At 39.6% G+C, this 144179-nt stretch overlaps 1 protein-coding gene and 3 long non-coding RNA genes across 6 annotated transcripts in view; 2 read left to right on the top strand and 2 right to left on the bottom strand.

Moving 5' to 3' along the window:
* LOC147648395 (uncharacterized) overlaps positions 1-2632 on the bottom strand; it is a 26656-nt gene extending 24024 nt beyond the window's left edge. The window contains exon 1 of the long non-coding RNA XR_015280674.1: positions 2342-2632. This is a non-coding gene — a long non-coding RNA (uncharacterized LOC147648395). The remainder of the gene's footprint in view (positions 1-2341) is intronic.
* A 24470-nt stretch (positions 2633-27102) lies between these two features.
* On the top strand, positions 27103-32016 carry LOC147648394 (uncharacterized). The gene is made up of 2 exons (XR_015280676.1): positions 27103-27459; positions 31430-32016. It is a non-coding gene; the product is annotated as an uncharacterized LOC147648394 (long non-coding RNA).
* A 13822-nt stretch (positions 32017-45838) lies between these two features.
* On the top strand, positions 45839-131760 carry DAPK1 (death associated protein kinase 1). Of its 3 annotated transcripts, none has more exons than XM_086868363.1 (26): positions 45839-45917; positions 46955-47101; positions 86750-86971; positions 97507-97645; positions 99385-99514; positions 99794-99842; positions 99991-100017; positions 100424-100576; positions 100719-100764; positions 102458-102547; positions 102952-103044; positions 104648-104767; positions 105842-105940; positions 106739-106837; positions 108006-108104; positions 109501-109698; positions 110664-110861; positions 113639-113737; positions 116538-116615; positions 118629-118851; positions 121217-121405; positions 123144-123341; positions 125584-125722; positions 127054-127174; positions 128566-128754; positions 129364-131760. In XM_086868363.1, the coding sequence occupies exons 2-26, from the start codon at positions 47040-47042 to the stop codon at positions 130594-130596; spliced, it is 4293 nt and encodes a 1430-aa protein (XP_086724489.1). In that variant the 5' UTR covers positions 45839-45917; positions 46955-47039; the 3' UTR covers positions 130597-131760. The 3 variants fall into 3 exon arrangements, with proteins under 3 accessions (XP_086724489.1, XP_086724487.1, XP_086724488.1); XM_086868361.1 differs by lacking the exon at positions 45839-45917 and adding an exon at positions 46447-46542; XM_086868362.1 differs by lacking the exon at positions 45839-45917 and adding an exon at positions 46722-46833.
* On the bottom strand, positions 130878-142515 carry LOC111941796 (uncharacterized). Its single transcript, XR_002870263.2, has 3 exons — positions 139835-142515; positions 137083-137333; positions 130878-132087 (listed from the first exon to the last, which is right to left on the bottom strand). It is a non-coding gene; the product is annotated as an uncharacterized LOC111941796 (long non-coding RNA).
* Between the last annotated feature and the right edge of the window lie 1664 nt (positions 142516-144179).

The following is a 144179-nucleotide window of genomic DNA, read 5'->3' as shown; positions in this document are numbered from 1 at the left end:
TCTGTAAACTCCCTAGCTGCCTTTCCAAGCCTTAGATCAATCACACCAAAGAAAAATGCAAATACGTTTTTATAAATATATGTAACTGTTGCAGTGGTATAAACCTGGCATTACTAGAATTTAATGAACTACCTTATTTTACAGCAGTGTAATTGAGAATATAAATTGCTTGCTCAGGTCAGGTATGTGGCATGCCTTCTACTCATTTCCCATCATTTCTTTGTGTATCAGTAAGAGAGGCTGCATGTGCTGAATTTATAACAGATGCCTTACACTATACCAAAATGAGAACTTGACCCTGAATCCCATCCTAGATTTACACCTGAAGTTTCTCATTAGTGGTAGCTGCAGCAGAATCCATGAAAGGCAGATCAAGGTACAGTATGAAATCAATAACTTTAAATACTTAAGCCAATCTTCAACTGAATTCCCTGGGTCTGCAAAAAATCAGGCTAAAAGGAGCTTTCTTTCCAGGTCTGGGAAGAAATCAGGGCTGAGACTGGGGGATGAAACTGTGGGGGACCCATAGAGCTCCATCTTAGGCCCTGTACTCTTTAATATCTTGGACACACAACTGAAAGGGATACTAAGCTCACAGATGATACAAAACTGGGAGATGTTGACTCCCTCGAGGTCAGGGAGGCCCTGCAGAGAGATCTCCACAAATTAGAGGACTTGGGAAGTTACCAAGCATACCAAGTTCAAAAGCAGAAAGTGCCGGATTCAGCATCTGGCATGGGGCAACCCTGAATGTATGGACAGACTGGGGAATGAGACACTGGGAAGCAGCACCATGGAAAGGGACCTTGGGTTCCTGGTCTATGATGTGTTAAACATGAGCCAGCAGTGCCCTGGCAGCCAGGAGGGACAACCCTGTCCTGGGGGGCATCAGGTACAGGATCACCAGCCGGGCAAGGGAGGGGATTATCCCTCTCTGCTCTGAGCTGGGTCAGCCCCAGCTCCAGTGCTGGGGGCAGTTTGGGTGCCACAATCTGAGAAAGATTATTATTTAAAGTAAAGGGCCTTAAGGGGAAGCCATACAAGGAGTGGGTGCGTTGGTCTGTTCAGCCTGGAGGAGACTGAGGGGAGACCTCACTGAAGTTACAACTTCCTTGTGAGGGGAAGAGGAGGGACAGGCACTGATCTCTGCTCTGTGGTGCCCATGATAGGACCCGAGGGAATGGCCTGAAGTTGCACCAGGGAAGGTTTAGGCTGGATATGAGAGAAAGGTTCTTCACCCAGAGGGCGGTTGGGCACTGGAACAGGACCCTCAGAGGAGTGGTCACAGCACTCAGTGTTCTCAGGCAAACAGTATGACTCCTGGGACTGGTTCTGTGCAGAGCCAGTTGTATTCAATGATCCTTGTGGATCCCCTCCAGATTATTCTGTGGTTCTGTGAACATATGCAACTACAAAATTTTCTGTTGAGACTGCCTGTCTCCCACATTGGACACTTCAGCCTGACAGCCAGCTATCTGGACTCATGATAGAGTTGAACAGGTGTCACCAAGTCACCTGACGGAGCTCAGTGGGATATATTTCCTACTTCCCCATCTCTAGCTACCGCAGCTTTAAGAATTGAGTCCATCAGGAACGAGTGCAGGGCTGTATGCTGTCTTGACAACAGTCTCTGTGCATCCCCTGGTGCCTGCAGCAAGAAATGAGAAGGATTGGCTACAGTTGTTACAAGGCTGTGCTTTTGCAAACAAATCTTACCACCTGAGCCACGCACAACCTGACTTCACAGAATGAGAGAATATTTTGAGTCAGAAAGGACCCACAAGAAACATCAAATTAACCCATGGCCCTGCACAACACCATCCCCAAAACCTCTTGAACTCTGTCAGGCTGGTGTTGTGACCACTGCCCTGGGGAGCTTCTTCCAGTGCCCAGCCGTCTCTGGGTAAAAAACCCTTTCCTAATATCCAGCCTAAACCTCCCCTGACACAACCTCAGGCCATTCCTTCAGGTTCTGTCACTGGTCATCAGTCAGGCCTAAGCACCTTGAGAAACCAGTGCAAAAATAATTCTTCTTGAGCATTTTTAAATTCTGGGTGTCTATCAAGTGCAGGGTATATTCATTTAAGAATGAATATAATTTAAGAGGTGATTATATTCTGGGCTCCCAAGATCACAGGCAAAAATGACAGGAAGGAAAAGCCATTGTACCATTAGATCATACATGGCCTATTAGTTCCTGTCTGTAAGTCTTAAGGAAACAAGCAAAAAAATGCAAAACCAAAAATCAAAACCAAACCACAACAACAACAACAAATCAACCACAAAACCAAATCCCACCAGAAAAACCCACCACCGGTATTTTGCTTAAATTGTTAATTACTATTCTCTCGGCTGAGCCTTTCCCCGACACAAACAACTCTGCCCAGCTGGCTCTGTCACACACTGCTCCGGGCGAAGAGAAGAGAGAGAAGGGAGGGCTCGAAGTGCTGCATTTCCCCCTTCGCCTGGGGCAGGTGCGTGTCACCGACACAGCTACAGAGCTCCAGCCTCACGGCAGCGCACTCTAAGCCCCTGTCAGGAGGGTCTGCGGGCGCCGGTGCCAACACTGCCCCCTCCCTCTTCGCAGCTCGCCCGCCGCCATTTTAAGGCCGTCAGGGGAGCCGATCAAGCCGCTGCGGCCCTCGCCCTGCTCTCACTGGGGAGCGGACGCGTCACCGGCCTGGGGGCTGCGGTAGCCGGCTTTTTGTTCCCGAGTTCTGTCTTGGTTGTTAAAATTAAATAGTGCTATTTCTTGTAGTGGCGCCTGTCCTGCATTAGTGCCTGGCCTGAAGGCAGCAGAGCTCCTCACAGCAGGTTGCCTGAGGAGGGCAGCATGTTCTCCATTGTGCTGATGTCATCTTTGGCGTTCCCTCCAATTTTAGCAGTTTCTTAATAAAACGGGAGGCAGGGAGAGAGCACGGGGAAGTAGCAGCTTTCTAAATTTCTCCGTGTTAATCAGCCTTCAGGTTCTTTTTTAAATCTCCTCTGCACTCTTTCCTGTTCAGTATCAGAGAAAGAATAATACTGTTCAGGATGAAGACACAAATCAATTCTGCAAATGTAATAAGAGGCTATTTCCCTCCTTATCCTTCCATTAAATGGATAACTCAAAAAGGACTATTTTTTGTTTCTGCAGGTTTGTTGTAACACAACAATATGTTCAGTTGAGATTTGGAGAGGAATATGAAATACACTGAGGGAGAAGGCTTTCCCTACACTCCTGAAATAAATCGATTTTCAAATTGGACTTCCTCATGTAGACAAGCAATTTTTCATTGACTAGGCCAAGTGTAATTACTCTAAATGCAATGACGAGTTGTTCTTAGATACCTAAGGAAGGAGGGCTAATAAGTCAGTGAAACCCACCTTGTCTCTGTATAAGATTTTTTTTTCCCCCAGAGACCTTCAGACTATTTAGTCTGTACAACATGTGTATGTAGAAGCCATGTGACCGACCAAACACGAAAAATCTATGGTAAAGTCTTAGACATCATCTGAGTTAGGGATTTACTGAACTTAATATTGCTATCAAAGTTCAGCTACTCTTAGCAATTCACAAAGCAGCTGTTGTGCATAATAAATACTTGAAAGTGGCAAGGCAGACCAGAAAACCATACCCTGTTACCATGCAGCTTGTAGTGCCTGGGCTAGAAATCTCAAGTAGGCTGTATAAAGATCGATTTCAGTGAGTGGCTCAACCAAGTCATCTTGAAAACTCATCTGTAATTTCTGACCCATATCCCTCTTCTGTTATCTTGCCACACTGTTCAAGCTCCTCCTTTGCTTTCAGTGTTATAACCCCAAGTGTATTCTATGCTACTTTCCACGCTACCATTTCTTACAGCCTCTAATTAAAGATCCTTCTGAATAAAGCCTTCTGCTTGAACAGCTAAGAGTCCCCTTCTGAAAGGCCTCTTTTGTGGGTGACCATCTTGTGGAACACAACAAAGACAAGGCACTGCAGAAAAGACACTGTTTTACTTTGTAGCCACTTCACTTGTCTCTGTCTCAAATTAATTAGCATTGCTCTGTTTTCAAGTGTTATAACACTTTGGGGAGGAGAATGGAGCTTTCAGGGAGTAAAACTGCAGCACACCACCAGCCTTGAGCAACAGAGTAGACTACATAGAATGGTCATTAAAGGTGTTAGGTTATGAGAGGTGAGGTGGAACTCAGGTGAACAGGACTGCAATTCACACACACAACCCCCAGCCTCCTGAAGTACTAGCATTTACGTTATACATTATTAAGAAAAAGGTTCAGAGTGATCCTTGCATTGGGAAATTGTAAATGAAATATCATTACAGTTATTTTGCCTGAAAAACCCCCACATTCTAATCCATGTGGGTTTTTTTACTTGATAATTATTTCCTGATGACTGTTTCTTTTTCTGCCTGTGCTTATAATTTCTCTCATATCCTTGAGCACCATAGCATACGAACATCTGCATCAGTGGAGAAGAGGATACATCTTCTGAGTGCATATGCTGGTGTCCTTATTAGAGCTGCTGAGTTTCCTCTGTGAATTAACTCTTGTAAACAGTGCTACAGCAATGTGCAGGCAGAGACTATATTGAAAGATTGCTGAAATCCAAGGCCTACATCTATAGGGTTGTGTGGGTCAATACCTTATGCTTGTGGCATAAGCGTCCTAGAAACAAGTTGCCCTGGAGATACCCCAGCTTCTCTGACGAGCATTCACGCATGGAGCAGCTCCTTTGGAACCCTCCTGAGAACAATTCTCTTCTTTCTGTTACCATCATTCTTCATGTCTTGCTCACAGAAGCTAATGTGGCTATAGCACAGTGAGTACGTCAGCTTTCATTCATCCCAAAGGCAATCATCTCTGTATTCTCTTTGAGTAAATCTCCAGGGATGCATAAGTTCACCATAATTTGCATTTACTCATGAACAGCTTCCCTGTAGGGTTATTGAAATTGCGTATTATATTATTTGAGTCATCATACCTCTAACTGAAGGCCACAAAACTTAAAAGGTTACTTGATATTGGCTCTTGGCCCTCCTGCCGTGTCAAATTTTGCTGTTAAATATATAAAGTGCAACAACTTTCGGCTACAAATGAATTACCCTTCTCCTTCTCAGATACAAATAAGAACAGGAATTGACCTATGCCTTTTATTGTCATGTCCTCCATGTGTAAGTAACCTTTTGGACAGGAGAATTCATGTATGTGAAGTATAAACTCTTCTCGGAGGCTTTGTTTTTATTTTCAGTGTGAGTACCCAGGCTGCACTGATTCAACTTGAGCAGGATGTTTCATATCAAGTCAATGATAATCCTGGAGTAAATATAATTGTAGCAGGACCAGGTTTTGAAGAATGTCACTGTCAATGTAAGGAGACAGAAAATAGGCATGTTTGTGTCGTCAAAAGCAACCAGTGTAACTGATGACTGCATACTGAGTGCCCTCTCTGTCCCCACTGATGGCAAAAAACATCACTGGCAGAAATCAAGCTGGAACTTTTTTTTTGGTGATCTTTTTTTTCACTACAGAAAATTAAAAGGAAGATAATGAGCCTGCTGGCAGATAACCTGTGGAGAATGAGAATAGTGAAGTACAGCATATTAATTATTCTATATAAACTGTTCACCCTGGTTTTCCAGCAGGCACTGTCTTTTCCAACTTCTACTCCTACTCTTTTTTGCTCTGCCCGCATTGCCTGAAGTCCTGGACTGGACAATGGCACAACTGACCCACTGAAACATTTTCCATCCACCTGTGTTTGTTCCATTCATGGCTTAATATTCAGCATATTCACAGTTCAGCATTTTTTGTGATTGTCTGGTGTCTTGTCTGGTGTCAACAAAAGCAAGATGCTGAGAAATGTGGAAAATAGAAGAGCACAACTGCAGGGAGTGGGGAGTGGTGTGGAGTAGGGTCACCTGTGTCAATATGCAGCTGTCAAAATCTCGTGGAGCCTGATCGAGCAGTACATTTAAACCCATACACATGTTGCAAAAACTTCTGGGGGATAACCTGTGTGATTATGGGTTTTTTATATAATTAAGGTTGTATTGGATTCTTTAACCTCTTTATAATCCAATAAAGAAAAAAAAATAAAGCTTTGGTAAATCTATGGCATTAGAAAAAAACCTGCAATCTAGCTGTTTTCCTCTAAAAGCTCTTTGTAATGACTGGTGGTTATGTTTTGTAAGTGTTCCCTGAAGGCCATGCATCAGCAGAGAGTTCAGTCGAGTCAAATGAAAGGCTTGCAGCTTGGAACTGTTTCTAAAAAAACATTCCATTATCATCTCTCCCCTTCACCAGTTAGTATAACTGACCCCAGTCATCACTCTGTTGCTGCCTGTCCTTGCCTAATGCCCGTATCAGCCGTGCATGACACAAAACAGTATATGAACTGACAACAAACCTTGGTGTGTGTCTCTTCAGCAGCACCACTTGCATGAGCTACACCGGCTATAAGACTTCTGTTTATCTTCTGGTACAGATGCTTCTGTGGTCCCACTGCACCTTGTGCTGCAATTTTATGGTTTGTGGCTACAAATAATTTGGTTTTATTGCTCCCTGTGAAGCCAGTCAGCCCCAAGTGTGCATATTACAAGATGAACTCTGCCTTGAATGTGATTATTACTTGCACCAGGAGAGATACTAGTGAACACTACAATTGTGAAAGTGGCAGATCGCTGTGTGATGAACAAAGACTTACATCCAAATTGCTAGTTGCACCAGGTGTGTTTAAGATCACTTCAAGTTGGTTTTTTTGGTTTTGGTTTTTGTTTTTAATCTCAGAGGTTCTAAATATCTGAATAAAACCAAAGTGGCCATATTTATTTCGCCAGTGTTACAACACTTTCAGAAAAAGATTTCTCAGACTATTTCCCTGTTTCCAGGCAACCTTGCTGAGAGAAAGATAAATTGAACATTGACAGATTGACATAAAACTTTGACAGCTATTTTTAACGAATGTGAATCTAAAATACTGTGCCAAACAGCTTCATTCAAAATCTGTGATCTTGGCTACTATAATACCTCTAATTTATTTCTTTTCACTTTTGCCTGACACACACAATCCACAGAAAGCAATCCAGATCTACAGTTATTGGCACGGTGATATGGGCAGACATGGTGCTTGTTAAAAAAAGTACCTCTGACAGCTTCTTCCCCAAGTTGAGTATAATAGGAGCTAAAAAGACAAATTGATTGTGGACCTGAAGATAGCTAAGAGAAAGCATGTCTGAAGAGAACAGAAATACTGAAATTTAGGTTTTTTCCTCTTTTATAGATGCTCTGGGGCTCAGTGTCTACATAAGTATGATCAGTCATAGGTAGAGATAGGAGAACAACTGTAAATCCATTGTCAAGATAAAAAAAAAGTCCTGCTTCCCTCCATCACAGAACAAACATCAGTAGGTGGTTCACTACACCCACATGATTGAGACCTGAAGAGCAATTGTTTGTGGGTAACTGATAGCAAGCCCAGTTGCCTCTTCTTGACCTGCCCAGGGGGCCAGGCAGGGCAAAATGGGGATCAGGATGCCCAATTGTGGCTAAATTTCTCCCAGTTTTGTGACAACTAGAACATTGTCTTATATGAAAGTATTAGCTTGTAGAGTATACTATCCTGCATTAAAACCGAATAATTATACATAATACTATATTTTATTCGGCTGAATATTTGATTCAAAAAGGTCAGTAGAATACATACTGTACCTTAGTGTGGGTCTGTGGAGCAAGCACTTCAGAACAGGCAATGACCAGCAAAACCAGTGATTCTCTTGCTTCTGTACTGAAGGCAGAATTCTCATGAAGTTAACTTATTTAGAATCAAATGAAATTTTGTATCTTCTCTATGCTGATTTACATAACTTTTAAGTCTAGCTAAGGAACAGTAAGATAAACACTGAATGCAAATGAGCTAATAAGGCTGCTGCTTGGGATCAGGAGTCAGTGAAGATAAACTTCACAGATTTTGCTAATCTGTATTTCTCTTAATGTCTGATAGATTTTCTCCCTGGTTTTGGTTTGTTGTAGTAAAATCCCTGGACTTCTCAGTATTTCAGTGTCTTACCTTTGCCTCAGATGTGTTAGCGGAAATCTGTGTTAGCCTTTGGCCCATTGAAAAGCAATTGTGCCCTATTATGTCTTCTTTTGGTAGACATTAGCTACAGGGCCTACATGCTGAATACTTCAGAAACTAAGGTGATCTTTCTGAATTGCTGTGTGCTCTGATCAATGACACTGGATGGTGCACAGGTCTCCAGTTCCCTCTCGTGGTGCAGCAGTTGACAGCTGCAGGTCCTGACGCTGGGATGGGCCTCTGCTTCTAAAGTGCAAGGGTTCTCCATTCACCTAGATCCCTCAGCTGGTGGTAGTTGATTCTGCTTCTGGGGTCCCATAACTTGTAGTATGTTTTAATTGAGAATTACTTTTTTTTTCCACCTCCTTTGTTCTGTGTTCATCAGTAGTTTGTTCATAGTATCTGGTGTACATCATGTTACATCTTGTACATCTTGATCTTTGTCTTCTCTTTCCCTCTATTTCATGGAAACTATTTTAAAGTAATTGCTTCCAAGTAACAGTGACGGAGAGAATGTCTAATATGGCCATCATTAAAAGGAACATATTCTTCTTTATTACAAAAGGAAAACAGAGCTATCTTTCAGTACTGAAGAATTTAAGCCACGTAAAATAATATTCTAAAAAATAATATTCTGCTCTCTAATAAAAGAGATGAACCAATCTGTCAAGTTGGCTGGGTAACTGCATCCTAATGCTTACCATGCTTCATTAATGAAAGCAGAGGTGTAAGCCAGATGTGGGGGCATGTACTTTGGCAAGTTCTCTTCAAGGGATACACTATCTAACAAGACAAGAGCAGCATCCCTTTTGATCCTGTTCAAGAGTACTGTTCTTATAATGATCAGGACATGAATTCAGGAATGAGCACTCTTGCTTAAGTGGTAGGGGCAGTATGAGCATCTGATGTCCATGAATTGTCTGGATGTGTGCTACAGAAAGGGGTTTCATTCATCATAGCAGAATATTGAATGTCATTTACAAAAAGCTGTGCTTTCATGTAAACATGGAAATACGGGGTAGCATATTTATGCCTTATATTAAATAAAAAATTACTGAGTACCATGTTCTTTCACAGGTCAAAATATGAACTGTTAACAATCTGTTGATTGTTTCTAATACTGGGGAGAGGTTTTACATTTTTCTGTAAAAATATAAAAGCTTTCCAAAACATTCTTAATGTGTATATAGCTCTGTTTCAGTAGTATCATTTTAACTTTCAAAACATAACAATAACTTAAGAGGAGTTGGAGGTGCAATAAGCTTTATTATCTAATGTTAGTGCTCCCATGGACAAGCAACATGGTCTTTAACAGGCAAAACACAGCCGTAAGACATTAACAGGGAAATTGCAAAGGCAAGAGAGATCTTTCCAGTCTGTGGGAATTCCTCTTCCTACATTCAGTATTAACTCATATATGTAGCTAAGTAGAACTCAAGGCCTCCCAACTCTTAAGTTTTGATTTTAGAATGCATAGCCTCACTTTAGATAGCTATGTGTTCAGCCCACAATGAAACACTTACTGGTCTTAGCCTTCTGAGGTATATGTCATTCATATTTTCCTTTAATACCAGTGGAAGTTGCTCATCACTATTATGTAGGAGTCAAAGTGCATGGAAAGTTCGTTATCCCAGTGGTACCCAGGGTAGGTGTGACCCAGGTAGGCTAGAGTGCTAGATAGCCTATGTCCCACACCTTAGCAACATTTCATTTAGACAAACTTCTTCATTTTGGAAAATTACAAGTGCCACGTTGAAATAATGCTTCATTTGCTGTAAAGATGCTTCAAGTGGGTCTGCTTCAAATAATCAGTTGGAGGTATGTAGGAAAATCGTGTTTTTTCTTGCACTACACTGTCAGGAATAGAGAGGCCAGTGGGTGGCAGAGCAGCACATCAAAGGGCAGGAATCAAGTAGCACTGGTGAAGAATGAGAGAGCTCAGGCTGAGGCAGAGTCTCACATGAAACATGATGCTTAAATGCATCTGTGTGTCCGGGATTCAGAGAAAATGGTAATTTGCACTGAGCATCCAGGTTGTTTCTTCATTATTCTAAGATAGCTGCCTAATATTTAGGTAAATTAGCTGTTTTTTTAAATATAACTCGTGGTTTTAAGAGACTTTTCTTCTTTCCATGATTTACCTGCTTAATGTGACAAAGAGACAGGCACAATAGGTTTCCTGACAATCTAAGACAGAAAAATGTGAGATACTGTTTAGGCTTATGACAAGTTGTTGTATTCAGCATAGCATGAAGATCTCTCTCCAGGAGATTGTTTAGATAATATCTGGGGATTTTGTGCTGAGTAGAATGGATTAAAGGTTTTCACAAATATTGTCACTGGAGCATTAGGTGTTAAATTAAGTACTGATTTCCATGAAATAAATTCAATTTTTTTGTTAAACTCTGAAAATACTGGTGTTTAGACACACTCATCTATACATCTGCAGAAGGGATATTTTTTTAGCGGAACTCTGTGTTTTGCATTGGTGAAAAAAGATTTAAAAACCCTGCTGTAGTTTCAAATATTAAAATATAAGCATATCTTTCATATCTTTACCACAGGCTAGAGACTTCCTTCACCTCCCAAGTTCCATGGAAAATATTACCTTGAGTCATAGTTTGTCTTTTTCTTTCTTTCCCTTGCTTAAAGACTTTTTTCTTATTACTATTCCCTACCCTGAAATACATGATACCTAGTAGTATGTTTAGTAGCAGAAAGGAACAAGTCCAGTAGAAAGACTGAACTGGATGCATGTAGCAGTCTGAAATGCTTTTTAAGGGTGCAAGAAAAAGCACCTTTACTTCCACAATTAAGATCATTTAACAGAGAAGTCCATTCTGGTTTGGAGGAAAATCAGTACTCGAGGAAGTAACAGAGCTACCTTTCTGCATGGTGAGCTGACATTGTCCTACACTCTTCTGTGCAAAAAGTGAAGAACAGTATCTTTACCTTACCCAATACCTCTAGACAGCTGCAGTACACAGGGTGCAGCTGCAGTACACAGGGTGCTCAAAACAAGACTGTCCAGATGCAAGTGGAAAATGCTACAAAAATAACATTTTTCAACACAGATCATCTGAAAAAAATGTCTTAGTAAATCAGTTTCAGTAATGCTAAATGATCCTTACCCAAGGTTTGTTTCTCAAGGTTCTTTCTGACCTCCGAAGGTTCTTATCTTGAAGGAGGATACTGGTTTTTTAATTTACAGTGTCTGAACAGGTCCATTTCCAGTAATCCATGCACAGAGAAATCCACTTATAGAGATCACTGTGACTAAAATACCCAAGTGTTCTTGGAAAGCAGCTGTGCCATGCAAGTGTCTGTGCTATGCATTTAGGTCAAACTGTAATAGAAATTTCTAATTTCTCTGAAGTTCTTGGGAATCATTACAAAATATGAAAGCAGATTTTTTTGTTTGAGATAAACAAGAATTACATATCAGATAGGAACCAGCAATAACAATAAAGATTATTAAAGATTATTAAGGATAATAAGAAAAAAAATCTCTACATAGAACATCACATACCATATCATATCATATCATATCATGTATATATTTATTATATTAATTTTCTGAAGGAACACTGGATTATATGACCTTGTCAGTTGCCCACAGTTTTGCAATGCAACTTTGAGAGCAGAATTGCTGTGAAATATCCTGAACAGAATAATGCATATTGATGATGAGAAAAGGGGACAGTTTAAAAAACATATATTGATGTTGTTGCCTGGGCAGAGGTCTCATTGTCACTCCAACTGACAAATCAAGTGCACTAAGACATGGCTGATTCGTATCCAGGGGAGAGATGCAGTTTTAGAATAAGCAGCAAAGTTTCTATTTTGAAACCAAGAATTCTCAATTTGTGCATCTATGGCTGAAGACAGCTAACTAATCCAGTTACCTGGATGCTACTTAACCAAAATTCCCATGCTTTTCACTTTAAAGAAGCACAGTTAATGAAGCAAGACTTTTACCTTTAATGTTTCACTTCATTTAAAATTCTTCAAACTCTTATGAGAAAGGAGGCACGGTTTATTGTTTAAAAACCTACATGGCCAGCAAAAGATCAGCAGTTCAGCAAAAGATTTTTATGCCACCTACTTTCGGACTTAACACAATTAGCATATCTTACAATGAAGCACAGAAAGAAAGAAAGAGTGCAACCTGAAGCCAGAAAGCAACAATACTATCTCAAAGGACGTGTTTATTTAGGAGTGCAATCACATTGAATGATTGACATAATAGAAATGTGCCCTTCTAGTACTCTGTGACTTTAAAATTATTTGTATATCATCAGCTGCTATTGCCAAGGGCAAAGATAGGTTGTCATGACATTTCAGTTGCCCTTTTTCATTATCTTACTGCTTTTTGACCATTTAAGAAACCTTCAATAAAAAAATAAACAAAAACAAGCTCTGTACTATAATAGCACACTACACTTCATAAATGTTGCAATTTTCAGGGACAATTACTTGTATCATTTGTTATTCCAGAATATGTAGAATCTGAACAGATTTTAATTACTAGCTGAGTCCTTTGGTCTCCAGTATGTCCAGTTGTTAATATATCCAAGATACCAAGACTGGAGACTCTCATACAAGAATTCTATGGATTATATATTGGAAACTTAAAAAGTTTTGTATTTAATGTATCAAATGACTGTGGAAGGTTGCCTATAATTTGCTTTAATTCTAGATTATGAAAGCAAAGATATGACGCCCCCATAATTCCTGTAGCATTATTTTGTGTATTTTTTCATCTTTACACTAAGCAATAGTGTAGGAAATTCACCATCATTCTAACTGAAGACTGTTTTTCCTCAGAGCAGATGCACTTTCTGTGCTGACAGGTATTTTAACCTGTATTTTGCAAATTGAAAAAAGTAGTTCTCTTTTCAGAAGCAGAACAATAGCAGCTATAAAAAGTCTAAAATGCTCTTCACCTTCAGATGTAACCCTTAATAGTCAGGATGTGCAAGTCTTCATTTAACCTTTCCAGTACTCTATCATGTGAAATGCAGAGGATAAACAGAACTGCCTTTATATTATGTCTCAGGAAATTTGCAGGAAGTTTCTAAAAGGCTGTTGGCTAGCCAGTTTGGAATATTAAGAATAAACTGCTGTGTGACACTAGAGAACAGTTTCAATAGCTTTTGTCAACTAACAGTCTGTAGCTAATGTCTACTGCTGAGATCCTGTTGAAGGACTTACGGAAAGTTGCTGCTTGGATCTGGGCACAAAGATTAAAAGGGACAACCCTGGAAAGAGCAGCCCGCCATTTCAGTAGCTGTTTCAACATCTGGGTTTACTTTGTCAAACTAAGCCTAGTTTACATCTACAGTAAAATTGGCTAGGGACCATTCTCTGGCCTTGAGGACAACATTAAGGCATGGCTTGCCTTAAATTCTTATAGCTGAGCTCTTTTATGCTCTGGAGTAGTTTACCTTCATCTCTGGGGCCCCTTTAGAGAAGTTAATGTCCTATGGCTATTCCAAGGCATGCCATAATATTGTTCTGGAAAGGACTAGCTAGTACCAGACAGTTCATGCCAATACCCAGACACATGTGCCTCAGCCTTGTTCTCTGTACAAAATTTGGGGAAGCTTTTTCATTCAGGTCCCACTCTATATGTGGATATAATATATAGAGTGGTTGCAACATAGGATGGTGGATATCATATAGTGTTCCTTTACTTTTTTTTAAAGTGTAAGCTAAAAGACTAAGTGTAAAAAGGAGAAACACCTACTAATCTTTCAATATATAACCTTTATAGTCAGACTAAATGTCACAAAAATGGCAACAAGAGCTTTTCAAAAGATTTCCCCAGGGTAGAAGCTGCTTGGGTTTGAAGAGAAAGAGTGGATATATTTTCCTATTAAAAAAAACTCAAGGCAATCTTGCACAATTTTGCTATATTTAATCATTATCTTGTGAACACATAGAAGTTTTCAGGTGGGCATATGAGGTCCTGTGTACTAAATTCCAGCCCTCTGACAATGGACATTCCCTCACCTTTTCAGATCCTTAGAGATAGTCCCTAAATCTGCAAGACTAAACTACTGAGAATAGAATAGACTAGACTAGAATAGAATATTTCAGTTGGAATGGACCTAATACAATCATCTAGTCCTGCTACTGACCAGTTCAGGGCTGTACACAGGTTATGAAGAGCCTCATGTAAATTCCTCATAAACAGTGACAGGTTTGGGATATCAATCACCTCCCAAGGAAGCCTGTTCCAGTGTTTGACCACCCTCTTGGTAAGAAATGTTTTCTGATGTCCAGTCTGATCCTCCCTTGATACAGCTTTGAACCATTCCCACATACTCTGTTGCTGGATGTCAGGAAAAGGCCAGCATTCCCTCTCCAGGTCCCCTCCTCAGGGGGCTGTACCGAGCAATGAGGTCACCCCTGAGCCTCCTTCTCTCCAGACCAGACAAACCCAGAGCCCTCAGCCGCTCCTCACAGGATGTGCCTTCCAGCCCTTCCACCAGCTCTGTTGTCCTCCTCTGGACCACTCAGGGCCCTTCCCACCCTCCTCAGGCTGTGGGGCCCAGCACTGCACACAGGACTCAGGGTGAGGCCGCAGCAGGGCTGAATCCAGCAGGATGATCCCAGTCACAGCTGGTGATGCTGTGTCTGATGCAGCCCGGGATGGGGTTTGCCCTCCTGGCTGCCCGGGCACACACTGCTGATTCACCCTGAGCTGCTGCAGACCAGCACCCCCAGATCCCTTTCTGCAGGGCTGCTCTACACACACTCCTCTCCCAGACGATGCTTGTGTCCAGTTTTACTGCATCCCAGGGGCAGAATCTGTATTTGTTCTCATTAAAGTTTCATGCCACTGATAGTTACCCAGTGCTCCAGTCTATTTGGATCCCTCTGGAAGGATCTTGTGCCTTGAAAGAGTCAGCAGCACCTCTCAGTTTGGTGCCATCAGCGCACTTGCTAATGGTGCCTTTAACACCTGCATCCAGATCATTGATAAACTTGTTACCCAGAACTGGTCCTACAATGAATTCTGAGGAACACCACAGGTGATTGCTCACTAGACAGATGTAGACCCACACACTAAAACCCCTGAAGTTCTGACATTCAGCCAGTTCTTCATACAGCATACTGTGCCATCTCACAGCTAGACAACTTGTGCAGAAGATGCTGTGAGGGACAGTATCTAAGGCTTTACAATGATCTAGAAAAACTACATCCACTAATTGTGATGAAACATAGTCAAATTATCTAGAAGCTTAGAAATGTGTGATGATATTATACTGACTTTTCAAAGTTTTCTGAATGAGCAAAACAAACCCTCATGAATTTATTACTCATCATGTTTTCTTAGGGTTTATTTCTGATGTTGTGCTACAAGGAGTCTCTGGCAGTATTTTTACCCAGGTGCCTAGCTTTCATGTGTTTTTTTCTCCAGGAGCTATTACTATCTGACTGTCCTTTCTTGATTTTCATCTGCATTACTGACCAAACAGATGCTCTCAGAGCAACAGAGCAACACTCAGAATGAGATTTTCTTTATTTGTGTTGTTGCTGAGAGGGGAGACTGTCTATACCTGTGTCATTCAGAAATGGACAGGAGTTGATTTGATCTCAAAAATTAACGAAGACACTGTGATAACTACCAAGAAACAAGACATTTCTGTAGGAAATTAGTCTTCACCCATGACATAATAGAAATGGCTTTTTTAGCAGTGGACTTTCTTCATTGGCATTGTTCTCCATGCTTCTTTTTCATTTCTGAACAAGCTGTCAGAAACCTGCAGGTTTCTTTCATATTTTCCCTTCAGATAAGATTCCTGTTCTCCTACGTACTCCTCAAAATAAATTCCCTGAGTAAAAGTAGGAGGTGATTAAGATACTGATGAAAGAACGGCTTCAAAATATAAATAGAAGCTTTTGTTATGCTACTCTGACCAACACACCAGAAACTTCTGGCAATATGTATTTCAATAATGTACCATAGCATCTGGTATATTCCATTATATTTAAAAGAGACCTTATTCTCCTCATGAAACAGTCATATGAAAATTTGTTTCAGAAAAGAAATTCAAAGCATTTTTCAATGCTTTTGGGATCTCCTTCAGAGTCCCGTTGCAAAGAGTCCCTATTTATGCTAAATAGGCCCAATAAAACTCTGAGAAAGAGAATCAAAGATTTAGAATAGTGTTGATACAGAAGGTAACAGCCGCCCTGTATCACTTATTAAAGAAACTATGCATGCAGTTAAAAGAAGGCATTCCTTAACTTTATTCTGTTGCTGATATGTTTTCCATTTTTGCAAGGGTCTGTCTAACAAAAGCTGTTGAATGCTTGAAATATTGCTCTTTACTAGGTCCTCCACAGCTTTCTCTTTTTAACTTAGATTCTTCTGATACCTGGATCCTCTCTTATGAGATATGCCAGATGCCTAGAGAGGAAAATCTAGATAACAGCTCTGGCTGAGCACTTGCTAGTGCAGCCCACATGACACAGCTGCTGGTAGATGTTTCATGGCCACTAGGCTGTGTTTTGCAGTCCTCTTTGCCCTGCAGAGTAGCCAAGCTGCCCTATTGACATCTACTGCATTTGTATTATCCACAGTACAACAAAGACAACGTGACCGTGCAAGTACTGGGATGACTCTGGTCAAGGCCACCAATTTTTCTATCTACTTTTTCAAGAAATCAGATTGCATTTGTGTGGGGTACAAGGAACCTTGTCAATCAAAAAAGGCAAGGATCTGAAGTGAGGTCAGAATGGGTGATGGGTGATGTCTCTAGCTTCAGAAGTACAGGATGTTGAACTGGAAATACAGAAAATGGAGAAAGAGTAATATGCACTCTATTGGAGCACTTGTTTAGAGCAAGGCAAGACTGTGGGTTAAGGCTGTGGGGTCTGAGAGTAAAGCCTTAGTTTGGGAAGATGCTGCATACATACGTATATGTAATATACCTGCTGATAGGTAGTGTTTGCTTTTCTTCACAAGTACCTGTGCAAGTTTCATGGCTTAGCATCAGGTTTGCCTGTCACCAAGGAGGTAGCTCTTGAAAGGATTTTTATTCCATGAGGTTTTGTCTATAGGTTCTTCCTAGTGTTGTAATGCAAATCTGGAGGAGAGATGATGAGCCCTGAGGCATGAAGCCCTGTAAAATCACAGCTATTTTATGAGAAAGTTGTTTATGAAATGCAAAAATAGAACAGGGACAGTACATGCAGAAAGTAATGCTGTATCCTTTAATCTCTATGGATATGCCTTTCATGCTCAAGCTACATTTTCAGCAGAAAGAGCAATTTGTACCATGTAGAGCAGAAGCACTTGTAATGAAAGCAAATTACTTGTATGGCTTTCATCTCTCTACAACATTAGACCTTTCTTGAACTTACATAACCTTACTCTTCTGAATTGCTTTCTGTCCAGCAGGGTTTTTCCATAGCAGATCTCCCATGATAACATTTTTTATTGATGTGTACAAGTAATTTAGTTTTTATGATATCTCTTGGAGGTAAAGCACACACAGTTCTGTTTTTTTTTTTTTTTCCCATTTGCCTGTGCTTTTTAGCAATTAATAAAATACAGGGGAATGTATTATATTGGTAGGTTTTTAAGGAAGAAATCACTCACCCAGTGAACATCTTAGTCCTTGCATAGGTCTAGTAAATAATGATTTACAATATGAGTGGTTGGTTGTGGTTGCAATTACATATAGAAGAAAACTCCCTGTACAATATTATGGAGAAACATCCAGATAAAAGAGGAACCTGTAACTCCATAAATAATTTTTGTAAGCAATTAATCCAAAATACCTAGCCAAGAGATGAACAAATGTGCCTGTGCCAGTTGGTCAATCTAGACTTGGAAAAGTTAAAACTTGGCTGGAATACAAAGTTAAATGTTGATAAGGCACAGCCATAATTACTGTTGCCATGGTTTCTGCTTAAGTCTCATGGCAAAGGTTTACAAGGCTTTCTCACCTCTAGGCATGCTGTGTTAGGATGGTCAGAGAACTGCTACAACTCTTGGGATGCTGCCAACCAGAAGCCCCTGCCCCTTTGGTCTGTATCACCCATCTTGTGAAATGACACATTTCCATAAGGCCTGCTGCTGGTGTTGATATCATTAGGGCAAAAATCCTACCATTCTCAGAAGTTCTGCATGATGGTTAACACTGTGATTCACCTTCTGTCATTGTTTTCTGTGCATCTTCTGTGCTCTGCTAAACTAAATGTTTCCAACAGCAGTTTGCAGTTACCCATGCCAGTCTACAACAGGCTCTAAAGAACAGGATTAAAAAACAAGAGCTGACCTCATCTAGTCTTCCAGGATGAACAGACAGAGATCAGGTTTTAAATACCAAGGTAATTATTTAACCGTGCTTTGTGAGCTGGGTGGACGGGGACAGAGCCTAGTGTGCTAGCAGAGATCCATGCAAGGACACCCACCTAGCCAAGGCAGTTTGAGAAGTATATTGCAAAAGTTGTTTTTAATGCCAGTCTTTCCAGCATGGTGCATTGGAAGCTGGGCATCCAGGCTGATTTGTAGACAGTCTGCTCAGTGCTCAGAGATCTGAGCAGTGATCAGATCTCTGATGCACTGCCCTTCCCAAGGTTTCCCAGGGGGAGGTGGAAGCAGGTTGTGCCTTCTCTGTGGTCCCCCACTCCCTGATACGTGCACCAACTTTTTATTGGGCTGTATTCTAGCTTTGTGCCTTTGTAATTTTGGCTTTCTGGCCTTCCAGAAAAAAAGGCTGGAGGGTTTAAGGTGTTGCAAAGTTATTTAATCCCTTTGTGTTTTTAAAAGAGTATTGTTACCTACTAGTTGTTTTCATGGGGGTTTCCTTCTGGAGTCAACAGTCTCTGTCAATATTAGTAAAGTGACTATACTTCTCCTTTACATGTTACCAAAGTCTGACTTCAAAATACAACCTTGCTACAGGCAGATGCAAAGACACATTAATCAATGAGGACAGTTTTTAGAGCCAGTGTTCCCAGACTTTGATTCAACTGGTAGGACTGCTTTCTGGCTACTCTGGATACTGGGCACTACATAACAGGACTAATTTGTAGCACAGCACCTTTTATTTAATGGTATACTTCAATGAAAATGTTCATTAGCAAGCCATATGTAAATATTTCTTTGGATGAAAGTGAAAAGCTGAGAATTTTATGAGGAGAATTCAGATGCATAGAATGATGGTATTTTCCTATTTAGATCATGGAATCATAGAATATCATGTTTGGAGGGGACTTTAAGGTCCAACTTTTGGCAAATGCATGGTCTAGACAAGACAGCCCAGCAATTTGCCCAGCAGAAAACTATTCAGTGTTGGGAAATCCAACACTTCCCTGGGGAGATTATGTCAATGGCTGACTGTTCTCATAGTAAAAATTTTTCCACTTGTGTCATGTGGAAAAATTGTCTCCCCAGGAGTAACTTGTACATATTATGCCTTGCCTGTTCTCTCTGACTCTGGGAAAAAGCAACTCTCCATTTTCTTTGTAGCCAATGCTTGAAATATTGGAACAGTCCCCCGCTATCCTGATGCATCTCTGGGAATAGATGGAACTGCAGTGTCTCTTTCATGACTAATTATAAAGCATAATGTCTGGAAACAAGGGATCTTCTTCTCTTTTGATATTAGCCTGTGAGATTGAGTAGGCAACATTGCAAGAGAACTTTGTTTTTTGTGATCACATCACACTTAAAATTTTCCAGTCTTTTTTTTTTTTTACTCAGCACTCTAGGTGTAAAATAAATTCACCCAGCATCTTGCATGACAAAACAAATACTCCATTACAAGATGAGATATGGAAAGGAACTGTTTCTCTATATTCTTATTGCCACAAACACTGTTCCCAGTATGGTGGTTATTAGAAGATGGTCACCATCTCTCTGAAAGACATGGAAAGTTAGTAGAATACATTAATCAGTATCCTCTGATCTGTAGGCTGCAGGATAATGGCTGGGGAAGCAAGACATGGGAGAGTGACAAATACAGCAAGAATTCTTGGAAGAGAAGGATTGCAAAAGCAGGAGTGCTGGTCCTGTCTTATGCAATAACGTGCTAAATTTGTCAGCATTCATGCTGAGCTGCCTGCATAGTTGCTGACATAGTTCTCATCTTGAGCTTGCACAGAGAGAAAACTTGCCTCTTGAACTATTGTGGCAGTAAGAAAAATGTCTCTATCTGCATTAATTGTGTATCTTAAAATAAGCTGATCATCCCTTTGATGATGGTGCAGGATATTGTTACAGAAGGAAGAAAATACAGCATCTTGCCTAGTTTAAAATTGAAGGTCTGTTATAATAAGGAAATACATACAAATCTAAATGAGCCCTAAAGTCCTATCACTTTTTGGAAAATAAAACAATAGTGTAGGAAATTCACCACCATTCTAATTGAAGAAGACTGTTTTTAGTCAGAGCAGCTGCACTACATGGACTTACAGATCAAAAAATACCCATATTCTATAGTTAAAAAGGCTACCAGCTTCACTCTTCATGAAAAGCAAGCTTATCTGAACAGGAAAAAAAAGTATATTTTCTCTCAAATAATTCACTGTTTGCTATCAAATTGTGCTGAAAAATCTCAGCAAACAATACTTGAACCTATGTAAAATGCCCCTACTAACAATTTTTTTTAAAACTGTAGCTTGTGTTTTCCCATATTTATGAATTTATGTGCTACTCATCCTTTCAAATAAACAGAAATGAATAAGTTTGCTAAATACTAGCTTACACAGAATAATATTCTGTTTCAAGTGTGACAATTAAAGGGCCAGAATTAAAGCATTTACTTAATTTGATAGGAGTGTTGACTCCTAGAATGCACAATATAGGAAAAAGAAATATTGTTTGGCTGAGTAACTTATTCCTTCTGAAATATAAATCTGAAAAAAAAGGATTAAACAATAAGTCAGAAGAGTATATAAATTGTTTAAATGTAAATGCACTCAGCCTCAGTCTCTTTTTAGAAACAAGTTTGATACAATAATTGAATAATCACACTCCAAAGCAAGCTCCTTTGAAGAGAGTTGGAGTAATGGATATCAGTGAACAATAATAGGATTCAAAAGATTTTCTCTGACATGAACTGATAATCCTGCCATCTTTTACAGCACAGTTATGTACAGAGTTGCACAGCTGGCACATTAGAATTTATAAGATCCAAACTGAATGGTGGGTAATCAGATAACTTCCATCTGGAGGGGAGAGGCCTGAAAATGAAGAAGAGTATAAAGCTGCCCAGTGTCTTTCTCAAAAAGGCTTCTTAAGGCTGATGGTTGCACAGACCCCTTTGGACCCCAAAAGAGAATGAGCTGAGGACTGATGCTCCACCTAATTTTCTTTCATTCAACAAACAGACAATACCCAAAAGACAGATAGGGATCAAAGGGCTCCTTCCGTTCAAGCAGCAAGAACTGTTTATTGTGAGCAGAGAGAAGGAGGCAGAGTAAGTATAAAATACAGTAGGTCTGGGTAGAAATAACTCTTCCTGAGTTGACAGAGTATTTTAAAGAATGGGATTAGGAATATTGTATACCCCTAGTTTTTCGCATCTTTCTTGGTTTTTAATGCATAGAGATCAGAGCACTGTTTTTATAGAAGCAAAAATTCAGTAACGTTAACTCCATTCAAGTTAAATCTCAGAATTTTACTAATAAAAGAATTTTCTGAATGCAAAGAATATAAAATAAATCAGCACACATATAAGAGTTTTCCAGTTTTATGTCATATTTATTAATGAAATGCTGTATTTACCCAATATAGCAATTATAAGGCAATAATCCACTACTTAGTAGGGATCAAGCTGCCTTTGTCCTTATATTTCCTTTCTATTCATTTGCTCAGGCTTCCACTCAGGAAAAAGTGCTAAGACTTATTTTATGTACACATTTTCTTCAAATTAAATATTTACATAATGAAATTCACAGAAATACTGTATTTGAAAATTTAGCTACTTATAAATTACACTCTCCAGAAAGAGTCCAAATAAGTGCATAATAGCAACTGATAATAACTATGTCGATTATTACTTTTTTCTACTAAATAGTCATTTTATCCTGACAGTAGGCAGAATATTGTATCAATTTATTTTCAGTATAAAATGATGACTGAAATCACCTGAACCAAATCCTATTTCATTTTGAACTAATTATGTCCTTTTGTACATTCTTTACTTAGATTTTGGAACTAAATATTCAGAATAAAATTATTAATTAACTAGTCACACAATAGTTGCCTCTTCATAATAGTCCAGTGACTGTTCTCTGACCTTTGCATCAACAGTACTGTAGGAAGTGCTTTGGACTTACATTCACTTTTAATGTATTTTTTGTACTTTAAGAGCAGCTGAACAATGTTAGCATTATCTTCTCATAATCCTGCACAGCAAGTCAGAGAAGAAAATAATAACTCCAAATTTCCAAGATAAATCCTCACTCAAGAACATCTGGGACTTGTCCTAGACACTTTTTCTGTGTACTGTGCTATCCAGGTGTACTTTTATCTGCATGTTACATCTACAGTGTAGATCTAGCTACCTTGCATAGCAGAGATCACTTGCTAAAAGACCTGAAGCTTTCTGACACCTGCTCAGATAGCCTGTAAACTACTGTCAAATTTGGACTTATGGAAGATTTTCTCTCTTGACTGGAAGGACCTATGAGGAAGAGGAGCATTACCAACACAGATGCGCTTTCCTTCTTGGGCATGTTTGGGATAGCAAATGCCTCCTTACACACAGCTGACTGGAGGGCAGGGCAGCAGCCTTGCTGTTTGAGGTAGACTCCCATCCTTTCCCTCCTGAGATGCTCAGAAGTGCCTTTTTGTGAGGAAACACACAGGCCAGGCTTTTCACTGGAGAATTCACTGACCTAGAAGCGCTGCTTTTATGGCCAGCATTAAGTGCAGATGATCAAATGCATAATAATTTGCAAAATGCAAGTCTTGTTCCACCCTATTTTGTGTTCTGAGGTACTAAACAGGAACTCATGCAGAGTTCTTTTAGAAACAGGGAACAGTTTTTCATAAAGGGCATGTCTCAATTTGTCCAAAGATCCTAGAAAACAGTAAGTGAGCAGTGTATTTTTGCCTGCTGTATAAAAGAGCTGCATTTGGTACTGTGGTTTATACTCTTTCAAACCTGTACAAGCACAGTGAGGTGGATTTTTTTCTTATCAAAAGAAGCACAAATTCAACAACAGGCTTTAAGCTGTGGGCTTTAAGCCATAACAATTTTTGAAACATACTGTGAATTGTAAAAATAAAAGAGATAACGCCTGTTCCTCCTGCAAACCTAACTTCAAATCTCTCCTACAGGCTACAAGCAAATGCAAACATTTGGCTCTGATACTGTTTTTCCTCTGCTGCATACATCACAGAGTTAGTGCAAACCAGCATGAATTGGAACTTCTATTAAAGGCACCAAATGCTAGCAAAGAAGGGCAGTTTGTAAGGGACAGGATGCAGCTGTAGTGAAATGCCCCAGGAATGGAAAGTAAGTGGTTAAGGAGCATGAAGGTACAGAGGGAGTGATGAAGAATGTAAGTGTATGTTTTGGGTCTTCCATTGTAAACATTTAGTCCTCTTCACCAGTTAATGACCAGTTTCACAGAACTTGCATTTTTTAATCCTTTAGTCAACATCCAAACCTGAACATTCTGTGCTTGCAGCAAATTCTGCAAACTGTTTTGAATTACAAAAATTATAGAGAATTTCCTTTCAATTTCTGCCTCATAGTATTTAACTCCTGAAGACATGAAGAAGATGTGACCTTTCTGCATCTAGACACTGAAACAAACTTGTGAACAGTTTGTCTGAGAGCACCAGTGTTTTACCATGATTCCTTATATCCTGGGAAAACTGCAGGATTAGGACTGGTATGTCCATCCAAAAGCTACATCTGCATCAAAGCACATGTGCACAGCTTCATAAGTCACTGTAGCATACTAAAAAACAATAAACAAAACAAAAAAACCCCACATTTGATTCTGCATTCTACAGTTTATCTGGTTTTTGGTTTAATGTTTTCTAAAGATCTAAACTTGGGAATATACCTGTGGCCCAATACTCAGACCACTTTAGACTCCCCAGCTATTAGAATTAGGCACCTGAAATGCATTAGAATGGGAATCTTGAACTGTTAAGAGCAGAGTAGTTCTAAGAGAAGTAAAAGTTATTTGATAAGGGGTAAAATTATATTCTTTATATAACTTTAAAAAGTTAGGGGTAAAAGGGGTAAACTTTAGAGGGAAGTAATAATAAGCAATTTTTAGCCATTTGCCTAGTACCAAAACTTTCTCTCTCAGAATCTTACACTTGTCGGTGGAGAACAGGATGAGCTCAATGGGCTCTTCTCCTTATTTCTTACCCACTTAGATGGCTGCTAGAAATTAGTTTCATTTTTTATAGAATTAAGTTTCCTTGCAAGTAATCTCCACAGAGATGATACACAGTGGTGAAGGATAGTAAAAGTCATCCTTAGATTCAGAAAGTGAAATATCTTAGTAAGACATTACTGAGCAAATTTCAAGGCCTTGCTGCACTTGAAAGGTGCAGCCTTTTCCATTGCTACAACTGTCCTTTTTTTTAAGTGCAAAACAACTGCAGTATTCCATCTTGTGTCAATAGGCAATGAGGAAGACATAACATGATAAATATTTTGTTTTACAAGCTGTTGCCTGGACCACATAAACACTGTAATGTTAGAATTGCCTAAAAAGCAACAAATGGGAGCAGGATGAGAGTTTCTGGAGAAGGAACCACTCTTCTTATGTTGTACAATTTCATCAAGCCATATCTGGGGCATGGCTTCTTGGAAGTCAAACCAACTTGTGGTAGTCCCATGGCAGGATGGGTGTCAATTGTACCAAGCCAGCATTGACAAACCTTTGTTAGCCTGGATGTCAGTTCCATGCACAAACATATTAGTTGCAGATCTCTCCTTTCCCTGCTATTAGGTCTTCAGACTGCATTGCTACTTTGCTGCATTTAACTTAGAAAAGCATGTAAATAACTCTTGTTTGAAACACAGTAGCATCTAGTAATACTAAAACCTCTGGAAATATTCAAGGTCAGGTTGGGTGAGCAACCTGGTCTAGTGGGAGGTGTCACTGCCCATGGCAGGGCTTAAAAATGGATGATCTTTAAGGTCCCTTTCAACCAAAACAATTCATGATTCTGCTACATGGAGAGACATGGAGCTGCTGGAGAGAATCCAGTGGAAGAACTGGAGCATGGGACTGAAGGATCTCTATTCTAAGGAAAGGCTGAGGGAACTGAGCCCATTCTACCTCAAGAGTAGATGACCGAGAGGGGACCTCATCAATGTCTATCAGTATCTGAAGCAGGGGGTTCAACAGCATGGATCCAGGCTCTGCTTGGTGGTGCTGAACAATAGCACAAGAGGCAACAGGCACAAGCTGATGCACAGGAAGTTCCAGCTGGACACAAAGAACTTCTTTATTATGCAAGTGAACAAGCACTGGAACAGATTGTCCAGAGAGGTTTTGGAATCTACCTCACTGGAGATTCAAGAACTGTCAGGACACAATCCTGTGCAATGTGTTCTGGAATGAACCTGCTTGAGCAGGGAGGTTGGACAAGATGGCCAATTGTGGTCCCCCCCAACCTTGCCCATTCTGTGATTCTGGGGCATGCAGAGGGTTAACAAATCTCTAAATTAAGTTGATAGATCCTGCTGTCACTACACCCTGGACAGCTGATTGTTTTCTAGTTCTCAGTCTTTTCCATTACACACATTTAAATTCCCTGTAAAAGAGGTGGAGGCACTTTCTGATCACTGATAATTTTCCCAGTAGGAAGCAAAACTTTTTTGGCATATAGTTTTCTGTGTTTACACAGTCATACAACTTAATTATTGACCGTGACACGATTTCTTGCAAGGCCCTACCTGTCTTAGACAGATACACCTTCTCTAGAATGATGATATTTTGCTGTGTATTAAGAGATGTTCTACTAATCTGGGATGTAGGACTTCTTGTTTGGATAGTTAGAGGTTAATGAATGGCTCATTGTTTTTTATGACGTGGGCTTCCTTTTCACCTCCTCAGAAATAAATCTATGTTTCAAAACATCTCTATGGAAGAGTGTTCCGTTGCCCTTTACCACTTTTCTGCTTCCCGTACCACACAGGTTTTTTCAGCACAGAAGGGTACGGTGCCATCCCTTGTGATTCTGTTAAATTCAGATCTATCACAAGACAGTGGAGGGTAGAAATTTTGCTGTAAATAGAAAGACATTGAGTTCACTGCTAGCGAATAACTTTGCAGTTGTAAAGTATTTGTCCCAAAACAACAACTAAGATTAGCTTTCACAGGATGAAAGAGCAGAGTGAATCACCACTAAAAGGCAAAGGTACTAATCAAAGGCAACTTTAGCAGCTTATTCAGTGAGCAACATTCTCTCCTCTTGGTAGAGAATTCCAGAACCTAACATAACCTACCTCTTTTGGAAATGAATGCCATCTCACAACCTGAACTGCACAGAAAGTGGAAGAAAATGCAATGTAGAAATTGTAGTCTGGCTGAAGGGAGAATGAAGCAGACTGAAAGAAGACAAAGTTATGTGTTGGACTAAAGGATCTAAACTGTATAGTTGAGCTACCTGTGGTGGTGGCTCCTCATAACTTCTAAGTACCCAGAATAAAATAATGAAAATATTCAAGCCTAACTAAAAGGAAAAGTGCTGTCTTCCTAAATTTCTGCTATGGGATAAAAAGGTTAAAAGAGAAAAATGGTGAGTAGGACAGTGGATTCACTCAAGTAACTTTACAGCTGGGAATGCCAAGGCTGAAGAATATCAGTGTGGGAAACCACATATTAAACCTACTGCTGATGGTGGAGGTACAACTGACCCTGAAGAAGGCTTCAAGCGTCAGCACTTTATTGTTCTTTAGTACAACCTTTTATACTATTCATCTCACATGTATTACACCTGTGTGCCCTCTCTACCCTTTTGTGATTGGTCAGGACACCGCAGCACTCCATATTTCATTGCCTTTAATACTGTTCACCTGTCTTACACAGGTGTAGCCCATCGGGGATGAGCAGCCCCATTCCCAATCACAACAAACTGTGTGCTTGCATACTGTTATTTATTTGTTTGGAGAAGTAGAACTTCTGTGTACAGATAACATAGGTGTTTACAGAGGGTTGTAGGCCCTATCCCAGACATGCCTGAGCTCCCTGTTGGGAGGGAGATCAAAGCAGAGGCCATAAAAAGCACAGGGAGATCACAGCATGGTGCTAAACTGTGCTCAGGCCCTGGATAAATGGACACAGCAGCAGCCCTGCTGCCCACTAGGACTGGACTGAGCCTGACAGCACTGGTGCCCTCATTGTTTCTCTGCTGCCCAGCCTTGTTTCAGGATCCTCCAGTTAGCAAGGTAATTGATACATTTATTCTTTGCATTTCATCTGTGGCTTTTTGTGGTAGCCCTCAGTCATCAGTGTGATGATACTGTTGAGTCACACAGCTGCACAGGTGTCAGGAGCCTGTTATCAGCAAACTTTCTCTAACAGACAGGCCTCATGAGCTCCAAGGTCTGGAAACAGGCAACAAACATAGTTTCATTCGGGACAAGACTTTCTCATCTCCATCCTTTCCACTCCTTCTCCCTACCTAATGAATGAAATTAAGATACCTGTTTTGATGGAGAAAAGCTTTTCAGCTGTTTTCTTAAGTGTTTAAATAAGAGTTTTTCTGGTTTTTCAAGCATTAGCTATACTATCCACTACCAGCTACTGTCTCAGTTTAGGAAGACAGGTGTCTGCTAGGGAGGGCAGGAGCCTCCCTTGGAATGAAAATGTAGACCCCTTCCTTCCAAATTACTATAATTTCAAAATCAAGGGGCTCTCAGGCAGAGATCAGGGGATAGGAATAACAGTTCTTTACTAGTATGTATAACGAGGCAAACAAACAACAATAACTACAGCATTAACAACAAAACAGAACCAGGGACCCCGTGACAGCTTTCTCGGCCGAGACAGGAAGGGATGGAGGAGAGGCTTTGCTTCACAAACCCCTCGGGCAGTCAGTCCCAGTGCTCCTGCAGGGCTCTGAGGAACACCCAGCTGGAACAGCAGGGATGAGCTGAGATCCTGGGCCGGTGGATGAGGTGGATCAGCAGCTCCTGGCACTGGCGCATCCCGGCATGGGATAAGGCCCACCAATGAAGAGGGAAGAAGGAGAAGAAGCAGCAGCAGCTCCGTCTGGGTGATGGCAAATTCCCTTCTCTCCGCAGCAACAGCTCCCAGCAAAGTGTCCTTCTCTGAAGATGAAGAAGCCCGCCAAACTGTCCCCGCCCTCCCCTTTTCCTGCCCCCTTCCTCCCTGGGCCCAGTTCAGCTCTGTGTTTCCCAAGCACCCAAGTACCCACAGTCAGGTTTTCCTCGCCATGGAGGAATGGGTAAAAATTCCACAAGTGAGCCAGAACTAAAAGAAGGACACCTAAGCCCCAACAGTAATTCACAATAGTCAAGAAGAGGAAAGAATTTGAAATGGATATTACTGTCCCCCTTTCCTTACAGAAGGTCCACTGGGGACCTTTTAAGATCAGTATAGGAGTCTTTGCTGAGGATTTCAATGGCTAAAGTAGTCAAGAGGTAAATCCTGGCAACTATGGGTATGACTTCTGTTCTCTTGTTCTTTTTTCCAGAAAAGTGTATGGAAAGGTTTCTCTCTTACAGTATGCAAACTGGGAATATATTGTAGAAACACCAGAAATTATCTCTTATGTCGAGATCATGGTGTTAGCCATTGGTCTTTTCTGTTAGAGGTGCCAACTTCATTGTTATATGAACAATTACATAAAAACTTGATGGTCCAATGTTTTGACTAATCTGCAAATACATAACTGAAGTTGCTCTTTGTGTCCTTTACAACTATATCTGAGGCAAAAAAATCCCCCAAAGATCTTTTGCTCTCAAAACATACGTAACCACTATGGAAATCTGCCTTATTTGATGGATTTGTTTTTGTTACCAACTTCCTGGATACCATCTACTTTATTCAAGAGTCAACACTTTTTTTCCATCACCCCATCACCATTACAAGCATCTCTTTGTCTCATTTCCATTTATCTGTCAGTGCCATTGCTCCTGTGTTTCCCTTCAGAGTCATAAAGAGCCAGGTGCTACAGTGTTCCCTCACTTTGTGATCAAGGACAGAAGCTTCACATCAGGCAAATAGGTTTATATGAGATGTAAACAGATTACCACCTCAGAGTGACAGATAAATGTCAGGAAGAAACAAAGTCAGGTGTCTGGTACTGCAGACTACTACTACTAGTGAGACTACAAGGTCACGTTAATGAGCCTTGTTAACAGATGAAATCAGAGGCCAGGAATTCATTATTGTCTTTGAGAAATAATGTCTGCAAAGTAGAATTAAAATAGGAAAGGTCTCATCATCCTTTTTACTAGGATTTTCACGGAAAATTCAGACAGATGCTACAGTATTCTTTCTAATTTCTAGAATCACTGAAAAGAGGATTTCAGACCAAGGCTCAAAGTTCCCTGGTGCCAGATTTGGTAGACCAAGAGCAGTTCATAACTCATAGTCTAAGGCCAGAGGAGGGAAGCACAGAGCTGTACTAGGCTGCAGCTCTTGCCCTGGTCTGTGGGATCAGGCAGTGCACTGAGTCTCAGCTGCCTGAAAAATCCCAGGTGCTGGGAAGTGTTCAAGGCAGAGAGAGGCTCTAGCAACCAAAAATAGCAACTAAAGTACAAGATGGGAAACCAAGCCAAATTAAGAGATATAAGGAGAGTAAACTGGATAAAATAGATGTAAGAACAAACGTACTATAGAAATAACTGAATAAATTTCAAGAAAAATGAGGGTTCCACAGTGTTAGGCTCTTCCAAATAGTCCACCAGTAGTTCCAGAATGGAGAAATCCCAGGGGAGCCAGCAAAACAAGTTTGCTGGGGGTTGATAAAAACCCTGACTGAAGGCCATAGGAAAAACCCTAATAAGCATGGAGAGCAAAACATTACCCACACTGCCCCCTGTTTAGTTATATGCAAAGGTAGGCAGAAAGTTCTTTGTTTCCCCTGTTATCATTGGTTTACTTTTGCTGCATTAATTTACATACCCCTAGGCATCTTTCCCTATTGGGCCCTTACCCTCAGACTCCACCCCTAGTTTAGTTCATCTGTTACTGTATTACCCTGACCCTTGCTTTTTGGCGCAGCCTCTACTGCTGTTCAAATTATGTGTTTGTTGTTTTCAACACTAAACTATTACTTTTTGGGCCACTAAATTGTGCCTGTTCTTCTGTTATTCTGCCACATTGTCCCTGTCTGGCCTGGTCTCAGGTTACAGACTCATGTTCCTCCCTGGAAGACTTCTATAATCTCTATCATTTCCTCAGGATGTCCATACCTTGTTGAGAAACAATATAGATAGTTCAGACTAAGGAACTGTGGCTTACTTGCCAGAACTGTCTACAATCTTTAATAAACATAGCTGGTGCAGCAGATATCATAGACACCTCCATGTAGATAAATAATGTGAAAAAAAAATGTGTCTTTTACCAGTTTCACATTGGAGTGAGGGAGAAAGAACTGCTAAAAAATTTAGATTTTTATATGTTACTATTTCCCTGGAAGCAAAACACTTTGTTCACCACAGTATCACTCATGTCTTTTACCTCTCTGTTAACACCACAAATGAAAGTGTGAAGTGTGGATTTTACTTGACCACTGTAGAATGCCAGGACTAATTTTTAACTACCCATAGCCCAAAACTCCTGAAATTCTGGAGGTTACTGCATGCACATGTGGAGTCACAACCTATCTCTGCTCAAGAGTGGAGATTCTCTCTTGTAGCACTGACAAGAACTTACATTTCTTTCCAGGTTCTTTAGTTATGATCTGATTTTTATTTTTTTTAAATCTAGAATCATATTATTTGTCTGATCTTCATCTTTACTGTTTTTTTATTTCTGACCCCTGTAGCTTAGCTCAACTGTCTATAGTATCAAACCTATTTTATTGTCAAAGGCCACATTTTGAATTAGGATCAAAAATGTTCATGTTCCCAGCAAAACCAATTTTCATCTGGAGAATGAAGAACTTTTTTGTGTCTACACACAATGAAGGCTTTTTTGTGTCTACAGCACTATTTGTCTGGCAAGGTTATGTGCTTTTAAGTTAGCACTAGCTTTGTCTTTGCAGTAGTATCTATATTGCCATATACCAGAATCAGTAATTTAAATTAAAAATGTCTCTTCCATTTTATGAAAATTTATAAGATACTTAATGTAATATCCCCTCTGTTTTATTGTACAAAGTCAGTATGTTTTTGTTGCCCTATTCATAACCTGAAGATTTTAATGTGTGTTCTTCCTTTTCAGCCAATATCATCTAAATGCAGTGGTTTTAAGAAGGTCCAGATCAGTGACAGCAGGCGTGACCAAGACATCATGTTATTAAATACCATCTTACATCATTGACAGGGCAGAGGGAAAGGCACTCTTGCTCTTCAAAGAAGCAGCAGCCCTTTACAGTCAGGAGAGCAAGCATGGCTATGGTTGTGGCAAGGGTCCTTCCACCATTGTTGTTCATGTTCCTGGGCTTGGTGAGCATTTTCCATGGATATCACCCTCTCTTTGTACACTTTTACTTGTTACTAGTATTGTTGCTATAACTGTTTGTTTTCTTATTTCTGTTTCCTGTAAATTGTTCCTATCTCAACCTGTGATTTTCACATTTTTGTGCCTCCAGCTCTCAACTCCATCCCAGAGAGAGATGGTGAAGGGGAAGTATGGTGAGCAAATGAGTGGTGTCTCATTTGGGAGTGTCTTGGGGAGGGACACTGAATTCTAAATCATGACAACTGGTTATTTTAAACTGTGAATAAATGCACGTGAATGCATTTTAAACTGTGAACAAACTAATACCAAGGATAGCAGAGATAATGAAATAAACAGAAATTTTTGGTTACCCATCTTGTCCTGTTTGGTATCCTCTTTGTGCAATAATAGTGATACTGTGGTAAATTATCATTTCAAAGGGAAACTGTTAATAAAAGTATTTTCTCTTCCACAGAAGTTTCAAATGGAAACAGTAGCTTGACCAAAAGTTTTAAGACCAAGGACTCATGCTACAGTTATTCTTCTACACAGATAGCATTGTCTTTCTGTGTTGCTACGTCGGAGCAAATTACAGCACCACCTACTGTGTGTTTACCTGCCAAAGCAGAGGATAACAAAACCTCACTACATCAATTTCACCCCTTCACTTGCTTGGTAGGCCTGATTTAAATCAAAGTCTCCGTTCACTAATCCTATTGCATTTGTGAGGAGTGTGTAGACCTGAGGTTCCCTTCTCTAACCTGAGAAGAGCATAGGCAAAGCAAATTGCTTACTCTCAGGTGCTACAGGAATTTTGCTTCTCTGGGGTTTTGTTCTTCTGGGCAGTGTGCACAGCATGACCTGGTGAGTACAAAGAAAAAGGCTAGACATATGGCTTTACACTGTTCAGGCACAATAACTACTTAAATTCCTTTTTATTCTTAGGAAAGTACATTTGGAAAGTATTGTTTTAAGAGTTATTTCTTTCTTTTCTGTGCCATTGCAAAACCAATCTTTTTCATTATTAAAGCTCAGTGAATGCTAATATCTGTACAGGCACTGAGCACAAAGTGGTTCCTGCCACAGAGAACTCCCCCATGACTCACTGAAGCTGGTGGGACAACTTTGCAGTTCTTTTCACTGTGGTGAAGAGTAGAAGGGCAGAACTCATATGGACAGTATTTTTTATATAAACAAGTCTCAGAAAAAAAGTCATTCAGGGATGTTGCTATGATACAATAATCACATAGGCTCAGTGTCACTCAGGGAAGTGCACTCCCTGAATGTACACTAGGGTTTCCGGCAGCCCACAGGCAGACACAGTTCCAGTATTTACTAAAACCTACCAATCTAACAATATGTTCATTTGCTGAACCCTAAACAATAATCAGTGCTGAAGTAGAGTAGCTGTAATGTATAATGTGGATTATATCATTATTTTGGAGTTAAAGACAAGAATGAGCATCCTATTTTTCTTCTTTGTACCAGGTTATACCTGTGATGACACCACTTTTTTTCCCCTATTACACCAGTGCTACTATAGTGCAGCACTGTAATGGAATTTTGATTTCAGACTGTCTTTTGGTCCCAGAAGAATGACACCTATGTAAGGCAGACTAAAAAATAACTTTTAATAGTCCGATAAAACGATAATGCTTGCTAATCCTTAGCATCTACTTCTAGTCCCAATTGCTCAAAAACTGGCACTTAGGGGAAATTCCTATGGAGTTTAATAGAGAATGACAAGCTTTCTATAGAATGGCTAGAACTACCCAGAGAGCACTTTAACAGGGTTATAATTCTCCATTCATAGCTATCAGCTGCACTAAATTTCTATGGAACCGTACTGATTTCTTCCTTGTTCAATTCAGTAAGACTTTTCCATAGAAAAAACATGCACACTTAAGCCAGCCTACACAGATACAAGGCAGGGTATATCTGCATTGTTTAACAGGAGTTAAAATTGCTACTGTTCTGTTACATACAAGGTGGGAGGGCTCTGCTGCATAAATTCCAGGCATTTGATATTCAACAAAAATCAGTTCATACTCAATACACTTTGTTTAAAAAAAAATTATAAGTTAGGTATAACTAACAGCAACCTAAAAGTACTCCACAGTATTCACAGAGGTATCTCTAATGATTATCAACCTTAGAAGAAGAAAAGGAGTGGATTTGTGCCTGCTATATATTATTGCTAGGGTACAGTAATAGCAGAAGTGCATTTAGATGCTCATGGTTAGTACTTAAAAAAAAAGTACAAGTCTGAAAAAAACAACATGAAGTTCTGTACAAACACACAGGAAAGCCATGCTCGTTTTAAGCTCCATTAACAACACAAAGGGATAGAAGAAGCTGCTATTCCACTTGACACTAGCAGCAGTGCCAAGACTCACTCATATCAGAGGGCCTGGGCTTCCTGCCAGAGGGCCTGCCAGCAGGAAAACTGGTAGTGATGTTGTGAGAACAAGAAGAACACATAAATATTAAAAGTAGATACCAGGCCAAAAAAAAGCACACAAAGTTGTCCCTGCTTTTATGCAGTAAGAACTCTGAGACCAAGTTTTACTTCTTCAGTGTCATGGACACATAATTCAGTGCCATTCCATCCAGATACAAGTGTTGTGGTTTCTGTAAGCAGTGATTTCTGTATCAGAATCTTGTCCGCTGGACAGAGTCCTTAGATTGCAAATTCATAATTTTTAGGCAAGACACTTGAAGAGAGAGTGAAAGTTGGTCTCAGAAAATTTCTTAGCAGCACTGATTCTTGCAGATGTTTTTTCTGGACAAAGGCTGGTGGAGCACAATATGACCTAAGGAGATTTCCCTCTTTGCCAGACATTTTCATCTCAGGTCACTTAACACGTGCTAAGGTTTGTTTGCAGGCTTGTTTGCCAACAAAGATGAGGAGGTGTGTGCTCCAAAGCTGTATGAGTAAGGTCAATGCCAACCACAGGCTTCTCAACTCAACAACCACAGATCCCTGCATGCAACTTAGGTCCCCAGCAGCTTTCCAAAATGGTCCAAAGGTGAGCAATGCCTGCCAATCTAGTCTGCTATAAATATATACTACATATATACAGTGAAAATGTGGTAAATCAATATTTCTGTACCTCCCAGCCTCATAGGTGCTTCTAAACTGAGTTTTTAACAGAAAAGCATCCTTGTCTCATCTTATTGGGGTATTGGAGGGAAAAAAACCCTTAGGGTCCTATAACTGTGTTTAGATTTCTCTTCTGTCAAATTGAGTCCCTGGTTCTTATTTGTTCTTCTCTGTTCTTGTTTCAATTTTGGGTCTGGTTTGTTCATGGTTTGTAAAAAACTAGTCATACGGAGAGAAATTGCTTTGTTTGAATCAATGTCTCTTGCTGTAGGTGTGATGCCTTTCTTCACTAAATTTGTATTTTAACTATCAATATTATTGGTGTTCCCAGAGGTTTTTGTTCATGGAGCTCAGAGCATTTTATAGCAGCAGATACCTCTTTTGGAAGATCTATGCCAGAAAAAAGGTGTGGGAAAAGATCCTTTTAATATCATACAAAAAGCTTGCAGATATTTCAAAATACACAGTCAATATAATAAAAAAAATAGAATTACACCTGGTGTAGAGCTAAAATAGTATAAACATAAGTATGCAATTGAAATTAACATCATTTTGGAGCAAAGAAATAGCAAATGTTATTTCCATAGTGCAGGCGTTAGGAAAACAGGGTGAGATAAAGCCTGAAGTCATGAAATTAATATGTCTCAAAGGGGAAATGAGGGAGCAGATCTCCAGTACTGGCTAATACTTAGCTCATCTAGGTAGTAGATCACAATGCTTATTTAAACCCTGAAGAGGGAAAGAAACCCAGAGCTGGTCACTCTTCCTTGTATCAGCAGCTTGTCTCCAGCAGACAGTGCTGATCCCAGGGCTTTGGCAGGCATTGCAGGCACAGAACCATGCAATATTAATCTGGCATTCTGATAAAAGACTTTACTTCTTCCTGAAGATGCAGGATTAGCACTGTTCCTTAATTTAATGTTACTCCAAGGCTTTAAGCTTTCTCACACAGAAAATGTAGAAAATTGGCTCCCCAAACACCTATTCACCATCCCAAGCTGCTGCAGTTTCTGAAGTGAAATGTTGCTGCCAGGGTGTCTTGTAATGGCCATCAAAAACTTCTTCAGTAGCTTTAACCACATGTAATTATTTTCATTAATTTTTTATCTGCATAGCATAGAAAATGGTGCAGGCCAAATTCTGACCTCAGTTACATCTTGTTAAATCTCAAGGAACACTTCAATAGCTGTAAAAGGAATGTAAACTCTAAGTGGTCTGTAGCCTGAACATCAAGAACATAAACAGGAAATTTGCTGTCACTTCACACCAAGTCAATAAAGCTAACAAAATCATACTTCATTTCTTTTAAGAGAAATGTTAGTGGCCACAAACGTTTCTTTTTCATATTTACAAATATTTCTGTACAAATGAATACAAATACAAATGAACAAAATACAAGCAAAGAAGAAAAAGGTTTGTCAAAAATGTGATTTCTGCTTTTGTGATAGTTTTGTATCGAACCCTAAAAAAAAAAAAAAAAAATCTGTTCTTTGTTGCCATAGCAATGGATTCCCAGGGTGAAATTATATCATACTGCCTTTCTTCTAGGTTTCTGCTATGTGCTATCACCACCCACTCTCCTTCATTACAGTCAATAATCAACAAAATCTCCCCGCCCCCAGCCTTTATTCATCTGCATATTTTGAGGTGGAGGATGCAATAGTTATTGTTTTGACAGGTGTAGAGGAGCCAAGTGAATTCTCAGTGTGCTGAGGAAGCACAGGATGTGCTGCCTGAAATGTTTCCAGTCCAGTCCCCTTTGACAACGCCTGTGAGCAGCTGTCCATCCTCAGTCTCGTATCTCTTCTGCACATGCACTAACTTCTGGTGTCAGCTCCACAGCACTGCACTGTGTCTCTTGGGAGGGATGGGAACAAGCACCTACGCTAGCCTGACATTGCCAAAACTATGTCAAATTTGAAGTAGAACCCAAATTTTCTCAGGTAAACTGCTGTTCCATTAACTCAGTGCGTCACCTTTCCCCTGCACCACAACAACTTCAAAATTAACACCTCCATAGCAGACCAACAGGCCAAGAAGAGCTTGCAGAACACACTCCAAAGTCTGAACACTAGAACACAATGCAATCTAATTTAAACAGGCTTGTACCAGGAAAAAAAAATAAAATGAAATTGCGGCTTTCATGTAATTATTATGAAACAATGCACAATTTCCACTCTCACGCTCAGTATGTAGCCCTACATTTGAACTGTATGGATATTTCTCCAAGGCTGATTCACATGTGCCTTTTCTTTAGCACTAAATCCCTCCAAGTCAAGTGGTTAAATTAAACAGTTAATTCATGTTAAATACTGTCGTGGTTTTAAACCAATAACTAAGAAAATTACTTATTTCTTGCTGTGAGATATGGATTAAAGGAGTTATTTTCAGGACTTCATTGTCCATCTCCATAGTTTTAACAGAAAGATATTTCAGCTTAATTAAAGCATCTTCTTAATTCTCTACCTTTTCTGAAGCTTCTTTCCTGTCACTGGTAGTTTATAAAGTCTCTTTTCATGTTGATCACTCTCTTTTTCTCTCTCTGGATAAAAAGATTAATCCGCAAGTCTCATCTGGGTAATGAAAGAGTTAAAATCTTGCCCAGGCTTTTGTAGCTGGTTCGGAGATCTCTGCCGAACAGGAGCTGGAGCCGTCTGCGATGGAAGGTTCCTCATAGCTGCTCTGGAGAGTGTGGCTGTCTCCGCTTGCTGCAGGTCCTGAGCTTCTCTCCCTCTTCACTGGGCAGTTTCTAGTGAATGTAGTTACAGCAAAACCTGCAGCCGAGCCAGAGATCGGCTCGGCTCGGCCCGGGCCCGAGGAAAACCTTCCCCAGGCCCCCCCATCTCCCGGCCGGGAGCCGCTGGGCCCGGCCCCGTCCCCGCCCGGCCGCATGGCCTGGGCAGGGAGGGAGGCCTGGAGCTCCGCCACCCTCCACAGCCAGGAAACAAAGAGAACCCAGAGAGCTCTGCTTTTACACTTTAAGGTAGGGTTCACAAGTTGATCCCACTTTTCAATGGCCTAAACTGCTGTCAATTCCTAGCAATGACCGATAACTGGTCAGGAGAAAAGACTCCAGGCAGTTCCCAGCAACTTCAACTCCCTTAAAGGTAAAGTAACTCCATGACAAATACTGACCTTGTTCAAATACTCCTGGTTCGATTACTTTAGAGGATCAAACCAATTTATCATAGTGATTAACAGCAACTGAAAAACTAGCCCTGGATAACTTTCTGGCATTTAATATTACAGAATAGTTTTCCCTTCATTTGGAATAGAGGTTAGTGTTCTCTGGTGTTTCTTCATTCTTTCACTACTCATGAAATACAATGCAGCTGCAGATTTTCCAGGGCCATGGCAGAGACATGAGCTTCCTCCTTCCTCCTCCTCTAGTCCTAATCCTTTTCCATTACCACCGCTTTTGCTCCAGAGTCAGTGGTCCTGGCTGTGCAGCTGAGTCACCAACCCAGACATCTCTCCCACTTGGATTCAAGGCAGTCTCCCCCTCTGAGCAATATTCACCAGGTTTTAAATAGTTAGTTTTTCATATTTAATCTGAATTTCCTCTTACGTCTTTTTTATTCTTTCATCCTCACTAGTTTCTTTTTCTCATTAGCCAGATAGTAAAATATGTTTCTTTGTTTAAAAAATGGTATATAATGTTATAAATAGATAAATAAAAAGATAAATAAAGAAAAAAGGTGCTTTGAAAGTGCTTTGCATAGTATTATGCATTAGGTCTTTGCAATAGCCTGATAGCTGAAGGTCATGTCTGCATGACAGAACTCTTTCTCCTTGCCTGTCAGTTAAATTAGTTGCTAAATATGGTTTCAAGTACAAGACACATCATTGTTAATGCATGTCTTTGTTAATTCAAGAATAAGATGTTCTGAATGCTTTCGTCCCATTTATTAGCTCTTTGTGGATACAATGGTATCTATTTTAGCAATACACATATAAATAATGTATAATTTTTGTAGTGTGAATAGGAATGAATCATGATGCTTATGAGAATACTAGAATGACATTATGTATTTTAATGGTAGACCCATGCTGCTCCCTATGTCTTGAAGTCAGGGTGAGATTCTGGATTTGAAAAGCAGTCCCTTTATTTAAGCACATAAGTTTGACTTTTACCCTTTATTCTACAGGTTGCTGCACACTCTCCCAGCAGAGTGATTGCAAACTCTCCAGCCTGCACTTATGTAAGCAGTGATTTACTCCACCAGATTAAGAGTTCATGTTGTTAGGTCTAGCATCTAGACCTCCAGATCTGCTTTGGTGAATCTCAGTTTCAGATTCCTACAAGTCTCCATGCTAATGGGCGGCTGTGACAATAACCAATAAATGATTTTTATTTTTTTTTTCCAATACAGCAGTACCCCCACTTGTCACACCTCTTCTGTTTGTAGCTGTGAAGTCTCTAGGGTATATGAAGAAGGAAAATGCTTCAGGGACTCAGGATGTAAAATCCTGCTAGCACAGCTGAGTATCTAGGTATATGGCTGATGCTTTTTCTTTGAAAATTGTACAGAAAGAAAATATAAAACATACAACAGTAACCCATCCACCCTAGTACCTGAACTCACTAAATCACTTGTTCAGCTTTATTTGTGATACAGTAATAAATCACTTTATGTGATAAAATACTAATTTAATTGAAGGTATGCTGAAAAGGATTAATTCAGCTGAGAAAAATGGTTTTGACCCTCCTTTCAACATAGTCTGAACCACACGAAGTGCTCAGTACTGGCCCTCAACACTACACATACACCCTGTCTTGGTTTGGAAATTATTATTTTGTCCCACAGTCCTTCCTCTACCATTTTTACTCCCAGCTACACCAGCAAAGAGGTGCTATGAGGTAAACTGTCAGACTGTCTGATCTTCCAAAGGTTTTTATAGCCATCCACAGCAAGGTGGGACATGCTTAGGTTGAACTAAAAATACAAGTAGGTAAAATAAAGTGGAGGGGGAGGGTCTGGGGAAACAAAATTCAGCAGGGAATGGCTGAGCATCACAACCGGTACCGCTTGCACTAGGCAAACTTAAAGATTGACCTCAGAAACTGTAATTTCATCAGGGCAGACTTTTTTCTATGCCATAGGAAACTTCAATTGACTTGATTAGAGTATTTGGATCTTAATCAGCTCTCCAAGATTATGTGTCATTTACATAACAGAAGCCTCTTGTGCTTTTTTCCCTTTTGCTTGATGAGTCTGCCAGTTTGCAGAAGTTTGGTTGTGCTTCTGCTTAGCTCTCTGCAGGGCATACACACACACACAGAGAAGCACTCAGAGTGTTGTGGGCAGTACCTGGGCAAAGGAGTAACACACAAAGGAAACTGAGTACAAACTTCCAATTTCTGTTCAGAAATTAATCACAATTGTTTCATTGTCTGCTGTACATGTAAGCAAGATAGGCAGGTGGAATGTATGGGCATGAAACATGCCAAACACGATTACTTTATCTCCCTAACATCTAGATGACAATTCTATACAACTCCTGTTTGTTGTAGATTCATGCTCAGGGTTGTTTCAGAAATGCCCAAACACACAGAGCAAACACTGCAAAACAGTCAAATGGACAGCTTTTTTTTTTCATATGCTGATGATTTCACACATAGCCATTTTACAAATAGCTGGAGAGTGCTACTCCTTTAACACTCCACCTATAGTTTGTCAGGGTGCCAGGCAGCTGATGGGTTCATCCCAGCTCATGATTTTCAAACTGCTGCCCTTGATTTCCCTGTATTTTGAGGAACCTGGATCATGTACTAATCCCACAAAAGAAGTCTCCCACATTTCTACCTTTAAATATCACCTGCTATATATGTCCTGGTTTAGCACTAGTCTTGCATTATAGCTTTTCTCCAATAAAAATTGTCACAGGCACATGCAAGCCTGCCAGTGTGAAGACTGAGTTTTGGATGAGCGTACAGATTTGAGATTCCTGTGGTAAATGTGCTTTCAAAACCAAATCGATAGTAATGCTTGCTGTAGTAACAAGGTATTTATTGTGGACTCCACAGTGGTATATGTGTCATGCCAGACCTCCTGAGACAGGAAAAATCTGGGGCAGCAGTTAAAAGCATTAATGATTTTAAATCCAGATTTTCACAGTGCATCCTCAAAGGAAACACTGTCGTGTAGGTGTCTTGTCTCATGGTATCTGACAGAGACAATCTTAGAGTCAAACTGGAATAAGGAGTTAAGTGTTAGGATAACATCTTTTTTCAGTCATCATCACTTATTTCAAGTCTGATACTGTGCACATCATGCAGATCCTACAGACATTCTTCGTGTACAGTTTAGTCATGTTTTGCTAAAAAAGAAAAATTATTCTCAGCAGCTAAATATGCATCCATGGTTTGGGGATTAAACCCTATATCCAGCCTGCACTTCACATGACTTATCTGTAAAATGATTACATTAAAGAATGATTACATTAAAGAGTACTCAGCATTTATTTCTAAGGATAAGGTTATGACCAGCACAGTACCATACTGTTCCAAAGGAATTTGAACCCACAGGTGGCTTTGAGCCCACAAGCAGGCAAAGAGCCAAGGCCACGTGTCAGCAAGCACATTTACCTTCAACACATGACATCAGCAGGAAAGTGGTGTGGGAAGTTTGGTGGGTTACAGCACCAAAATAAACTACCACAGGCACTATCCCAATCTCTTCTGCCTTTCACATGGGTTTCTGTAATGCTGGTTCTCGTCTGTGGTGAGTGCATGGAGAACCTGTTCAGTATCTACAAGTAAAATTACTTTACACCTAGCTGTTACAGAGGTGTAGGAAAGGATAATTAAAGAAAACAATGCTTGCAAAGTATTTGGGGAGCACTGAATTAAAGACATTATATAAACTTAAGTTCCCTTATTCAGTGGTTTCTTTTATATATATGTATACTTTGATTTCCTTGTTTCTATACTGACCAGAATTGTACAGCCTCCCTTAAAAAAGAAAAGAGAATAAATAGACATAAAGACAGGACTGGAAATGCTACCTCATCTTGTCATCCAATACCCCATGAAACTTACTGATCTGAGTAAATGTGGTTTTGTTGTATCATATATTACTGATAGGTCTGATGAACTTTTATATTTCAAAGCTGAGTGGCAGTAAATCTAGTATCTATTGCGTAAAAGCTGATGCAAATCCCATTGTTTTATCACAGCAAATATTATAAAATTTATTATTAAACATGCATATCACAATACTGAGATGCCAATCAAGTTCAAAGTTTATAGTGCAATATACAATACAAATACATCCCTCATTTTCCCTGTAAAATTCTTGAGGTAGCATGTGAATTACCAAGGGTTTCTAGCGAGTGCTTTCTTGACTTCTTCTTTCAAATGTAGGTTTAGAATATCCTTTGGCCTGACTGAAGAAAAATTACAAAAAATGCAGTTACATATTTGATTTGCTTTGTTTTTGTAGGAAATCAAACTCTTTGAGCTCAGAATTAAAAAGTAAAAAACCAAATTATTTAGTCGTGCTATTTTAGAACATACATATTTTTGCACCATAGAATGTTATCCTGTGTTATCATATATACAACAAAAAGATTTACTATTAAAAGTGATATTTTAACTAAACTTAAGAAAATAAACATCTACGTTACCAAAATTATACATTAACATAATCTTTGTCAAAATGTTTTGACTTGGAGTAAACATTCTTTTCAGAAAGAAACTGTTCTGCCAAAAAATTAAAATCAGTCATCTGCAGATTATTTTCTATTAAATAAACATACAATAACACAGAGACCAAACCTACATGTGAGAATTATTATAAATCAAAGGAATGTAATTGCTATTTAGCCCTGATTTTGATTAGTGATTATACTTGGGTCATTTGTCAAAGGTTTTTGTGATCATAGTTGAGCTTCAGGGAAAATGATCCATCCACCACAGACCTGAGTCTTCCTGTTTCCATCGACAGCTTGCATATTTCAGTGGAGAAGAGCGTGTGTTTGGGTATGTACATGGTATGGGTCCCTGATGAATAAACACAGGAGTTCATAGGTGCTAGGTTAGCTGTAAGTCTCTTGGGAGATGATTTTTTTTCTTATTTTTCCCTGAGGAACTGACATAAAAATATAGAGAATAGAAGAGGCACTAATCATTCTGAGATGCGTCCAGAACAGCGACGCTGATAATTTTTTATCAACTTTATTCCTATGTGTCTTCCAGAATACAGCAATTAAATGAATATTTGCAATTTTAAACAACACAGTGTTTTGTTTACTGATTGAAACGCTAAGGAATTATCTCCCCTCCTAGAAAAATTTACTCTGCACTACTTAGTTGAGTCTAGTTACTGCACTAAAAGTACTGCCTTGTGAGGCTAGACATCCTAGCTTGTCAGCAGCTCCAGGCCTTTGTGTATCAGTGTTTTTAGTCTACTTTCTGAGTGATGCAAGATCTAATCACAAAAATCACTGGCACACCTGGAGAAACTTTTGTAGTAAAAGTGCTTTGGGTTTACTAAAACTCAGTGGCTCTGTGACACCAATTGTCACCTTCCAATTATGCTATCATCCCTGGTGTTTATGATGGATAAGGAAGCTCAATTTTTGGGGACAGTAACTAGACTGCTTTGTAAGAAATTAAAATAGGGATGGAAAACCTATGAATCAGCAAAGGATATCACACATAACCCAGGAAATTGCTTCTATATTCACACTGAAAACAAATGCTAATCTCATAAAAAGAAAACTATACGCAGAAGAAGCAATAGCCAGCCTAAGTAATTTATGTTCTTTGCTGTAATTAGTCTTATGTTATTAGGAGAGATGTATTACCTGGATGTCAGAAAATAATCTGACAGTGATTTTCAAAAGATTTATCCTGAAATGGTACACTTAGTATGTCTCCTTGTCTCTTAACTTTGTGCAGAAAAGGCTGTGTAGGTTCAGGAGCCAAGTGGCTATAGAGTGCTATGAATCACTTGACTTGCAGAAACAATGTAGCTTTTTCTCTTAACACTGCTTGGGGATACACATACTCTGCAAATTTGATTCTTTGTAATATTGACTGAAAAACAAAACACTTGCTTTTCAATTCAACAAAATGTACACCAGACACTTTCGGTAGTAATCTGGCAGGCACAAATCACTCCTTTAAAAACACACTTCTTGTTACTAATCTTGCTCCTGAGCCTCTTTTACACTGAAATAAGCACACTCACTCCTGAGTTACAATGGTGTTAGTAAGGAGTTATTATTTTTTATTATTTCTGTTATATTACAATAAGTGAAATAGTCACACTGGCTTGAAATCATGGAACCGTGAAATCATGGAGATTCTGCCACCAAGTTATTAGGGCTGAATTTCATCCAGTATGCTATTAAACCTGTAAGTGTAAACCACAACCATAATTGCTGATTTATTTTTGACAGGATTTTAGAATTATTTATTCCATTTACTACATGTACAATCCAATATAACTCTCATGAACATTGATGAGCATTTTGAAGGCATATAAATGGGACTAGGTTTTCACCTAGACTAACTCTTCTGAGACTGCCAGAATGAGCCCCACCAGGAATTGGCAAGCCCTTTAAAAGTGGACTGCATCGACAAAGCCAGGTGAGTACTTCTCTGAAGAAACAGGAACATTGCTTCTGTTGTCAAACCTCTTCTTCTGTACCTGTGTATACCGTGGCATGGATATGCTGTTGTGTCTGACTTCACTCTAGTGGAGCATGGCTCCCCCTCATGCGTACAACGTGGTGACCTCTGCTGTTGCTGCTGCAATAGGAGTATTCAAACACACCCCTCTGGTCCTAAGGGGCCTGGACAATAGAATTCAGGCATCCTAGACCTAGATGCTGTTGCAAGATTTCCACTTTCTAATACAATTACTTAATGAAAGGGGAAAGAGAAATATTTAAGCAATTAATTTTTCTGTTGTTCCTTTGCATCTTGGTAATTATCTCAGTTATGGTGTATTGATTCCAAAGTGGACCTGCTTTGCTTGAATCAATAGCAAAATTCCATTTCCTTCAGTTGAAGCAGGACTGGGACATAAAGAGTAATACTGAATTACACATTTGAGCACTGCTTGCAATGCAAAATACATACAAGGTACAAGGAATGTTACTCTTGTATGAGCTCAGGGCTCCCATAAAACATACCAGAGCAAAGAAGTGTAAAAACACTGAAGATCAAGCCAGGTTGGAGAGCTGGAAATTCCATGGGCTGGCTGCACTGGTTGTCCTTATTTTCAGCAAAGAAACAATCTCCAAAATCAAAATGAACTTTTGAACCTGTACCCAGTGTTTGTTAAAAGCCTGGAGCTGTGTTGAAAATCTGACAGCCTAAACTGTGTGAGTCATGACTTTGAAAACCTGTTAAACACAGAAGATGGGTGGAAGAAAAGGCAGAGCATCCATACTCCTGCATCTTTGGCTATAAATGAAAGAGGGGTGCATAGTTTTTAATCTAAACTCAGACTGAGATGCAATCATGCTGCCCTCTTTGCAGGTGGTCTTGTGTAACTTCAGCAATCCAATCAAATACACTCCCTTCAATTTACAGATGACCTCAGTGGAGGCAAAAAACATTTTTGACACTTGCACTTTTCTGTAACTCACTCAGAAAATATCAGGGATTCTGTACTTGTTGACCTGTATCTGAAGGCTAGGCTCTTTCAAGTGCTAAATCAAGGAGGAGTGAAATCATATGAGTGCATTGAACTTCCTATTACCTTTCATGAGCCATTCTTTCTCTGAGCACCTCAGAAGTTCAGATGGAACTTAAAAATTGCTCAGTTATGTGACGTCATATACCCTTCAAAGGCTGAACAAAATGGATGGGAGGAAAATAGAGCTACTAAACACTTGTCTTCAGGATGTAATCGGTACTCAACTTGGCATGGGATCAGTACACTACAGAAAACGTGAAGTGCTGGGAAATCTGAGCCAGAAAAGCAACAGAAGCACATAAGAGGACAGAAAAACATCAAATGTAAGGTGCAACACTCTGTAGAGATTAAAGACTGTGCCTTATATTTTTAAAAAGTGACATTATTGTGGCCTGGTAAGAGAATAACTGCGAACAGCACATAAGCATTTGCTTTCTCAGGCGCCCGAGAGCGCTGCCAGTGGCAGAGGCTCCCTTCTCCGTGAGGGCCGGGAACACTCGGTGTGCCCGGGGTGGGTGCGTGTACCAGGCTACGGCTGTCCTGGGCTCGCCGCCGCTGCGCGACCCGAGGGCTCCGGACGGGGCGGGCGTTGGGGTGGGGGCGGCTTTTTTGGCAGAGCAGGGTGCCAGCCGCGGGTGGGCGGAGGGCAGCAGCCGCCATCCTCTCGGCTGCCCTGGCCCCAGCTCACCCTGCCCGGGGCGCGGGGCGGGCGGAGGCGCGGGCTGCGGGAGGGCGCGGCCGGCGGGCGCGCACACAATGGCCGTGCCGGGAGCCGCCGGCAGAGCCGCGCTGGGCGGGTCCCGCCGCCGTGGGCTCGCCGTGCAGTGCCGTGCCGGGCCGTGCCGTGCCGTGCCGTGCCGTGCCGGGCCGTGCCGTGCCGTGCCGTGCCGTGCCGTGCCGTGCCGGGCCGTGCCGGGCGGGGCGGGGCGAGCGCACCTGGCCGAGGAGCCGGGCGGCGGTGGCGGGGCAGGGGCGGGAGGCCGCGGCGAGGGGCGGAGGGCGGCGCGGCGGGCGGGCCGCTCCTCATTGGCCGCGCGGCCACACGGCGAGTGCCTGCGCGCCGGCCGGGAGCGGCCCCGGCGCTGTCGCCGCTTCCCAGGTCGCGGAGCGGCGGGAGCCGCAGCAGCGGCGGGAGGGTGAGCTTACCCAGCGGGAGGCGCCGCGGGAGGGGAGAGCCCGTGCCGCTAGCCCCGGCCCGGAGGCGCGGAGGGGATCCCCCGCCTCGCCCGGGGTCGGGTTGCGGGGATGTCCCGGGGGGTGCTCCTGCCGCAGGCCCGGCGGCACGTCCCGGTTGACAGGGCAACGGAGCCGCTGAGGAATGCGGCGAGCGGGCGGCTGGGCTCCGGTGGCCGCCGCGGCAGCTGGGCGGCTGCCGCTGCCGGGGAAGGGGCGGGGGCGCCGCTTTCTTCTCCCGGCGCTCGGGCAGGGTAGGGGAGGTGCCCTTCGGCCCGCGGGTGCCGCTTCCTCGGCGGGTGAGGAGGGCGGGGAGCGGCCCCGGCGCCGGGAGGGACCGCGGGCAGGGGCGTTCACCTCCGCGCTGCTCCGCAGGGCGCGCAGCCGAGCGCGGGGCGGCTCCGGGGCGCTGGTGATGAGGGCTCCGAGCAGGGGCTGAAGCCGACGGCGGGCGGCGACCATGACTGTGTTCCGGCAGGAGAACCTGGAGGAGCACTACGAGACGGGCGAGGACCTTGGCAGGTGGGTGCGGGCGGATGGAGCCGTGGCCTCTGAGCCCGGCGGGGCAAGGGCCGAGGGCAGGCTCGTACCCGCCTTGCCTTTCCACCATGTCTGAGGTGCGCCAAGAGGGAAGAGGGAGTTGGATTTGAAGTTACCGCGTCTTTGCCTTTTTAATACGGGTCTGATGAGATTTTTGGACAGGGTCCATGCCTAAGTGGTACCTGCTCGGCTCGGCGCCCTCCCGGGTGCTGTGCGGCGCGTAGGGGAGAACCTGCTGCCGGCGGCGCAGCTGTGGCAGTGCGAGGCTCGCTGCTGCTCGCCGGGAGGGGAACTGGAAACGGGCTGGGCTTGAAGGGGAGAAGTTTGCATTGTTCATAGTATGAAGGACCGCGTTTGTATTGCGTGTTGGATTTTTCTTTATAAACGTGATTAAGGAAGTGAGAGAAGCTCTGCATTCCATCGATACTGTTGTGGTGAAGATCACTGAGCATCGCTGTTGGAGCTAGAAGTCAGATTAAGGGATGTGAGCAGAGCGCTGCAGATGTAGAGCTGTCTACTTGAGCCTTGATTCTTGAATGCTGTGTAGTTGTGAGCTCCTCCGAGCTCGCACTATTAGTCGTGCCTTGTTTTTTCAGTGTTTTCCGTGTTTTGAGACTGTTAAAACACTGAATTATGTTACATGGGAGTCTTTTTCGTATTCTTTCCCCCTTCTTTAAGGAGGAATCCAATGGCATTTTAGCAAACCAGTATGGCAGAATCCTTTTCTAGTGTTCATCTTGGTGATTTCAAAGCAAAGGCTCAGTTGACACAGGGCATTCACTATACATGGAGCAGACACCCCCGTATCTGCCTCTGCACACCTTTCCAGTGAAGGGTCCTAGCAAATGTCATAGCAAGTGCTGTGAACAAGTTACTTGAATAGGCAGGAACTTAGAAATATTTCATGATTTCTTAAAAATAAATAAAAATAAAAATAAACAAAAACCCCAAACAAAGCCAAACAAAAAAAGCCACCCAGACAACAGCTAACCAACCAAGAAACCCCCCACATTATAAGGAAGTTTATTGCACTATATTTCCAATAAACTTCATCCCATTTATATTCAAGTTTGTTGATGTGACTTTGACGATAAATATGTACTTTTATTTCCACATAATGTTCTGGGTTCCCATTTTCATACATCTAGAGTAACATTCTGTGTTAGACTGTGAAGTAATATTAACTTGCTGGATATCTTGATCGGAAGATGTGTTACCATGCTAAAGCATAGGTTTGGATTTTGTGGTCTAAACAATTATTTTGGCACCTAAAATTGCTCTATTTTGTTTCCAGTTTTTATAAAAATGTTACACAGTGTTCCAAAATTCAGGTTTAGGTTTCTGGACTCTTAAAAACAAAACCATTTCTGTGCCTACAGGTAATGATTGACTTTATGGAAGAAAATAAAGATACACATATATTGTGGGGTTTTTAAGGTTTTTTGAGGAGAAGACAATGCCAATATTCAAATTTAGAATGTATAAAGGTTTATGTAATTTCTCTTTTTTTTTTTTTTTTTTTTGTTCAAGAGGAAGTATCAGTGCAATGTTTGGTCCCTAATACATATTTATAAAATAGAACAATTGCCCTTAGGCTGATTACTTAAGAAGTGTTTAAATACATGGAGATTTGTTTTTTTTTCAAATAAATGTTCTTTGGAAGTCACAAGCTCCAGAGCACAGCAGTGGAGAATAGGCATTTCGTTTTTACAGTATGGGAAGTGCAAACACTGAAAACACTAGGTAGTAAAAGAACAACAAAAAAAAACCAGAACAAATGGAGGGTTTCAGATTGACAGCATGTTAGGTAGCGGTGTTCGCTTTAAAAATGGTATATTAATTTGATCTTTACCAACATGATATTAGCTGTAATGCTATAGAAGCTTAGCATGCAGTCTAAACCTGTAATGTGTTATGAATTTTAAAGAATATTAAAATCTACTCTAGGTTTCACTTGAAAAAGAGTAAAGAAATCTATCAGCCTCTGCAATTTTGCCAATATATTTGAGAAAATACCAGTGGATGATAAAACATTGTGAAATGTTTGGCAGGGCTTTTACATTAGAAATGGAATATAGTTATTTAAAAGGGCCAAAGCTTTCACTTCAGTCTCATTTTAAGAATCCAGGGTTGTTCCAGTGTGAAATGTTGGCACAAAACCATAAGAGTAAGAAAACTTCAGGATAATTATATGGTTTATTTCAGTGGTGTTTTTAACTTCTTTTTGAACTTAAGTTTCTAGGGTTGCACAAAGTACTTTTTTGGAAACCTGTCACTTTCTGTTCTTCATTTACCCCTTACTAGGTTTCTGACTGTTACGTTTGCATATAAATGTAGTTACCCTGAGGCTGAAAACTCAAAAAAACCCAGTGAATATTAAAAACACCTTTGACTTCAAAATTTCCTTTATTCATTTGGGAACCCAAATTGTGAATTAATACTTCAACTAAGCAATGATGAAAGGTTCCATTTTGCAAAATCAACTGATTTTCCCCCTTGTCTTGGAAGAATGCTTTTATTTCTTCTTACTTAGCTGCAGGCATGAAGCAAAAGAGATGAATAAATTAACAGGTGAGTTTTTATTGACAGACTTGTGTTTGAATGAAAAGATCCTTAAGTTTCTCGGCCAGTCTGCCTTTTGAAAGAGCTCAGTGAATTTTAATTTTAATAATCTTGACTTTAATAAGCTACACTGTTTTCCCTTGTAAATTATTTAAGTCTTTGTTACTTCTGACAGTAACTAGAATAAAAAATCATTTGAATAAGAAAGGTGTGTTAAAGAAAGCAAATGGGCTGTGTAAATTAAATTTTTGATATAAAGTAATAAAGGAGGTTTAAATATTGCTTAGCATAAAACCTAGGGAAATGAGGAGAAGATATGATGGTGTGCTTGGGCTAAAAAAGGAGAAATATTCTCTGGTTTTCTGGTATTTTACTGTGCTTTTGCAGAAAAAATAATAATCATAGTCCTGCTACCAAAATGCCTGAGTTTTTTTCCAGTCTTTATTTCGTTTTCATTTATGTCTGGGGAGAATAAGAAATAGGAAATTTGTGATTGTGAATGCTGGTAGAATCATCACTTATTTATTTATTTATTTACTTATTACTTATTTCTTTTTCTTGCCCATACATGATTTCTCCTGACAAGTTCATGGCTGTTCAGGTTGGTTTATCTTAAGTTTTTGTACCAATGCAGTCTTGGGAGACTTATGGATCCAATGCTATCTCTGGAATATGTGAGAAGATTGTTCTTGTTTAATGTGTGATGCTTTGCATACACTTTTTTGTTTTCCATCTTACAAATACGAAATTATATGTGTTTACTTGTTCATATGCAGGCTACCTACAGATGTGTTAAGTAATCATCTAACCGTGAATGTCAAGGGGTGGTAAACATTATTATGGAAGAGCAACAAATTTGTTGAAAGCAATTTTGTCATTTCAATTCTGCCTGCAGTTGCAGGTGATGTGACTGTGCATTTTAAATACCCTGCAGTGCTTTTACTTCAGTCTGCCCAAAAGTCAGGAATTCATGTTCAGTAGTTTTAAAAACCTTGCTGTGGTGAGCAAGCAACTAAAGACCTTCAAAGCACACTGAACTTTTCAAGGTATGTTTTCACCTCCCATGACTGACCTTGCCTGGGAATTTGTATAGTATTGTGAGAAATGTGTTGTTGTTTAAAAAATAATTTTAGGGAGAGATATCCAGAGCTGTGTTATAAATACATATTGTGTTTGTCTGTGTGAGTTCCTGATCACATAGACAGCTCCTTCTTCCTTCACCCCCAACACCCACATTTGGTATTTTAGGTTATTTTATTTTCCTTCAGGCTTTCATGTGCTTTCTAAAGAGATGCAGAGTGTTAAGGTAGAGTCTTGGAACTGAAGAATGGTGTTTGCATTGCACAGTGTTTCAAAATTTTTAAGGCCCTTGTTGATTCAGAAAGTAGGAAGAGGTGCCTAACAGTTTTGAATGTCAGGCTTGTTTGGACCTCTTGGACTCACTAAGGAAACACTTGTAACTTGTCGAAGGAAAGCTACACTGAAAATTGCCAGTTTTGGAGACTGCTCTGACTCTGTTTGGTAGCTCACTAAACAGAGATGCTAAGAGTAAAAAGCAGCAACCTAATGTACTTAATGGCTTTATCAGTAGTGCAAGAAAAATGTCTAGGATAACATGCTGAAGATGTTGATAAGACAGAGCAGAGAGCTGTGCAAATATGTATTTACATTCTGTGAAATGTCCATCTACCATTCAGAGTTGAGTGAAAAAGGATTACTTTTTTTATTTTTCCCTGGAAAATTATTTCCATTGTAAACAGGGAGTATGTAGGCTGAATATACAAATATATATATATATGTATGTGCATGAATGTATGTGTTTTTGATTATTCGGATACTGGGTTTTGGTAGCACTGCTTTTTATAACTGCGGAGGCTGCCTGTCATCTATCCAAACATTGTAACTGTAACTACATTGCACTTCTATATTGGGAGGAAAGTGAAAGCACTGAAAAAACCCCAAACAAACCAACTTGAATGGCAAACAGAATTTGACCTTCATGGCGCTTTTCAAGCTTGACAACCTAAATTAATCGTGCTAACCAGCCCAGGTATTAAAATTGCACCAGTATTATCAGGCTCTGTTGTGAGATGATAGGATGTGAAACACGTTACAGGTGATACTTTCTTTCAAAACTGCCACATTTAAAACCCATGACAGCCATCTTTAATAATCTTGTAGTGTAACATTTTTTTCCTGTGAATTAGCAAAAAGTCTTATGGGGGAGAGGAAGGAGCAATGTGAAAGATGGTTTCGTAAGGCTAAAACTGTTGCATGTGAACTACAAAATTTTTAACTGTGGTGCATTGAAACTTCCAGATTCTGTTTCCTTGCATTTTCATGCTGTAAGCTGATTTCCATTGCTCCATTATAAGGCATGTGTTAACCTTCCCTCTCATGCAGCAGTAAAGTGGTTAAACTGAAGAAGTGTAAGGTGCAGACCTCTGAGGTGCCATTTCCTGTGTTTTTCATAGGCATGGTGATAAATACTGCAAGTGTATAATTCACTGTTTTTATAACTATTCATATTTTAGTAGTACATTATGATTAATTAAATTAAGTGGACTATATGAGTTTTTCAGGGAGAAGGACCTCAGAAGGAGCACTGTTGACAACAAAGCCACTGTTTGACCAGGAAACTTAGTTGACTGGTGTCTTTGTGTGCTCTTTTGTTTTTATTTGAAGAATTGAAGGTTGTGTAATTCAGATCACATGAAATAACCCTTACTGTGCTGTTTGTGAACCATGTACATGTTTTATCAGCCCTTGGAGGAAAGGTTGATTGTTCCATGCTTGTCTGTAAGTCCTGGCTTTGGCGGCTGCATGGATACTGAAAAGGAAGGTTTCTTAACTGGAAAGCATAGTTGCAAAAATTATGCATCTCAAGTCACTTTGCCTCCCAGACATGCCTTTTCACAAATGCACAATAACCTGCAAGCTGCTGACTGCACAGTCTGCAAGAGCTGTCACCATACAGTGCCACTGGTGACAACTGCTGCTGTACAAAGTGTGCTGAGAGGTTTGCTTCATGAAAAGCACAAGAAATGCAGATGATTTTCTGGGTATAACTCGGTCCTGCTTACTTTAGTTCTCTCTCTGGGGAAGAATAATGACTGCTTTGTAGGTCTTTTAAAATACGGTGTAATAAAACCTAGAGCTTGCTGATTATTCTGTGCTTTCGGTTTAAATGCACAAATCTTTGTAAATCTAAACTCATCAGGAAGCAGATAAAAATGCTTGTCTGATTTTTCTTCTAGCCAGGCTCAGTAAGGCATGATCAGTGCCAGAGCAGGCATGGTAGGGGTGTGCTGAAACTTCAGTCTGTCCTTCTAGCTTTCCAGATTAGTCCTCCAGTGTTCATGGGTGTTTTGGGGTGTTTGGATTTTTTTCTCCCCCTTTTCTCTCTTTAGAGGTGTTTGACTATGTCAGTTCCTCTGCTGGAATTATGTGTACTGAACAGAAGTTGGCCCCTTTAGCCTAGGAAGGGGAGGCTGACACTGCCGTTTCATGAGAGCTTTGTTCAAAGCTCAGGCTGCAGTGCTGGTGGTTGAAAGGATCAGTATCTCTTTCCTCTGCTGTATGTTTCTCTGTAGGTTGTTTTGTTTCAGGTTGGTGTATTTTTTTAATGTAGTGCTGGTGTCAAAGGGGAAAAATACCCCACCTTATGTCTAATTTATGGCAAGTGTACACTCTCAGATCAGCTGAAAGCACTAAAACCTTCAGCAAACAGAAAGAATAGGCTGAAATCTTAGCCTACATGCAGTTGTGATTGCCTCCATAAATATACTTCTAGTTAAATATACAGAATGGATGGAGATAATCACTTTACTACAAAGGCAGAAGAGCATAAACTGATGACAGGGAAGTTTAAGCTGGAAATTAGAACTATGGGAGGTACAATAGGAATTGGAGTAATATTCATAAATGGTTGTTGTAGTTAGCCAGAGGTATTCAAAACTGTACCAGTTTTTGGAGGAGATGATGTGTTTCTTTTGAGACCCTGCCTTAATGTCCAGGTGTCTTTCTGTTTTTTACTGGCTTGGTTAGAAAACCTGTGCAACTTGTTGATACAATTTTTTATTCTGAAGAAATGATGCCAGTTAAAGCAGTGGCTCAGCAGCTTGTTTCCTGGATGGTAGTGGCTTTGTAGGAGCTCTGAAACTGTTGTTTCTCAAACTGTGTTTTGTTCCTCTTGCAGGAAGACAGGTGACACAAAGGAAGATTATCCACTAAACCTGAACAGTGTTGACTTGCCATGCAGTACAATAGGTCATACTTAACTATGATGAGTTTCTGGCTAAGATGGTGAAGCTGAGAAAAGTGTAGACAAAGCCTAGAGATCTTCAAGCCTTTACTATCTTGTTGCTTGTCTACGTTATGCAGTGAATTTTGGCGTAATGTGAAATTTTGCAGAACTGGATACAACGGCCAGTGTCAAGGAATCTAATATTGCTAAACTCTGAGATCTTGCATAGGAAGTGATACAGGAAGAACGGAGCCTGCACGTTTTGGTCAGTTGTTGGGTGACATTCCTGTTGGTTTTGGTGCAGTTATGGAACAGAATAATGACAGAGATGAGTTGTAGGGGCAGGTATATCTCCATATCCTTGCAAACCTTGCTACATCCTCCTTCACATGTTACTTGCAGGTCTTGTCCCTCCATTTCAGAGAGATTGCTGCTGTCCTCTTCTAAAGTGAAGAAGAGATGCTAAGCTAAGGTGGTGAAGCTATGAGATGAAGCTTCTTGAGAAAGACTTAAGACTTTAGAACTTTTAGCCTTGTACCACTATGCTTTGAGTGGTATGATATTATTAATATGCTGGAAAAACAAAAATGGCTGATGAAGTAAAGAAACTTAAGAAACTATATTTACATTTACAGTTTTCACAGATGGTTCTGCAGGCTGGAATGGAAAGGCTTCTTGCATCAAAGTAAATGACCTTATGGGACCTGTTGAAATGAGACCAGTATGAACAAGCAATCTAAATTGTATCAAGATTGAGCTTGTAAAATTAAAAGAAAGACTTGCATGGTACTGTTCTGAAAAAGAAGACTGATAAGGATATCGTAACTGTTAGATTTCGATCAGTTTTAATACTGTGTGTCAAAGTTTCCATGCATATTGTACTCCATGGGGATGTTGTCCTGTTGTATTAAAAGTGTGTGGTATTACAGGCATGTTGGAGTTTTGTGGGTTTTTTTTGGTTGTGGCACACATTGATGTTGGAGGGAATATCTTCTAATAGATACTTTTCACCCAGTCCCAGAATAACTCACATGGTTTATAGCAGTGCTGTAAAACACTTCACTGACTAATCCATATGGTGGTCTGCAGCCTTATTCTCTTGGTTTGAGAAGTTTAATTTCCTTCCCCTTATTCCTTCCTGTTTATGCAAGCTGATGTGCCAAACCGTTTCTGCTTCCAGAGGCAGTGGTGTAGAGGAGGAAGCATTGTTGTGTGGCTGTCCAGGCCACGTGGGTGCCTTGACCACCAGCAGCAGGGACCCTGGTGTGCCACTCTCCTAGAGTAAGTCTTCCCCAGTACCATCTGCTTGTTGTCTCTGTTGTGAAGCTCAGATGGTCTTGCCTGTATTTAACAGAAAGAAAAATACCTTACTGGGTGGTCATGAACTTAGGGGGATCCATAAGCTTTATCCAAAGCTGGAGATTTCATAGTCAGTATAAATCATAACTGTCTTTACATACTGATTGAAACTATAGTTTGAGAATTTTTTTCTGAATTACTCGGAGGAGTGAGGTTTTGGAAAGGATAAAAGTTACTTGGGGAGATAGCAGTTGTCTGTTTCTTGCCTAAACAGGATGCTAAGAGCCTGTAACTGAATCAGTCTACTGGAAATATTTTATTTCCACAATGTCTTTACTTGTGAGCAATTAGTAGTATGCTTCTAAGTTTTCACAAGTTATTTGGAGTCCTGCTTTCTGCCTGGTAAGTAAATTGGCTTCTGTGCTCCTGCACATTTTCTCAGTCTTCTCTCAAGTGTCAGTGGTTGTTCAAGCTTTGAGATACTGGCTAGGTGTGCCTGTAGAAGTATGCACTTAGAGTACCTGCTTTCATGCCATGGGAACTGAAAGAAAAGGGACATTTTCCCCAGATCACAGTCTGTTGGACCTTTAGTGTTCTAAAATTAACACTTATGGGACGAGAACAGCTGTTCATTTTCTGGAAACTGGTGACTTTTAACTATCTTATGCTCATAGAGGAATGGTGTGGAGACTCATTTCTGTTCTCCTTTATGTTTGCTGAAGTTTTTAGAGAAGAGGATTGAACTTCACTACTGATATGGTATTTTGTAATCCTGTATTTCTAAAGGACTAAAAAAGCCAATGCATAAATCTTCAAATCATGTGTATCCTTTGTGGTGTCTCTTATTTGGCACTGTGCTTACTTTGCCTAGCTATGTAGGTACAACTGAGTGCAGCTGACTTCTATGATAACTGATAATGTTTTATTCTGACATGGTTTATAGTTAATTATTCTGCCAGGTTTAATCATTCTGCCAGGTTTAATGGGTGACAACCCCTCGTGTTGGTTTTGCACGGCCTGGTTTTTTGTAGCAGGGGGCTCACAGAGTGGCTTCTGTGAGAAGCTGCTGGAAGCTTCTACCATGTCCAGCAGAGCCAATGGCTGATGGCTCTGAAGATGGACGTGCTGCTGGCCAAGCCTGGGCCAATTAGAGGCAGTGGTAAGGCCTCTCTGATAACATATTTAAAAAGAAAATCAAACCAAAGTGGGGCACAGGTTTTGTTTTTTTCTCTAGCCAGAGGAGTGTTGTTGTTGGACTCAATGTAGAAGCGTGGATTCATTCACAGCACACACTAGAACAAGTTGTTAGGAAAAGACTTTTTTTCCTTGAACTTTTCAGCTTTTATAGGGTCTTACACTACAGGTTTAACATGACTGGTAAAGGGAACACCACCTCTTGTCCCATAGGTGGGATAAGAGAAAAACCCTCTCTCCACAGCTGTACAGAACTGTTTTGAGAAAGTGAAATTGTTCAGAGAGATAGACCTTGCACAAGAGAGCTCTCAAGAGACTTTCCCTTGGGAACAGATCAGCCACTGACAGGCTGTAATTCTCTCAGGCTGAGAAATCAGGTCCACAGAGGAGGATGTGCAAACATGTGAGGGAAACCACATGGAGACACCAAGGTCAGTGGAGAAGGATGGGAGAAGATGCTCCAGGCGCTGGAGCTGAGATTCCTCTGCAGGCCATGGTGAGACCATGGTGCAGCAGCTGTGCCCTGCAGCCCATGGGATCCGTGGGGCATGCAGAGATCCACCTGCAGCCCATGGGATCCGTGGGGCATGCAGAGATCCACCTGCAGCCCATGGGATCCATGGGGCATGCAGAGATCCACCTGCAGCCCATGGGATCCGTGGGGCATGCAGAGATCCACCTGCAGCCCATGGGATCCGTGGGGCATGCAGAGATCCACCTGCAGCCCATGGGATCCGTGGGGCATGCAGAGATCCACCTGCAGCCCATGGGATCCGTGGGGCATGCAGAGATCCCCACCTGCAGCCCATGGGATCCGTGGGGCATGCAGAGATCCACCTGCAGCCCATGGGATCCGTGGGGCATGCAGAGATCCACCTGCAGCCCATGGGATCCGTGGGGCATGCAGAGATCCACCTGCAGCCCATGGGATCCGTGGGGCATGCAGAGATCCACCTGCAGCCCATGGGATCCATGGGGCATGCAGAGATCCACCTGCAGCCCATGGGGGAGATGCCCATGCTGGAGCGGGTGAGTGCCTGGAGGGGCCTGTGATCCAGTGGGAGACCTGGAGGAGAGAGAGGCCCTGCTTCCAGGCTGGAGCAGCCTGTCCTTGGAGGGCTGCACCCCGTGGAAAGAGAGACCCACACTGCAGCAGTTTTGGGAGGACTGTGTGCCTGTGGGAGGGAGTCACATTGCAGCAGTTTTGACAGGACTGCTGCTCGTGAGAGTGGACTCACGCTGCACAAGTTCACTGAGAAATGTCTCCTGTGGGAGGGACCCCATGGTCTCACAGGGGGAGAACTCTCCTCTCCCAGAGCAGTGGAAAAAAATCTCAGTGATGAACTGACCAAAATCCCCATGCCCTCTCTCCCTGCACTGTTGGTGTTGGTGGGGGGGTGTTTCACAGGCTTTTTATTTCTCATTCTCCTCTGATTCTGTTAGTAATAAATTTCACTTTGTCCCTCTCAGTTGAGTCTGTTATGTTCTTGGAGTGTTTTCTCATGGTTCTTATGTCAATTCATGAAGCCTTTGTTAATTTTTTTTCTCTCCTCTGCCCAGCTTTGGCATGGGAGGATGAGCGAATGACTTTTGTGGCTGCCTGATGTTTGGCTAGTGTCAAACCATGACACCCCTTTGTCCACAGGAGAAAGTAATACTAGTGTGTGTCTTACTTGGGTCCAACTTCAAGGCCAGGAACTCAGCACTGAATAACTCCATCAGCAAGGCTGGGAATTTATTATTGTGTAAGAGCAGAAAGTATATGAAAATCTTGAATGGTAACAAATTTTATCTTTTGATATCTCTCTTCTTGTTGGCTTGGACTCCTTAGTTGGGTTCCTGTTACCTTTAAGGAACGTGATGCAGATGTAATCCTAGAGATAGATATTTTAACTTCTCCTTCAACTTTTTCTTTTAGGGATTTAGTTTTGTTTGCTTTGGGTTTGTGTGTGTGTGTGTTTTTGTTTTGTTGTGGTTTTTATTCCTTGCAAACACAGACTTCAAACATTTTGGTACGGGAGTGTTGACTTTGTTGGTGTATTATCTGTCTAGCAATATTTTCTTATCTCTGTGAGCAGGGCCATCTGCATAGAATTGCCATTGATTCCCTGGGAAAGGAAAACACGTCAGGGAATGGCTGAGTTCCTTATGTCTCATCTTTTCTCATGGCTTTTTATTTGAAAGGGCCTTCTGATACTATTTACTTCACATTCTTGTCTGAAAGGAGGATATCTGTTTTCCTGATTTTGCTGCCAGTTCTAACATTAGCTGAAGAACAAACCTTTCCAGATTCTATCTTGCAGAGCTGGTCTACTTCTGCTGCCTCCCTTATTCCTCTAGAAAGAAACCTTTCTAGAACATTCCTGGGGGGAACATTACTGATCCCCCTATATGTTATATTCCCCCCTGTATGTTAGTTCCTGGTCAATTCCACTCTGCCTGCCTGCGAGCCCACCTGGGGTGGCTATGCCAGCCTAGCAGAGGGGTCAGAGAATGGGATGGTCCTGTTCCTCACCCACTCAGCAGCATTCTCCTGTGCTAGCACTGGCACCACCGTGAGTGCAGCCTGGAAGCGAGAGGGGATTACAGATTGAGCTCCCTGAACTGGGTCAACACGGACATGCCAGACAAGGATCAGTGCCAGCCGCCAGTACAGCATAGGAATGCAGGGCCCATGGGATGGGGAAGCCTCTGTTGGTGACAGGTACTGGCTCAGCCTACTAAACCACGCTGAAAAGCCTGCACCAAGTGTGCTCTGCGTCAGTGCTGTGCAGGTCCGGCCAGCTAAGACTGCGCGGAAGAGCCTCTCTGAACTGGGAAGCAAAACCTGACTGTGATTAACTGAACAATGAGACTGGTGACAGCACAGTCTGAGTATGTTTTCCTGTGGCAGCAGCCATGGGGTAACCAGACAAGCGCTCCTTTGCACAAGGGTCAGAAGGGACAACTTGGAAATTTATTTGTTTTTTTAGATATTCTAAGTTCTGAAGTGCCCAAGCTTGTCTGTGAGAGTGAATAGCTGTGAATAAAAGCTGGAGATCTGGGGAAGCAGACAATTACTCAGCTGTAAATAGTAGCTCATAAAACCATAATGTATATGGAAGTTACTAAGGCACTTAGCAACAGAGCACTGTGTTTGTTACACAAACTGCTTTGTTTGTAATGCTATATCATCTTAAAAAGCTGCCTTTAAGTCACAGGAAAACAGTATTTTCATCACTGGCTTAAGTGATGTGTTTATAGCTGAGTGAGTTTTTACATATTTAGCTAACAGGTTAATAATTGGAGGAGAAAATACAGAATTTTTCTACACAAAAAATTACTCTGCCATCTTCTGTGGAGCGTAAGGAGGTTGTTTCTCCCTTCACTCTAATACTAAGAGGTTACTAGTACCCCTATGGATTTTAGTGATTCTTCATACCTGGTAGAAGTAGAAAGTAACCAAACTTTAAACTTTTAATCCTTTCCACACCTTTAATTTGTATTATTTCTAGAGAAAGCTGAGTCATAACCTGCTTGGGGCTTTGCAGTCCTTCCTTACTTTTGCGCTTAGTGATTAGATTTTATCCTCTTTCTAGCAAGTGTTTGAATGATCCATACTCTGACTATATTAAATTATTTTTTCAAGTATAATGAAGCAAACATTTTCTTATGTTAGCATTGTTTAATGTATTTAACATGTGTAGATGTGATGTAAAGGTGATGAATTTCTGCATTTTCATTTGTGGCCATTCAACATAGATACCTTCCAGAGTCAAAATTTCCATAGGAATGCTACTTATAGGCACATTGTTATTGCTCATTGAGATGATAGGACTTACACTGCTAAACAGGGAATTTCTGAAAAGGTGAAATGAAGAAAGGCTGTTCATTGTGATGAAAGAGTGGAACACAATGTGAGGTCTGAGCTTGGTTCTTCCCCAAGTCGAAGGACAAGCACTTACTCAGGCATGCTTCTGAACCTATTCCTGAAAAGAGAAGCACATAACTCAAAACACTAGTTATGAAATAGCAGCAAGAACAGTATTTAGCATCACCAAAATCAAATGTTTGTTCTGCTCATATGTTTTAATGTTCACACCAGTTTCCTGGTTTAAGATTTTCTGAGCTAGTAGTAACTGAGCTTTTATGATCAGTTCCAAATCAGATTTATGTCATGTCTGTCTTTAACCATTTTGCTAGATTAACTTACAATTTAATGTTAATTGCTGAGTTGGTTTACAAATTTAATGAAAAGTTCAAAAGAGGAGGAAAATTAAGTACCAAATAACAGTAGAAGCATTAAGACTCTACTTAAATACTTGCAAATTATATTAGTATTTATATAGCAATGTTTATGCATTGATTCTTAACGTAGCTATATGTGTAAATGCACTTTTTAATACTATGAATGACAGTTGCTTGAAAATTTGTGGCTTTCTTCACATTACCTCCCTGGGGTTTTTTTGTGGTTTTGCTTTTTGGGTGGGTTTTTGGGGTTTTTGTTTTGTTTTGTTTTTTTGCATTTTCCTATATGTTATAGATGTACTTCAACTGCTTGCAAGTGTGAGTACTTCTCTTTTCATAGCATAAGATGATTTCTGAAAAGGCTTTAGCAGATGTATGTGTATTCAGACCAAATGGGTTTCTACAAACTCCAGCCCAGGCATCATTAATAGGAAATGGCTGAGATACAGCTGCCTTGGAAGTGGTCTTGGTTTTGGAAGACAGGTGTCTGCTAGGGAGGGCAGGAGCCTCCCTTGGAATGAAAATGCAGACCCCTTCCCTCCAAATGATAATTTTGAAATCAAGGGGCTCTCAGGCAGAGATCAGGGGATAGGAATAACAGTTCTTTACAGGTATGTATAACGAGGCAAACAAACAACAATAACTACAGCATTAACAACAGAACAGAACCAGGGACCCCGTGACAGCTTTCTCGGCCGAGACAGGAAGGGATGGAGGAGAGGCTTTGCTTCACAAACCCCTCCGGCAGTCAGTCCCGGTGCTCCTGCAGGGCTCTGAGGAACACCCAGCTGGAACAGCAGGGATGAGCTGAGATCCTGGGCCGGTGGATGAGGTGGATCAGTAGCTCCTGGCACTGCCACACGTCCCGGCAGGACAGGGGGTGTGAGGCCACCAACAAAGAGGGAAGAAGGAGAAGCAGCAGCAGCTCCATCTGGGTGATGGCAAATTCCCTTCTCTCCACAGCAACAGCTCCAAGAGCGTGTCTCCCTCTCTAACCCAAGAAACCAGCTGATCTCCAGCTACCCTCACCCGCTCTCCTGGGCCCAGCTAACCTCCCTGTGTTTCTCAAGCACCCACCAAGTACCAGCAGTCAGGTTCCATCCCTCCCCCCCTCCCCCACTAATGGGCAAAAAATTCCACAGGTGAGACAGAGCAAAAGGAAGGACACCCAACCCCCAACAGGAGTTTTACAGCCATACATATTCCTCCAGCTTATACATGAAATACCACTACAATTAGATGTGGACTTCACATTGGTATTTTAAACTCCTTTGTCTGAGTAGTTTTTGGTCAGAAGTATTTTCTCTAGTACTAGCTAGTTCAGTGAAAAATTCAGTGAATTCTTGTTCCCTGTGTAACTGCAAAGGAGCAGCTCCAAATTCCTCTAGAGCAGGTCAGTTCTTTTTGCCTTTTAGCAATGCATGTGTAAGAGATTAGTGACTCAGAAGTGTTCCTTGAAAGAGAACCACAGAATACCAAGATTCACTCAATCTAATACCTTGTTTTTGTAAGTACATTTCTTTTTGTAAAAGTGGGAGAGAGAGTGTGGGTGTGAAAGTGTGGTGTAGCACTGCTTTTGTCTGTATACTAGCAAGCTGAGAGCTCTTGAGCTTTGGAGTATTGCTTTAGTCTCATATTGAAAAGAAAAATATAAAAAAAATTTGAACATACCACAGAGAAGATTGTATAAACTAACTCTCAGCTTCTCTGACTGTCTGTGTAATGCCTCTACATTTATGTCACGTTGAACTATATTAGATGAAACTTTAAAGTGAAATGTAATTGCATGGTAAAATGAATTCTCAGTAAGGAGCTAAGAAAATGTTTATCTCCTGAGCAGTGAAAAGTTTTACTGCATCTGAAGGGTGGAAGTTACAGCCTTTAGATATTATGCTTTTTGCTTTCAAAGGAATAGCCAACAGCTGCTTTTTATCCATATGTCTATCTAGATATATTTATTTATTTTTTCGTTAGACAGCATAAAAATAGTGTCTGACCATTAGTCAGTCTTTTGAATGAAGCTTCAGCAATGTTGATAACTTGCATTTCTTGTCTTGTCTACTGGCACAGTGACAAGTATGCATGTTTGGTGTTACCCAGGCTGTATATGTGAGTGCTGGATAGATAATATGAAACTGGAGACAGAGCTGAATTGTTTATATACATACAGGAAGGAGAGAATGTTTTGTCTTTGCCTGTCTAGTGTTTGCCTCTCACCCACCTATTCAACAGTTCAAAGCACTAGAAAAAGCAGGAAAGAGAATTTAATCTTTGACTACTTTCAGAATAGCTCAGTCACTTTCTTAGAGCCATGTGTAAAGCTGTTAGTGTGTCTCTGTTTTGTATCTGCAGTAATCCATGGGTTTCTAGGAGAACAGAATCCTCAAACCTTCAGTAATGCTTCCAGCTTTTTCAGAGTGCCTTTTCTTCTGAACATCTGCTGCCAACATAGACCCAGAGTACTTCACTCATTCAAATTTGCATTCCAAAACCCAAATGTGAATGTAAGAAAAATAATCTGACATCAGAATTCCTGCTTATGCTAAAGAAACTTTTGGGTTTTTTTTAAAGAATTACAGAACTCTGTAAAAGCATGTAATATCTCTTTGTTCTGGTTAAAAGCAACAAAAATCTACTTATTTGCCTGACACTAAGCCACATCAATCCATTGACAAAAGTGTAATTTAGAATGAACAAGACAGTACTGGTGAGCACATTGATGTGAAGAAGTTCCTTTTTGTTGCTGTGTACAGCTTGTAACTTGGAACACTTTTTCTGTTTGTACACAGATGCCAGTTTTTCAGTGCCAAGAATGTTCCTTTTATACATTACAAAGTTCTAGCAACAGTGCAGCTCCTCTTCCTGGCAAGGGCTTTGTATGTGCTTGAGAGTTAAATCCTTCTACTTCTTTTCTGCTTCATCTCCCCCACATGCTTTCATTCCTTGACCTTGAATTGCGCTAAACTAATTTTCAAGAGGACAGTTTGACCTAATTGCTTAGCAGAGTATGATCATGGAGAAACCCATATATTGTGTGATAACCCTGTGGTCATAACTTCTTTAAAGTCATGTGCTCCTTTGAAAGAAGACCACATTGATTGCAGGGAGGGCTGTGTGCTGGTGCTGTCTGCGGAGGATTTAGCAGCTGCAAGATCTTTCCTTTCTCTTTCTTTCACAGTCTTAAATACTATTGTCATACCACCATTTCTCCTGGAAAAACCCTATCCTTCATGCTGCACAGGACTTCAGAAAGACAAACTGTTTAATCTGTGACTATGTTTCTGCACATTGCTTTTATGCTGGCATAATGTAAATTTGAAATGCTCTCGTCGTTTGGAAGCAGGTAACTAATAAGAGACCAGAAGTCAAAGTAGAGCAAGAGATGCAATGACAGCTATTAACCCCCGTGTTCTGAAAAGGTTCAAAGCACAGCAGCAAGCAAATGGAGGAGGAGGAGAAGGGAGCATGATTGCCTCGTGTCAGCAGCACCTTGCTGCAAACCTTCTCGTGCCTTTTCAGTACTGGTGGCACTTTCTGTCTAGCTCATTAGGGCCATCTCTAAAAGAACTTGAAGCTGTATGCTGCTGCAGAGCAAAGCTTTCATTTGTTGAAGCTCGTGTTACCTGCCCTTGTTGACTGCGTTGATTAATGTGGGGTTATGCTGTGAAGAGACTCTTAAGGCACTTCTGGTTTAAGCGGTGTGTAATGGTAACATGAATGACAGAGAGTCAATGAAGGAATGTTTTCTCTGCCTCCTTTGTAAGGCAGATGGAAATTACTTTCAAGTTCCTTGTGTATGTCTATCTGTGCTAAAAGAAGCCACAAATTAAGTGGAGGCACAGGAGTTTTCAAGCTTATGGAGTAGCCTAGTGACAGGAAAATTCTCTTGCTAAAATAAGACCTTCACTCTCAAGTAGGAAGTGTTTTAGGATTATTGAAGTCGATGATCTGCAAAGTATGGTGCAAGGAAGAACTAGATTGTTTCCTAGCTGCTATTGGATTAATTTGCTAAATAAAATAATTGTGAGATACCAATTTTTATCTTTTCTTGGAGGATTGATCATGTCTTCATAGGAGATCTCATTGTGTTAATTGTGCAGAATTCAAAACAGGAGCTTTGTATTATATTGAATGGTATGTGACTTGTACCACTTAGTAGTGTCCTTCATGCTGTCATCATGACTGCTTTTTGCAGGGAAAAAGCTAAGGTGGGAGAGCTCTTCTGGCTGTCACTTTCATTTGAAAACTAGTAAGCAAACTGATTTTTTTATTTTTTTTTGTCTATGTGTTCCAGTATTAGACAGTTTTTCTGTCTTTTTTTTGTATCTTCCTTTTTAAAAGGTTAGGGGCAATAAGGTGATGCACTTTAAGTGTCATGTGTGTACTGCATGCTGTGTGTTGTCAAGGATATATTTTCGAAGTAATATTACTCATTTTATACAATTCTGTTGGTCTGTAATTTATGCTGTAAAGTTTACAGCCCATGGCCCTTGAGCATACAATGTTAAGTACTCTTGTAGCAGATCTTTTAGAAGCAATGAGAGGTAAAGGCAAATGGGAATATATTTGTGAGGGAAATGACTCCATTTTTTTCTTAAAAATAGAGGTGGAGAGGAAGAAGACTGTGTGTGTTTGTAGAGACATGCAGGATGTATGGTAGTTGTTTCTCTGCTTGGTTTTTATTCCATTTTTACCACACATGTAGATTGTGGTAGACTGTTACTGCATGTTTTGGGGGTCTAGTGGTTAGTCAGCTGCACAAAAATACTTAATAATGAAGTTCTGTTCCTTCACTCAATTCTCTTGTTCATTTGGAAGGATTATGAATTTTTAAACTGCTTTTAACATGTTCCATTTAAACACAACTTTCTTTTATGTGCTAAGTAATGTTATCTTTAATACTGTTTATAGCTGGTGGCTTTTCATGCTTTCTCAAGAATGACAAGTAGCTGACATAAAGAAAAAGAAGGATCTTTTGAAACAGTTTCCTAGCTCAGTTAGACCTGAAACACTGGAAAAAGCAAGACACCAAAATGTGAGATCTATTGAACTGAGAATTGAATCCACCATCTGGGGAAAGCGATGAGCTTTATGGATATGGCTACTATCACCTTGTTGGTAGTTATAAAATCTGCATTAGAGTGTTGGGGTTGCATGTTCCTGCATGGAGGTAGTTACAGCACATTTCTCAGATACACAGTGTAGCCTTATGCTGGCATGAGAGTAGGTTTACTCTAGTTTAAGTGTTTATAATGTCTTGGACCTCCTTGTGTAGTGTGGGCTTGCCTCAACAAAAGCAAAGAGCTGCAAGTTTCAGGTGTGCTGCCTGGAGTGCTGGTCTTCAACTTATCTTTTCAGTAGATTCCCTGTACTGCAAGACTGCACAGGGAAGAAACTGGTTAATCTTTCTAAAGCTCAGACTGGGTGTTTCAGCACATTTGACAGCTTGTTTGTGTGTGTAGCTTTTTAAAAAATCAATTGTATTCTACCCATTGTTCTTCCTTCTCTTTCTTCCTCCTTGTATTAAGGTTCAGTTGTTCCTGTACACCATCAGAAGCAACACGTCACTGCCTTCTGGTCTGTCTTGGATTTTATCTTTGCTTACATTTGCTTTTTGCCCTCTGCACTTTGGCAGTTATTCAATCTCAACATGATATTCACTTCCTGCTGCCTGCTGGATATTTTCCTTGACTTTATCTCCAAGTGTCAAAATGCACCATGCTGTCCTTAATCACTCAATAAACAGACAGGAGTTGAGATTTTCCAGGATGTTGAAAGGTTGAAAACATTTTCAGGTTTAGTCTGAAAACATCTCCTTTGCCTATGCTGTGCTTTTAGCTTATTATTTTCTTCCTCAGAAAGTTGATTTGTGCAGTAACAGCTCACCTTGGTACACAGTGAATTCCTGTCCAGTTGAGTTTTGTGGTTACTTTTTTTTTTTAAAGTCAATATAGCTGTTTTAACCAAAAGTTATTGGAATATTAAAAAAAGAAAAAAAAAAAATCCAACCCCCCCAACACCTCAGCTTAAAAATCAGTCACAAGACAATAATGAAGCTGGGATCATTATCATCAGAAGACATCTTATAGTGAAATCTTATGTATATTCATTTTTAAATTGCTAATTGTTAATTTTTTTCTTGATTATTCATAAGTACCTGATGGAAGAGTTTCACTTCTCTGTAGAAATTTAGAATTTTCATTCTGAAAATTGGACTGTAACTGTTTTTGTACAGGATAGGAAGATGTTGAGAAAAGAATTATTGTAAATATCTTAATATTTTTCAGATTAATATGCATTTCATATTTTTTACATGCTTTTGGAGCTGTGAGAGTGATTCGAAAGGAGGGAGGAAAAGCTGAGAGAATTGGGTTTATTCAGCCTGGAGAAGAGAAGGCTTTGGGGGGTGACCTTATCTCAGTCCCAGTAGCTGAAGGGAGCTTACAAGAAGAGTTTTTATAAGAGCATGTAGTGACAGGACAAGGGAGAATGACTTCAAACTGAAAGACAGTAGGTTTAGATTAGATACTAGACAAAACCTCTGCTGTAGGGGTGGTGAGGCACTGGAATAGGTTGCACAGAGATATTGTGGATACCCCATCCCAGGAAGTGTTCAAGGCCAGGTTGGATGTGGCTCTGAGCAACCTGGTCTGGTCTAGTGCGAGTTGTGTCTGCCCATGGTGTGGGAGGTTGAAACTAAATTATCTTTAAAGTTCCTTCCAATCAAGGCCATTCCATTATTCTGTGATTTTGGGAAGAACACAAAGCAAAACTGGCATGAAGGACTTCAGCTCATTGCTATTTAATCCTAGAACATGTGGTAGCACTTTCTGCCATGCCTAGTGTTAGCAGGGGTTTGGGGTTTTTTAAATTGTCTTTTAAGCTGGGTCATTCAGCATTAATGGTTAGAAGAAAATCTTGGTTTTGTCAGATCAATTTAAGAAAAGATGACAACAGTAAGAGGTAGCTGGGCATGCAGAGGGTAAGTAGGGTATGCACAGATATTTTTGTACCAGCTTCACTTCTTTACAGACAAGGAACATGTTAGAGGCAGTTTCCACAATGCCATGTGCAGAATTGTCACTGTGCTAGCAATCCAGCCCAACAAATGTTTGTATTGTAAGTTGTTAACATAAAAATCAGTTGAACAGAATTGTGGAAAAGTACTATTTTGGGAGAACTGTGGGTGGAAAAAACATAAATTGATAATAAATTGCATAGAAAAGTATCATATTGGTCTCAACAGTACTACTTTCTACACTGATGTCATGCACTGTTTTGATTTAGTTTAGATATTTGCTTAATGTATGGCCCACACAAGCTTTAACTTTGGAGCAGAGCTTAGAAATCAAAAGAGCTATGATCATCCCTGCTTTTTTTCTCTGGAGTTCTGGTAGTACCATTTTTGTACTACCCTGGCGGTATTCCGTCAGCTGGTCATGTGGCAGATGAAGAAAAGAGTCTCAGCATTACAGCACGCAAAATCATGTGAGGCCAGGAAAAGTGACTGCTCCATGGGGACTGCCTGGTCTCCATGTGATTGGCACTTTCCTGTTGTATCTGCAGAGTAGGGTGGTGTTCCTTGTGCTCACTGTAATTCCAGTGACCCTGTACTTGCAGTTTTGACAACAATGTGTTTGTGCTTAGGTAGTGTTAGTCGTTCGCTTCTACCGCCCGCTCACTGTGTGCTACCATCTTTCATGTGACTGCTGCTTCAAGCCCTTCTGTCATTAGTTTATTATGTTCCCATCTCTGATAACCTGTCTTCTTTTAGCACCATGCTGAAATGGTTGTGTGCAGAGTTGTCTTACAGCTGCCTGGTAACTTGTCCCATGCAGCTGCTTCTGGATGGCATCTTCCGAAGAGACCCACCTTTGTTCGGAGGTGTTGATACCCACTGTGAAGTCAATTTATATTTGTATCTGTGACAAAGGTTTAGGTCTGGCTGTTTGCAGCACAACGCCTGTGCTTACCTTGTTCACTCTCAAGGGGAAGCCTAGAGTTGCACATGTATTGGGATTTCAGCTTATTTTTTCAAATGTTCTTTGATTCACAGTTTGAGAAAAATGTTCTCTGATATTGTAGTTTTGTTTGGCTTGTTTTTTTGGTTTTTGGGTTTTTTTTTTATTTCCATGCTTTGAGAAAGCTTTCAAAAAGAGCAATAAGTATCTTCAGTTGTACATAGTGAATGCATTGAGAACAGCAGTGAATTTAAGCCTAGAAGCTGTTTATAAAACAGCTGAGTCTCAATGGTGGTGTTGCCAAGACAATGAAAATTAATTCAGAAGCTTTTCTGACTTTTGGGTGATTGTACAGTTTCAGAAAGGAAGGTGTTGGAGGATTCCCTATTCCATTTGACAGATTTTCATGTCAAGCCTACAAGCTGATTTTTGACTGCCAGCCCTGCAGTAGTGTACTTGCAGCAGCTGAGCTCAGCTCTCTGCCTGTCACCACCAACACACTATCACTTCTGCCAGCTCGACAGTCTTATGGTTACACTTGGAGTAACACCTGTGCAAACTCATTAATTGCTAGCAGTATTTCACTGATGTCGCTCTAGGACACAGGAAGAGAGCAGTCTGTATTTTCTGGCAATCTTTTTTTGTTTTGCCTCCAAAAACTCATTTTCCTTCCGGCACATTGTTGGCATTCAGCCATGAGAAAGCTGTGAGGCCAAAGCAGCTCTTCCTGCCAGAGAAACACCTGACCTGTGAGGGGAAGGAAGACTTTAACATGCCATTGTTGCTCTGCAAATGCAAACTTGGGAGCCCCATGGTTTTCTGCACAGGCTACCAAGATCATGAGTGTCTTCCATTAGTTTCTTTGTGGCTACCAAGGAGTAACCACATGGTTTGCTCACAGCTGGTCAGAGTAATGTACTGCAGAGGTTGCCGTAACAAAACAGTCTTTGCTGAAGTGACAGTCCATCCTGGATCCTGAATTGCACACCAGCACACTTGCCCTCCTGACATGCTATGAGGCACTTTGCTTCCAGGTGCAAGACAATCAAGGGCAGTTAAGAAGCCAAGATATCCTGGGAGCCCAGTCTCTGCCCACTTTCTTTGGGCAAATGGGGTTGGTTTCTTGGCTCCAAACTCCCAAACTACATAACAATAAAGCTGACCCCCTGTTGTGACAGGTGTGTGCCACCTGGCATCGAGGGCAGTGGTCTCAGTGGGGCAGCAGTGCCTGTGGAGGGCTGCCTGCTGCACCCTTGGCTCTTGCCAGCCAGATTCTTTGTTGCATTCCATGGCTCATGCTGGGCTCTCAGCAGTTGTCCCAGCAGAAGGGAGTGATCCAGAGGTGATAATGGCCCCATCTGCACATCATCTGCCTTCTACCAGTAGCCTGGCCTGCCTCAGGACTCCCAGCTCTGCCAGGGAGATGCTGCCTCAGGAGCTCCTGATCAGTGCAGGGAAGAAGCAACCATTGCTGGCAGCCAGCATCTTGGAACCTGGTGAAATTGACTGAGCAGCCAGAATAGTTTCAGAAACATGGTAAGATGGAGGGATAGCGGGATTCCTGTTTGCATTTTGCCTGCTGAAGAGCTGAGAAGTACAAAGTGGCCTGAGGCAGGTTACTGAGGCCGTTAATAGGAAGGGAGCCATCCTGCAAAACACTGGGCTGTCTTCATGGAGCTACATTTGGGTGCTGACTTCCTGACAAGTCGCTACTGCTGCCTTCTTTAGCTGGGCATGAGAACTTTGTGAGAGGGGAAACAAGAAAATGCTACTTTGCCACACTCTTATCTCTTGCAGTGCACGTTTTCTTACCTGTTGAGATGGAGAACAAGGCATGGGACCACCTTGCTCTGAGATGATTTATTGCTCAAGTAGCCAGATAAGATGTCAGTCTCAAGTTGCTCTTAGAGGAGCAACAAGTCAGACACAGCTCAAGGTAGTCACGAGTTTCTTCTTTGCATGGCAATATATGACATTTTAGCCCAATAGGCAGTTGACACTTTTTTGAACTTGTTTTCACTTATTAACCTATCACCTTTGCTTAATTTTGCTGTGCTTCCTCTGTCTTAGCCACTAAACTGAATTTATACACACACTATTACAGTTTCTAGAGCTCTAGCTTACTCTGTAACTCACACTATTACAGCTTAAACCTCAAACTGTTTTACCCAATATAACTCCTTACCTGCTCTAGGCATATTCTTATTCTTACAGAGACATAAGTTTATATATTTATATATAAGTTTATATATAAGTTTATATATAAGTTTATATATTCTTATTCTTACAGAGACATAAGTTTATAATTTCTCTACCCAATGTCTGTGTCCCTTCATCACTACATCGATCCAAGCTCTTCCCAAGGCTGAAGATCGAACCCTTCAGTATCTGTGGAATTTTCCAGTTTTCTGTTTCCCACACTTACCCAGCATAATAAATTGTTCTTAAAACATCACTTTCTCTAGAATAAAAAAGGACTATTAAAATTCGTTGTTCTTCATCATTTTGTTTTGCAAGGCTGTTTGTGACAAATATACTACCACACTGGTCTCTTTCTGGCAGCTCCACATTGACATTTCCCTGTGTAAAGAGCTAAGAGAAACCCCCAACCAGAGCAATTTTCTTTGACATTTTAACATGAAAATGAAACTTGTCACCAGGGGAGAGCACATTGTGCTGGCCTCTCTGAGGCAATTTGTATTGGACTGGAAAGCTGGTGGCTGGCAGTAGGAAAGGCAGGCTGCTTGCAGCACTGGCACAGGAGGTCTGTGCAGAAAGCAGTCACAAGGCACATGGTCCTCTGACAAGTGTTTTTATTAGAGAGTTGGGCTTCTGTGAAAGAAGCAATAGCACTCCCTGCTAAGGGAAACCTTGCTCCAGGTAATGTTTTGAGTAGATAAAACTTAAACAGATAAATCTGTCATTGCTTAATGACAGAAAAAGGAAGGAAATGTGTAAATGGAATTCGTATTCTTGAGGCCAAAATAAAATGCCTTTGTGAAGTGGATTTGTTACAAAAACATCAGCAAAAAATAATTACAACTTTGCTTGCAGTAGTGGAGCTTGTGTCTTTTCTCTTTCCTTTGTCAGGGAGGCAACAGATACAAGAAAATTTCAGGAATTTGTGCTGCTCAGTATTTGAAATCTTAACTCGATAAGTCTGTGTCTAGAAAATCAAAGATCAAAGTAGGCTGTGGTTTGGTAAGTGAAATATTTCAAGATTGTTTGCCTCTCATTTCCTTGTGCAAAACTGTATAATAACTACAACAAATTCAGTTTGCATGCAGAGGGCTCCTGAGTAGAAGCAAGGTGAGGAACTGAATTTAGGGACTCACTGCTGGTGATAGCAATAGGAGCTCACAACTCCTTGCTTCTACCTAACTCTTAGACAAGGTGGATTTGGATACTGCTCTCTACAAGAGTACTACCTTTTTGTTTGAAAGCTGTAATGAAAAGACCAGCTTTCTGGAAAAATACACTAATTGAAGCTCCATTTACAAAGTAATTTATTAATTAAAAAATCATTGCTTTATTTTATAATCAAAGCTGTATTTAAACACACTTTATCTCTCCAATTCTCTCCAAGTTAGTGCACTTGCTTTATCTCTGGTGCAGTATTGCTTAGCCATAACTTAAGAAGCACAAGGGTGGAGGGTGGCAAGCCAGGTTATGTAGGTCAGTTACAATTCTACACTGCAGAACTCTACAGAAGTGCATCTTGACTAAGACCATAATTTCTGAAGTGTTTCCTTATAGTTCATGCAGTCCTTTTCTCTCAGCCCTTGTAATGGGATGAAAAGCTTTCAACTGCAGCCTGCAGTGACTGTTAAGCTGAGGTCCATGTGAACGTGTTTTTATTCTGGTGCCTAACTTTTCATCTGAGTAGGAAGAGCTGAAGCACTGAGAGCTGTAATTGATGCATTAGAATCTCTTGGAGACTGACTAAATTACAGTAGAAAGTGAAACTTATCAGTAATGTTAGCGATTCTAAATACTCAACTGTTTGGATGACAAATCTCCTTAGTCAAAACCAAACCTAGGAAAAATATCTCTATTTTGATAAAGAAGCTGAATTTTAGAAAACCACTAATTTTTAGTAATGCTGATATGGACTTGCAACTCTTTTTTCCTCTTTTTGTCAGTTGTAAATATTTTTTTATCTCTGCTAGTATTCATTGAGCACGCTCCTTGCATTAATGAAAGTGTCTGCATTGGTTACAACAGTCTCCAACCTTTCTTTCAATGTAATAGTTTTCCTGGGTTTCATAAAGATCTTTGAAGGAGGCATGTAGACTTCTGGCTGCCTCAGAACACTGACAGCTGAAGTCAGAAATGGAGGTGGTATTAGGTCAAAGCTTACACACAGGAGAGAGCTTCTGTGCACAGCGTCCAGTTGCAGAAGTGGGATGTCTTCATGCTCTAGCTTTATACTTCATATAAACCATCTCTGGAAATCACTTAATCCATTCTCCACTTTAAAAGAAGATAACTGCCTGTAAACACAAAATTAATGGTATTCACTGCATTACTAACACTGAAAAATGAAACATTCAATACTCTGTTCTTAACTAAATGCATACTGCTAGCATTTTAATGATGAGACAAAGTAAATTCTTATAGGCAGAAAACATGTTAAAAAACATGCTTGGAATATTTTATTTTTTTGAGATAAAGTGTATGCTGCAAAGAATCTGGAACGCAAATGGATGGAATCCTAAAGGACAGTGTTAGTGTTGCTATTTTATTTCATGCAATGAAAGAAATCCAGTAGATGAATAAGGTGATGATGCATCTATTTCTCATATTAATTTGATAAAAGCTTTTTAATTTCCAGTGATCTGTTCTTATTTCTCATTTAAGTTCTGAAAAAGTTAGATAATCAGACCTCCAAAAACTTGATGTTTTTCTGTCTTCTCAAATTCCATTTAGAAATCTAACTGAAAACCTCCTCCTTATTCCACGAGGAGCATTTATGCAAATAAAATACGTGCTTAACCTGGGCCCATGTAATTATTTAGCAGTCATGCTCCGAATTTGCTGTCTCTCTAGTGCTGTACAACAGCACTTCCAAGTCCTACCAAAGGAAGAGAACACTGAGTTTTTAATGAAGAGCTGTTTTTGGCACCAATGATTTTCATCCATTACTTTCACAAGTATGCTGTTATTGTTGCTGTAGCACAAAGTTCCAATAGAATGTATTTCCTTGTTAAACAAAACTAATATCAAAGTAATAACAAGCACCAATCTTTAGCGTGTTTTAACATAAAGCTGTGTAGATTGAATTGCTAGATCATACACTTTATTTTTCCTGTAAGGAAAGAGGTTGGAGATGGTTACAGGGATTTGGCTAGAAGTCAGCTCTATAAAAAGAAAAATAAAATGCTTGTCACTGTCTTTTCTCCCCCCTCCAGTGATTGAATATGTTCTATGCTTTCAGATTGGATAGCACAGAGGTGCTGCAGTCTTCTCTGTCTTCAGAGTTAGATCTATATGCAGGCAGTAAGCAAAACAAAAATTATTTTAGTGTGGTTTTATATAATTGTGCTGTTTAGTTATGGTGAGACTGCTGATAAGGAGAGGAAGGCAAAATACCTAAAGCTTACCTGAAGGAGTTATATTTACATCTTTGTAAGAATAGTGGACTGAAATTAGAAACAAAATGTGAAACTTCATACGTAACAGAATTTCTGTGAGTGAATTATCTTGACAAATGAAGGAACTTCAGATGGTTTGTACTTTAAATGTGGCAGTACTTAAAATGAATTGAGTTGGACCCAAAAGCTAGTGGGTAGGTAAATGTCCAAGAATTTCCCACTGAAGTACTATTGCTTGAGGGACAGATTTTTTTTTTTTTTAATACATGTGAGAAGGGGAGGATGTAGGGGAGGAGGAGACAGTTTTTATATTGATGCTGGTTATACAGCAAGATTTGTAGGTTAATCCTTTTACCCATGTTGCAGATTGATGGGTAGCTGTGGTGTGCCATCTGCTTATCTGTTTAACTGTTTAACATCTGTTTAACTGTTAAATTAAACTTAGTCTTTGTGCATATATGCTTTTACTTTTTATTTATTCATTAAAAGACTTCTAACAAGACATTAAGCCATCTAAATAAAATGGAGTAAATAACCTTGAAATCAACAGAATTGTATTATTAATGAGGTATGTGAAGCTTTGAATTAATAACTTAGAATACTGTTTATTCCCTTTTTTGGTAGATTGAAATATTCATTTAAAACTGTGTGTGTTAACTTGAACAAGCAATGATTCCTTCCATTTCATACATCCATAGCTGAGAACATAATAGGTTTCGAAGAACTGTTTCTGTCTACATACTGAATAAGCCCTACTGAGTATAAAAAGTACTGGGTGAGTGTGAAAATTGTGTTTAGGATTCAGCACTCTGTTTAATCCTGAACAGAAGCATAATTGTCAAGGTAGTTTGGGTTTGGTTGTTCTTAGTTATGTTTCTGGTCTGCTTTGCCATTTTGTTGCGATGGTGGGCTGGGTAAGTTGGAAGGAAAGCGAGTGTCAAGCAGAGAACATAATATAGGCAGCAAGAGGGTGATTTGGGGAAGGGCATCTCTCCAAATCCCTCTCATTCATCTCTCATTAGGAGGGACTTTGTGAGGAGTACTGATTCATTTCTTTCACTGAGCTTCAGGAAGAGATCTGAATACCTGGCCACCGTGCTGGAGTCAGCACAGTGAATGTGTAAGGACAGAAAAGAGCAGTAACAATGAGAGCAGAGCTGAAAGAAAAGAGGAGAAATGTGTATTTTCTTCCAAGTTTTGGACAACAGTGGCTTGAAGACCAGGATTTAGTGCGATACAAGAGAAAGTGGACTTACTGGAAGTGCTGCATCTGCAGATGAAGGTGGACATCTTAAAAATCTGGAATTAAGACAGCTGAGTGAGGAAAACTCACTCAGCTGTCAGCAGACTGACGTTGGTGAAAACCATTAGAAGGAAAGCTTCCTGTTGTATTAAAAGAGCACAGTGAATGGGATGAAGAGGACTGAAGCTGGTAAACACCAGAGATAAATAGCCTATGAAACCCTACAGCTTGTTCAAAAGTTAGTTTTAAGGAAAAGTGAAAGGCAAACAAGTGGTGTTTCATTTGTGTTGCAGAATTTTGACCCAGAAAGACCACAAACCGTACAGCAGAAGAAATGGAGCACATAGCACAGTGCTGTATCCATTGCAAGCGTGGTGAGAGAGAGCAAGGCTAGTGTATCCCAATTCTTGTAAACACGGACAGGAGAATGAATACTAGGAGGTCCAGTGCTCCTTTTAACTCTTTTAAACCTTGGACTTGGCAGATTTGTTTCCCCTACCATTCTCTCTAATCAGGAAAGTGATACAAACTCATGAAATGGTTGCAGCTGTGTGTTAAAAGTAACAGAACATTTTATTCAAAGGTCTTTCTTACGTTTAACAGATGTGAGCTGTTTCTGTGAATCTTCAAGTGCTTCCCGGAATGATTCCATTGTATCAGTGTTGAGAAGAGAAACCTACCCACAGAAATAGTTTGAAGAATTCTGTGTGATTTCTTAAATCTTCCCATCTATTCATTGGCATTAAGTTTTACATTTTTAGGCAGCATTTTGTATGAAGTTGTGTCATGTCTTGATCATAAGGTAATGATTTAATGTGTGGGTTTTTTCATTTACTTTGCACATGAGTCTTATAGATCCCTCTTTAATTGAACATGAAAAAGAAAATTATGAAGGTTATTTTTGATGCCATAAGAAAATTGAAGACAAATTGGGAAAACAGAAATCAAATTAATTTCACAGTTATCTAAATTGAGGGAAATTGAGTCATTGGAAGTTACTCCTGCCCTTAAAGAAGATGAAAAGTCAATAAAAATGGTAACCTAAATTTAAGATTAATTTATGAGGTATATAGAAATACAAAATTTAGGCAGCATCAAAGGTTAAGCTTGAGGACTGATCAGAGGCTTAAAGATGCATATTTCTTGCACAGCATTTTCTTCTGAGCATTTGGTTTCCAAAGGACTTAATGAGATTTCTATTACATTATTGAGTTGTTACCTGCCAATTTGCGTTTATGGATGTTAACTCTTATTTAAAATCCCAAATAAACTTTGTTGTCCAATTTTTTTAAACAATTATGAAATGCCTTCATAAGCCTTGACTGTCTCTCAATTACATGCTTTGTGTGGTAGTTTAGATAATAAATATTTGTTGAAATACTGTACATATTGGAAAATAGCTTTCCATTATTTGCTTAAACTCCCATATTGTTCTTCCTCATTCTTTTGAACATTGTTATCTTTAAATAGAGATAAATTTGAGTTCAATGCAAATAAATTCTTCAGAGGTGTTATTCTTATGATTTGTTTATATTTAATTTGTGATGCATGTTTCTGTTTAATGCTTTGTTGTAGTTTAATATCTTTGTCTTTATTTTGGCAGTCGAAAGGGTCTTAAATATTAATAATGTTCATAGATCCATATAATATGCTGAGTTGGAAATGACCTATCAGGATCATCGAGTCCAGCTCCTGGCCCTGCACAGGACATTGGCAAGAAACGTGCCTTGTGCCTGAGTGTTGTCCAAATGCCTCTGGATCTTTGTCGGGCTGGTGCTGTGACTACAGCCCTCTAATAGCTGAATGTCTTTCTTATATTGTGGTTGAACATCATTTACTTGTTCCTATACTGTAAGGCCAGGCTATACACTGACAGACTGAGAGAGCTGGGGCTGTTCAGCCTGGAAAAGAGAAGGTTCTGCAGGGACCTTACAGCAGCCTTTCAGTACTTGAACGGGGCTTAGAGGAAGGCTGGAGAGGGATTTTTCACAAGGGTTTGGAGTGATAAAACAAGAGAAATGGCTTTAAACTGGAAGAAGGAATTCTTAGAGTAGATACTAGGAAACAATTCCTTACTGTGAGGGTGGTGAGGCACTGGAGGAATTGGTTGCCCAGAGAAGTTGTGGATACCCTATCCCTGGAAGTGTTCTATGCCAAGCTGTATGGAGCTTGGTTTAGTGGGAGGTTTCGTGGGAGGTGTCCTTGCCTTTTGCAGGGGAGTGGGAACTTGATGTTTAAGGTCCCTTCCAACCCAAACTGTTCTATGGTTCTATTAATGTGTGATGCATCATGACTCACCTAAACATTCCTCTAAAGTGGTGAAGCGAGCCACAGCTCAGCCACATCTAATTAAATATCAAGGAGTTCGACTATATAAGGCAAATACAAATAGCTTCTGTTTTGAACTGTGAATCAATGCATGCAGGTGACTGAGAGACCAAAAAAAACCACAGCTGAAATGCAAAGAATAAATGTATCAATTACCTTGCTAACTGGAGGATCCTGAAACAAGGCTGGGCAGCAGAGATACAATGAGGGCACCAGTGCTGTCAGGCTCAGTCCAGTCCTAGTGGGCAGCAGGGCTGCTGCTGTGCCCATTTATCCAGGGCCTGAGCACAGTTTAGCACCATGCTGTGATCTCCCTGTGCTTTTTATGGCCTCTGCTTTGATCTCCCTCCCAACAGGGAGCTCAGGCATGTCTGGGATAGGGCCTACAAGTCTCTGTAAACACCTGTGTTATCTCTACACAGAAATTCTACTTCTCCAAACAGATAGAGGATAAACAGCAGTAGGTATAACATATGGTTTCCCACACTGTTTATTCTCCCAGCCTTGGCATTCCCAGCTTGAGCAATTCCACCATCTTCCTTGCATTCTTCCCCTTTTAACCCTCTCTGAACACAAACAAAACTTACATCACTGTTTGTTCAAATGTTTTCATAACTGTTTTCACATTGAATCACATAATAAAGCATCTCCATCTCTACTTTTCATAATTCCTTCCACTCTTCTCCCCTTTCAAGGTCACATGCCAACGCTTGGGAATCACACTGAGCAGATCTGCCTGTAGCTTCATGGGGAGAATTGGTATAACCCAGTCAGAACACAGGATTTCACTGAAATCCTGTTTTCACTGAAATCCTGTTCAGTTTCGAGCTGTGAATTAAAACGAAGCCACTTTTTAAAGGGAAAAATTGTGAAGGCACTCTCCTTGGATAAAAGGGTGGACTACATTCTGCTCTGGTTACATAGCAGCCGTACTTGGCAAGGGCTATGTAGTGGCCTTCAGAAAAACTACAGCAGCAGGATGAAAATATTGCAGGCATTTTGACTTTTAATTTATTTTTCAAAGTGCTATGTTTCTAATTAAAACACTTTTCAGGGACAGAAACTCAGTTACCCCTTATGATAAAATACACCAAGTATCTATTCACTTCACAATATAGTGTGTATAAAATAAACAGTAAAGGAAATATAATCCCAAAATATCGTCCATTCATACTTTTAATCCTGCTTTTAAAATCCTCAAAGTAATGTCTATAGAGATACCATGCATATTTATGTGTACACAGAGAGTGACTGAAACTTGTGCTTTATTCTACTTTATAAAATTCAGCCTAATCGCAAGATTGCGTTTTTTCTAAGCTTCTTATTTGTAAATGCAAAGAATTCTTCAGTCGTCTGCAGTTGATGTTTACTGTGTAATTGCTGGTACAGGAGCCTTATCTCTGCCTGATGGACTGTACTAGTTAATAAGTGTTTTTCAGCTCAGCAAGTGTATGCACAGGTGTGTGCATGCGTTCACACTCTGTCTGTTTTAACTTGCTTGACATTAAGTATGTTGGGAAAACTGGTTCTCTCAGTAGAATAAGAAAATCACAAGTAGATGCCGATCCTTTAGGTGAGGGTGCTGGGGAAGGGATGTGGGAAGTTTTGCAGGCATGCTTGGCCTTACTTTTGACACAGAGGCACAGTACGTAGCTGTCTTTCTTCATCCCCTTCTCTCTGAGCCAGCCACAGCCATCTGATTAATCTGCTCATGCTTAAGTAATTACTCTGCTGAGGAGCTGTGTTCAGTGAGATGTGATCTTGACCAAATCCATAAATGGATAAATGGGCTCCATAGGGAGCCTTGGCAATGGCAGGCACTTGCCTTTTTAAATGTATGGCACAGAAAGCAGTTTAATTCTATGATAAACCACCCTCACAGTAAGGAATTAGAACACTTTGTAGCACTCAGTACTGCATACACATGCATATCTGTCTCTTGTCTCTTCATCTCTTTTTCTCTTCCTTCCCATCTCCAATATAACTCTTCTTCTAAAATTTTTCATGCACTACTTGGAACATTACGAAGCATTTTATAATAATAAAAACCAGTAAACAATGTCTATTTTTCTGAGATACTTTATTTAGATTTTTCATAAAATTTTTTAGCATGCTCTTATGTCCTCCCTTAGGACTAGTGTCTCTTCTGGGTATCTGAGAAAACAGTTAAGAAAATCACTTCTCTAAGCTTAGCAAACATCTAGAGAAGTCTGTTAGCAACCTAATGAAATTACAGAAATCAGAGCAACAGAAACGTCCAATTTCATCAGTGTTACGTGCTGAGGTTTGACAGCACAAGAGGATTTCTACAGAATATAAATACATAGCTAAAAGGCATGATGATTTGTTTTTAAAATAATCAAATGACAAAAATATGACGCACAAGGTTTAAAATGCTGGAGAAAATAATAGATTGGAAAAATTCTCTCCTTCTTTGTGTCTGGTTTCAGCTGTACTAGAGTTAGTTTTCTTCTTAGTAGCTGGTACAGTGCTGTGGTTTGGATTTAGCATGAGAATGCTGGTAACACACTGAGGTTTCTGTTGCTCCTCAGTAGTGCCTGCCTTACGGCAAGGACTTTTCAGCTCCCTGAGCTCTGCCAGCCAGCAAGTGCAGAAGAAGCTGGGAGCACTGCTCAGCTAGGACAGCTGATCCAAACTGGCCAGTTTTGGGTCATGTTATATCATACCCAATAGATAGTTCAGGGGGAGTTTATCTTAAAAGAGGGGCAGTCACTGCTCAGGCATGGATTTGAGCGTCAGTGTGTGCTGAGCAATTGTACTGTGCATTGCTTCTCTCTCTTGGGTTTTAGCCCTATCTTTCTCTCACCCTTTCCTTTCCACTGCTATCTTCATTGGTTGTATTTTTTTTTGTTTTTTTCATCACTGCCCCTAATGAACTGTTCTTATCTTAACCCTTCAGTTTTTAATTTTTTTCCTGATTCCTCTCCCCATCATACCATGGAGGGGTTGAGAAGAGGCACTGTCATCTGGGGTTAAGTCACAGCACTATAATTCTTTATTTTCTGGTCCATCATGCAACCTGACTTCAGTTACACAAAGTTGTGGTAGGTAGTTTAGTCTATAAATGAGCTTAAATATTTGACTTAAGTCTACCTGCTTCTAACACTGCTTGAAACTTCAGATTCTGACTGCTTCATGTTGTCATGTTGTAGATACTATCAAAATGCTTCTATTAATTTCATTTTAAGATAACAATTACTCTGTTAAAACTGTATTTGGATAGGTGGTACGACAGAAGTTTCAGTTGATCTATAGAGACAAAAAGGTATCTAAATAAATTACGCAGTAATAATAGTGTTCATTTTGAAAGTTAGGGTTTTTTTAGTTTAAAATATTACATAAAGGAAAAACTGTTTTTATATTTTGCATATTTTGGTAAAATAACTTTAAATTTAATATTTGATATATTCATAATGAAGAATAATCAAACTTAGCATCACATACATACATGGAGTCACTATGGGGGAATCTTGGTACTTTTGGGACTTGGTAATTAGACACCAAAATTTATTCTAAGTCAGAAATAAAGAAAAGTAATTTAAGAGATGCGGAGTTTATAAGTACATAAATCATCTAACAATGAATTTGGAAATTACCAGAACTCAGAAATACCAGGTGTTAGTACACTTGGGTTTTTATACATCTGTCTGATTTTCCCCTTTGCTTCCCCTTCCTTGTTGTTGTTCTTTTTGTCTTTGCTGCTTTTCCAAAAATATTTCTAAGGAAAGTGTATCAGCATGCATTATATTGATGGGTGTAAATTGCAACTTCATTTTAACTCTGCACCTGTTATGTACTGCATAATTGCCTAACACGTGTTCCTCTCCAGCCTGTGTACTTGCAGCACTCAACATTTATTGTTCCACAGTTGGATCTATTTAAACCCTTATGTTTGCTATTCTATACAAGTAAGTACTTGAAACAGCCAGTTCTTAACAGCGATCTCTGTGGTCCACCATCAGTTTCCAGCTGGTTTATTCTTCTGCTTAGTCACTTATGTATCATTTCAGGAGTATTTTCTCTTTAGCTTAAATACTGTATCATGTTTAACTTCTCTTTTTTCTTTTCTTTAGTACTGCTTTTTTCATGTGGCTCTCAAAATTATTACTTCTGTTACGCTATGGCCACCATTCCCTTTCCTCTTGTTAGTGTGCAGCCTCAAACAAATTTATGGTGAGTAATAGGCTTCAGGTGCTTCCAGCTCCTTCTCCTACCAGGTATATAGATGCTGCTCCTTCTTGTTACCAAGTGGTCAGGTTTATGGACAATATTCCTTTTCTTTGGAAAATACTTGGATACCACTGCCTCACCAGTGGGTTTTGTGAGAGCTAACCTTGTTAGCAGAGGCAGGTTGGATACCTTTAGTGACAGACAGCGGTAACAGAGAGCAGTGCTTGCTGGCAGAGCTGACTGATGCTGGGATGCTCCTGGAGCTGCACATCCCCTGGTGCATTGGCCTTCCCTGCAGCAGATCCCTGAGGAAACACAGAACTTGTACAGTATGCTGATAGCTGTTCTGTCGGAGGAAACGAGTGGCCCCACGCTTGAGGTGCAGTTTCTTTCGCAGCCTAATATAATAGTATTATGTAAATCTCTTTCTGTTGGATTAGTGTAATTTTATAAAGGGAAGTAGTCAAACAAATAGTAAAACTAGTTGAATGAAAGACATTGTGTTTAGAGAGTTGTGTACTAAATATCAAATTTTTAAATAGGAAAAAAATGCCAACATGTCAGAAACATACCAAAGCGTCTTATTTTTCTAATGGCAACTTAATGCCTTTTCTTTACTCCTATTTCCTGCTCCCATTAAATTTTGTAATGAAGTCTTCAGAAGCTGGCATGGAAAATTGCCCCATTATTGACCTGTTGTGGCAATAACTACTAGAAAATGGTTCCCTGGGGGTTACTTGACCAACTCTGTCTCCAGCTTTCACCGGGTTATTGGGGCAAGTTTTACTCCTCACAGAATGAACTAGCTGGGATGAACTGGTGCAGATGGCTGGGAGTGGGAAGGAATACAGGTTGTGTGCCACCCCTAATCACTGACACCATCATTATGGAAAAAAATGAAAGTATTTTTTTGTGTTTTCCTTTTGATTCTAAACCAAATGTCTCTGCATTTAAAACTATCCTTAATTCATGCTAATGAGTAGTTGTTTTGTGATGCCACTAAGCAAGGAGCAATAAAGGTTGGCATATACAGGCTTTATTGGTATTTCCATACCCTATCTGCATAGTTTTCACTTACACATGTATTTATTGTAAAGGGCAGTGTGTCTCATGATGTAAAAAGTATTCAGAAATGTCATGATTAGGTAATGGGTAAGTTGCTATTCTGAAGTGAGTCTGAAAAATCACTGGATGTGGATGTATGCCAAGTGTCCCACAATGAGTAGGTTTAGGGCAGTAATTAAGGGCTGGTTAAGATAAGGATTACAAGATCACCAAACAAATTACTATTATTAGCAGAAGTATTTGTTCTTACATCAAGCTGTCATCCTCTCTTGTTGTTTAACCTGATTCAGCTATGTGGAAAAAGAATGATGTCAGATACTTTATTAAGTGTGAATTTACTTTGGGGAGAGGCTGCAGGGTGGTTAGTGTCATTTTCTTCTAAACTGGTAGTCATTTTTTTACTCCATGCACTTTAAATCAAACCTACAAAAGCAAGGGAGCTTAAAAAACAAAAGGACTTTTCTGGCTTTGAAGATGCTGTATCGATGAATGCTGAATCTGAAAATGTGGGATCTGTGGGAAGATATTACTGGATATTCTATAAGTGTTAGCAAAGCTGATTTATATCAGCTTGTTACTGCAGTTCTACAAGGGGAAGCCCAGTAAATACCTTTTGATTTACACATCTCCTCTGGTTTTAAAATAGGAGTTTAGAGAGAGTTGTAAAATGGTGTGGCTTAGGGATCACAGGCATGAAATAGCCCCTTTGATTGCAGCTTAAGTTTGATCTGCGTGTACAGCGTTTAATAACAGCTAATTGTGCAGTTGTGTGCAGAATAAATACCACCACAACAACAACAACAGTAAGGGGGTTATTTGGTGTATAACTGGCACTTACTCAAGATACTTGTTATTTGATAACTTTCTTACAGTCTTGAGCAGTGTCAAATATTTTGGAACTTCACCTACTATAAATCGTGGATGAGACCCAATCTTTAAAGTCATGTGTTTTAAACAATGTACTGGACTTCTGATAACGCTTTTATATTGAATAGTGATAGATCAGGGCATCCTTCCAGCAGGTTGTTGTGGACAGAGAAAACAGTGAAAGACTGAAAAAATGAATGACGTATCTCAGAAGAGAGGAGATCTACTTGTCTTATGTAGCCCTCTTTGTTCCAGGAGGTCAACCTCATGCTGTAACATCATAGTTGACCCATTGCCAAAATAAGATTAAACAGTCTTAGCCTTAAAGGCATCAGAAGCATGAAGTGGCTTTGGGGAATGATGTAATTCAAATATGAATAACACCATGTAAAAATCATGAGGTCAGTAAAACACAGACAACTCTTAATTCCCACCAACTTTTATAATTAAATCTTCTTGGATATGAGAATATATTGTTTGTTGGTGTAGTTCAGATTTATATTTTTCCTTTTTTACTCCAGAGCTGATGTTAGATGTAATTTTGGTTTCAATATTATAATTCGGGGGTTGTTGTTTTGGGGTCTGTCTAATTTGCATTGTAGGGATTGGGTAGGAGTTATGGAGGGGGTGGGGTGAGGGTGGGTAGGGGGAAGATTGTTCCTTTTTTTTGTTTGTTTTGTTGATTTTCCATAGTGAAGCAGTAGCTTTTGCTAAACTTAGGGGCTGAGCATTAATCAGAAAGTGGTTAGCCATGCAGCATTCAAGCCTATGGATGAATCATAAGCAGAAATATTTTTCTTCCTTATCAGGCCTTTTATACTTCTAGCCTGAAAGCCAGCCAGGTGGTCAAAAGACAAGCAGCAGCTTTTGACTTCCTTGTGATCATGAGCTTGAGTAGCTGTCTGGAGTTGTGATGATGTCTGCATCTGTGTGCTACTTCACTTTGTTGCTTCTTTGAAACTGTGAATTTTCTGCAAAACTGACTGCTTTTTAAATAAAGCTTTGTATCTCTGTGGAGATGTGCATGCTGTGGGGGAGAGTGTGAGACAATCACTTGCTTCTCCCTCTGGAAGCAAGAGCCATAGAGGCTGTGTTTTCAGTTCAGCAGTGCAAATGCCTCTACTCTGGCAGTGCAACATTGTTCAGACCTTGGAGATCAAACTCAGTTTTTGTGTTTTCTGGACCAAAACAGGCAGAGAAGGCTGATGACCTTAGGACAATGTGTCTAGCTCCCTGCTGCCAGATTAGGATGACACAGGAATTCCATGTGAATATCTTACATGTCTAAGAGCATCTCTGATAACACTAGCAGGCCAAGTCCAGGCCAGTGAAAGCAGGTCTTCCATCCTGTGTGTGATGGAGAGGAGGATATGGTGTGGTCTGAAGCACTGCTCTGTCCACTGCAGTTTGTAATAACAATGTGGGGGTCCCCATATGGCAAATCTGATCCTTGAAAACTTTGTGCGGAATTGGGGGCGGGTGGAATTTGAGGCAAAGATACTTTTCAAACAACGTAACAGCTTCTCACAAGCTCATTGATTGATTTCATCAAACAGTGAAGAACTAAACTTGAATGGTGATCATAATACTGAAATAAATCTAAACCTCAATTTAAGACTATTGACTTAAGACTCTAAAGTTTACTACTCTCACTACCCATGGCTCCATTCAAAAATTTCCCAGGCTGTGGTGGCTACTCTAGAGTGTCTTTCTAAGAGTTCACATGAGAGGTCCTGTCTTTGCCGTGCCCTTCTGTGAGTGACAGTGATTTAGCCTGGCCAAACTACACGTCCCAGTTCGAGACAGTGTGTCACTCAGAGTACTGCGAGATCAACGTTGTAATGGTGGCAGGAAATTAAAAAATAGCTCTGAATGCTGTATGGCTTTTCAAGTAGTCACACCTGTTACGGCTAGCTCTGATTTAATTGTTGTTCTAAGTCTGCTTTAGAGAACAGCTCTTCTTCAGTTAACAGGGTAGGCTTCAAAAAATGTTCTCATTAGTATCATTCTGTAATTCTGTGATTGCTTCATATGGTGAAAAAGGCAGGAACAGAATTTCCTGAGAATCCTCAACAATGCGGAAACTTAAAAGAAAAACAGTTTTAAAAATCCTGTTATTTCTTTAAGTCAACATTAGGCTCCTGGAGATTTCTGATCTAGATCAGTGTGTACATCTAGCAACAGCAGACTTGTAAATCAATGATCGCGTGCTGGAGTCAGCAGCTTCCTGGAGTTCCTTCTGGTTTGTGATACAAACACAGGTTTTGTTTCTCAGTGCCTTTTCTTATCTTCAAACTCGTACTTAATAAGATGATACAGTAACTATATTTCTTGATACTGTTGTATTTAGTGCTAAAAAAAAATCCAAAGCAGCGTCATGAAACCCAGTTTGTTTTAAAAACTTCATAAAAAACTAACTTGAGGATAGAATAAAGTTTATATTGACAAATCATGTAGGTTGTAAGAAACTACAAATCGTCCCAACTGCAGAACAAAAAATATTCAACAGGCATATGGGAAGAGAAATCCAGAAACTATTACTTTTGCTCAGTAATACCCAGTGCCCATATCTGTCAAAAATCCAGTGGTCCTCACTGACAAAGTGTTACCTTTTACCTACTGATGTGCTGAAATGTGTACATTTGTGTGATGCAGAGACCATATCTTAAATTACCTTTCTTGCCTCTTCCAGATTTTTTTCAAATATTATTCTAGATGGCAAAAAAAGCAGTAATATACTTAGGTCAAGCAGAGTTAAAAGCTGATTTCCTCCACCACAGGAAACAGGCTACTCTTAACTCTAAATTTTCTTGAGCTGAACACTTGTCATCTCTTTTTTTTTTTTTTTTTTAGCGGGCAATTTGCCGTAGTGAAAAAATGCCGCGAGAAAAGTACTGGTCAGCAGTTTGCAGCAAAATTCATCAAGAAGAGGAGAACAAAATCCAGCCGTCGTGGAGTAAGCCGGGAAGACATCGAGCGAGAAGTTGGCATACTGAAAGAGATTCGGCATCCTAATGTGATTACACTTCATGATGTCTATGAGAACAAAACAGATGTCATTCTCATTCTGGAGCTGTAAGTAACTCTAGAGACCCATGGACAAGTAGGAGAATATTTGTTTCTTTGGTTTTTAAAAACAGACACTTTGAGAATTTGCGGTGATTTAATTGAAGTTCCTTTTCACCCAAAAAGGGAATAGATTCTCTATATAGTAATCTTCGTTCTAAGTCAGTGTTGTAGCTTCCTGATTTCTACACATGTTTTTCACGCTGAATGCACTACAAAGTTTAAAAAAAAAATCAGCATATTTAGGATTTCTTTTTTCTGTTTTCGCTTTAATCACTGTTGGTGTTATGGATCCAGAATAGCCTTTAACTAAATAAACTGATGTGAAGATCAGAGCACAGGAAAATAGATATTCTAAGTGGAGATTAGTTTAGTGAATTTTATTGCATTTTGCATTGGTGTAAAGTGGCCTCAGTAAATGCTTTTTCTCATTTCTAGCCAACATAGAACAGAATTTTCCCAGTTCTCTCTTGTTGAAATGAGAACTGAAATTTCACACCGTTTCATACTGGTTTAGTTCCCAATTTTTCATCCAATGTAATTGCTAATAGTTTGAGGTAAATATGTCAGCAGAGACTACTTCTGTATTTTTTCAAGTCTGTCTTCCAGTTCCTCAAAGACTGCAATTGTGGGAGTTGAGCATTAGTCACCTGTTAAGAGTCTGTCAATGCCTGCTGCTGGAATGTGCATCTCTTTACATTAGATGGCATGCCTGGCACTTTTTTATTGCCATTCCTGTTCACAGTACCAGTTAACCATGCTTTTAGAGTAAGAATTTCATGCAGGCAGAAATTGGTACCAGAATCTTCGGCAGCATTCGTCTTTTTCTTGGCTGTTAATGTGTTTTTTCTTAAGTAGATTCTGTCTTCCTGTTTACTACCTTTGATAAATTTTTTTTGTGGTAGATAAGTGATATTTCCACTTTATAAAGATACTTCAGTGTTGTATGGTTTCAGTAACATATAGATTTACAGTAGAGATTTAAAAAGAAAACTGGGAAGTAACTTTTGGAGTTCCATTTTTTCTTATGGCCTATATATGCATGATACTACATTGTTGTTTATGCAGACATATTTATACACTTCTAGTCCAGCATGTGATGGTTTATTGTAATAGTTGTAGTCTGGCTTGTTTTTTTTTAGTTCCAGTTGTATACACTTGCATTAGCTTGCCAAATTTGGATAATTAAAACAAGTATTTTTTTTCCAGACTAAAATATCATCCTGTATAAAGTAAAAGTTCCTTATATTCTTATTATTTCTTGGTTTTGTTCAGAATTCTTTGAAGTGTGACATGAATATGCAGCAAAACTAGGTGATGCTTCTTCCTTTCCCCACTCGATACTAACTCTCGTGTTCTCTTGCTCTATAATCTTACTGTCAGAGTATTGCTGCTTCTGCAGCTCCTTCTGCTCTGAAATCTGTCCAGATGAAATCAGGCCAGTGTCTGTACTTGAAAGCTGTGAGGGAGACTTGGTAATCATGGCAGTGGTAGGAGGAATGGGACTACTCCACCCACCCTGCTTCACACATGGAGTAGGAGCTCTTTTGGCTGCAAGGCTGTTCTGTGTGTGTGTGTGTGTGTGTGTGTGTGTCAGTGTATACCCACTATTGTCCACTGAGCAGAAGAATGACAATCTGCATATTTCATGAGCTTAATGGCATGAAGCTCAGCAAATTATTTGCATTACAATTTAGATAATTGTTTTGCGGAGGTGAACAATGTCTATATCGTTTCAATTGGAGATTTTTTTTTTTTTCACTTTTCCTAACTGCTTTGTGAGTCTTTCAAGTTGAAGAAGTGCTATTTTGGATATCACAAAGGTAATGCATTTATTTATTTAGACAGTCAAAAAGAGGAAAAGATGACATTAGCAGTCCCTTTGTAAACTTGAATATGCTAACTGCTACAAAGTTTTGTCATTCTCAAAGTCACCGTGATGTTACATAAAGCTATTGAAAAGACAGGATTGTCATTGTAAGCACATGCTTAGACATTCAAAATGTAATTCTTTTTCTCTAACGTTCTAATACTCATATTTTGCTTAGGGATGCACCCTCTTGACAGTCGGTTCTTACAGAACAATTTCATACAAACAGAAATACAGCTGAAATCTTATTAAATACCCTGTTTCACTATCCTTGGAATCTACCCTTAGTGTCCATTTTCCATTCCGATTAGAACATAGTATATTTCCTGGCACTTGTGTTCTGTTCTGACTGCAATAACGAGGAAGTATACACACAGAGACACAATTTTGTATAACTGAGCAAATGCAGCTGCCCTTTTGTTGCCATACATGCACAGTTCGAGGGCAACGGGGTCTCTGGCCTGTTCACTATTGATTTTTAATTTCTGCCTCAGCAAGAGGTTTGCTATGTTGCATACAGCCTTCTGAACATTTTTCTGCCTTACTAACTGGCAGTTTCTCAGAGGTGAGTAACTGACTGGATAAGGGGGAATGGCATCAAACTGAAAGATGGTAGACACAGATTGGTTATTAGGAATTGTGAGGGTGTTGAGGCACTGGAACAGGTTGCCCGGAGAAGTTCTGGATCTCCATTCCTGGAAGTGCTCAAGGCCAGGTTGGATGAGGCTTTGAGCAACTTGGTCTGGTGGGAGGTGACCCTGCCCATGGCAGGAGAGTTGGAACTTGATGATTTTTGAGATCTCTTCCGACACAAACCATTCTCTGGTTCTATTCAAAGTCATGATTTATATGCAGGAATATGTGGGCAAATGGATAATTACTGCAGTGGCCAAGCAGGTCCTCACAACACCAGAGCTACTTAGCACAAAACAGAGCTGCTTTATCCACATACATGCTTGCAAGTTTTTCTTTCAACCACCTTATATCAGGAAACTAATTTACCAAAAAACCCGAGTTTTATGAAGCATTTAATTAATGAAACTTTTAAACCCAAATCCTTCCTTAAAAGATTCAGCAGCCATGCACAAGAATGAGATATTCTTGAAGAACCTTACTTTATTGCACTCTTTTGGTATATTTAGAGCATTCTGACATATTTTCATAACTCTAGGTCTTTAAGACAAGTGTCTCATTTCTTGATATGGAAATAACCATTTAAATTCCCACTCTGTGGACTCTTTCATCAACTTGAAAGGAATGTTATGCATGTTACATACAAACTGGAAGCCACTGTCTTTTCCTCATCTAGCTTAAAACCTTAATAGTTTTCTTTTTTTTTTTTTCTTTTATCACACAAGTAATTGAATTAGTCAGAATTTCATGGTAGGTTTTTCTATCCAGCTGCAGCAGTTAGAATCTGTTATATGTTAACAGTACTAAGCTATTTCTAGTGAGCTCTGCTGAAGCCATCATTTTTTCAGACTTCACAGACTAGAAAACACAGATGTCTATGCACAGTGATAATTATTTTCTTTCCTCAAGCATGTTTTGCACCTACTTTGTTCCTGTTTTTCTAGCCTTGGATGCATAATTTCTCTCTTCCATTTTATTTTTTCTTCCACTTCATTATTAGTCTTTATTTAGGCTGCTGATGTAAAATATACTCAGTTTGTGGTTCTCTGTGGAGCCTTGGTTATGGTTTCTTGCTGCAACACAAAAATACTTTCATCCTATATTGCATAGTATTATGCAATAGAATTCACGAAAGTAGTGCAGGTGGTCTCTTTTTTTTTTTTTTTTTAATGGTTTGATAGCAATACCTGACTCCTTGTACTTGGGAGCTGTGGATGGAGCTAGGTATTCATATTTTTCTCTGCAAAAAACATAACTTCATTTCTGAATTTGAAATCTTAATTTAAGATGGTTAGCTCTTCTAGCATGGTTCTGAGTGATGATTATCTGTTTTATAATTTTTTTAAAAATAGAAAGCTTTGAAAGTATTAGAAGCATTTGTGCATTAAATACTAGGATTTGTGCTTCATTTGAAAGCATAAGCTTTCTTTTAAACTTAGTCTTGTGCATCACACGGTCTCTGAGTTTTGATTTTGTTGGTAGCTTCATATTATTAATCAAAACAGAACAGTGCAAGGAGAGGATGATACATCCTTGTGTAAAAATGGTGACAATTTCATTAGTTGATCATTGAAGAGTAAATAAGAGCAGATAACTGAAGTCTTTAAATTCCTCTTCTATCTTATTGGTGCTTTAATTTAACCTTTTACAGTTATGCTCAGGAAGAGAATTATAGCCTGTCTTCCAGAAGCTTGAAGACTTCACAGGGCTTCTTTAATTTGTAGTCTTTCTCTTTTGGTAGAAATACCTCTGAGATTTTTGTTAATTTTACCTATAAGTAAATAAGAAAGTTATTCTCCAGTGGCTTTGCACTGAAATTGAAGAGGAGGATTAAATATTTGGTGCTTCTTGGATGTAAGAGGCAGTTAGCAAAGCCTGTGACACTAATTTGTAGATCTTGTGCCACCTTTGGATTTCAAAATCCTAAATTCCAGGCCCAGAGATAAATGCACAGAGAATAAGTAGACAGGTTAGAACAAAGGCTTGACAGGGCTGACAGGACAGGCTCTAGAGCTGGTATGACTCTGCCACACAGTGAGAATTGGTTTCCATGTGCTGCAGTCCCTGAGCATAATCATTGCCCCTCTTGTTTGCTAAACCTAAATGCTGCTCATATATTAAATTTGAATGTTGTAGATGAGATCAAAATACTAAGGCATTCTGCTGGGCCAAGGTAACCACCTGCTGTATCTGGACTCTGAGAACTTCAGTGATGAGGACCTAAATACCAGTGCAGGAAAGTGCAGGAGTGCAGGAAAGATCCACAGGGGTGTTCAGGCCCCCTCCCACCCTGCCCCTGAGTGGGATTTCACTGCTTAAATTATAGTCCAGGTTTTGGTGTGTGTGTTCTGGCTGGCCATTGAGGCTAATGCTTCTTGCTCAGCGTGACTGAAGAATTTAAGCACACTAAAGAATTCATGACAGTTGGTGTCTCTAATAGAAGCTGGACAAATGAAAATGGTGTAGTGGTGCTGGAACATGTCATCATTTTTCTGGTAGCTAGACAAAGAAAAATTGAAGTGCAGTGTTGTTTAGCCAGTAGGTAATTTATTGAGCTAGCAGCCCTGATCTGCTGTTTTGAATGTTTGGTACACTTTGTACTTCTGAGGAGTGGGTTGGTAACTGCACTATTCATAAAGGCAGTGAAATGATGTGGATGTAAACCCCCTTATTCTTACATAAAACAAAGTAATAATATATGAGTCTTGGGCTGAAAACTGCATGACTGGCTGTCATACAAGAAACATTTGACCAGAGAATCTCTAGGGAAAACATTTCTTTTGCAAATTGACAGAAGAAATGCATGGACTAGAGAAAAATTCAGATAATTCATCAAATTGCATCTGTTTTAAAACTGGAATAAATTGTTTCTTTAACTTAGTTTATGTTGTTTTGAGGTCTAAGCAAGCTAACTGTTTCTTTAAGGGGTTTGGGCCTAGATTTTTGGGTTCATTGTAGATCTTTAAATTCATTAGAAATACTTAGATAATCATTAATTACCATTTAGGTGCTATTGCATAATGAGCAGTATGATCATAGCATATGACTGAGTCATTATGAGGTGACCGTGCTGTCTTTGAAGGTTAATTGATTCTGAGTTCCCTGAGTAGGTTCCCCATAATGACTTCCTCTGAGATCTGGCGATAGTTCTGTTTCATAGTTAAGAAAGCCTGGCAACTTGCAAAAAGCACTATCCAGAAATCCTTTTTCCATGGGCGTGATGTATTTTATTTCCCAGAGGGAGGTGTGTGGGTTGCAATCACATCTGTCAACCTTCCTTTGGGAAGGCTGGGAAATGCTTTTACCACTATTGCATTTTATAAGAAAGAATGCAGTCAGCTGAAAGCTTTAATTTACTTTTATCATTTCAGGAAAGCTAGAATTTCTGCTTAGAAGTATCAGTGAAATAAAACATACCAGCTTTGCTCTTAGTGAAAATGTTTACACAAAACACTTCTACAAACATAGTAGCACTCTGCTACTTTAAAATAATATAAAAGGTCATGTTGTAATGATGAGATACATTTACTCAGCCCTTATGACTTTCTGAGTTATAACATGGTCAATAATACATTAGAATTAGGTGGAATTAAGATGTGGCTGCCACAGAGCACAATCACTTATTTTGTCGAGCATGACATCTGAACAACATATTATGGCTGCAAAATTGTGACTTAACTTAAATGTAAACAGAAAGGTTTTATATAGGAACATTAACAAATTAGTGCTTTAGAGGAAAACAGTATGTGAAGGTGAACATGGAAGCTTTGCAGCCATAAAGGAATTCAGCTGTGACTTGACTGGTAATCAAGTTTCTCTGTTAATCTGAATGGGTGTAGGTTGCTGTCCATCCTTTTCTTACTAGCATTTTGGCAATTAGAGTCATCTTAGGGCCCAGAAGAACTGATCAGAAAGCTGTCCAGTAATTCCTACCAGCAAACAGAGAAATTGAAAGCTCTGTGCTTCCTGGGGATACCAGGCAGAGATACTCCAAAGTCCTCCACAGGAAGATGCACTAGTGCTTGGTGGATCTCTTGCCTCTCCGCTCCCTTCAGGAAGCATCTTTATCCAGTTGGTGGTTGGGGGCAGCAATCTTTTAGGTGCTGGTTGTGAGGGCCCTTCTGTAGAGGCCCGAAGGCAGGCTGAGAGCAAGTTTGTGTGGCTTGGGAAACCCATGCAATGGTTTGGTTTCAGTCAGATTTCATCAGAGTGCGCGTGCATCAGCATTCCCAAAGCTAATTCAGAAACAAGGGCCCATTGTAATGGGGATAGAAACTGTACTTCTTGGTAGAAGATGATGTTCAAAAAGAGCAGTCAAAAGGGCTGACGTATGGAATAACCTGGGTCTTCTTCTTTTGATTTAACACTGCTTGTATATGTGAGATGGGATATGCACGTTGGTGGAATGGGGCTCTCTCCTTGCCTTCCTTGCTCCACTTTTGAAGGTGACTCTGGTTTACTAAAATGTGCAGTATTTATATATTGCGGGACTTTTACACAGGCTGAGGCACGGGACTAAACGTGACAACCCAACAGCATTTTAGGAGGCTTGTGAAGGCTGCAGTAGCTTTCACAGACAGTGTCTTTACCAGCTTCTTCTAACCCATTTCTTCATCTGTGACACCGGGAAGTCTAGTTAGGATCATCTAGTTATTCTACATCTACAATACAATTATGAAATCTGTGAAACCCAGCTCTGCTGATAAATCTGAGGACATTGTAATTCAGTCAATTAATTATGGAAGTCAGACTTGTACAGTATGTTGAGTGTGTACCTGCATTAACCCATCCACAACTCACTTGAAGATTGTCACTTGCAGTGACACCATGGGTTTTCCTATGCCCATGGTAGCACAGCTTAATACCAGATCTTCCTGAGTCTGCAAGAGGGAATTTCCTGACAAACATAAAGAGGAAGCTGAAAAACGCAACCTCCCATGGGGACATGGGTCACTGCCCTACATGTGTGAGATGGGTCTCCCTTAGAGGTTGCCTGGTGCAGAGGCACCTTTCTGGGAAGGCAGGCATTTCTGAGCTTCCAGGTGAAACTCCTTGTGCATGCTTAGTATAGCCTTTTACTCATCCTTGCTGTAAAAACCCTTTTCTCTCATAGTTATTACTACCATAAGTAAGCAGCAGGAGCAGCTTGATGGGCACTGTGCTTGCCAGCTATGGCAGCGCCCCAGGCTTCCGGAGCTCGCCCCCACAGCTGAGGCGTTACCAGCAGGAGAATTCACAGTGGCCCCTCTGTGAGGTGAACCCACGCAGGTTCTCCTCCTGGACATCAAGAGTGAGATGTGTAACATGAGGGGGCACACCGAAGTCCCACAGACCAGAGGTACAGCTGCTTCTGGAACAACACTTGGAGTGCATTACAGCTCATCCCTCCTCACTCGCCTACTCGTTCAGAAAGGGCTGCCAAGTCACTTAGGGTAACAGTACTTCAGCATCAAAGAAGTACACAACAGATTGGAAAAAATCTACCACTTCTGCTAATAAACTTTCAGTTTTTAAAAAGAAAGAAAAACATCTCAAGCCTTTTACCTTCTTTGGCCCTGTTTTGAGATTTGAAAGCGCTGGGTATATCACCTGTGAAATACAGATAACATTTTATTGCACACAATTATAAGGCTTATGATGTGTCATTAAAGAAATGTCACTACAATTAACATGTGGTAAAGACAGAAGAATTGTACTCAGCAGTACAGAATCAGAATAATTGCATGTAAGAAGAAACTGAATCGTCTCTTTCCATTTTAGACAAATGCATACATCTCGAAAAGTTTCAAACTTCAGGAATTAAATCTTTTGGGGGGGGGGGTCTATAAGGAATGTGCATAATCCGTGATAATCATAGATGGAGTCTTTGAAACTTAATAGTCATGTCTTTAACATGCCAACAGGACTAGGAGCAAGCTTTACCAGCCATGAAGCATAACACCACTTGTGTGACACTGTCAGTCTGAGACTGCAGTGTGGACAGCACAGTGCTTCAAGAGGGCATTGCTGCAAGTGCCTGCTTGAGTACTTCTCTTGTGATGGCTGATGAATGATTTAAGCACCAGCAGGAGCTTTTGCTGTTTTGCACTGTTTCCAGCTGCTTGAGAAGCAGGACCAGAGGCAGTCTTTCAGTACAGTCTTACAAGCTCTTCTTCAGCTGAGGATCCATCTTCTCTGGTTGCCCAAACTGTGTGATAGCTAGCCCAGTGCCAAACCATGCTGAGTGCATGCAGGTGATGGGTTTTGCTGTGGCTGCTGCCACAGCTGCCCACGGCTGGAGCAGCAGGCACCGTGAGTCTGCCTGCTCCATGTGGCAAGGCTGTGCTCCCGTCTGCAGCCACTCAACAGCTCCAGCCAACGACGCTTGTAAACATGTGCAAGTGAGCTTCACGTGATGCTAAGACCTTTAGCCCAATAATTGGAAATGAATGTCACTGTTCAGCTCAGTGCTGCAGACATACAGACGTTAGCCTGAAAATATTTTCTTTTTTTTTTTTTTTTCAGTCAGAAGCAAACAATGAGAGAATATGCATGTGTGTCCATTTGGAAGATGCTTCTGACCAGTCTCTGTAAAATAACAATTTGGATTTAATCATTAGGAATGCCATTTTACTGTCTCTACAACTACAAAAAAAAAAAATCATTAAAATGACCTCTCGTCCTTACAGTCTATAATTCTTATATTTTAATGGCACTTTGTTTCAATAATTGCTTTCATGCAGAAAATATTACAACACGAATAATACCCAAAACAATACTCTCATTATTGTCTAGGCAGCTCAATGAAAGCTCCAAGAACTCATTAAAATACACTTTTCATGCAATTTGCATTACAATAATGCAGATTAAGTCTCTTAAAAAGTAGACATGATAAAGAAGTCAAATGTATTTCCAGAAATTTGCCCAAACTATTTACCTACTGTTATATGTTAATCACCACCTCATGTTTCATAATCAGAGCTTTAAATCACGAACAGATTATTTTCTTGCCCTGCAGAAAAGCAATAAAAATTAGGGTACACTTTCAGAATTTGTTTTGATATCATTACAATAAAAAAAAAAACTAGGGGGTATTATGACCATTTCTGCAATCTCCAAGGCTTTTCTTTGTACCCCTGCTTTCACAGATGAGAAAAGTAGTTTGCCACAGTGGGCAGTCATATGTCGTTCAGCTGAAACGTGAAATGTGTTTATTTATGTGTTATTTGGGAATAGCTGTAGTTCTATCACTTCAGTTTCCTGTCACTTCAGTGTCTCTTTATGCTGTTGGCTGAGTCAAGAGCTGCTTGACTTAGCTGAGAGTCATCTTCTCTTTCTTCCTTTCTCTCTCAAATGCAAAAATCCAAACATGCTTATGTACCCTGTCTTACCTCTTTTCTTTCTGCTGTGGGGATAGAACACTTGCTGGAAACAGTCTTAAAGGTGTTTGTAGAAAAGGTATCATCATGTTAGAGTACAAATACAATATAGATGTTGCATGTAATACGGTATTTCAAAAACATAATCTATTTTCAAATATGTGGATGCTCTGGGGAGTTCAGAAACTAAATACTAGGACAGCTGCCAATAAATATTTCAAAATAAGCTTTAATTTTTTTTATTTTTCAGTGAGGGTGAAGAAATCTGATGTGTTACTGATATGAGCCAATTAAAGTTTCATTTTCTAGATAACGTAATGTCCCATTATGTTAGTATGTTTTGAGTCTCATTACTTCATATTTCATTTTATACTTTTAAATGTGCACAGAGAGAGTAGGAGGCTTTAACTTCAGTTAAATTTAAATACTGTTAACCATGTTATTTGGGTTTTCTAAACTTTATTTTTTGTCTGAACGTAAGACTCTTTTTACTGTATTCTTTTCAGGGAAGGGAGGGGCTTACTAACTCTTTTGGATATCGAATTCAGTAACTTTCATAATTTTTTGGGATATTTGAAACATTTAAAGCATCTGGATCCTTTTCAAGGTTTGAGGACAGCTATGCTGAAAGGAACCCATGGGTTAAAACAAGCTTGTCAATAACTCTGCTTCTGCTCTCCAAGTGTTGCAGGTGGAGAGCTCTTCGACTTCTTAGCTGAAAAAGAATCTCTCACGGAGGAGGAAGCCACAGAATTTCTCAAACAGATCCTTAATGGTGTTCAGTATCTCCACTCTCTGCAAATTGCCCACTTTGATCTTAAGGTGTGTTGAACAGATAAAAACTTTGACAACTGAAAGCAACATCCATTAAAGTCCTTTGTAATTCTAGCCACAAATCAGTAATCATGCAGATCTTGGCCAGAGTTTTGTTTTGCTAGCTTGTGTAGACAGGGGAAAGCTCAGCCACTGGAAAGAAGTTACTGAACTGTAAATAGTTCCCGTCTGTAAGATTCTTCAGGGGAAATGGCACCTCCTGACAAAATTAAACCATTCTGAGAAAACAAACCTGAAATAAAAATGAGGACTATGTTTTTTGGTTGTTTTTTTTTTTTTTTATGTGAATGTAATCTGGGTGAAACATTCTGACCTAGATGCCTTTTTCAATTGGGTTTTTTTTTAGACGCTTAACTGAAACTGCAGTGAGTTAAATACAAGGATTTTTGTGGAGCAAATGACAGATTTCAACTTCTGTCTTTTTCCCCTTTTGTGTCTTTTTTGTTTGTTTTCAGAAAAGTTGTTAATTGCATCCTTTTGATAATGAAAACAGAGCTTTTTGTATCTAAACTGAGCAACTGCTTTTCGATGTTTCAGTTTCAGGATTTTTCCCCCATAAGATTTTTTTTTTTCAAAGGTAGACAACTAAACATTTCCCCTTAAGTCTTCTGAACTGGGCAGAGAAAATGAGTGAGAGAAAAAGAAGACATGATTATTTCATTATAATTGAAATATGGTTCTGAAAGGGAAGGGAAAGGATTTCAGGGTAAACACACCTTTTCCAGTTTCAGCCTCATCAACTCAGTAATACATCTGGTCTTTGTATTGCAGCAAGAGAAAAAATTGTAAAGCTAGTAAGGAATGTATTTATTAGAGTATGAAATGTGAATTTTCACCAATGTGCTTGTAGTTGAACAAGTCATCCTTGGATACGCCGGATAGCAAAAATTTGTGCATTAAATTAGGCAACAATGTACAGACCAATAAAAGTATGCAGTAGAAATGCAGGGAGGAAAGGAAATACACATATCAGGTCCTGTGACTGGGAAAAAATGGAGCTTATGGACGTAGCAGGACATGGAGACTAAGTAGCTTGTTCCGTATGCTGATTAAAGTGATGCAGTGTAGGAACAGGCCCCTTTGCTAATAATCCTGACATTTCATCATTGTTTTGGCTTTGCAGATCTTTGGTGTAAGGTAATGTGAAATCCATATTTCAAAATAAGCTAGAAGAGACAGGAGAACCTGTTCTTTTTCCTTTCTATTAAGTATGTTGAGCCTTAAAATCTGGGAGCTGGACCAATCCAGAAGTTTCCCTGGAAGATCCAAAGGCAGCAAGATACACCTCCCTGATTGTTTATGCGGTGCGAAAGAAACATCTTTCAGGGACTAATGTAAACCAAAGCCAGCAGCTGGTTTATAGGGTTTTGTTTCCTGGAAGCTCCGCACAATGCTGGAATGGCTGTAGCGCAGGGCCTGTGATCTTTACTGGGGGACAGGGTGTTTTACTTAGGGCCAGTCCACATGAAAACTGCAACTGTGGTATCTACAAGAAGTAAAATCTTGGCTTTGTGGAAATCATAATGCTCCAGCATCAACGTGGAATTCTAATTTACTGTAGTTAACTTTTAGCATATGTTAGATCATAATAGAAAAGACAGTTTTTTTCTGGCTAAAACACAATTCAAGTGTCTAACAGAGGTAAAAAGGAATGTTCAGTGCTGAAGAACACTGATCCAGAGTTTGTACCTATGTGTAATCTCTCTTTCTCTCCCTCCTTCTCAAAGCCTGAAAACATAATGTTGTTGGACAGGAATGTACCGAAGCCTCGAATCAAGATTATTGACTTTGGTTTAGCACACAAAATTGACTTTGGAAATGAATTCAAAAATATCTTCGGAACACCAGAGTTTGTTGGTGAGAAAACTGTTGTTTCTTCAAACTATTCTTTTTCAGTCTGTGAAGCAGTATTTGTGGCTTAGCTTGGCTGATTTACAGATTATGAAATTTGTGTGTAATTTGTGACATTTTGAAATTTAAGTAAGTAATTTGTAGCATTTGACTTCAAATTCAACTTGCATTAAGGTGTTTTAAACTATCAGCATCTTAACTTATTATCTCTGACATACATGGACTCAGAGTGAGACTTATACCTGTTATTTGACTAGGTACTTACCTTGCTGCTTTTTCCTTTAGCTCCTGAAATAGTAAATTATGAGCCTCTTGGTCTTGAAGCAGATATGTGGTAAGTTATTAGATCTTACTTGAAATAAATCTCTCATGATTATGCTTATGTTCTAACCATTTTTTTTCTCTCCTCTCTCTCTTTCCATCTATTTTTTTCTCCTCTCCCTCATCCTTTTTTTTTTTGTTTGTTTTTTTCTTCAATCCAGGAGCATTGGTGTAATAACTTACATTCTGTAAGTACCAAAATCTGTGGATGTTTCTTGCAAATGCTGTTGTTTTTTTAATTCTTATTCTATCCTCAGGGGCGCTGGTGTTGTTTGTAGAAAGCAAACCATTCTGGTTGCACATGATGATTCAAGTTGTATGATCTTAAAAGCAATAGTATAATTATTGAAAGAATTGCCATTAATCAGCCTTGAGCTAGCATGGGAAACTGTCTTCAGATCTGTAGGTGACTATCTTAACAGTGTTCTTTAAAATTACAGCAAAGTTTTTTTGCCCTGCTACATCACATTTTCCTGAAGGTAGATTTGCAGCCTTAAAACGGAAAAGAAAAATGTTATTTCTACTGTTATTTGATCACAGAGGGTTGAAGCAGCAATCTTACAACATATAATGAGAGAAATGTCTTTCTTGCAGTCTAAGTGGTGCATCTCCATTTCTTGGAGAAACCAAACAGGAAACGCTGGCAAATGTGTCTGCTGTGAATTACGAATTTGAAGAGGAATTCTTCAGTAATACCAGTGCCCTAGCTAAAGACTTTATACGAAGACTTCTAGTCAAAGATCCAAAGTGAGTTGTTTTTCTTCTGTGTGGCACTTACGTCTTGAGTATTTAAAGTTACATGATATTTGGAGGTGATGGTTTAATAAACATAAAAAAAGTGTGTATTTTATTGATATCTGAAACAGTTCTATCTCTTATTCTCTTGAAGGAAGAGAATGACTATTCAAGACAGTTTGCTGCATCCTTGGATCAAGGTTAGCATGCCATTCATTCTCTGTTGTCCTGTTTTTAATCATTCTTCATTTCATGCTTTTCAAGTTTCTTAACATGGAATATTGTCATAATTGTTTGATGTAACTTACTGTTTTGGAAAGCTGTCTGCATGAAAGCTAACATATGCAGAATGTGGGCTTCATTCATATATGTGCTCTGTGAGTTAGCAGTAGGGAAGTAGCCCCCTGTGGGATTTAAACTCACGGTCACACAGAAGCTAATCTTCAGAGAGCATTGCGCTGACAAACATACAGTCTCTGAACCCAGTCAAATTTACACTAACTTTTCTTCTTCCGTGCCCTTATTTAGACTGGGAAAAAGCCAGTAATCTCTCTTCTGTCCTTCCCCTTTAGACTGAAGAGAGAAGTTGATGTGGTGGTCCACTTCCTTCTTCAGTGTTTCAGTGTTTGGTTTGGATTGAGCTGTTGTGAAGTTGCTAGGTTGAGAGGGAGAAAACGGCACCTGTCATTCTTCGTAATGTGTGTAGTACTCCCTGGCAGTTCATTTCTTTTAATTCAATATCACATTCTGATTGTGAGTAGAAAACCCATTCAGTGCCATTGATTTCCCAGGATGTGGGGATGCACAGTGGGTGTTTGATCCCATTCTACTTCCCAGAGAATCAGTTAGAAGAATATTTATCTGTGCCACAACTGCTCCAGTTCACAGTACAACATCCGAGGGCAGGCATTTCTACACCAATGTGCCAAACTACAAATTTGACCATGGTTTGCTGACTTTTTGCTGAGGTAATCTGAAATAGTTGAAATGCTTGGAACATATTGACACGATATTTTAAACCACTAAAGCAAGCGTTGTGCAAATGGGTTTCTCTTGGATCAAGTTCCATGCTCATGCAAAGACACAGGTTATTCTCTACCCTATTACTCTGCTTTACAACTTTCCAGGTATTTGATTCCCACTCCACTGGTCATATCCTCTTTTCCCCTTTCCCACCACCATCTTTACCTGCATTTCCATGGCAGGGAAGGTTGAAACTAGTTCCCTTCCAATCCAAGCCTTTCCATCATTCTATTTTATACATATATACATATATATATATATTTATATGTGTATGTGTGTATATATATATATATGAATATGTAAAAATTACTTCAAGAATAGGATCATAAAATCCAAAATTCAGTATTGCACTAGTCATTGGTTCTTACTATTAGTCCATGAAAAATTTGAAATTATGCAGGCTGCGAGCTTGCTGCACTGGTAGGTGGGATATGATTTTGGCAAGGGGGTAGTTTTTCAGCAGCATCTAGGTAATTACACTGAGACTGTAACAAAGATTGGCTGCATTTAAAATCAGTCAGGAAATCCTCACAGAAGACAGGATTTATCTTGGAAATCAAATGCCTCTATTGGAGAGGGAGGTGAAGGACAAGGTATTCTGATGTTTAAAGGGGTTTTTTTTGTTTAAAATGAAAAGCACATTTTGTGCATTCTTAGGTCTGGATTTCCCTTACAGCATTTTCTTAAGAAATTTCATCTGTATGCCAGACTAGACTCTGAATATTAAAATTATGTGCTTACAATTACTTTATTATTACAGTATGATTGGAGTACTATTATAATGCAAGTGGAAATCATCACTGAGGGACAGTCTTACATGCAGATATTATGGCATTTTTTAGAACAGCTTTATTTTCCTTTTGCTCTCAGCCAAAAGACACTCAGCAAGCACTTAGTAGAAAAGCTTCTGCAGTGAATATGGAGAAATTCAAGAAGTTCGCAGCACGACGAAAGTGGAAAGTAAGTCATTCACTAACACATCAGAATGTCAGTGACATACAAATGCAGTAGCATTGCCTGTTCCAGGGAAAGGTCAGCACATTTAAGAGTGGAGAAGAAGGAAGAAGAAACACGTTCTTCTGTCACTGGGAATAAATTAGGCGCTTGACTATGGTAATATGGGAGAGGACTTCTCTGTTAAGGATCTGCATACAAATGCTTGTGTGTTGACTGTTTGCTTTGTGCTTCTGCTGGATTATAAATAGCAAGAGTTGAAGTTTCACATTCAATATAAAAAGCAGATGGGGTACTGGAATCAAACTTCATTTTGTTTTGCTAAGTCCTTTGAAATCTCTGCAATAGCATCGTATCAGAATTTTCTAAATTTTTTTACATACAGCTTTTTTCTTATTATTTTTATAAAGCAATCAGTGCGCTTAATATCCTTGTGCCAAAGATTATCAAGATCTTTCTTGTCCAGAAGTAGCATGAGTGTCGCTAGAAGTGATGATACTCTGGTAAGTGTGTTCTTGTATATTTAGAATGTTTTATGACATATGAACTTTGTCAGTTTCTAACTGACGGAAATATTAGGCTCTTGAAAATTTGCATAATTAGCTAATCTCATAAGTAGGAAGAAATAGATGTTCAGGCTACAAAGATCAGTTATCCATAGTTCGATCTTCTGCATCTTGAAACCTTGAAATTTATCTTATCCTGTTGAGGCTGATACCTTAGTTTCTTGCTTTTGAAGTTTGATTCATGAGGACTTTTTTTTACTGTAAAAATTGTATGGTGAAAAAGTGTTATCTGAATTTTACTCATCATTTACATCATCATTGTGTAGACTAAAATAATATTCCTTATATTTCTTTTTTTTTTTAACTAAGTATTCAAAATCACAGTGACCATTTTAAATCAAGTGAATACTAGACAGTGTCACAACAAGCAGTTACTTCAGGAGGAAATTCTAGGGTTGGCCAGTATTCAGTTTGTGGTACTAGATATGACTAGAGTTGAGTAGTTAGGAGCAATTGCTGTATGTTTTGTAATTACAAATGTTTGTAAATCCAAAAGCATTTTTCTTAGCTTACACTACAAGTTTTAATACACAATTCAGAAATTCCCCATGATCAGCAAGGAATGTGTGTTAATATGTTTATAGCTGGGGAATATCATCTTTTCTATGCATTAATAGGATCAAACCTCAAAAATTCTGCAAAGCCCTTTTCATGCATACTGTCTTCTCCATGTCCCTCCTGTGCAACTCCATGCTCATGTTTCCACTTTTTGCCCTCTTATCTTTTGGCTTCTGTGCTCTTTGTTCTCCTCTTGCTCTCCTTTCCCTGCCCACCACCCCCCCCCAGCTTAGCTATCTCTATGCCTTTTAACGCTGGATCAGCATTTCACACCCGTGTTCCAGGAGAAAGGATTTACAGTCCAATGTTAGTGTCCTAAAAAAATCTGAAACCTCAGGAGAGAGGAGGTAAGAGCAGTCCAAATAATGGGCTCTGTGAATTTCAGCTCTTTGAAATTCTAGTGCAGAGGAGAAAAAGAAAGCTACACCTGCAGAGGTATCTAGGCTTATTACTTAGGTTCTAGATTTTTAACTGATCAATTTGAATAGATAAAAGCTTGAACCAAAGCACCTCTCCTGTGGATGACACAAAACCTGTTAACTTGGTTGGGTTCCTGGCCTCTTGGGTCTTTTATCATCACATGTGTGCAAGGAATAATTTCATTTTATGCAAGTATTGCTTCTGTTGGTATCTATCACCTATTTTTCCCAAGAGGAAAAAAAAAAAATACACCTAATAGAAGAAACCTGTGTGGAATCTCAGTGAGTAACAGGTTTGTGTGCAAAGAAGAGGGAAGCATATTTTACTAGAAAACATGTGGGGGGTTTGGTGTAGGTTTTCAAATAACATGAATACATGCTAGCCATATGCTTCACGAAAGATTACAACTTGAAGCTGAAGCACTCTTTTAGAAAAAAATATTTTAAAAAATTTAGGGTTTAATTTTATTTTTTTTATTTTTTTATGTCTTGGCAGCTCTTTAGATATGGATTTTTTTTTTCTTAAAGCTAACAATTTTTCTTCTTTCACATTTAATTGCAAGGATGAGGAAGATTCTTTTGTGATGAAAGCTATTATTCATGCCATCAATGATGACAATGTTCCTGGATTACAGCACCTTCTGGGATCTCTGACAAATTACGATGTCAATCAACCTAACAAGGTAGTGTGGGTCTGTGTTGAGGTGTGTGGGGGACAAGCTACCACCCTGTTGAATAGAGCAGTGAGATTGTAAAAGAGAAATGTAACACCTGAAATGAAAAGGCAAGGGAATGGGAAAAAAAATTCTACCTTTTTTCCTAGGAGAAATTTTCATGTGCTTTGTGTTCAGTCTTTTCAAGATACATTGAAATGGAGCCCAAATTGGGATTTTTTGCCTAGGCATTTCAAAAGTATAACTCAAATCTATGGTCAGGAGCTGTGGTTTATCAAGTATAACCTTCACTCCTGGCTGCAGTTGCTGTTGCTTGTGGCAGATGATAGATAAAGATGGCAGAATACCTAAGAATAACCAGACTGATAAAACTGACTTTGCAAAGCATTGATAGGAAGAGAAGCCAAAAACTGCAGAAGTGGGTTATGTAAACATGTTAGATGGTGGTGGTCATTTACAGTAATGAAATTGCTTGTCCACTACAGTATTTCAGTGCATCAGCAACATCTCGGAAAGTGAAATGGGACTGCCCATTAAAACAAAAAATACAGTGATTTCTTAAATGGTTCAAGACAAGGTCACACTTTTTTGCGTGGTTATAGTGACCTTCATTCCAAAGTCCTTTCAGAAATAATCATGAAGAGCAATATAGAAGTAAAATGTGTGTTATTTTACTGTGATGGAGTCTTGAACCATTTAAGAAATCACTGTATTTTTTTGTTTGAATGGACATTCCCTAGATGTTGCTTATGGCTTGTGTCTGAGGTGGTGTAGGCCGCAAAGAGATCGCACAGGGGAATGTTCTTGCCAAACAAGGCTAATAAGAGATAAACATTAATATTCCTAATTTAAAAAGCATAAATTTACTGTGTGATATATCATGAATTCATCTCAAAAATATGAAAAATTGCTGTGCAGTACATTTTATTAAACAAAGAGATAAATTATTTTTTTCACACAGAATTTCCTGAAGACTTGAAAATAGAAATCCAGAAATGCTATTCAATGCCTGCCTTCTATTCCACTGTTTTCTTAATCCTTCAATAATTACTTATATCGTTCTTGCTTGTATTTCCTTATTAGCATGGAACACCTCCACTACTGATTGCTGCTGGCTGTGGAAACATTCAGATGCTTCAGTTGCTTTTAAAGCGTGGATCTCGTATTGATGTTCAAGACAAGGTTTGGGTTCTGCTTTTCCACTGCTCTTTTTAAGTTTTTCTGTAAAGTTAGCAGGAGAAAAGCAGTTCAGACCAAGTGGTACTGGATATTAAAAACTCTGAACTGTAGATCCTGTTTTCTGTCTTCCACTGCCAAATTATAAGACCAAGCTTTTAGCAATGTCATTTGTTACTAATACGCATCCTCTGACTTTCATCACTTTATTAGCTGAAATAATTTGAATTATACTAATCTTATATTGTAGCTCATGCTTACAAAACCACATCAAGTAGTTCAAAGTAGTGATTACCCTAAAACTAAATAGTGAACTTTATTTAATATAGAATAATAAATTAATATTTTAGCTGTGGGGAATATTGCAAATAAAACTACAATATATTTGATGGAGGATATGCTTTGTAATAAGCTTTTTTCCAAATGTGCTCTAACAGTTCATTTAAAGCAAGCTTGAAGAACTGTGCTTCTCCATCTAATAGATGGTAAAGCAAGTAGAAGAAAGGTTTTTATCTCATGACTGTTCTTTCTAATGAGCTCCTTAACAAGAGAGAAGAGGATTATCCTTGCAAGCAGTTAGTAATCCTGTTAATTATCCTTGCATAGAGAGGTTTTTGTTGTCACTATTGGTATGTAGAGTTGTTGAATCAATATGAAATTTTTTTAAAAGTGAATTGTTCATATAAGCTTGAAAAGCTTTTCAGTGTCTCTGTGTACACCTAAGTGCACGTGTACCTCAGGTGAAAATCCAGAATTAGGATTTTAACTCGATCAATAACATCTGAAATGAAATATTTTTGACAGGCTGGATCTAATGCAATCTATTGGGCTTCTCGACATGGACATGTAGAAACACTGAAATTTCTCAGTGATAATGAATGTCCTTTGGATATTAAGGATAAGGTAAGAAAAGAACTCCTTTTTCACACAGATGGCCTTTTCCTATAACTTTATCTTAGAAAAGAGAGAGGTCTTTCAATTGAAATGGTTTTCAGCCAGGTCATAATTCCAGTAATTTGACTGGCTTTTTTAGTGTGGTTTTCTAAGTTGACGCATAGGGCCGTGATAAGAGAGCTTTAAAGGAGCTGGATGTACTGGTTATTTTCCTGACAAATGCTAGCCAAGTGTGCATGTTAAATGTGGTGGTGAGTACATGGTGGGTAGGTGGGGAAGTACAAACCTAAATTAATTTTCACTTGAAGACTTGATTTCTCATTGGAACTCAGGGTGAAATCGTGATTCGGTTTTTCATTCCTCTTGATTGAAAATCACTTTTGCCTGACAAGTAAATTTGACTGTTATTAAGTTGAGTATAAGGAAGCATAACAATTTATAGCTGATGAGCACTTACCTTGTCTTTGGCAGTGTTACTTGAGCAACATATGCCCTAGAAACTAGTTGCTGTTAAATTTTTATACCATAGCAATGATTTTATACTAGCCAAAGCTTCAGTACAGAAGAAATTATACTTGTGAAACACAGTTTGTTTTGTTGAGGGAACTAATGCAAAGAAAGGTACATTGGGAAAATTGTTGACTCCTGATAAGGCTACTAGGATAAAGATTACTCTCCTAATAAAAATACAGTTTCTGTTTTATATAATTTCAAAAAAGAAAGTTTTGCAAATAGTTAGACATAGTGACCAAAATGCACCAGGGTATACAAACATGTTAGGCCAGCTCCTTACATTTGAATAAACAGGGTAGGGGGGAACATATGGAAATATTATGAATAGAAATGGGACATCTGTTTCAACACAATTGCACAAACAGCTTCCTCCTCATACTGCTCAGAAATCCTGTCATGACTGTGATCTGAAACAAATAAAGTAGGGAAGTAAGTTCTGGAAAAAGAAAGCCTTTGAAGAAATAACCTACCTGCCAGGTGGTGGTGTGTCTGTCACGTACAACCAGCTTGTAAGCTCTGCTGATGGAGCTGTGTGGCTGGGCAACGGAGAGGGAGGAGAATCCCATGCCGGATTCAGGGCATTCAGGCTGTACACGGTGTACAGGCAGTGTGTATCATGGTGTGACACAGGAAATGACACTGGCATGCTCTCCTCTAATTGCAGTCTGGGGAGACCGCTCTCCATGTGGCAGCTCGCTATGGGCATGTGGATGTGGTTCAGTTTCTCTGTAGCATTGGATCCAATCCAAACTTTCAAGACAAGGTGAGTCATGAGCACTGTCTGCATTTTTTCCAACAAATAAGGCTTCATACGTGTGGTCAAAACTTCAAGTCTCACTTTTAGCCTCTGGCATGTCTGCAAACCAGAATTATGAAGATTTTGATAGCTCTTAATAGATAAAGATTATGTGAAAAACTGAGAGTGCTATGAAACACAGGTTCTCTCAAAAATGAAAGCTTAAAAAGATGGATAAACAGCTCCATGAAGGTGTGGGTGGTGGTGTGTACTTTGAGTTTAGCTAAAGAGTTTTATTAGTTTTTGCCTTGAATTCTGCTTGGTTTTAGCAGTCATAGGATTTTTCTGCCATGATGTCAAGTGACTGATTTTTGTGTCAAGGACTCATTTTTGAAAATAAGGGGTGGTCTCAGGAGGGTTTCTTTAGAGGTCTGAAGGAAACAAGGAAGAGAAGGCTTAACAGAAAAAGAAAATCCATTTGACCCATTGTGTGAGAGTTCCACAAGCCTCTCCAAGTGCTGCATCCTCTAGGACTTCCTTTCCATAGTTTAAGGAGACCTACACTGAGGGAGGACAGGACATGTTCTTTGTCTGTTTCTTCACACTCAGATTTGTACAGAAACCTTGAACACAGTCCAGGTCCTCGGTTATTATCAGCCTCTTGTCTCCTCTTTGATATTTGCCAGGTACACAAAGGATATCTCATTTCTTAGAATTTGACAGAGCTACTTCTTTTAGTGGGTTTTAATTCCCCCTGCTTTTTCAGTGGGCTACTTTCAGCATGTTTTTGTGAAACATTTGAGGTTTTAATGTTGTTCCACATAACTGCTCTCACGTACAGTGAATTGAAGTTGAATATTTCGAAATTTCTTGGGTTCAAGCAAAAAACAAATTAGTACTTCAGTCACAACTGAACTCCAAATGCAGACAGTTTCAAAGGCTTGTTGTGATGTGTCTTTAAGGACTTGGGTCTTTAGCTATCTTCACTCCTAGAACTTTGGGATGTGCTTTCTCAACATGGTAAGCAGAGTAACCTGCCTCAAACTGCTGGCCTAATGTGATTTGCATCTTCATGGTGATCGGTCTGTTTTAGATGCTGGATTAGTCACAGCACCCAGGATGTAGAAGTGCTTTGTGAACAAGGGTCTGTTTTCAAGTGAGAGAACCAAGATAGTTAGCCTCAGGATCATGGATAGATTTGAAGTAGGATTGCTGACATACAAGGTAATCACTTGTATGTCAGCTGAAGTTGTTCTTGGTTTTAGAGTGTCAACATTAGAAATTACAACATCTTTTTATAAGACCTATTTAGTAGACTGTCTTTTTTTTTTTTTTTTATACCATCTTTTTGTATTTTTAAGTTGGCAAATTGTCCTTCCTGAAGTTTGGATCAGTACTGTTTATTGATTTTCTATGTTAATAGGAAGAAGAAACCCCACTGCACTGTGCTGCTTGGCACGGCTACTACTCTGTTGCCAAAGCACTCTGTGAAGCAGGTTGCAATGTGAACATTAAAAACAAAGAAGGGGAGACCCCACTCCTGACAGCATCAGCTAGGGGTTACCATGATATTGTGGAATGCTTGGCAGAACACAGGGCTGACCTTCATGCAACAGACAAGGTTAGTTATGTTCAGAGATCACAGGGGCGTGTCTCTCAAGTACTTCATTTGAGTGCTACAAGTCAGCGTTGTTTCCACAACGTGAATTTTCGTAGCAGTTCCTAAAGGGCTTATTGATGACTGAAATAGTCTTTAAGGTTGTCCACTGATGATTATTATTCCATGACCGGGTTTTTGCTGATCTATTATCTCCTTATCATTTATCACCTCATGAGTAACACTGAGAAATTGCAGGAACATTTGGTTCTGCAATTGGCAACAAGTTGTTAACTTCAGAGAAAAAGATGGATTTGTTGTTGGCCTTTGATTACTATGGACTGGATAAACCACACCCATTTTAAATAAGAACTATGTAAAAATATGACTCTGTTTGATTCAGAATTAATTTTTGTCTTTCGTGATGTAATCCAAATAAATAAATTTGGATGTTCGGTGCTTGTATTTTTGGTATGGCTGGCATTTTAGCTACCTTTATTACTAGTATTAACTAAATAGTTATTAAAGTAACTTCAGAAAAAAGTTTTCACTTCTAAGATAATTTTTTCCAGTTACATTGTCTTTTTAAGTTGTTTCACAGAGAGAAAGCTCTGTCTTTAAAGTTACTGATCAGAAAGCAGATTGCATGACTTTTGCATCACTAACTTCTGTCTAGTAAACATTAGAGTTTACAATACTCAGCTGGTTGTTACTGTTGAGCACTCTCCTTCCTCTAAAGATGTTAGAAGAGAATGTGCAATTGTGTTTCATCAGCTCCACTGCAGAGACCAGTGTCATAACAGAAATTTGCTTTTATCTCATGACTTATTTGTTCTGACAGATACGGTGCATCTCCCTGCCTCCACCTTCAAATTAAAAACCATTGTGATTCTTGAGGCAAGGAAGATGCACCCTGTTACTTGAGATGGTTGTGACTTAACTAAATATTTGGATTTTTAGCATTCTCACAAGCTGTCTCTTTATTTCAGGATGGTCATATAGCCCTGCACCTTGCTGTAAGAAGATGTCAAATAGAAGTAGTTAAAACTCTCATCAGTCAAGGATGTTTTGTAGATTTCCAAGACAGACATGGGAACACTCCTTTACATGTGGCCTGCAAAGATGGGAATGTGCCTATTGTGATGGCACTCTGTGAAGCAAACTGTAGTTTGGATGTCACTAATAAGGTAAATGGAATATGTATGCTGAACTACATTGTTTATTAGCTCACCTGTTGCATTAGGTCACCTTTCTAAGTTCACTGATATGAAAAATCCTTGGATTTTTCTGTCTCTCAGAGTGGCCAAATAAGTATTAAATGACTCACCCTACAAATTTACCAAAGTTTTTTTTCAGTTGAATAGATCATTAAACATCCAGGAAGAAAGAACTCAGGTGAATTATCACAGTATATTTTGCCAACACTCTTCCCTAGCCATTTAGCTTTGTGTTATGCAAATTACATCTAGGTGCAAAAGAACAGATGAAATGCATTGCAGCTGTCTTTGATTTCATAGGTAACATTAAGTTATGCACGGAATTGAAGACTGGTATGTTTTCTGCTACAGTGTTGTAACTCTAAAAATGGTGATTGCTATGATTATTGGTAGATGAATGCCAGATAAAACTGCAAACACTCTGTAGCTGGTGTAAGCATTTTCCAGGAAGAATATTTCATTACCCATCCCTTAATTTTGAGACACTAGTGCCTTTATTGTTGCATCTGTTGTGCTCATCCTGCAGTATGGGATAACTAAACATAACACTTTACAGGTTTATATTATGTCTTTTATCCTGGAGGTCTTTAAGAGAAAAGTGAGCTGTTTCAGGAAACATTCCATATATATAGTTTGAATAGGTCAAGGTCAGTCACTCTGCTGTCAGGCTGTGGTGCTTAGGGCTTGATATTTACCCCTGAATGTCTTTCTCTGCCAGATTTAAATTTTATATATGCTAAAATGTTTAAAAGTTACTTATAAGAATCTTTATGTTGCTATCTCCAATTTCTTTGATTCAGGTATTTTAGCTTCTTTGTGGTTTTTTCCTGGAATAGTACCTATTCTAGCAATAATACTAGCATATAATATTCTAGCAATAATTTGCTAGTTAACACTTCTATTTATTACCAAAGCACTTAGATTGTATTAACCAGATAAAGAAAATTACCAAGTTTTTCGAGGACTGTCTGTGCAATCACTTTTGGTTTCAGCAATTAAAATCATCAGCTGTCTAATAAAAAAAAGTTAAAACAGTGAGGTCTCCAGTCCTGCTTCTCAGCTTAAATCTGATTGACTAGGCAATTAAATCCAGATCCACAGATAAGAGCACATTTTTGACAAGTTGAGTTAATGGACCATGAGGCTGTTGTCCTGTTTGCTAATGGAGAATGCTGAGCTGGGATCACCACCAGCATGCTGAGAAAAAATATTTAACCTTCAAATGTTCAGTGGCTGTGGGATCACGGCTACAGAAGCATGGTTGTAGTTATTATTTTGCCATTATTCTTTTAGGAGTAATGTATTCTGGAGAGACTTTTAGAGTGCCCTTTATTTGAAATGGTGAGTTTGAGTGTTATTAAATAGAGAATCTTAATTTTTACTTCTCCTCTTCAGGAGCAAGCCCTATATTAACATGGCATTAACAAAACTAACTTCCATCCTTGGTGCAAACACTTGGCTTTGCCCCACATGTGTGTAATACTGACAGAAGGCACTGTTTGTTTCTTTCAGAGATTCAGCACAGTAGAACATCACATGCATTTCTTTAGAATCATAGAATCATGGAAGCATTTAGGGTTGAAAAATAACTGTAATATCAGAATCTAACCATTAGCCCAGTATTCCTAAGTTGACCACTAAACCATGTCCCTAAGTCCCACGTCTATATGACTTAAATACCTCCAGGAATGTTGACTCCACCATTTTTCTGAGCAGCCCATGACAGTGCTTGACAAGCCTTTTAGTGAAGAAATTTTCCTGATATCCAATCTAAATCTCCTCTGGCACAACTCAAGGCCATTTCCTGTAGTCCTGTCACTTGTTTCATGGCAGAAGAAACCAACACCCAGCTCACTACACCCTCCTTTCGGGCAGTTGTAGAGAGTGATAAGGTTCCCCTCAAGCCTCCTTTTCTCCAGGCTATACAACCCCAGCTCCCTCAGCAGCTTCTCACAGGGCTTGTGCTCCAAACCCTTTAACAGTTCCATTTCCTTTTCCTGGCCATGTCTCAGCACCTCAATGTCCTTCTTGCCATGAGGAGCCAAAAACTGAACACAGGATTTGAGGTGTGGCCTGACCAGTGCTGAATGCAGAGGGACAATCACTGCCCTGCTGCTGCTGCTGGACACACTATTCGTAATACAAGCAGGATGCTACTTGAGTTGAGGTGTAGGGTTTGGAGGAGCCTGAGCGTCTTTTCAGATTCCAGTTATCAGAAAACTGGCTATAAATACTTCTTTCAAGAAATAGCTTTATGACTTTGTTTCTGATTGTAGACAGAAATATATTACTTCATGCTGACTTCTTTCATTCATTCTTTTTATTTCTTTGGGTGAAAGGGGGAGATATTTAATCTCCAGTAGTACTTGGATGGAAGTAGAACCCAGAGTTCTAAAGGTTAAGGAATTAGTGTTGTTTAAGTGTTCTTATTTAACTAAGTAAAAAGGCAAATAAATTTTCTGGAATTAAAAGACATTATCAAATATAGTCAATTCCTCCACAGTTGTGAGGAATTTAGCTAAAAAAATCGTTTCCCCATTTTTTAAATAGTCGTCTAGCCTTTGTTTTTAATTGCACTTTCAGCAGTTGTGCTTAAGCTGCAATCAAAAGTACTTTTTCTTGCAGTGTTAGCAAAACCATTCCTGTGTATCAGGTATGTATAATTGTATAATATGTCTGATTATTACTCAGAACATTTGAAGTAAAGTTCTTTGACTAATATAGTGACACTTCTTTCCTCATTTTAGTATGGAAGAACACCTTTACACTTGGCAGCAAACAATGGCATTCTTGATGTTGTCCGGTACCTTTGCCTTACCGGTGCCAATGTAGAAGCATTAACCTCTGTAAGTACTGAGAGATGCTCTTCTTCTTCTTCTTTTATGCATGACAGTAGAAAAAGAACTCACAGAGAGGAGTAGGAAAAGGACATTACATTTTGAAATTTAAAATAAAGGCTGTTGTATGTCATACAACATGCGTGGTATTTGTTATATCTCTCTTGTCTACTTGTTCCCTTCTTCTAAATGAATTTGGAACTGATTATGGTATAGAACAGCTACCACTTCATCTACACCTAATAATTTCTTTGTCTAAGAATTACTTGTATCATTGTGTTTTCTATAAGCACAGTGAGTCACTTCACAAAGATGTACGTCATTTCACATCACATTTGAGAAACATACAAATACACTGTATGCATCTTAAATATTTTTCTTGCTTTAAGGGGGTTAAAAAGTTCTGGTTTTATGGTGGGAGATGTGTGGTTGCATGGATGAGTGAACTAGCATGAGAGTATCCTTGTAAACTAAATCATTCATGTCAGATCAGCCAGCACCATTGCTTCCAGTTAGTAACACTGGAGGCATTTTTCATTCTCAGTAAGGTGAGAAGAATCCTCCTAATGACATACTCACAGCAGGAATGAAGTGTCCTTCGTCCTGTGCACGCTAAATTATAGACATCATGCATTACATGTGTTTTGAACAAACTAACCATGATTTATTTTCAGATCCAGTGGATCATTTTACATTGCAACTCACTGTAACCAATGTATTCTGCTTAGAAATAACTGCTGCTGTGTATGAGGAAGTCATGTTGTCATTAGATTTTAGTTGAGTTTTCAGAGTTCTTATTCCTAACAAATTATTCCTGAGATGGCTGAAATGGAGGGGGGAAAAGAAGAAAACTTCTGTATCAGTTGCTCTATGCATTTGGTATAATATAAAGTAAATTTTAAATTTTTTTAAAATTTAAATTTTAAAATAAATATTTAAAGTAAATAATATAAATTAATTTTTTGTGTTGTTTTCCTCTAGATTTAGCACTGCAGTTTTGTCTTTTAAGCACAGATCTTATGTAGGAGGAGAATGCAAAAAAAAAATTGGAATTGTAGCTTAAACAAGTTTAGGACTTAATAATTACTTTTTGGTAACTACTGGATTGTATATTGTCACGTCCCCTATTAATAATAATGAAATGTCCATGCAGTGGACTTGGTAGGATGCTCTCCAGATTTCCTTTGTCACCCATTTTTTGTCTTTTTTGTTGGTTTATTACATCCCATTGTGTATATGTATTTGCACTACTACGTACTGTAGAGATGAGATAAAAGAAAAGGGTGATGAGGGAATTGTTGAGCTGTTGCACTTCATTTGTGTCATATATGACAGCTGTGTTGTTATAATTGCCTCTGTGGACACTGTCCTTCCAAGATAAAAGTACATTTTGTCTCTTTCGGTCAGTGTGAAGGACATAACAAAATAAATAGTGCTGATACTAAATCTACCAGGAGCAGTACACTGAATATCCATAGCCATCCATTATTCCAGGAGTGTGGTGGCAGAGAGAAGGGAAAAGGAGAGGACCAGAGAGCCTTGCATGTTGTGATTTTAATATTTCTGTTTTGCATTGGTTTTCTAGAAGGCTGTTAAACTGTTCTGAAAAGTTTATTAACAGCTCTTTCTGAGCCAGTGCAGTAGAATTAATGGCCTTTTTCTTCTCTTAGTATGCCATTTCTGAGGAACTAACTTTTCCAACTCCATTTTGTAACTGGGCTATATTATGAATTCCTTGCCTTCTTTCTGATTTAAGCCCATTTTGGAACTAGTCTATTTTTAATTTGATTGCCTGGATGGTGTTTAGTGACCTCAGAAAATCTTCCACTTCTGGAGTATACAATTATTTCACATGTTTAAAAATTGCCCCAAAACATCTGTTGTGCTCACTTGTTAACTGGCACCATGTTGTTGGATTTTCCTCATGGAAGTTTCTAAACCAACTTTAAAATTGTCAGATTGATTAAAAACTTTGGATGCAGATGCTTGCAAATGCCATTTGAACTCAGGATCAGCTCTTGCAGCCTATCTGATTTGCAATATAGGGAGCCAGTCAGCAGTTGTAACGAAATATTACCAGTGGGTGCAAAATAGGCTTTCATGGATCCTGTAACCAAGCCCTTTTTATATGTCAGGTTTGTTTATCTATTGCTATACCAGTGTGTAGATAATCTGTATTTTTCAGGAAAGACTAAAAATAACTTGCTATTTTTCTTGTGTATGTATTTTTTAATTCTTTTATCTGAGATAGTGAAATAAGCAAAGTACTCCTAAATTAGTTACCTCTTGCCAAAATTTAGAACAGTACAATAGTGTAAGGCAGCTGTAAGAGTCAAAGTAGTGGGCAATTTTTCTTTTAGTCTTATCAGTATTAAACTGCTGATCTGTGAAACATAGGTAACTAAATGACAAGACCAGACTACTGAAGGCAGCTTTGTTTCTCCTTTTAAACTTGCTGGTGCAATTTAAACTGCATCCCTTACAAGTTTCTTTTTTTCTGGAATCCTCCAGTGGCTGATATGATGCTATCAGTCTTTATCCATTGGTAAACAAACATTCACCTGCTATCCCTGTGAGTCAATATGCTGATGTGTCCCTCCTTTGTGACCTTTCAAATCTGTTCTGTGGGCAATATCTAGAAATCTCTATCACCCTCTAATTGGTGAGAAGAGAGATGGAATTCAGGGGGAGGAGTGTTGACTTTGCTTTCAGACTCTGGATTCAAAGTATCTCATTACAGTGGCATCCAGATGCTCATCTGTAAAAGAAAAATGAAGGAACTGCTGCTAATAATTTGTGTTTTTAACAGGATGGGAAAACAGCAGAAGATCTCGCCAGAGCAGAGCAGCACGAACACGTAGCCAGTCTGCTTGCAAGACTTAGAAAGGTTGGGAATGCTTGAATTTTAAGTGAGGTTTTCATCAAAGACATTCTAAAAGCTGTTGCAAAATTCCTTTCTGCAATGGTGTCTTTTCTTTTTTTTCTTCTTCCTTTTTATATTTTTAATTTGAAATTATGCTCTCAATTAAAACAAATATGTACATATTAAAGAAGCTGGCTAAGCTTGTCTGTACCACTGATTTATATCTAGCAGTGTCTGACAGTGCCTAGCAAAGCATCTAAGGTGTTTAGTAGAAAATAAACTACTAAGCACATCCCCCAAGATGACTTATTTCCTCACCATCACCATTTCACTTAGATTAAGGTTATGAAGGATGGGGGGGTTTGTGCCCCTCATGAAAATGTCAGTAATGTATGGAATAGTTGTATAAGACCTCAGTGTCAGCTTTTGATTCTGCAGTTTCAGTATATCCAAATGTCTTGCCAACTAGAGCAAAAAGCTGACCTGGGCTTGCTGCAAGGCACTATGTCTGACACATCTGATATGCATTGATTAGTCAGATAGGCAGCATCACTCATGCTGGGAAGGTTCAGAGCCTACTTGCCTGGAGATTACAGGCAAGAGCCAGACCAGTTAAAATAATCCTTTTATAGTTATAATGATGAGTCCTTGATTAGAGAAACTGAAATAAATGACCATTTCTATTGCTTGTAGACAATGGTGCAAACTGTGTATTGCCAAGGTAGAAGTAGAATTGTGTCCTTTAGGCCTGCCAGCAAATCTTTACTTCCTAGGATTGTAAACTAAATATGTATCAAGACATGAGAAAGTGCAAAGTTCAAACTTCCTTTGCAATGACAGCTTTTGTAAAGTTTGTCATAATAGGCTCCATTTTGTATAGTTACATCCCCACACCAAATTCTTATTTGTATCTGCATGCAGGCAAGTAAATCTGTGATTTATTCATGATGTAAACATGAAAGTAACACAAACTGACCTAGAACAAAGGAAGAAGGTCAGATAGATGTCTTTTGAAAGAAACATTAGTAAACTGTAGCTCTCCTCTTGAAAGTGGAATATACATTACTAAAGGCTTGTCTCTCTATATATGGTGAAAATGCATTATACTTTGTAATACAGAATCTAATCAATTGAAATTAACAAATTATATCTAACCACAGAAAAATATTCTAGTACTACTTAAAATTGTCAGTATCATCTAGCACACAGCATACCTTACACTTTCTTTTGGTGCTTGTGAAACATCTTGCCTCTAATACAGACATGTGAAGAACCTACTGCCATACTGGCTTTTGTGGAGGATCCAGTATTAGCTGTAACAGTGCAGTGTTTGCACACTGTGACAAACTTACTAAATAAATTCCTGCTGGTGAGGAAGGAACAAAATTGTATGCACTACTGTCTGTGTCAAATTTCTCAGCTCAGTTGCTGCATGCTTATAATTCAGGGGGGCTCATCCTACATGTAAATGGGTTCAGAACAACAGAGTCTCTCCCTCAGCTCCAAATGGGGGAGTGGAGAAAGGGAAGATTAATCTAGTTCCTTTGCCCTCACACTTCTCTGCTTTCTCCCTGTTCCCTTGAAAATCACACAAACATGCGAAGCACAGAAAAAGTTGATGTAAAGGAAAGAAGAGAACAAATGCACATTGAGTTGTTGGATGGCTCAGGTGATAGCTGTCACAGAAAAATTCTTCAGTTCCGCATATATATTTTGTAAGAGTATGTACATTGGTTAACCTTCTGAGACTGATGGGTTAGGAGAATGGGCACTGAAAGAGGCTAGTTTTGACACTTTGCTCATTTGCTTTATTGGAGGTCAAAATAATTCCATTCACTGATTTGAGCCTGAAGATGTGTGATTTTCATGAAACATCAAGGTGGCCCTCGAGAGTGAGCATTAAGCTCTCCTGTGTGCATGTCCAGTAACCATGGCTTGCATGATGAGCCAGAAAGTGTATCTAAACCCCATGCTGTTTGCTGGGAGGCAGAAGTTCCCTGCCATGAATTCTGATTTCTTCTTTGCGTTGAATTTTAGGATACACACCGGGGGATTTTTATCCAGCAGCTGAGGCACACACAGAATCCACAGCCTCGGATCAAACTGAAGTTGTTTGGATACTCTGGCTCTGGGAAAACCACCCTTGTGGAGTCCCTCAAGTGCGGCCTGATACGAAGCTTTTTCCGAAGACGTAGGCCTAGGCTGTCCTCCACAAACTCAAGCAGATTCCCCCCATCTCCTTTGTCTTCCAAACCTTCAGGTATGGTTTTGAGCCATGTTTGTATGTGAGAGAGAAAACAGTTTCCTCTTATTCTCTAAGGTTCTAAGAAGCTGTTGTCTGCACTGCATAAGACAGGACAGCCTAATCACGTAAGAAACAAAAGAAAAAGGGAGAGGGAATTGATTGACTTCTCTGTGCATAGGCTTGTATCTAAAGTAAGAGGAAGAAGACCAGCAAGTATGAAGGATATATGAGTAGTTAAGGTTTTGTTTGCTTACATGCTGCATAAGTGAACTTGCAGAGTGGAGGACAGGACTTGTAAACACTGCTGTTTATTTTTCACAAAAGGTCCTAAGCTGGAAATATCAGTTTCATTACTAGCTTCCTTTTTGCTGGAGGAACTTCAATAAACACCACAAAACTGGAACGGGTGCTGCATCTCTATGTGATTTTTAAGTAATAACAGGTTTCAGAACTGCCTCTGATGCCTTGGAGTGCTTTTCCTTAAGGTAGAGGATTGAATTAGCCCACTTAGAGCTGTCTAAAATTGTCTTCAAACAAGCTGAAAATGGAAGTTTTCTAAACTGAAGTAGATGTTTGCAAATATTAGGGAACAGATTGCTCATGCAGCACCAGCTGGCCTGTGCAAAGCAGGAAGAGCTACAAGGTGTGGAGAAACTAGCTAGGTTTACATTTAAACCTAGTGTGCCCAGTTTTTGAAGAACCCACAGGGGGACAGTGGAAAGACCAATGAACCATTTGTCCACATCCCTTTTCTAACACTGGGAGCCTACACAAGCAAGCAAAACATCTTGAGGAGCTCAAGCTCAAATTGATGTTTAGAAGTGACTGTGTAACTTACAGACAAGGCCAGGGTTGCCTTTTGTAAAAAGAAAAAACTTCTGGATAATACTTGCAGGTTTGGACTTTGTTCATCATTTTTAAGTAATATTAGAACAGTGCTAGTAGTAGTTTTTATTTCTACTTTCTCTCTATTCACCTGAGGAAGATATAGAGCATTCACAGAGTGGCTTAACAAGGCAAGATCCATGCCACAGAGATTGTTACTGCATTTGATGTTTACTTAACACCAGGGCCTCACATCTGTGACAACAGAAAAAAAAAAAAAACTTGATTAAATTAATCAATTAAAAGGTCTTGATTTATTTATCTTAATTCACTGTGTCATACAAAGGGCAATAAATCACTCATGGAATATCCATTCCTGAAGGCAGTACAGGAACATTTTGAGTAAAGATAGATTTTTTTTGTGTTGGCTGGTAACAGAACCAAAGAAGAGGTGCTCACACCATCATAAAATCAGAAAGATTGCCAGTCACACTGGCAAATCAGTGTAGAAACAAAGGTGAATTCGAAGCATGCCCTTCAAAAGAGCTTACCTAGATACAAAGCCAGAAAGATATGCATTTCTATACATACAAAGCTATTATGGTGTTATTTTAACATCTGGAAGTCTGGGGTTTGCTTCTTTCGGTGTATGTTCTTTTGGGATGCAAATCAGTATACAGCATGTAAATTATATTATGGGCTGATTGATGTAATCAGATAAATATTTAAATCAGCACAACTTGGTCTGTACTTGGTCACATGATTTGTTTATATGTTTGTTTAAATTCTAAAAATAAGTAAAAAATAAATGTGCAAATTCACTAAATATTTATTTACAAGAGCCAAAAGATTAATATACTACACTAGTATTTTGAAATATGAAAGCTGACTGGTAATTTTTCTATTGTATAACCTAAATATTAGAATTTGTGGACTAGTAAAGGAAAGAAATTCTTTATCCACTAGATGGTGCAAGTCAGTTAAAAAGCCCTTTCGTTTCTCATTTGTGCTCTGGGAATCTGAATAAACAAGAAATTTTAAAATTGTTTATTAGTAAAATAATTTTAGTTAAGGGCCTGTTTTTCTCTGCTGCTATCCCAGAGACAGTTGTTACATGAGGATATTATTTTATCCTTACTTATAGGAATCAATAATACAAATATGTGACATTCTTATGCCAATAAGAATAGATCATGCAATGAAATTGTAGCCCTTAGCTAAAAAAAAAAAAAAAGGTAGTATATCTTTGCAACATAGAACTTTAGCTATTCAAACCTTTCATACATATAAATTTCAGTTTTCCAGGCTTCCCACTCAGAGGTATATCTGCTAATGGACATAAGTGCTTTATAGTAGGATCATTCTAATATTTTTCTTTTAATCATTCAGAATAAGAATGTGGTTTTATATGCCCACAGCTTCAAAGACATCTCTTTTCTTTGAAGAGTACATTGGGCTTTTTAATCTGCTTTTATGGCTTGCATACTTGTTTTGAAGTGATCTTGTTGTGATTTTCAAATGATTTTGTAATCTCATTTTCCTTTCCCTGACCCAGTTTCAGTAAGTATTATGAATCTTTATCCCGGCTGTGAAAATGTCAGCGTGAGAAGCCGTAGTATGATGTTTGAGCCAGGCCTGACCAAAGGGGTATTAGAAACCTTGGTGTCACCTGCTCATCACTCTCCCTTCTCTTCTGACGACCAGTCCACCAAGGCCATAGACATCCAGAATGCCTGCTTGCATGGTAAGAAGAGCCCTGGGTTGGGATGCTGCAGGATCCATGCCATGTTAATGCCATTTTACTTGTTTTTTTAAAATAAAAATGGTGAAGTCTGAGTTGGTTTAGTAGTGGCTGTGTTTGACAATCCAGCACTAGTGGGATTTAATTTGTTTGAGAATGTAAATCTGCCTGAGGTTCTGTAACTGTTGTAATATACATTTTAATCACTCATGTCAGAACTTAATGGTATTATATAGAAACGTTTCTGAGGTAAGTGGGAGAGAAGAAAAGAGAGATTTGGTATGAGAGGAGCAGGTCAGCAAAGTGGCTACCGGTATGAAGGCTTCTTCACCTATACTATATGTCGTCTGGGGATTTTATCAGATTTAATATGGTCCCATTTAGTTGTCACCATTTAAGTATATTCCCAGCTATGCAAAGGACATACCTTTCTCACTCCATGTCAAGGGTGAAGCATATTTAGTGAGCCCTGGAGCTCATCAGTCACTGTGAGTGGAGCTTCTGATTTAATTTATTTTTTTGCAAGGAAACTAACTGCTCTGCAGTAGTTAGCAGTAAGCAGTAGTTAGCAGTAAGAGGGGTCAGTCTCAGAAGGTGTCGTAAGTACGCACATGGCTTTTGGCTCTGAGACCACACAAATGCCTCTACTGCACCAGCCATATTAATTGTCATTTATATAGGTGGTCAGGTCTCCTTCATAAGGAAGATGTTTTGTGGGCTTTAGCAGCTGCAATTTTAAAACTGAGTTAGTATTAATCAAGGATTTACTTGGAGACAGAAACCTGCACAGTAACAAATGCAGTGACAAAACATTTATTCTAGGCGCTGAAGAGTTTGCAAAGTAGCTAAAGCTCGTTCTTTGTGCAGGCTAAATTCTTCAGTATTTCTTCTTTCAGTATAATTCGAAGCCCTGTCAAATTTTGCAGGAAACAGAGTTGTGCCATGGATTGTCAGAAGGACTTTTTTCCTTCTCTGTACTGTCTTGATACCGAACGAAGTGTACACACAGGTGAACTCCTGCATGGCTGAAGTGTTCTGACTTCTCTCCTTCTAGAAGCTTGAAGGGCATCTTCATCACCATTTATTTAGTTAGAAGTAGTACAAGTGCGGCAGACATCACCCTGATCAAATGGTGCATCTGGGAAGTGCAACATACTAACGTTTTTCTCACCCAAAGCTAAAGGAGATGACAAAAAGAAGCATGGAGCTCTTGGAACCCTTAACATGGTGATTCTTCATCCCTGATTAACCAACAGTGTAAAACAAAGCAACTTCTTTTTACAGTGTGCTTCAGTGTTTTTTAAAATCAATGGTGGCATGTTAAGAATAATTAATAAAAATATTAAGCTTTTTTGAAGTGAACAAAATGGGAGCTATTATTAATGGTTTTCAAGACAATTACAAGATATGCTGCTGTTGTTCAAAGCAAAGCTCAATTTAATTGCATTGGACTGCATACATTTAACAGAGGTACTTACCTATGGCATCCAGCTAAATGTCCTATAGAAGGAATGTGAGAGAGGAAGATTTTGAGGGTCCAACTGCTAAGCCTTGGAGACTGACTGAAACTCATTCCCTTTGCTCATGATTGCATTTTCAGTCTTGCTTTCTCACATGCATACAGTTTATGTTTGTGAAAGTTTAAAACAGATTAAATGTTTTGTTTATATTACCACGGCTAGAAAATGTTTCATGCTTACTGATAAAGTGTAATCTCTTCATCTGTTCATCTGTTTTTCAGGAGTTGGTGATTTCAGCATCTGGGAATTCTCTGGGAATCCTGTGTACTTCTGCTGTTATGATTATTTTGCTGCAAATGATCACACTGCAATTCACATAGTGCTTTTTAGTCTTGAGGAGCCTTATGAAATCCAGTTAAACCAAGTGACCTTTTGGCTCAATTTCCTGAAATCATTGGTCCCAGTTGAGGAGCCAATAGGTATGTTCTCATGCTTGTTAATGAAGTATTAGAGATCTGTAGAATAAAGCTTCTTGTATTTCTCTGCAACTCTGTACATCATCTGTGTTTGATCTTCATCCCCATGTATTCAAACAAACTTTACATTAGGTTTTTTGGCAAAAGGGAATTTTATCTGTGGAAGAAGCCAGAAGAGTTGCACACACCACTTTAGTCCAATTAAAAAGTGTCACAAAGCACAGTGCAATATGTTGTGGCACTGGGATTTACATCTGTACATGGCAGATGAAGTTTTATGTCAGATAAGCTGTCAAGAGTGTTTCAGAGGGCTGGAACCATTCAAAACCAAGTTTAGACACATTGCTTAAGTTCCTCTTACATCTAACCCAAATAAATGATATTTTCAGCATAAATTAGTCATGTCAGTGACAGCAAGAAAGAACAGTATTATGGAGCAGCATTACCCCTTAGTATGTGCAACTTTCATGTGTTTAACTAGAGTTCTAGTTAGACTTCAAATATGATAACTGTTTGGTGCTGATGGACAGAAATCAGTCTTTCTTTTAAATTTTGTATATGCTCCAATTTTGCACAGGTTTTAAGTAATTTGTTTTCTATTTAGGCTTACTGAAAGTTACTTGGTGGGCAAACTTAAATTAACTTAAATAACATTTTTCTTAAAAGGCCTAGTAGTCCAAGTGTATATACAGTAAATTATAACTTGTTTGCATATGTAGATGAGTATTGGTCTGCAAACTGTGACATTTTCTTGGACTAACCAAGCTCTGACACGTGTCTTGATTCTGATTGGAAAGACTATTCCAGTCAGCTGATCTAACTCAGCACTCTAGGACATTTGTAACAATGCTAGGAATTCACCAGACATGTATTAAATACTTAACATTGTGCAAACAGTTATTTTCTCTCTCTTTCTGTGTTCTACCCTGTATTATCTCAGCCACACAATGAGCCAAATCCAACCCTTGGTTTTCAGTTCAGGCATCTGCATTCTTTTCTTTTCTATTTTAGATCAAATTACAATGTTAATAATATCAGCATTTGGATCTAACCAACAGCAAATTACCTGAGGAAGTTAAAGCTCAGAAATTTGCAAAAACATGACAAAGCTGCAAATACAGCTAATTTGCAACTGCTGAAAGCTTTTCACAGATCCTCAGTCTCAGTTGATTTTTTCTTCTTGCTTATCTGATTATCAACATTACTTAGCTGCTTCACTTAAATCTGTGTTTATACTGATCAGCTCAATCTGGGTACCCATGCATCTGTGTTGCTACAAATCTCTCAAGTAATATCCAGTAACTGATGTTTGCAGAAAAGTTAAAACTCTTGGAATTACTTTCCAGTTATTTTGTCCAAGTCCTTAGCTGCCAATTAAATAAATAAATTAATTAGAAGAAGATAATTACAAACTTGCCTGGAAGTGCTATGCAGAGATTTGGGGAAATGGCTTTTTATGAGTTAATCAAGATTCTGTAGCTCTTAGTTGATAAGAACTGAGCAGTGATGTAAGCATATTTCTCCCATGGACCCTTTTTTTAAGGCTCAAAGAGCAGGATTGGGTGTACTGTGTCTTTTAAAAGTAGCTTAATGATGTCTTCTCTCTTCTGGGATATGAGTTTGAGAAAAGATTGAAAACTCTGTGTTCCTTAGTGTCACCTCATTCATGCCATTTGTATCTTTCTTTCTTTCTCATTCTTTTTCATGGCTTCTGCCAGGCTTTCCTACTTAACTCTCACCTAAGTGAGAGGTCATTGTTTGTGTAAGTACTGCAAAGTAGCATTCATATCAACATATGAATGCTGTAGATGTTTGTGTTCCTACAATCCTCTATTCTGCACCTGTAATATTAAGGACTATTCAAAGTTTATGCAAAACCCTTTCAAGAAGCTGCTGTTTCTAATTGTTTTTTTCCTCAAGCTGTCATAGTTGAGTTAGTAGCTGTATCATTAGCGCTACCAATTACTGTTTTTGTTAAACCAATAAAGTAACACAATATTAACATATCTGATGTTATGCAAGTAGTCTAGATATTAAAACTGAGCCTTATACAGACAGTCCTATAAGCAGATAGTTGCCAGAGCACCAGCAGGTACACTGTTAATGGCTATGCTCGGAATTGGTAAATCACTACAAAGGTGGCTGGTGTGAAGAATGTAAAATGTATTTCTGCATTTCTGGCTCAGTATGAGCCATCTCCATAGGCATGCCTCATATTGAGGGAGTCCTCTTGTTTCTCTTCTAGCATTTGGTGGAAAGCTGAAAAGCCCCCTGCGTGTTGTTTTGGTTGCCACACACGCTGACATCGTCAATCTGCCTCGGCCTGTTGGGGGAGAGTTCTGGTATGACAAAGACATCTCCTTGTTGAAAGAAATCAGGAACAGGTAATGGGAAGTACATTTGTACATCATGTTTAAACATGCTAATTGGAAAGAAAAATACTAAAAGGCATTGGAATAGGTAAAAGGTTTTGTATGGCTTATATGATACTATGATATTTTGAATATGTTCAGGAAGCATATGTTGTGCTAAAATTGAAAAAATTACCAATAGTACAGCAAGTAAGCTCCCCTGAGTGAGCTAAAAATAGCCAAGTTGTGTCAAAATTAACTGCGGTGTAGGCAGTCTCACCCTGTAAACACTGGGCTACATCCAAAGACCCATTCCAACTTTCTGTCTAACATCTTGGTTCTGGGGTTTTTTGCTGGTCTCAGAAAAGTAGGCCATTTTCAGCTAAAAACTCTGAACGCAAAAGAGGAAACATTACCAGAGAACTGCTCTTAGCTCTTTACTGATTTAGGATAGGTATGTAAAAGACTTAAATGAGGCCTGGAAGTACTCCCCACACAGTTTGCAGAAAGCTGGACATTGTGGAGTCACACAGGTGACAAGGTCATCCAAGAGGTACCTAGGAGATAGTGAAACTTCTAGAATTCTTCAGCAAATGCCTGGAGCACACGCTAATGGTAGATGGCAATAGGGAATTTTCCATAAACATAGAATTGTTTAAAGTAACAATACCTTATGTTTAGAGTAAGCATGTAAGTGAGAAACACTGGGTATGAAAAATCATCCACACCTGTGAGTATGGACACTTGTCTGGGCTGTACAACAAACAGAGGTAGGAATTCCAGCACAGTGGTGTGGGGGAGGGTAGTATCTTAAGTATTAATTAATTAATTATCTTAATCAATTGAAATAAACCAAGAGAGAAATACCTGTGTGTTATCTTTGGTGCTGAAATCCTTTTAAATGCAAATCTGTCCAGAGCTAGGCAAACAGGTTTGTGTGGTTGGAAAGTCAGAAGGAAGTGAGAAAGAGAGCTGTTGACAGCAATGACTACTAAACTATTTAAAGTGAGAAGAAAGCAAGCAACAGACATTAAGACCTTAAAAAGAATAAATTCCTATAATCTCTTCTAGTAAAATGTTTCGTTTTGTAATTAAAAGTCATGCTGTGTAGTTACAATTTTCTTATGCATAGTCACTCTTCATCCTGAGAGAAAACGATTTTCTCTTAATATCTCTGCTTATTTTCAGGAAAATTATACAGCATCTACAGTGTCTGTGCTTATAAAATATCTCAGCATAATCATTACTTGAACTTCATAATTCCTTGAGGAAAACAACTCTAGTATAATTTAAGATGGAAGTACAATTGTATTAAGAAATATAACAGATTTGGGGCTAAGTTAATAATAATTATTTTCCTTTAGATTTGGAAACGATTTGCAAATTTCAGAAAAGTTATTTGTCCTGGATGCTGGAGCATCTGGGTCTAAAGATATGAAGCTTCTTCGAAATCACCTGCAAGAAATAAGAAGCCAGATAATTTCTGTAAGTAGTGTCTAATGATCTGACTTGCATCAGACAAAATGTGAATATCTTGTGTACTAATCTACTGTAAATTTCAAACTTAGAACAATGAAACATACAGAAACCACTGTTTTCTGATTTCTAAGCCACACACTTGACAGGTATTGTGATAAGCAAAGCCTTGACATTAAAGATTCAGTCGGTATTTTGAAAATAGTAGCTGTTTTAAGCAGATGACCAAAATACTCTCTGTTGAAAGGAAACAATTTGATATTTCAGTTTAAAGTCACAGTTTCGGTTTTTGATTGGCAGTGATTGGATTTCAGCACTGCCCCCCCCTTTTTTGGTTTTTTTAATCATGATATGCATAGTATTACATGCATACAGCATAGTATTACAGAGAAAGAGAGAAATATATTATAAATATATTTCAGGGAAATAAGTTTTTTCACTAAAAACCCACCAGAGTAGAACAGTTTTCTCAACTGTTAGAAAAATAATTCCAAATATATATATGTAAACTGAATATGTATTAACCTTTTACTGCATTTTTAACTGAAAAATATTGCTTGCAGTTGTATCTGTGTGAGTAGGTATATGCATGTGAGACTAAAGGTAAAGTGTAGCCATGATTTGATATTATCACCATGAATCCATAGGGACTTCCATATGAAGGGTGACCAAGTCAAATTTTTTGTAGCCTTTGTTAAGTGGATTAATATTATGTTACACAATGAGATTTTCTGCAGCTACTTTTGAAATGTATTTTTTTGTAATTGATTAAAAGTGTATGTATTACTGAGTTAATTCTGTGGATTGATGAAAATACTTGGATTCATGCAAAATTCAGCCTATTTTACATTCCTGATGGTCTCTTGATTTTGTAAGCTTTTCTTCACTAAGAAAGCTTTATTATAGCTATTGTCACTAGCTTGAAATCTGAAGGGATTTACTGCAAAGAAGCGGAGGCTGTGGCTTGAGAATGTAGCAAGAGTGCATCAGTGAAGTCTGAGGCAATCACTAAATCAAAGTACCACTTTTGCTTCTTACTTAATACCCTGCTGTCTCATGTTTTGAAGTAAAATGATCATGTGTACTAATCAGTACAGATTCTAAATAAATTCTGATCATTTCAGAAATAAGCATTAACTTGTAGATGCATGACAGCAGCTCATGGTGATATTTGGAAAATTTGCTTATTTCAGTGAAAAAACTGGTTTCTGCAATTCACTTTTTTAAGAAAAGGTAGGTAGGTCTTACAGCAAGTGAATGCCAGATGAAAGAGTAAGGGTCCAGCACAAAGGGAACTCTTAGGTCTGAATATTCATTATGAATGCATCAGACCTCCATTAAAACAAACAAAAAAAATACTACCACTATTCTCAAATGAATGTTTTCTGTGCTTTTCTAAGACTTGCCCACCTATGACTCACCTGTGTGAAAAAATAATCTCCACACTGCCTTCCTGGAGAAAAATTAATGGACCCAACCAGCTGATGTCCTTGCAGCAGTTTGTGTATGATGTACAGGAACATCTTAATCCCCTAGCAAGCCAAAATGACCTACGGCATATTGCACAGCAGTTGCATAGCATAGGAGAAGTAAGTATTTTTATCTAAATTCCATCTCTTTATTTGCAAGATACTGTTCTGGTAGAATATTGCTTTATAAGTTTAAGCAAATGTCTAAAGTTGTTTGGTTTTTTTCTCTTCCTCTTAAGACATCATGAGAAGCAGAGAATGCTTATTAATGCTTTCTGTTATCATTATACATCTTGTGGCCTCTATTTTGTTCAATGTAATATCTTTGAGACAGGAAGAATTAGAGTTTATTACTATAGTTGAAAGAATATAAAATACCCAGAAAGGATCATTATGTTTCAGCTTCACTGAAATGTTCACTGCATATGAAAGATCTATATGTGTCCATTAGAAATTGAGTAGTAGGATAACACCTTTGCATAAATAGCTTGCAGGGCATGACTAGGCTTTCCAGCTGTTGGGCTCTAATCATTTCATTACTAGTGTAAAATAACAGCAAGATCTGGTTTTTGTTCTCAGTACTTGACATATATTTAAATGCACTGTTGTTTTTTTCCCTGTGAGCAGTGTTAATCAAACTGTTTGGTCAGTCTGTTAGGAAGGTGAGAATGTGGGCTATCATCTTGTACTTCACAAGATGTAAACAGTAACTTTCATATTTATAAACAGATTAACATTATGCAGAGTGAAACTGTCCAAGATGTTGTGCTTCTGGATCCTCGCTGGCTCTGTTCTAATGTGCTTGGAAAAATCTTGTCAGTGGAGAACCCAAAAGCCCTCCATCACTACAGAGGTCGGTACACCATAGAGGACATCCAGCGTCTGGTGACAGATAGTGACGTGGAAGAACTGATACAGATTTTGGATGCCATGGATATTTGTGCAAGGGACCTTAGCAGTGGAGCGATGGTGGATATTCCTGCTCTTATAAAGACTGACAATCTCCACAGGTCTTGGACAGATGAGGAGGATGAAGTGCTGATTTATGGTGGTGTTAGAATCGTTCCTGTGGAACATCTTACCCCATTTCCTTGTGGAATTTTTCATAAAGTTCAGGTGAATCTCTGCAGGTGGATTCATCAGCAGAGCGCAGAGGGAGATGCTGATATACGTCTGTGGGTAAATGGATCAAAGATTATGAATCGAGGAGCTGAGCTTTTAGTGCTGCTGGTCAACCATGGGCAGGGTATAGAGGTTCAAGTTAGAGGACTGGAAACAGAGAAGATCAAGTGCTGTTTACTTCTGGATTCTGTGTGCAGCACCATTGATAACTTAATAGCCACAACCTTACCAGGTCTTCTGACCGGGAAATATTACCTTAGTCCTCAGCAACTGAGGGAACACCATGAACCAGTAATGGTCTACCAGCCCAGAGACTTTTTCCGTGCGCAGAGTCAAAAGGAGACATCACTAACTAACACTATGGGGGGATATAAAGAGAGCTTTAGCAGTATACTGTGTTTTGGGTGTCTTGATGTTTACTCCCAGGGAAGCCTAGGAATGGATATTCATGTTTCTGATCTGAATCTGCTTACCAGGAGAAAACTAAGTCGACTTTTGGATCCACCTGATCCAATGGGCAAAGATTGGTGCCTTCTTGCCATGAACCTGGGCCTCCCTGACCTTGTTGCAAAGTACAATACAAATAATGGAACACAAAATTATTTTCTCTCAAGCCCAGTTCATGCCCTTCTGCAGGAATGGAGTAATGCACCTGACAGCACTGTAGGCATACTAATGTCTAAGCTGAGAGAATTAGGTCGCAGAGATGCAGCAGATTTCTTACTGAAGGCATCTTCTGTATTTAAAATTAATTTAGATGCTAATGGTCAAGAGGCTTATGCCTCCAGTTGCAACAGTGGAACATCTTATAACTCGATTAGTTCTGTAGTGTCACGGTAAGAAGAGGTGTTTTTTGTGGGCAGCCTTTCAAAGTGCAGAAAGGATAAAAGATACAGTATAAAAGTTACAGTGCATACTAATTTATGAGCTTTTGCATCAGAGGATTCTTCTCTGGCACCACCTTTTATGTGCATAAACTTACTACTCCTAACTGTGAATTGTTGCTCTTTATTAAAAAGACTGGTGTACTTCTGGTGGTTTAAAACTATTTCTGATTGAGAATGTGCTGCTTAATACTGCCATTTCAACTGGAAAGTCTTAACTTTTGGATTATGTACTGCAACTGTTTTCTATAATTCTTCCCATAAAAGTTAGGGGGAGAGGAATAGCACATGGTACCTTATATGTGTATGTTCCTTACATATTTTTTTTTTTTCTTTTAACTGTGTTCTCTGCTTAACATTTTTCTATATTTGTAAGGGGAGAAATCCACCATTTGTGGTCAGTCTGACCAAACTTAAGCGCATTGTTTTTAGCTGAAAAAGTGAGTGCCTTTTGCAGAAGGGAGAGTGCAGTTGATTTGAATGACCCTGCTGGAGTTACAAGAACATGCTACCTCTGTTTCACTTAAATTGTCTGCATGCTTTTCATTGCAAGTGGTGCTTGCCTGTTAATTTTTCCTGCACTTCTAAGTCATTGGTGATGACTCGCGCAGAGCATTCTTGTGCCAGTACTACAGGTATAGATGTGATACCTAATCAACTTCAATTAAAGTCAAATCATAATGTGAAAATCTCTTAAACTTGCCAATTATCATGCTTCGTTATTTCCATGCACCTCAGGTAAAAGTTCATATCATTATAATAGAGCTCAAAAACACAAGTGTTGGATACTACAAATAATATTGTCTAGCTGTCAGTTGTAATTTGTGTATAACAAAGGTTTTCTACTATTAGATCCTGCATTACTTACTTCCTGTACTTGAAAACTTTGATGGGGATAAAAAAAAAAAAAAGGAAGCAAGGTTTCTTGCAGTGATAACTTTAAAATTGATATGAGGGAATATGATTCATTCTCTGTTCTAAAAAGCATGTAATTTTCATGGTGCGATAAGTGTTTGTTTATATATATTGTATGTATATATATTAAGACTATTTTTTCCTTAATCTTACATTGTAGTAAATTTTAAAGGATTTTTCTACAAATAAACTGTTGCTTGTTGCATCCTTGTTGATCACATTCTGTTGCTGAAGGGTATCAAAACTTCTCTTTTCTTCAGAGTCAGAATTGAGGAGAGGTAATGCCTGCCTTCTGAAGTTCTGGGAACCTCCTGTTTGACTTCATGGGGATTTCTTAGTATGCTGCAGGAATATTTTTGGGGTTTTTTTAATTGCAGAGATGGTGCCTGTGCAGCAGAGGCATCTGCATTCTTTTGAACAAATGGCAAGCCAAAGCAGTTTGCTACATAGCTTTTCCTTTGTGGTTTTTCATAATGGAAAGCAAGACAGCAAATGTGAGTCTGTCATCAGGAATTCTCCAGATAATGCCATGCTGCAGAGAGAGAAGACACTGCATTAGAACTTGTGCTCAAACAATGGTCCTTTACATTAATTATCCCCTCATCACACAAGGTCCTCTGCTGGTGCTGCTTATTTAAAATCTCAGCATCTCTCCCTGATAGCTGCACAGTCTTGGTATGGCACGCTATGCAGGCATCTTTGCACAATAGTTCTGCCCTGCAAAGGATTTAAGCAAGATCTTAAAATGCTAGTTGCTGTTTCCCCCTGCCTTTGCCTATTTTGCCCTTGCTTTATTAAATCTTTCCCCAGGCTCCAGCTATTGTTGGGTTCCATAGTTAACCATTCTTTTAAAATCTAGTCCTCAATAAGAAGTATGGTTTATGAGCAGTCCTACCCTGAGCTCTCTGTGTTTTGATATTCTGCCCACTGCTGCTCTTAGTGGCTCAGTGCAGAGCCCAGCTCTATGCAGCCTGTATTTATCTCTGTCAACTAATGACCACTTCCATACCTCCACTTCCAGCTGCAGACATGTTTAGTACTTCTGTCAGAGTCTGGTAAGTGGAGGGGTCTTTCTCATGTCATAAAACTTCCTGTGTTTCTACCAGAAAAGGCTTCCTCTCCAGCCCACTTTCCCAAATGCTTTATGTACACTTGAGATGTGTGGTCAACTTACCAACGCTGATTAACTACTCCTTTTACTTTCTTTCTGTTTTTCCCTTCCCAACAGTATTTATTACATGTTTCTCTCTCACAGTTCCTTGCTTCCATTTACTATAAAATGCAGACCTGGGTGTATAAATTACTTAGTGGACTCTATGGTGAACCTTTGACTAGCAGTTACTGCATCATTTATGGTTTTCATGGTAATACGCTCAGGAAAGTGAATCACAGTCACAGGACAGCTTTGGATTCCTTTCTTATAAATCCTGTGCTACTGATAAAAAAAATAAAAACTTTGTTTCCTAGCATGTAATTTGGGGATAAAAAAAAAAAAAGGTTAGCCAAATTGATACATGTGAGTATCCCTTCTGTTGCTTCACTTGTATTAATGTATCATCTTGTTCTTTGTGAATGTGACTAGGAGCAGAGCTTCATTCTGCACTTTCTAGAACTGTGTTTAAAATATGCAAAGATCCTGCCCTTTCTCCATTTCTCTATTTTCTTCCAGAAATGGAGAAAATGGAGTTGTTTGCAAGGTCAAAAAAGTTTAAGTGTACAGAATGTATAGTTCATGTAAGGAACATGGTAGGTTTAGCTCCTGACAGTGAACTGAAGCTGGATACTAACCATCTTTGTAGCTTCAGAGAAGACCTGCTGAAACATGATATTGAGGATAAAGCAACAAACGACAATTTTCATTTCGTCTTCAAAATCTATAATAGAGACAAACTCTCAAGTTTGTTGCTCAAGGTCAAGATGCATTACAGATTACTTTAGTTTAGGGAAGTATTCTACTGGCATCCTTCAAATCTTAAAGAAATTTTCTGAAGAAGATAGGGAGGAAGCAAACAGTTTGGTGCAGGCCATTTTCCCAGTGATTTCTCCCAAGCATGCAGCAGCATGCATCAAAGAAAGCGCTTCATATGGCTATTTTTATTGGGTGTTACTGGTTGTACTGTCTTTGAAAGTTTTGTTGCTGACCTGACTGCTGAGTTTGGAAAGCCACAAGAGATCAGTAGTTACATGCAAATGATTTTAAGGTGGGACAAGGGCATCCAGAGGCAGCCTTGGGTGGAGATGGATATATGTTTATATGATTTTTTATGGATGTATGATTTTTATTTTTATATTATTTTTATGGATATATGATTATATGAATTTTCTCACCTTAAAAGGATGAGGAGAAAAGGGTAAGACAAAGTGAGTCATAGGTTTTAGGACTTCTGGTATTCAAGTGATTGAGAAAGTTATGAAACTACAAGAGTTCAGAAACTCCTAAATGTCACATACTTGACAGAGCCAGGTTTAGAAAGGAGCCACTTTCCTGAATGGTCAGGTCTTTACAGAGAGCAACAGTGAAGTTTTGAGAGCTGGCTATGCTGGAGCCAATAATTCCAGGTCCTAAACTTCTGTTGGCTGTGTTACTCCCTCAATGGAGAAGTTACCTCCCTAATTCACTGTAACTTTTTTATAGCAGAGATGCTTTGTTGCAGCACCATTTAAAAGAGGTGCCTCAATTTGAATTGCATCGCTGTTTCAGCTTTGACAATGAAATGGAGGAGTAAGGCCCAAGTTGTTACTCCAAAAAAAAGTAAATGAAGCATGCTGTTGGCTAAGTCAGAGGAGATGGAGCATTACAGTATGTACGTGTACAGAAGGTGGCCTAAAAGCACTCTGCACAATATTAAAATTTATTTCTATTTGATTTTTTAATTATTATACTCAGTCCACTGTGTCACCAAAAACAAAAAGCACACTCCAAAAATTCACTCACGTTTCTTTTCAGGCATTGTCTGACTCACAAGACAAGGCAGTGGGTAGAAAAGAGAAAGAAAATCGGTTTTCAACAAGGCCTAAGGTACTTGCTTTCCAAAAAGTTTATGGCCAAGCCACACAGACCTTGCAGGTAGAAGTATTTGGGTCTTCAAAAGTCAGGTGAGCAGTACATAGAAGGGAGCATATTCCTCTGTATGGCTGCACCTTTTATCATAACAAGCTTTACAGGAGCAGTGGGACCAGCAGCTATCCTGTCTCAAAGCCAGATGAGGCTCTCGGTAGACCTGGTTCAGCTTTGCATTAACCAAACTGACCTAGTGTTTCTGCACCAGCCAGACTATTTTGGGTGAGGTCCAAATCCAACACATGCATATTTAAAGATCGTTTTTGCGAAAGCAGTTATGTTTCTGAGTCTGTTGGATGTATCTTAAAATTCCCTGGCCTGTCCTGGGACAAGGCAAACCTGGACCACCTTGCCCAAACTCTGGCTCCTGCTGTCACCAAGCCTAGGTCACCTACACTGCCAATATGCACTCGCATACCCTAGGCAGAGAGGAAGACTAAAGAATTTAGGGCAGGGTGATAAGGGGTCTCAAACAGGAGTGAATACTTGGACATGCTGCATCTTACATGGATTTCTTGGCAAAGAGATGCTGACAGCCTGAACCCACAACATACTCCTCCTGCAGAAATGTAGCATCTGCTGCGATGGTGTAGGCATTTCTGGTGGCTCTGTGTCCAGGCTCATGAATACACACTCTGTTGTATCGGCACAGGATTCAGAGTGCAGCTTGGTGAGGTATCTTCCCTATGGATTCAGGCATGGCCACAGCAGAGTGTAAAACAATTGGGGAAGCTCTGTACTCTGTGTGTTGGAAGTATAGTCGGGATGCTTCTGCTGCACCTCAGCAACTGAAGCTGGGGGGCTGGGGGAGCAGGCTGGAATTTGCATGAGTAAGGACTGAGTGAGACATCGGCATGTGGTGCACAGGGAGGGGAGGAAGAAGTTGTACTTTTCAAAACTGCTGTCAGAGAAACGTGGGAGAGAGGGGAAGGCTCTTGCATTAGGGAGGCTAGACTGCTGATGTTAAAAGACGGCATGTGAATGACACTTTGAGTCATCTCGTGCTTCACTTTTTCAGCTGCTCATTGCATTGCAAAATCAACTTTTTTAGCCTGGCCACAAAGAAGTATAGTTTGACTAGTCTGTTTCCCATGAAAGATGAATCAGCTTCACTCTCAGACCCCCTACACAAGACTGCTCACAAGTCAAAATAGACATAGCAAACAGCTGAGCAAAAAGAGCACAGAAAGAAGGTTAGCAGTGACTCCTGCAAACACTAAATTTACCTACAAAGCACTGTAACTTTGTATCATTTTTAGGTCTTTCTATTGGTTTTAAATGTGAGAAAAAACTACTCTGCAGAGTGCTGAATGAAATCAATTACTGCTAAGCCAAAACTTTTATTACTGGAAAAACAAAGGGTACAAGTCTGGAATTTTGTGCCAAAGGCAATATGTCAGTGCTTATGAAAGCCAGTATAGGTCCAGGTGAGTTCTAGGACAGAAACATAATATAGGACTAAGCCTATAGGATGGATTATTTCATCATTCCTAAGGTATGTATCTGCAGAAGCAGGAAAGGTATTTCTTTAGAAGTGTTTCCCAATAACACCTGATAGCTAGGATTAGACTCAGATTTGTTTACACTTAAGAAATTAGCCAACATCCTCTACAACTAGAATAGTTCAAATAAAAGTTTTCTACAGATCCCCTGGGGATTGTGTTGCCAGCTGGAGAATGTTGTAGCAATTACCCTGGAAAACATGGAAGGAGATAAATCACCGTAACCAATTTAGCATCAGATAGGATGGGCTAAATTTCCTCAGTTGCTCACAGACAGAAGGAAATATCACTTGCACTTGCTAGACCTGGTAGTCAGGTTTCAGAGGAAGCTCAAGGCATCATCTGCCGTATCAATCTGCTTATTGAGATTTAGAAAGGAGCTGCATGAATGTTTAAACTGATGGATTAACATAGTTTCCATGTAGGCTTTGAGAAATTAATCAAAGCACAAAGCTTGCAAATGCTACTGAGAAGAGGAGGATTTCCAGGCCTTTTTATCCCAGGTAGTAACACCTGCTTGAGAAGAGTTTTGCAAAACACTTATTGCTGCCATCCAGGAAAATACAGAAAGGAACCTAATCTGCTTTCAGTTTGGGTCTACAGGACAGATATGAGTGGATGAATACAAAGCTACCATGTGACTTCCCATCTGCCATTCATTCTCCAAGACATGCTGTTGGTTTGTACTTAGCAAAACAGGGAGAACATTTTTCAGCAGAAGGTGAAGTAGAGTTACAGGAAGAACAACCTCCTCAGCTGTGACTTAGCACCATGCAGTTGTCCTGTTTCTTACTATCATGGCTAGGAAAGCTCTACAGAACTACCAAAACCACCAAAGAAAAGCATGCCAGAGAGAAATTCTGCCTTGTTTTATACATCCATCTTCAGTAAGGATGTTCAGTTATTTAAAAGTTTAGTCTTCTGTGCTAGCATAGTACTTTCACAATTCCCTTACCAGACCCACCTTTCTGCTTTAAATTGCACACTGCAGGAAAGAGTGCTGCATCACTCATGTGAAACACTGTCTGTAGCACCAGGTGAACCAGGCATTGCACAGAAGGAGAGCACAGGTCAAAGTGAGTGCATAGGGTGCTTGTTAGATAAACATGATGGTTCCAAGGGCTTCTTTCTACCATCAGTTCAACCATGTTCCCAGCTCCAGCAAAATTCAGCTGCACAGTGTGGATGTGATCTCTGAATTTCCCATGGATACACCTGGAAATACCAAAATATGGCATCTAGTGAGGACAATAGAGGTGCAACTCTTTTATGTTTCTCTTTGTGGTGTGCTAGACTTAAATCATCTTTCACATTCCACCAGTGAGGTCAGGAGCAGACTTCATAGTCACAAAGGGGTCTCACTAAACTCTAGTTTGATGTTTGTGTGTACTTGTACTACAGCATTAAGCACTAAGGGAAACATTCCTGCCTCTTTCAGAGTTCATTGGACTACACCTTTTCATTTCCAGAAGTGAAGCCAATTTATATAAAATTGCTGGAAAACACTTGTTTTCAGCAAATATTTATCATCATCCTCTCTGAGGCACATTGTTTTTAATGTGTTTCAATTAAATCTCTAAAAGAAAAGTTTTCTCCAATGGAAAAACATAATCTTTGGCAGAAATTGTCTATAATCTCCTAAGAGAGACTTTGCCAGCTGGTACTTTGACTGGTAAGTGAAGTCATATACAAATTGTTTCTGTTGTTAGAAAAATTAGTTTCAAAATCTGGTATCAAAAAACTCCTGTAATCCACTGTCAATCTGAAGCCACAACTCTTTGTTACACATCTACATTGCGATACCACAGCGGAGTCATGACTTCAGTGTGCCTTTGCGTAACAGACAGAACTTGTGGTGGTTTAACACCGGCAGGAAATTAAACCCAAATAAACCACACCCCTTAACCCTGAAGTTTCCAGTAGGGGAGAAGGGACCACCAGGCGAGAATGAGGGCCAAGAGAAGGAGGGGCTCCCACAGACAGTGTTTCCTGACACCTTCCCACTGCAGAGGGGAAGGCAGAATGACACCCTTCTGCTGGGGCGACTGGGTTTTCCTGACAAAGCTGTGCTCCTGGGCAAGATGTGGGAGGCATGGGAGAACAACCTGGTCAGACAGTACTCAGCCCTGCCTCTCCCTGACACCAGCAGAGTGTGAAGGAAGACCACCTTCCTAACAGGAATTTAGGGCCTTGCATCTACGCATACACAGCAGGAATGAAGACTGTTATGCCACTGCAACCTTATTATTAACATCCACCAGGCCCACAGCCACATTTTGCATGAGCTAAAGCCAATTTCCATTTGTAGCTTGGAGAAATTGATCTGCAGACCTAATCTCAGCCAACTCAAGGGCTTACACTTCTATGCCTGTGCTGAGGTTAACTTCAAAATGTGAAGTGTGCAAACAGTGCTAATTTTGGGAATTTTGCTAATTTTGGGAAGCAGAGCAATTGCAAATACGGTAATTTGAGTTGTAAGAAGAAGCTGTTTTTATTCTCTTTCTGCAATTTCTATTTTTAAACCTGCCAAGTCAATTTATTTGTCTTTTTCAAATCTAGAAAACATAACGAAATATGGAAATCTTGTAGTATAAGTGCTTTTAGCTATATTATGAAAAAAAGACAACTAAGAAATTGGGCTGGAATTGCCCATTGTAAGCATTGTCCAAGTCTTTTGCACCAAGAGAGGGTCTGATTTCTGCCTCCTCTGCTTGGTAGGAGTGTTTCCTCCAGTGTGGACCAGAGGGTGCTTCCCAACACTTAAAAATCCCAGCTGGAGACACACTGTGTCATGCATGTAATTCAGACAAGGCCTTTATTAACCTGCCAACAACAGGGATTTTTTGAGTGCTCTGTTGCCATCAGGCAGGGTGTGGTGCAAGGTTATTAAACTGCCTCTGCCACTTAGTTTTCATCTGACACATGCTTAATTGTGAGGATGTCCTTCCTCCTATTAGTGTTTGAATTAGTTCCACTGTAGATGAGAAATGTTGTCCAAACCATGTTATACGGTAAAAAGTATTTAAAGCACAGCTCTAGTACTATGGTAGAGGCAAGTTTAGATGACATGTTATGTCCCCACATTTCCCAGCATCAGCCAGGAATAGCACTGTCTTATTCCTGATGGGCAGAGATGCAATAGTTGACATGACAAAGGGACTGGTCTGGATGTCCCTGTGGGGAGAGGAGGGCTGCAGTTTAAGCCATAAGTAAGAAAGAGACTTCATGCAATGTCCTCTGTCATCTCCTGCTATTTCTATTAATTCTGTAGAAGGAAACTGGTGATGAAGGTAGAATGGGAATGTGAAAAAGAAATAAAATGTGAAGTGACTTCTCAGCCTTGTCATATGGCTGGGGATATTATGTACTAGCAGCTGTTGATCAAAGGTGTAGTATTCAGATGCCAAGGACAGAAATCAGAGGCTAGGGTCAAAAAAAGGTTGATGTTCTTGCACGAGGAACATATTTCACAAGCTATGTAGCTTTGCTACATCATAAATAGCCATAGTCCTTCCTTCCATCCTGATTTTAATCCATCAGGGCATTCAAATTACAGAGTTTCTAATCTTGGAAGCTATATGTGCTTCTTCTATACTCTGCTCCCTGGAGCCTACCTGTGATTGCCAGCTCCAACAAGCTAAGTAAATAAAATTCTTTGGGGAGTGGGAATAGAATAATTAAGTGTTGAAATAATCAGACTAGAAAATGCCACTCACCTTTGGAAAACATCTACACTGCTTTCTGCAGGGAGCAGAGACAGTTTTAAATTGCAGCTGGAGGCAATGACAAGTCCTCTTCATTACTCCCCATGATGCAGAAAGAATCTTGGGAAAGGGAGGCCCTTGTACATCTGGATAAACAAAGCACCTGGAAAATAAGATAAGCCACTTGTTCTAAAGCCAGCACATGTTCTGGTGTGGTTTCCTGGAGAGCCCTGTACGTCCAGTTCTGACAGAGTCCTTTTAGATTGATTGCAAGAGGGAGTCTTCCAAGTTCTGCCAGCTTAGTAAATGCTGTGTTCAGGTTACCTAAGCTGTCTTGTAGAAGAAGCATGGTTAGAAGTTAGTGGGAAACAGTAAACAAAACTAAGCATGCAGCAGCTAATGTAACTACACATTTGGGGCAGAGAGGAGCAGGTGCTATTTTGGATGATAGCCACAGTTCAAAGCCTTAATCCATGTGTTTTGATCAGGAGACTGCTGGCAACTGATCAACAAATGTGACCAAGGCTGACGTCTCCTGTTTGGAGGGTGGTTGGTGTGTGAGAGTGCATGTGTGTTTATAGCTCGGGTCAGGACAGATGATAGGGGTTAGGTACTCTATTGCAGCAACTCCTCTGCTTCTCATGTTTTGCTTTTTTCTACTGTTTAGTTTTACTTTAGTCCAGAATATTTTGGCAAAAATGGAGAGAGAATAATAGAGATTTTATATATGTGTATATGTAAGGCTAGGTGTATTACATTCTGGTTGGTGTGAATCTCTGCCTGGCTTGCCACAGAAGAGATTTTACTCTAGTCTCAACTCTGTAAGTTTTGATCACCCATTTTTCCTGGGTTTCTTAAGCTGTGTTGCACTAAAAGGGGAAGACCTGTCCTGTTCACCCTTGCTTTGCAGTCTTTCGGGTTCACTCTACTACCAGGCATGCTCAGCCAGTTCAGCTCACTCATCCAGCAGGAAGCTGTCACTTGGCTTTGAGGGCATTGTTAGCAGCCCAACGAGCTTGCTGCTACAGCTTAGAGCAGAAATGAGAATTGACAGAAGAGGGAAGGGCCAGAATGTCTTTTTTCACCACTAATCCTGATTCAAATCAGCCTGAATTGCTTGGTAAACCACACCCATAAATACTTTCAAGCTCTGAAAAGGTTTGACTTCAGTATTTGTTTTAGCTAAAAGTATTTCCATAAGCTCTGGTAAAACTGTCTAGATGCCAGTGGCGCTTGGCAACAAATAAAACAGTCCTGTGCCCACTTCCAGGGAAACAGCAACTATCCCAAATCCAGAAACACTAGCAGATGTGAGCTGGGAAAGCCTGTACCCTGGAGAATGTTTAACCAGGAAAACAAGCCCTGAGTACCAATTGCACCTGCTCTGGAGAGGACAGCACCACAAATGCAGCCCAGTGTGGGACCACAAATGTGGGATTGACTTCCTGACTCACTGCTCTCTCTCCAGTACTAGGTTACTCCTGCTAGCAAATTGAGAGTGATATTCACAGCCCTTTCTTTCTCACCTCAAGCTTCTGGGTACAGCTAATTCTGGTCCATCTGTTGCTGAAGGCAGGGTTAGTACCGAAGAAAGGAAAAGAAAGTTTGCTGTGCTCTTGCCTGTACTACAGGATTCCTGTGCTGAAGTTGCAGAGTCCTTCCTTGACCCAGCTCTCCGTGCTATGGTGACAGGTAATAGTCCTGGTAAAAGAGCCTGCAAGGGCTGGGCTGCAGCTCAGCTCAGGGAACGTTTCTAAAACTAGATCAGTCTCAGTGCTGCAGAAGCTCTTGAACTTTCAACTGACCCTTACTTTTGCTAAACTGCTGAGAGCTGTATAGACTATGCTGGTCCTGCAGCACTGTCACAGTGCTGGACCTGTGCAGATGTGAGCTATTACCTCTCCACCTCAAGAGGACTTGGGCTTTACATGCTATGACAAAACAAGCACTGGGAGGAGAGAGGCCAGATGGAGGTGGGGATGAAAAGGCACAGAACATGAAGAAGAAATGTGGTACTACTCACCATTAAACATTTTTGAGCAAAACTCATCTGTGTGTCATCTGTCCCCGTCCATCTCTTTCATTATATCTATCAGATATTTTTAGTCTATTGGCTTTTAGATTTATTGCTTTCCTTTCCGTTTGAAAATAAAGGGGGAAAATCGCATGCTTTCATAGATAGGCAGCAGCTGCTGCAAATGTTGCTTCCTAAACCAATATAATGAGTAAGTTTAAATTTAAATTCAAAGTACTGTTACAAAACAAGGCTCAATTTTCCATTTCTTGCACACCCAATACCACTGGTGGTATCACTCTGTCTGGGAAAACATTAAAAAAACAAGCCAACAAATCATGCTAGTTCTGTCAGTGAGTCAGAGAGCATCTTCCTGTATTTGAACAAACCCTGGTGAATTTAATGGATGTTCCGTGATCCTGCTTCTGAGAATGGTCTTCATTTAATCTGTTCGCTCTTCACCCTGCAAAGCAACATGGCTTGCCATGCTGTGGCTAGGACGTGGTTCCTGTTGTCTGCAGGGGCCATGCTCCAGGACCAGTCTTCCAAGAAAGGCACCACACTGAGAGCAAGAGCAGAGGTCAGCTTGGACCCTGATACCAGGTCAAGTGTGACCAAGGATTAAGCCATTGCTTTTGCATGGTGGATTTCCCAGGTATTGCAGCTGGATGTGGTGGTATCACAACTAAACTCTTTCTGTATATTAGGGTGAACTTTTCTCCAACTTTTTCTTACCCAAGAACTTACACCACTTCTCACAATTTGACCTGCTTGTGGGAAAGAGGGTATTTTTTGTGTAACAGTATCAGCTGCAGACTTATCAAAGATGCAGCCTCCTCCAATTTCTCCCTGTCCCAGGATGTTTTCTGCACTGTGGGGAAGATGCACAGATTGGGAAAGTCACACTTCATGTGAATGGAGGATGGTATAAATTTTTACAACTTCCAGAGTCTTTGTGTCTCTAAGTAGTATGTGTAATAAAAAGGAGTACAGAAAGCTATTTATAATTTTATTAACATGTATGTTTTGTCTTTTATTTACTGTGTATGGAAACCCCATTAATTTATCATGGCTTTGGAAATCTGTATTTGTGCATTATTTCCTCTTCATGTATAGAACAAATGTACAGACCCATCAAAATAAGTAAGTAGAAAGGACTGTGCTGCGCTGTGCTGTGCTGTGCTGTGCTGTGCTGTGCTGTGCTGTGCTGTGCTGTGCTGTGCTGTGGAGAAAAACTGCCCAGTTCAGGACAGACAAATGGTCTGTCATTGCTGCTGCTGTGGGTAACAGTGGCCTTTCAAACTGTTTCCAAAATGCAGATGTACAACTTCTACCTCTCCAGCAATTAAAAGAATACACTAGCTAGGATATGAGGTACATTTGCATTGACTTAAAAGACATAAACCTGAAATGGAAATAAAAAGAACAAGAATTTTTTTCAAGTGGAAAATTAGAGACAGGATAGAAGGGCAAAATGTAAGCAAGCAGGTTTTTCACATCAGCAATTCTTTCAGGCTCTAGATTATTAATTTTTCTGTTTTAAAAACTGGCTTCTTCTTATTTTTTCCTGCTTAAATGTTTAAGGGTGTTTTCTTTAAAACTGTTGAAAACTAGCTTCAATAGTTGAGTACAGGGAAAAACTAAGAGAACATGTAGTGCTAAGCAGAAGAGTCATGCAACCAGTCTGTGTGAAGACATTTCCCTGCATAAGTATTTTATGTAAGCAAAACCCATTAAATACCTTTGAGGACTAAACTGAGAAATCCAAATGTTGAAGATTTTGTTGGAGGCAAAGATCTTCTTAGAGGGAATAATCTGTAGACACCTCCTTTTCTGATCTCATTTTTCCCTGCTTAGATAAGCCAGGCTTTTCACTAAGTATTTATCAATATTAATCGAGCAAGAGAAGGAGTACAGTCCCATATTCTGAAGCTGAGTTTCTGTAAAGAAACGGGAACCTGACTTTTTGGTTCCCTTGGAAGAGCTGTTTTTTCAGTGTTACAACATGCAGCTCCCACTGGTGTCCACTGGAATTCGGTGAGTTTCTAAAAGCTGCCTTTTGGCAGCATCAATAACCAGGCATACAAATAATCTTTGATGTCTTCCTGGCTGTAGCAGTTTATCAGTAGCACTGAGAGATTAACATGCCTCTGCCTCTGAAAGGAGGCTTCCAGGAGCTGCCTGCAGTTTACAGACACAGACAGAAAGTGTTGCTGGCTCTTTAGTATAGATACAGGTAAGAAAGTTCAGTCTTGTCATCAAGGAGGAGTGGGAGGAAGTGTAAGGGACTTTCTGAGAGCATCCTCAAAGGGCTCTAATGTGGCATATGCCAGCTAAGAGTTT

The sequence above is a fragment of the Cyanistes caeruleus genome, chromosome Z (genome assembly GCF_971803275.1).
Source record: "Cyanistes caeruleus chromosome Z, bCyaCae1.hap1.1, whole genome shotgun sequence".
NCBI lineage: Eukaryota > Metazoa > Chordata > Aves > Passeriformes > Paridae > Cyanistes > Cyanistes caeruleus.
The sequence above is the reverse complement of the archived record's forward strand: the minus strand, read 5'-3'. Positions and strand labels throughout refer to the sequence as shown.

Coding starts and splice junctions, on each gene's coding strand:
- DAPK1 (XM_086868363.1), top strand. CDS start 47,040: ATGACTGTGTTCCGGCAGGAGAACCTGGAGGAGCACTACGAGACGGGC. Junction 97,646..99,384: donor TTGCCCACTTTGATCTTAAG/GTGTGTTGAACA, acceptor TCCTTCTCAAAG/CCTGAAAACATAATGTTGTT. Junction 105,941..106,738: donor GTATTGATGTTCAAGACAAG/GTTTGGGTTCTG, acceptor TATTTTTGACAG/GCTGGATCTAATGCAATCTA.